This window comes from Camelus bactrianus, chromosome X (genome assembly GCF_048773025.1).
Source record: "Camelus bactrianus isolate YW-2024 breed Bactrian camel chromosome X, ASM4877302v1, whole genome shotgun sequence".
Classification (NCBI taxonomy): domain Eukaryota; kingdom Metazoa; phylum Chordata; class Mammalia; order Artiodactyla; family Camelidae; genus Camelus; species Camelus bactrianus.
In genome coordinates, this window is record NC_133575.1 from 47212447 (window position 1) to 47348463 (window position 136017).

The 136017-nt window shown below is 36.1% G+C and overlaps 1 long non-coding RNA gene, 1 other non-coding gene and 1 pseudogene across 2 annotated transcripts; 1 reads left to right on the plus strand and 2 right to left on the minus strand.

Moving 5' to 3' along the window:
• Positions 1 to 3404: 3404 nt before the first annotated feature.
• LOC105083740 (importin subunit alpha-1 pseudogene) lies at positions 3405 to 5119 on the plus strand (annotated as a pseudogene).
• An 8498-nt stretch (positions 5120 to 13617) lies between these two features.
• On the minus strand, positions 13618 to 107911 carry LOC141576303 (uncharacterized). The gene is made up of 3 exons (XR_012504643.1): positions 107442 to 107911; positions 66810 to 67010; positions 13618 to 16067 (listed from the first exon to the last, which is right to left on the minus strand). It is a non-coding gene; the product is annotated as an uncharacterized LOC141576303 (long non-coding RNA).
• On the minus strand, positions 66933 to 67058 carry LOC123613893 (small nucleolar RNA SNORD22). The gene has a single exon (XR_006721323.1). It is a non-coding gene; the product is annotated as a small nucleolar RNA SNORD22 (small nucleolar RNA).
• Positions 107912 to 136017: the final 28106 nt, after the last annotated feature.

Here is a 136017-nt window from a genome sequence, read left to right on the forward strand (position 1 = left end):
GATGGACATTTGGGCTGTTTCCATGTTTTGGCTATTGTAAATAATGCTGCTATGAACACTGGGGTGCAGGTGTCATCCTGAAGTAGTGTTCCTTCTAATAATTTCTATTTTTTTGCTGAGACTTTCTGTTTTCTTTTGTTTCAAGAGAATTGGTAATTGCTTGATGAGCATTTTCTGTGATGGCTGCTTTAAAACCTTTGTCAGATAGTTCCAACATCTGATTCATCTTAGTGTTGGTATCTATTATATCTATTGTCTTTTCTCATTCTATTTGGGGATTTACTGGTTCTTTGTATGATGAATGCTTTTTCATGGTATTCTGGATAATTTGGATATTATATTATGAGACTCCTCTAGATCCTATTTAATCTTTTCCTAAGCAAGCAGTCCCCCTGTTTGATGTGTAGTATGAGGGCTGGGTGGGTGTGTATGTTCAGCTTTCTGCTGGGTCCCACCAACACAACTCTAGCAAAAGCAGAATTTTGACTCCCACCGCCTTGTTTCAGACAGGTAAGGTGGAAGTTCAGCAATCTCCTTGGCCCTGTTGATCCATTCCTGACAAAAGTAAGGACACCCTCCTGACATGCACCACCTCATTGCCTCTGAGTGTGGATGTAAGTGGTAGAGGGTATTGAGAGTTATCAACACCACTTTGTTACAAGGTGAGATTGAAAACTCAGCTTCCTGCTGAACCCCATTGACACTATGGGAGGGGAGGTAAGTGTAATGCAAACTAGACTCACCTCCTGCCATGTCATTGCTCCTCAAGAATGCTGGGTAGAAGTAGAAGCTTAGATTCCTGTGGGTCCCACTGACACTAAGGGAAAGGAAAGTGGGGGGAAGCATAATATCAACTAGCCTAACTCAAATCACTTAATTCTGTCTTATTAATGCTCATGTAGGGGTAGAGGTTCAACACCTCACTGGGCCCCCTTGATAACATTTGTTGCTTTATAAAATTAAAGTCTTTTCTCTTAGTTTCAAAAACTATTCACCTGTTTTTTCTTCTAGATTGCTGTCATTTAATTTAATTTAATTTAATTTAATTTAATCTTAAATATTTAATGCCCTAATCCACCTAGTTTAAGAAGTGAGGATTTATCTTTTTCCCTCTAAACAACTGAATTAACACCATTTATTGAAAAATCCTTGCTTTTCTCCCAATGACTTGTGAAATATTTTCCAACAAATTTTTCACAAATTAAAGACATACATAATTATTTAAGTCATACAGTAAAATATATATATATATATAAAACATATCAAAGAAAAATGTCTTTTATGCATTGAATATATGCCACTAGATTGTAGGCTCCATGAGAGCAAGGTTCTCCTTTTGCTCACTGCTGTGTCTCTAGTGCCTTACATATTGGTTGTATGGTAAACAGTGAATAAATATTTGGTGAACTGATATACTACATTTTCTTTGTGAGCTAAATAACTATCCATTGATTGGCCTGTTAATTCTTATTCCAGCACTAAATTATTTTGAGTCACTTAGCTTTAAAATTCATTTTAATATCTGATAAGGGAAGCTCCCTTCAGTACTCTTCTTTTCTAAAATGTTCTTGGCTAATACTATTATTCTTCCAAATAGAATGTTAGTATAATTTTGTCAAGTTCCAAAATAATTTCAAATATGTCTTCCATTATAAATTGTTAAGATGTTTGAATAATTTCAAAACAGGTAAAAATAAAAATATAATATACACTGTACCTATTGGGAAGTCAGATTTCAGGTGACTGTAATCAACAGTAAAGAGAGAAAAGACTTCTAATAAGCCCCTGAGATGGTGGTCCTAACAACACAGCTTTGTAACAAAATCAGGTAGTATGGTACAACAGTGAAAGACTTGGATTTTTCATCATTAATTAATCAAAAACACTTGTGATTACTATGAGAAACTATAATCCATAACATATTTAAGGAACTCCTATAAACCAGTAAAAAAAGTAAGGAACTCTGATAGAATAACTGGCAAATATAAACAGGTATTTCATAAAAGAAAAACTCGCCAAGACTAAAATAATAAAGAAACTCAAGCTCACGAGCAATTTGGAAAATATACATCAAAGTAATGAGATACCATTTCATAGTAATCTGATTGGCGAAAATTATAAAGATAGTGACAAACATTAAGGGGGAGATAGCAGCCCTCATTCACTGTTGGTGAAGACCTCTTGGAGAGCAGTCTGGCACCACTAACTCAAATTAAATTAATATACTCTATGGACCCTGTGATCTCACTCTGTAGAGTACGGGTGTGTATGCACATGCGTGTGTGTGTGTGTGTGTGTGTGTGTGTATCAGAGAAATTTTCACAGTAAGGAGACGTGTATGAGGATGTTCACTACAAAAGTGTGATGTTGGGGTGTTAGAAGCAAACTAGGTGTCCATCACTGAAAGAGTGAATAAATAACATGTGATAAATGCAGAATATGGAATATTAGGCAGCAGGCAAAACAAAGGACTAGGTATACCCACAGAAACATGGGTAGATATTAAAAACAGTACTGCATAAGAAAAAAGAAGAAATAGAATGAAATATATATTTTCTTCTAGATTGCTATTTATTGTTATAATTTTGTTTTGCTCACTACTGTATCTCTAGTGCATTAGTTGTTGCATAGTAAGTGCTGAATAAATATGGTACAATACCATTTATACAAATTTTAAAATAAATGCACACACACAATTTACAAGAACACACACATTAAAAAGAATACATTGAACACATTAGAATGGTACCCTATGGGGGGTAGGAAAGAGACTGGAACATAGTATGTGCTCAATAAATAGCTACTATCATTACTATTAAGCCTGTCATTCAAGCCCATTAATTTTTATTAACACACTACTCTTAAAAATTGTAGTTATACCTTTTCCCGTTAAGAGCTAGATTAGATAAAACAAACTAGAAGTGGGTAGAAAATAATGACAAGTAACAGTTATGAAAGAAGAGAGAAACCAGAAAAGACAAATAACGCATGCTAATAATGATAATCCTGCTCAATCAGAAAAAGTCAAAATATATTTGGTATTTTTATTTAAAAATTTACATTTTATAACTAGCTCTCAAAAATTGTTAGAATAATTTTCCCCATGAAGTGGAAATCTTCAGTTCCTAAAATATATTTTTATTTTTCAATAAGCCTAGACAGATAATGGATTACTGTAGTTTTAAGGCTAGAAAGAGTAGTTGTGAATAAAAATTGTAAAATAGTAAGATTAAATTGCCTTTAAAAAGTAGATTTTGCACCTTCCCAAAAGCTTGCATATAGAGGCTGCAGACCAAATGGAGCAAGAAACAAGCAGCAGATAATACTTTGCTGACAGTTCCTCAAATTCAAATATAAGGACAATCCAGTGAAACACCACTAGTAAATAAAGAAAGGGAGGGGTTATTTCCAAAATATGGGGGGTAGCTAATTTTGCTAACATTGATTACCTATCCTCAATTTAGAAACTGAGCTCTTTTTATGACCAGGAAAACATCTCTCAGAGGTTTTTGGCTCCCATTTAGTAACTTAAATCTTAATTATATGTTGCCTACTCATTCTAAGTTTTACTTTGCCAGGGAAAACAACATCCATGGTTTGTTTGTATGAATTTGCAGTGTGTCTTTACTTGTATTTTAATGCTTAAGTTCTAGGAAAAATGGAACTGCAATTTTCTCTGTCAATAATAATGATTATAATAAATACTATGATTTTGAAAAAGGACAAGCATGGTAGAAGGACCAGGAAATAATGCACATAACTCTAGTTCAATCTAAAACTCCTCTCCTTGAACCTCTAATTTACCATTTAAAAACAAAATAATTCTATAATAATTCTATTATAGACTTGAATACACAATAGTGTCCAAATTCCTTTTGCCTCTCTTTGGCGGATATCATTCTCCCTTAAATGATCTCCTCTTTAACTAGAAATGTATGTGTTTTCCCACCATAAAGGGATAGAGTCTTTTATCAATTTTCCACACATCATTATAAAATCAAAAGGCAATCTCTGAAAACTTTATAGTTTAGAATCTAAAAATATAATTTTTCAGTCATTCAGTGAATGTTGACCTGAAGACTGTATACTCAGATGCTGCTACCCATAAAACCTGAGCCAGATCCACAACTATCTTCTAGCTTTCTCCCACTGTCTAATAACATGTCCACCAATAAGAATGTTAATTCACTAACTCCCCACCTTAATAGGTTGGAGAACAAAGGGAAAGACAGAACAGAAATGAGACAGTAATGTATAGAGGTTATTGTGAAACTGAGGAAAGCTAAGAAAAATGACCAGATGCTGAAAAGAAGAAATGTGAGTTATTTTCTTGATGCTGCTACTTCTCCACTAAAGGAAAATCATAGCAGCTAGGGCTTTGTAAGTTGTTCTGTTGATGACACTGTGAAAGACACAAACAGCAATCATTTGGAAAGCCAACTCCAACCTACTCAAGTTGCTAGAAAACTTCTTTGTATGGGAAAACAGTCTTCCACAGACACTATAATCCAAGGTACTTTGGTTCTAAAATGTGTGCCTTTCTCTGACTGAATTTTAACCTGCTTAGGTACACTTGCTAATATCAATTCTGGGGAATCATAATAGACTAATACTGTGGTAGATTGAGGTACTATATCAGCATTCGTTGCTCTCTTGTCATCTCCTCATTCACACATCAGTGAATGAGCCATAAGGGCTCTCAGGAACATTGCAGGTAATGGTTCACCTCCAATGATTTGCTTATCAAGAATGCTATAATAAACTGTTAATTCTACTCACAGTTACTGATTCATCACCCTTAGCATATGGTTATTTAAATAGTCTTACCTGGATACTTTCAAATCTTTATTGTAATATGAATCCTATTCCCTACATTAGATGCTATTAAGCAAATTCTTTCTGCTTTAGTTTATCTCCTGCATAATGACTGTCAAGAAGTACTTAGAGATATTTGCTGAGCTATGTCCTATCTTACTGACGGTCCAATGAAGTCATTCACATAGTTGTCAAAACAAGAGTTTTGCCACAGTTTGTAAAATTTCCAGGAGCTACTGAATAGCCAACTGTGACTCCAGCCTTAAGAGCCATAGGAAATACTGTTGCTGGGGCAGATGAATAAATTTAGGTTGTAGTAGATGTAGGAACACTTTCAGTTTTTCCTTTCTAACTGCTAACTTATCTATAAATATTCAACCATTCAACTCCAAATAAGTATGCATTTACTATTTGCTAAATAATGATTCAGGCACTGAGGATTCAACAGTGAACAATATAGATAAGCTCCTTATACATTCTACTGGGAGAAATGGATAATAAATATACCTGTAACTGTAAAGATATATCCATTTTTGTTTATCTTCATTTCCAAAGGAAAGGCTATATATCCTTTCATCAGTAAAGCTAACTTCTCCAAATGTGATCTTGATTCCACACCCATAAGACTGTTCTCTGTCAGTGATTTACTTCATCATGTATTCTTCATTTTTCTCTATCAACCAGCTCCTCTTCCTCAGCCTATAACATAGTCAAATCTTCCCCAGTCTAAAAGAAAATTTTCCCATTGATAATACCTCATCTGCATGCTATTGTTCCACCTCACTTCTATGATTCACCACAAACCTTGTTGAAATAGTGTTCTACATTCACTGTACTAATTTTTTCAATTATAATTTTGTCCCAAACCGCTCAATTTGTCATCCACTACCATTTTTCCTGTTTTAATCAAGAATGTCAATTACATTTTGTTGGGATACAAATAATAAATAAGACAAAATAGTAAATATACAGTATGTGAGATGACAAATATACGGGGATAGAGAGTGCTGAAGGGTAGGTTTGCAATTTAATTAAGCAAATAATTATAAAAATCCATGAACATTTCTATATTTGTGCCTATCCTTACTGTCGTCTTTCTTACATGGGAGAAAGAGATGTCCCCCCTATTGTATAAGGTCCAGGCTTCTACTTCTCAATATCATGTCTTCCAATATCCTTTAAGGACTTTGCTCTATCCCCTGTCTTTCCTTTTCCCCCTCATTTGTGCTTAACAATTACGAATATAGCTTAATGATTATAAGTATAGACTAAATAATCAGACAGCTCAGGTTCAAATCTAACTCTACTACTTACTAGTTGTGCAATCTCAGAAATGTCACTTTACCTTTGTCCCTCTCATAAGGTTGTTATAATGATTAAATTACATAATGTATGCCAGTACTTAGCAGAATTCCTGACACAGATCAACTATTTAATGATGTTAGCATTACTATTACTTTTATTATTGGATCCTTCCTCTCAGCATGTAAACATGACCAATTCTCACCCATCTGAAAACCAGGTGAGGTATGGGTGGGGTACTGGGGAAGAGAGAGAGAGAGAGGAGAGAGAGAGAGATTCTCTCCACCCCTGTATCTTACCTATATCTATTATTCCTCTCCATTCATAGCCATGTTTCTTCAAAGAATCTAATTTCATAGTCTCTACTTCCTCACCTCTCATTCATATTGCAGATGAATGCAAGGTGACTTTCCTTTCCACCATTCCACTAATAATGATCTAAAGTCATCAATGACTTCCTAATTTGCAAATCCAATAATTACTTTTCAGACTGTATCTTACTTACCTTTTCCATGGTAATACATACTGTAGTCCCCCCCTACTCCTTGAAACTATACCATTAACTATAGGACTAGCTCTTCTAGTTCTCATTTTACCTTAGCTAATTCCTTTTCGGTCTCCTTCATGGGGTCCTGCATCTTAAATGTTGGTAATTCATGGATTTCTGTTCTTAGTTTCCTTTTTGTCACACTCTAAAATCTCTTCAATAGGAGATCTAATCCACTTGTATAGCTTCCAATCCCACCTCTACTCTGCCAACTCTCAAGGATACTTCTCCTGTGTTACCTACTCCTCTGAATCCTAGATTCATACATTCAATTGTCCACTGGAACTCCACCCAAGCAATGATGAGTGAATCTAAGTTTTTAACATTCAAGCTCTCACAAATCTTACCTCTTATTGCCTTAATCAATTTGGGCTGCTATAACAAAATAACAGAGACTGGGTTGCTTATAAACAACAAGCATTTACTTCTCACAGTTCTGGAGGCTGAAAATCCAGGATTATGGTGCTGGCAGATTCAGTGTCTGGTGAGGGCCTTCTTCCTAGATGACCATATTTTCACTGTAACCCCACATGGCCAAAGAAGTGAGCTAGTTCTCCAGGGTTTCTTTTATAAGAACACTAATCCCAATCATGAGGGCTCTGCTATCATGACCTAATCACCTCCTAAAATCCCCACCTACTTATATGTTCATCTTGGGGATTAGGAGTGCAACAGAGGAATTTGGGAGGGAGGCACACAAACATTCAGATCATAGCACTTAGTAAACCTTTCTGTTTTCTCTAACAAACTATTTTATTCTTATCATTCTCAATATATTTTGCTTAGTCTCACCTCATGTCTTTGCTCGTGCTATTTCTTTTCAGATTACTCTCCTACTGCCTATCAAATCCATTAGATCAGTGCTTCTCAAACTTTAATGTGCATGTTAACCATCTAGGGATATTATTAAAATTCAGATGGAGGAAGTCTAGGGTTGGGGCTATGAATCTGCATTTCTAACAGGCTCCCAAGTGATGGTAATGCTGCTAGTCTGTAGATTTTGAGAAGCAAGGGTTATTCTATAAAAAGCTCTATGAAGGCAGGGAATTCTATCTGTTCTGCTCACTACTGTACTCCAGTGACTAGAACAGTGCCTGGCATATAGTAATTGCCAAAAAAAAATTTGTTGAGTGAATGAATAAAATAATAATCACGACTTCATCCAATACATGCTCCAAGGCTCACCTTCTCCCAAAATATTTTATACTCTGACCTGATCCTATAATAAGCAGTTTAGCTTTTACTCATTCATGCACTATTTCTATCTCTATTATTAGAGTACAACAATGGTTTTCAATTACATATTTATCATCACAAGTTTTGTTAACCTAACTATACTTAGAAAATGTATCAAGGAAATAAGAATGTGTGTTTCCAGCATGGTTTTTCTCACTGCCTCATTAATGACTACTCTAGTGGTGTTTTGGTTTTTGGTTTTCTGTAGCTCTTTGGTTCTGGAATAAATATGTTAAAAGTTATGTTATGGAAAAATAACATAGAAGAGGACATACAAATGACTAAAAACATCTGAAAACTATTCAGTCCTTAATAATTATATATAGTTTGTGGGATTGTAAATTCATACAATATTTTTGGAAAGAAATTCAGTGACAGATATCACAAATTTAAATCTACCTCTTGGAATATATGCTAAAGAAATATCCAAATGCAAAGGTTTGTGCCCCCAAAATGTTTAACACAGCTTTATTTATAATGGCAAAATAAAAAATGACTGAACTAAATGTCTAATAATAGTGAAGTGATTAAGTAAATCATAGTACGGCTATTACATTAGTTATTATGCAGCTATCAAGAATGTTTACAAACAATTTTAATAACATGGGAGAAATGTATAAGTAAGAAGAATGTTAATGCAAAATAGAGAATAAAGTTGTTTTTCAGTATGATCTCAATTAACGTTAGAGCAATATGAAGAGAAGGAAACACATTTACCAAAGTGATAACAATGGTTATCTTGAGCATTGGGGAGGATTTACTGATGATTTATTGATTTTTTCTTTATATTGTTGTCTTCTACAACAAATGTGTTATTTTTATAACCATAATAGAACTTTGCTTAAAGAACTTCTTTCCCTTTAATTAAGGTGTTGTTATGTTCTCTATTTTTTTCTTATACATTTTTCTCATCTCCATCCCCAACTAAATTATAAGCCTAATGGCAAATAGAACTGTTGGCCCTCCATATCTACAGGTTTTGCATCTGCAGATTCAACCAACCACTGATCAAGAATATTAGAAGGGAGTAGGGTATAACTCAAGTGGTAGAGTGCATGCTTAGCATACACAAGGTCCTGGGTTCAATCCCCAGTACCACCTCTAAAAGTAAATAAGTAAACCTAACTACCTCCCCCCTTAAAAATAATAATAAATAAATAAAGTTAAAAATTAAAAACAAATTATTTTTAAAAATTAGAAAAGAATTCTAGAGAGTTCCAAAAAGCAAAACTTGAATTTGCTGCATGCTGGCAACTATTTATGTAGCATTTATGTTATACTTACAACTACTTACATAACATTTATATTGTTTAGGTATTATAAGTTATCTAGAGGTGATTTAAAGTGTACGGAGGATGCATGTGGGCCATTTTATACAAGGGACTTGAGCATCTGTGGATTTTGGTATCTGCAGGCGGTCCTGGAACCAATCTCCCACAGATACCACAGATGCTGAGGTACAATTGTACATAATTGTTTTTGATATATCTGGCAAACTTTAGCATAGGACTCTTGCTCAGATTTTCCTAGAAAGCTTCCTAGTCCTGTGCTATTATGTTCCTTAAACATATGCAAGCACATAAATATTCATGTAGGGCTACTTTTGAGGGGAAAGATGCCAGTACCTCTTTCACAAAATCACATAAGCCAGACCAAAATCTGGAATCTCTTTATGATAGATGTTAATAGCTAAGTTTTTAACAAAGCAGGATAAATTCAGTATTCAATAGAGTAAAATATTGGCATGCATTTAAAATCTTCCTACATAAAAGGCACTTTATACATTCCACATGTTTTTCTTAAGCGTATTACTTTCCACTTCTAAATTTGATATAAGAAATATATTGCACAATCTATTTCAGTGGTGAAAAGCTGGGAAAGAAAAAGAAAAGGAAAAATGGGGGAGTTTAGAGATTTACTAGTTTGTGATACTTGCCTTTCCCCCTAAAGTCTACTAGGTCTAAGGAGGACTAGATGGGATGGTGGTAGGAGTTTAACATAAACTGTTCACTCTCCAATTATTCTTTTCTCTCAGTTTAGCTGGGGAGGTTGATAAGATAAATTTATCTGCATTTTTCTAAAAGTAAAGAAAAAATGGAATGAAAGCTACAATAATGGAAACACAAGCCATTGCATTTCTTGTAGGTAATAGTTTTATATGTGTATTTATGAGAAATATGGGTATCATGCTATAAAATTAAATACTTTAGATATTTTATATCCTTATGGATATATAGTAAAACATATTACTTATTAAAATATAATTAGTTGATTGGACTTTTAAAAATTAAATGTCAAACTTCCAGTAAATAAGATGTAAATAATAAAATTTAATATTAATGGGGAGGTACTACAGGGGAGATGCCATCTGGTAATTTTTTTTTTAAACAAAAAGAGCACTGGTTATAAAGCGATACAGTAATTTGTAGCTCAAACAAAACTAAAGCTGTTTTTCATATGGTGGTTATATAAACAATCGACTCTCCTTTCACATTCTGTCTTTAAAAATAGTTAATTTAATAGTTACTTTTTTTTTTAATATTAATTTTCTAGTTTGGGTGGAAGTCTTTAGAAACAGCTTCCCATGAATTTTTTCCACTTGTTGGGTTACTAGTATACATGTTAACTACCTGTAAAATATCGGAGGTAAAGGAAAATACTTTGTATTGACTTATACCATAAATTTCTTAGAAGCAAATATGCTAATTACATGAAACTTTATATGACCCACTTTAATAATAATAGCTTCAAACGTAGCATTTATAAGATGTAATATTTAAATTATAATAGTGAACTATGGAGTTTGTGTGGAAATAATCCTCAAAATGATAAAAGAAGTAAATCTGTAGTATAACCAGTCATAGTTTGTTTCTTTATTAAGTATTTTTGAATCTTCAGAAAATAACATAATATGAGGAAATATTAAGAAGGTAGCAATCATGGGCAGAGCAAAGGACTCAAGAGATGACATCAGCCCATCCAGAAGACCTTACAGTTGAGGAGAATACCCAATTGAGACAAAGATATTATTCTTTTAAATCTGCTCCACAGGTTCCCAAGTTGGGAAGCTTTGTGGAAAAAGGAGCCAGTGTGCTCTTGGCACTTAGAAAACTCTGAGGAAAGCTGAAGGGGAGATTTAATAAGCTCCACAGACAGAAATAAAAGTAGAAAGTAAAAATCTGGCTGAGCTTTTATCTACTATCTCGAAGTGAAGCAGGAACTGAAGAAGGACAGTAACTATTAGAATTTTACTAGATTCTATAATACTTATAACTCATCTATTATACTGTAATTTATTCAAGAGCTGTAAAATGTTCCCTGCCAGGTTGTGATATATTTAAGACCTTATCCATCTTTACATATCAAGAGCTAGCACAGTGTCTGATATATTATAAACATCCAACAAATGCTTGCAGAAATTAGCTGAATTGTTAATGTTTTTTCTTTCAATTATCTGTTCCCAAAAGTGATTAGAATAAAATTTCATAATAAAAATGGATTGTATACTTCTCTTTGGAAGTATATAGGAAAAGGATACAGGAAAGATGACTTGGCCACTTTTCAGCCATATTTATTAAGAACAGAACCCCAAAAGACAGAATGAGTAGTAACAGGTTTCAATAGAAGGGGAAAGCAAGCAGAGCCTCATCCTCAAGGAAGAAAAGGGAAACAAGGGAGGTGAGACAAGTGGCCTTGGATCTCCAAAACAGAAAGGCCTGTATGGTTTTATAGTTAACTAATCACATTTAAAAAAAAACTAAAATATTCAGTCTTTGTCTTGGCAAATGTGAAGGTCTAGAAAAAGTAGGTTTGTTTAAGTGCTGAAAAAAATTTGTTTATAGACCTAAATGAATAATGTCCACATTGCTTTATTATGAAATCTCCTTAAAGATTTCTATCATCTCAGTAGCCATAGTCCAGGACTAAATAATGAAGACCTATACAACAGTAGCAATGAGAATGGAAGGGGAAATGACACTTAAAGTGAAAAATTCAAAGGATTTCTAAATTACTTAAATTACATAGTGGGGAAAAAAAAGAAAAGAAAACCTGAAATTGGGGTTTCAAATAAAGAAAGCAAGCACTCATAGGTATTTAATCTTTTATATTAATGTTTTTTTATGAACTCAGTAGGTGCTTAAGGAATTCTATCAGTTCACTGGCTTTCTCCTTTACTTAGAAAATGTATGGTATATTTCTTAAGTGGTTTTATTCTTAAGAGCTGAAAGTTATTACAATAGCATTATAGAAGAGTAGTTGCTAGTGATGCTTATGTCATAATATCTTAATTTTTTAAGTGTTTTTATCCTGAATTAATGTTAAATAACTATCCACTATGTCATTTTATCTTATAACAACATCAAGAGCTAGACAAGTATTCTTCTTTTTCTTATTATTTTTACTGACAAAAAAAACCCTGGGACACAGAAAAGTATACATACAAGTTCACACACAGAGGCAGTAGGTCAGGCTTGGATGTACCCAGCTGCTGGTACTCAAGAGAGCAGTTGCTTTCTTAAATGATTGGAGGTCATGTGGACCTGGTGTAATCTATGCAAATATCACATAGGGAACACGTGGATGCATCATTCCTTCAAGGTTCAGACTCCTGAGACTTTGGAAACCTGGGGTCTCTGAGACAGGAATTGACAGTGGGAAACAGGAAAGTAATGGGGCTGGGTATTCCTTCCTCCATAAACCCTAACCAAATATAAACACTAACAACTAAAACTGTTGTTAACCAGTTAACATTTTGGCATGGATTAGTGGGAATAGGACAGAAGACCAAAAAATGAGAGAGGGAGACATCAAGAAGAAAAAGAGTACTCAACAGAGGATGCCAAAGACAAACTGCATTCAAAATTACTCCAGGTTTTTGGCCCACACAAGCTCCAAGTCAATTTGGCAGGAAACTAAATTATCTTTCACAATTTTTTTTCAGCATGTTTCATTGAGGTACAACATATCTCGCATTTCCCCAAGAAAATTATCTGAAGATTATCCAAAGTCTACCACAACCTATTTATAAAACTATTAAGCATGATGTGACTATGATAAATACTAATTTAAATAGAAACTATAAATCTTAATTTAATGTTCTTAAAGCTTCAGAACTTGAAAATATCTGTATACATGTTATCTTATTATTGAGGTATATGTGACATATAACATAATATTAGTTTCAGGTGTACTACATAATGATTCAATATTTGCACACACCACGAAATAATTACCACAATAAGTCTAGCTGCCATCCATCACCATAAAAAGTTAAAATTTTTTCTTCTAATGAGATTTTTTTAAGATTTGCTTTCTTAGCAAAGCTCAAATGTGCAAGAAAAATTATTGGCCATACTGACCATACTGTATATTATATCCCATGACTTATTAATTTTATAACTGTCAGTTTGTACCTCTTGACACCCTTCACCAATTCACCAATTCCCACACTTTCCTCCCCTCTGGCAACCACCGATCTGTTCTCTGTAACTATTAGTTTTCTTTGATTTGTTTTCTTAGGGCATTTGTTTTTTAGATTCTAAATATTAGTGAAATCATATAATATTTGTATTCCTCAGTGTGACGTATTTCACTTAGCATAATACACTTTAGGTCCATCCATGTTGTTGGAATGGCAAGACTTCTTTTTTATGGCTGAGTAATATTCCAGTGTGTGTGTGTGAGAGAGAGAGAGACAGAGAGGGAGAGTGTGCTATCACATCTTCTTTATTTATTTAGGTTGCTTCCCTATCTTGGCTACTGTAAATAATGCTGCAATGAAAACAAAAGTGCATATATCTTCTCAAATTAGTGTTTTCCTTTTCTTCAGGTAAATATGCAGGAGTGGAATTGCTGGGTCATAAGTTAGTTCTATTTTTAATTTCTTGAGAAACCTCTATACTGTTTTCCATACTGGCTGCACCCACTTACATTCCCACCAACAGTGCACGAGGGTCCCCTTTTCTTCACATCCTCACCAACACTTGTTATCTGTTGTCTTTTTTATAACAGCCATTCTGACAGGTGTGAGAAATCACATTGTGGTTTTGATTTGCATTTCCCTGATGATTAATGATGCTGAGCATCTTTTCATGTGTCTGTTGACCACCTGTATATCTTCTTTGGAAAATGTCTATTCAGGTTCTCTGCACAGTTTTTAATTGAGTTGTCTGTTTTTGATGTTGAGTTGTATGAGTTGTTTGTATATTTTGGATATTAACCCTTTATCAGATATCTTCTTCCATTCAGTAGGTGGCCTTTTCATTTCATTGAGAGTTTCCTTTGCTGTGCAAAAGACTTTTAGTTTAATGCAGTACCATTTGCTTATATGTATTTTTGTTTACATTGCCTGAGGAGACATACTCAAAAAAAAATGGCTAAGACTGATGTCAAAGAGCATTTGCCTATATTTTCCTCTAGAAATTTTATGGTTTTAGGCCCTACATTAAGGTTTTTAATACGCCCTCTAATGTATTTTTCAGTTCAGTTATTGTATACTTCAGCTCTGTGACTTCTTTTTGATACTTTCTTATATTTTCTAGCTCTTTGTTAAAGTTCTCACTGTTTTCATCCATTCGTCTCCCAAGTTTGGTGGGCATCTTCATGACCATTACTTTAAACTTTATCAGACAAGAATACTTATCTCTGGTTCATTAAGATTTTTGTCTGGAGTTTTACCTTGTTCTTTTATTTGAAACATATTCCTCTGTTTCCTCATTTTGCTTGACTATCCATGTTTGAGTCTGCATTTGGTGAAACAGCTACCTCTCCCAATCGTGAAGGAGTAGCCTCATGTAGATGATGAAACTTATCTTTCAACCTTGCCCTAGCTGTTGGTTGTCTCTAGAATCTTTGTGATTATCTAAGCAACCTAATTTATTCTTGACAGGTCATAGTTGTTGAGGTTGTGCCAAGACAGTTCAGTGTTCCAACGGGAAGGGTCTCAGTAAGCACCTAATTTCAGGCTGATTGGAAGCCAGACCCTCAGACAAGAGCTTTTAAAGTATGCAAATACGTACAGTCCTCTGGGACTGAAATCATAAACCCTACTGGCCTCTAGATCAGACCATCTAGATGTGTCCCCGTAGTGACAGTTGCAAAAATTGGGGCGAATGTTTAGGCTCCATTAAAGGAAGTACTGTTGAGCTGTAGTAAGACCAACAGAAAGCACAAAGATGGTGTCCACTGGTTTATGTTCTCTGATGGCAACTCTGAAGCCTCTAGATATGTGACAAACCTGAAGTCTGACCCTCAGGCTGAAGCTCCAGGAGAAGTAAATAGGCCTTTTTCACAGGTGGACTGGGGCTGTGTTTCAGTATGCTGCCTGTGCTCTGCAGGTGACAACCTGTCAAGAACTGTCTCTTTGTTTCAGTCTCATGGGGCCCAGAAATGCAAGGTCCCCTGGCCACCAGTGCCAGGCACTCAAGGAGCATCACCTGTGTGGATTGTATGCACTTACCAGCTTTAGTAGAGTTATGGGAGAACAAGGGTGCAGGATGTACCCACCAGCTTTAGTGGGGCTATGGAAAAACATAGGGGCAGGCCAAGCCTGCCAGCAGTAGCAAAGTAGAGGGAGAGAAAAAAAAAAAGGCATCCACCAGTGCCTCTATGTTTGGATAGAGTCCCAGTGAGCCTATGCCCCTTTGCTAGATGCTTTAAGGTTAGTAAATGAATCTCTTTCCCATATGGTCTAGGAGCTTTTCAAACTGTCTTTTTTGTGCTGGCTCTTGGAGTAAGTGTGTCTGCTTGTGAGCCCCTTTAAGAGAGGGATCTTAGTTCCCAACAACCCTTTGGATCTCCTGGACATAAGCTACATTGGTTTTCAAAGCCAGGCATTTTGAGGATTTGTCTTGGGACCTGGAGTGCCCAATGTGGGGAACAAACCCCTCACTCCACAGGGAGAAGTCACATATTTGTGAGTTTCCTCCAATTGTGGGTCATTGTGCCTGGGATGGGGTTTTTGGCAAGACCACATCTCTTCCTCTCCTACTCATCTCGATGTTGTCCTTTTATCCTTCGTTGTGGAGATGCTGTCCAGCTAGTGTTCAGAGGGAATTGTTCTTCATGTTGCTATAGATTTGGTGTTCATGGGAGGTGGTGAGTTCAGGATCTTCCTATACCACCATCTTGAATCCCAAGCCAAATGTTCTTAACTTAAAAAATCAACCTGCAAATAGTTAAATATGAGAATCTATTTTTAATTTTAAAATAAATATAACATCTAAAAATGACAAGATGATTCTAGTCCAAACAAATTATTACTTTTGGAAATAGAAAGATAATTAGGTCCCGACTCATTATTTTACAATTTTTCCTGATGGGACATAAAATTATTTGTTATTCAGAGTTGTATTACTGAGTTATTTACCTTGCATGAAATGTAGTGTTAGCATGTTTAACTATAGATGATTTGCTTCTCTATTCTATCTTTAAATAATAGAATTTCATAATGAAGAAATATTCAAACAATATCCAGGTCAGAAATAGCAAAGGTTAAGCATAAACAAATGTTTTCTCATATAATTGACACTGCAGTATTGTATATTCATAATGCTAACTCTTTTCCCATAAAGCCTAAAAACTTCTTTGATATAGAAATATATTTGCATCTCTTAATTTAAAATCTAAATAAATTATTTGTGTCTCTCTCAAACAGGTATACTAAGACTTTTCAATTTGAAAATATTTTAAAACCTATTTGGGGAGTAGAAGGACGCATAGCTCATCTCTCCCACGAATACACCAAAAATTACACCCACAGATGGAACAATTTGCACAGAATACCTACTGAACTTTGGCAGAATATCTCTTACTTTGGAAATATAAGAAGATTCCTCACAAAAGCTGGGAAGAGGAAAAACAAAAGAAAATGGAAATCAGTGCAGGACCTGTCCTGTGGGGAGGGAGTGTCAAAGGAGGAAAAGTGCCATCATGCTGGGATGCCCCCTATCCAGCAAGGAGGTCAGTGGGAACAGAAAGGGAGCTTCTCAGAAGAGAAAGCAGCAGCCACTAAGCAGAAAGAACTGAGAAAAACCAGCACAGGGGGTCCCTGTGACCACTACACAGAGATGCAAGCCAGCAGGGGCAGGCCAGTACTTGCTGCTGAGAATCAGGCTTCCTCGGATGAGTCTGAGAAGGGAATTGGGGCTGACTGTGCAGAGGCAGCCGGGGTAGGGGGGCTGGAGCATGGTGTGGGCTGTGGTTGTGACTGTGTGCAGAACACCCTGGGACCCACATAAAAATGTACCACTGCTAGTGCTCACGGTGAGGAGTGGTGCAATGCAGCCAGGCCATAGCCACCATCTCCACTAGCCCAGAGGTCATTGCTTGGCACCATTGTTGGAATGTGTTCTCATAAGAGAGGTGGGGTTCAGATGCAGCCATCTTCTTGGCTTGCTCTGGAGGGACATAATCCCTGGAACATGGCTTCCAGGTGGAGACAGGGCTGAAACCTCAATCCATAGCTAGGGGTCCCACAACTCCACCAGCGGGACTGAGATTTGACTCTAGCCCCAGGCAGTGGTGGCAGATTTGCTGGTGCCTTTGTGGACCCACCCTCTAAGACCTGCCTCTAAGCAATGAGCAGAGTTCTGGCAGGGACAGGTTTGGCATTAACAGCAGGACTGCATACCATACAAGGACATAGGGCTGGGGTCTGCACTGACCCCGTAGCACAATGCAGATCTAGGTGTGTGACTGAACACTTATGATGGCAGGTCCTAGTACCTGAAGTCAGTAGACCTGCACTGGTGGCTCTGAGGGCATAGAACCTGGGGGACACTAGAGTAGGTTGCCAACATTCCCATTGCTGAGATGGGAACAAGGACAGCGTCAGCAAAGAGTACTTTGTAAGACCACAAAACAAGTGACAGACAACACCACAGAGGGCACTTCCTGGTGGACATATCCTGTGGAGGTATATTCAGTGGCTTCTCTTCCAGTGGAAGCCCTCCAACCCCACTACCACACACCTCAGCTCAGAAACGGGTCTAGAAGCCTCTATTTCAACAACAGAGGAACAGACCTGATCCCTGTCAGGGCTGTGACGACCACAGAACAAAAAAGGAGGCCCTGTTCAACAACAACAGCCAGGGCAGGCTCTGATCACCAAAACACAAACCACACCCCCAATCAAAGGGATTAACAGCGAACAGATACAGAAGAAAAACGTGGCAACCATCCATACTAAGAACAGCCGTCATGACAAAACTATTCGATATGCACAGTCTACACAGGAATACTTTCACTTAAAAAAAAAAAAAAAGCCCTTCAAGACCATAGTAGATAAGTGATACTCCTAAATCCTTAGAGTCAGAGAAATTTAAGTAAAACCTACTTGGTTTGTTTACATTAATGAAGACTTCTAAATATACATTTAATACATACAAATAGGAACTATAACTAAATTAAACTGTTCTACATTTGGAACAATATTTAAATTGAAATAACCTAAACAGTAAATAATATAGCATTGTTTTGTTATATTGCCTTAAAAGGTTTTTTTTAAGTAGCACTTTTTTTTTCCTTAATGAATTGGTAAACTACCGATATCTAAGACTCTGAAAAGATGAAATTTAGATTTTGTAACCTCACAAAAAATTAGCAATAGAATGTATTTTTAAATCATGTGCTTTAGTTTTTGCTTCTGGGAAGATGGAGAAGACATGCTTTTTTCCCTCCTATTTCTCCTGCTTGCTACAACTAAAATCCCTGCATATTGTAGATAAAACAAACATAAGAAGAGAAGAAAGTAGAAAAACTAGAGACTTTGGAATATTAGGAACAACATGGCAGTGAGTGCCTTGTGTTTACATTTGCCTTATATATCCCAGTCTTAATTGGAATAAACCAGCATTCCAAAAATACAAATGGGCACAGACAATAAAATCCCCAACAAAAGTCTGCTCTCTGCAGCCAAAGGACAAGGAAAGGGTAACCTAGCAAGACAAAAATAAATAAATAATGGCTTTAGTCCAGTCAAAAACCACAGCCCATGCAAGCAAAGGCCAAGTGGGAAACCTAGCTTCCACTCTTGCAAATTTTGTATCAGAGAAGGCCAAGTAGAGAGCCAGGATTTTCATCCCCATCATCTAGTAACAAACCTCACTTCCCACCACAGTGTCAGTGGGGACCATGTAGGGAGCTGTAACTCCAACCCCTGCCCAGCAGTAGTAAAGAGCTCTCCCCATTTTGTGTCAACAGAAGCTGAGAGTGGAATGAGAACTTCTACCTCCACCTGGATATAATTAGATAGTTAGTTCCCCTTAGTTGCTGGAACACTGTCAGAGAAAATCAGCTGAAACAGAAGGTTTAAATAAGATTCAAAGTCTCAGAACATAATGAAAAAATGTCAAGGTTAAAACTGAAGATCACTCATCATACAAAGATCAGACATTTATCAACCAGAATGAAAAAAAGATAATCAGTACATGGCAATAGGAAGAAAACAGAGAAATTAGAATAATCTGACAAGTGTTTTAAAGCAGGTATGATAGAAATGCTTCAGTGAACTATGATGACACTTGAAAAAAATAGAAATAGCCTCAGTAAAGAAATAGAAAGTCTCAGGAAAGAAACAGAAACTATAAAGAAGAACCAAATGGAAATCTTAGAACTGAAAAGTAACTGAAATAAAGAGCTCACTGGATGGGCTCAACAGCAGAACAGAGAAGAGGAAAAAATTGGAAGATAGAACAATAGAAGTTATTAATTCTAAACAATGGAGAGAAAATCAAAAACAAAAAAGAATAGAGCCTCAGAGACATGTAGGACTGTAATAAAACATCCAACTAATATTTGTGTGATTAGAGTTCCTAAAGGAGAAAAAAAAAATTGGGGTTGAAAAGGTACTCAGACTATTGAGAAAGGATTTCAGTTTAAAATGGAACCAGAGAAATAGACAAATAGATCAATGGAACAAAACAGAAAGCCCCAAAATAAACACACACACTTTGGTCAATTAATCTACAACACAGGAGGCAAGACTATACAATGGAGAAAAGACAAGTCTCTTCAATACATGATGCTGGGAAAACAGGACAGTGGCATGTAAAAGAATGAAAGTAGAACGTTCTCTAACACCATATACAAATATAAACTCAAAATGAATTAAAAACCTAAATGTAAGACCAGATACTACAAACTTCCTAGAGGAAAATAAAAGCAGAAAAGTCTTTGAGATAAATCACAGCAATATTTTTTTGGATCCATCTCCTAGAGTAATAGAAATAAAACCAAAAATAAACAAAAGGGACTTAATCAAACTTAAAAGTTTTTTCACAGCAAAGGAAACCACAAACCAAATGAAAAGACAACCTACGAAATGAGAGAAAATATTTGCAAACAATGCTGCTGACAAGGGATTAATTTCCAAAATATACAAACAGCCCACACAGCTCAATATATAAAAAAGAAAGAAAAAGAAAAAATGAGCAAAGACCTAACTAGATGTTTCTCCAAAGAAGACATCCAGATGGCCAACAGGCACATGGAAAGATGCTCAATATCACTAACTATTAAAGAAATGCAAATCAAAACTACAGTGAGATGTCACCTCACACTGGTCAGAATGGCCATCATTAAAAAGTTAATAAATAATAATGCTGGAGAGGGTGTGAAGAAAAAGGAACCCCCTTACACAGTTATGAATGTAAATTAGTGCCACCACTATGGAGAACAGTATGGAAGTTCCTTAAAAAACTAAAAATAGTTACCATATGATCCAGCAATCTCTCTCCTAGGCATATACCCAGAAAAGTCAAAAACTCATTTGGAAAGATACATGCACTTCAATGTTCATAGCAGCACTATTCACATTAGCTAAGACATGGAAGCAAACTAAATGTCCACTGACAGATGAATGGATAAAGAAGATATAGTAAATATATGAAATGGAATACTACTCAGACATAAAAAGAATGAAATAATGCCATTTGCAACAACATGGGTGGACCTAGAGATTATCATACTAAGTGAAGTAAGTTAGACAGAAAAAGACGAATATCATGTTATCACTTGTATGTGGAATCTAAAAAAAAAAAAAACAAATGAACTTATTTACAAAGCAAAAATAGACTTACATACATAGAAAACAAACATATGGTTACCAAAATGGAAAGTGAGGGCAGGGGAATTAGGAGTTTGGGATTAACGTATACACACTACTGTATATAAAACAGATAAACAAGGACATGTATAGAATAGGGAACTATCTATATTCAATATCTTGTAATAACCCATAATGGAAAAGAGTCTGAAAAGGTATGGATGGAGATAGATACACATACATCTATATATAGAGATATATAGATGTAGTATATATCACTTTGCTGTGTACCTGAATCTAACACATTACGAATTAACTATACTTCAATAAAAATGTACATGAATTATACCTATACAGTTCAATGAATTATCACAGTGTTTTTGTTTTGTTAATGTAATTTGTGAATAACTGTAATTATTTTTCCCTTTTAGTCCTTATTATACCTCTGTAAATTGGTATCACTCTATATAAAATAGAATTTATTTTCTTAAACAATTTCAAAACAATGGAACCAGTGGATATGCAATGGAGACTCTCATACATGTATACTCAGAACAGAACTTAAGAACTGAAAAACTGAATGCCTAGTTTATAGAAGACTGTGACTTATTTCCTGAACAATGAACATCTGTCAAGAATCTCTCCACATCATCAAACCAATGAACTTACTGTTCGACTCTGGCTGGATTTCCCTCTTTTTACACTCCTTGCCCATTAACACAGCCCAACCCAAACCCTCAACAGACTTGTCTGTAGCTTGCTACAGCGTGCATTTCCCAAACTGCAATTCTTCTGTTATTTCTGAATAAACTCAATTTCTGATAATTCGAGTTTGCCTCAGTATACCTCTTTATTTAGGTTGACATTTCATGGCATCAGAAGTGGGATACAAAGGAGATGACCCCTAGAGGGATGGTGACCCGCAGAATTGAGTGAGGTAGCCCCTTGCACTCAATACTTCTGTGAGTCACTTTCTGTTTCTGGCTTGGTGACTTTCCTCTTGGATTTAGAACTCTCCCCTTTTGGTCGAGCTCTCCAATTTTACTTGGGATTTGGATAAGTACAGATTGCCCTTTTGGTGAGTACTCCTTTGGTTTCTGAATTAGAATGCCTGGATTTAAATTAAAACTTGTGGATTTTTCCTGAGAGAAAGAGTAAAATTAAATCGGTGGGCATGGATTGAGCACCTAAATGATGCCAGAGTGTTTGCCACCTTCATGAGAGACAACTGTCTCTGAAGCACAAGACTCCTGTGTAAGGATAAGGTGGCCAAGGATGAGGAAATTTCACAGTAGGCTTACACACCACTCACAAGAAAATTCTATGCAATGAAGGACACCTGGTTACAGGTTAGAAAAACAGGGCAAAGACTGTCTACCAGGAAAAAGAGGCATCTTGTAAAAAGCACACTGTCAAGTAAAATCCAAGTCCAAACCCTAAGCATACCCCTTAGGCTATCTATGATTTTTTTCTTTGCCCTCAAGAAAATTTCAAAAATGCGATCTCAGTCATCTAAATGTTGTAAGGGTAGTCTCCACTTTGGGAACCTGGCAAGTTTTAAGTTAAAAAAAAACTATGTTCTCTCCTCATATGCATGGACCAGTCTCACTAAAGACAACCTAGATTTACAATGGTCATTATTACAAATGTTCCAATAACACAAGATCATTCATTTAAGATGAGTACTTCAAAGCAAGGGTTCCCAAATCCAACAAACAAAATGGGAGATCTATTTTAATTTGCATTCAGAAGCCTCCAAAAATCCTCAAAATTCCAAAATAGCTTCACTGAAAGATTAATTGCAAAATGCTAACAAATTACTAAAGATACACTAGGTACCTAAAACAAATGACTATAAGACTGATGTAACTCCTACTGCTCCACTCTATCCTTTTTTGAGCACACATTCTACTAATCTTCTTTCTGTATTATCTTTACACTCTGAAGAGACCACACGATCGTAAGCAAAAGTATTCCAAGTTCACAGTCTTATAGACACCACCAAACTTACCTTTGAAGGAGGGCCCACCGTATGGGCCCCTCTCAGGTTGGATGGGACACCAACAGATTTTCCTGTAACTACTAACAGTTATTCCCTTAAATAGCCACAGGGAAATGAAAATTACAGTTAATAGAAAACATTGCCAAATTCTGGTAGATAACAGAGCTGCACTCTCTACTTTAAGCACCACTCACTACAGAGCCTGCAGATAAAATCCTGGTTGTAAACTGGCAGAAGCCAGCAAAGGGTGAGAATTCTTATGAGAATCAATTCTCCTGAGTATGTCTGTAGTTTGAACCAAATTTAAAACCATTGGTATTGATCCTTTCTCTCCCAGGGACAATTGCTGCCTTCTTGTTTGCCTTATTTTGTGTCCTAAGAACTTGGATTGGAAACCATCCCATTGGGGGACCCAAAATATAGCTGGACAGAAGTGTGAGTTGCATGCTATTTGTGGCTAGATATGGCTGGACAGAAATGTGGGTGAACTCCATTTGCAGCTAGGATCCTTTCAATTACTGCCAGCCCTCAGGAGAGTTGTCTGTCTTTATTTTGGTTGTCTTTGGTAGTGGCTTTGGATATTGGGAGGCTAATATCCATCGCACCCTCTCTGGAGATGCGTCCATGAGTCATTCAATACTGCCAGGAATATCTGCTGTTTGTCTGGGTTGTCTACAGTCAGAAGTTGGCCAAACTGGAAGCTAATATTCAGAGCTTGATAGGAAATTTTTTAAGGCTTTATCCCATAAACTAAAATGGAATTATATACCCAAAGGGAAAGAAAAACATTCTGAAGACTTTTATGGAAGGATTCATTAAAGCACTCCAAAGACAAAGCTCTAAATCTAGAACACAGAAATCTTGATTTTCATCTTGGTTGAAGATCTCCCTGATTTAAAGAAGTAAATTGAAGACAATGTGGTTAGATGGGTGGGTCAACATATGATGCCATTCAAGTTTCAACCCAATTCCTTGAAAAATTCAAAACAACTGTACTAGTCTTATAAATCTAGCCTTTTACAAGAACAGAAATACAGCTCTTGCAGCAATTCAAAGCCCATCTATCTTAAAAAAAAAAAAGTCCCAAAACCTCCCCTACTCATCTCAAAAGTCTTACAGATATTGTAAAAGATATGAATTTAGGAAACAAAAGACCTTCTGGGAGGAGCTTGTATTTTTTTTCCCTTGTCCCTTTGAGATGTAAATGTTCTACCTTGTTTTCTCCAGGACATCATGTATGCAAATTTCAGAGAGGTAATTCCTGTCAGAAGGGAAAAAACTATTTGGAACTTCGGTGAATGAAAAATCTTAAATGCCTTCTCCACAAATAATAAAAAGCTTTAGCCATCTGAGAAGGTAACTTTAATTTATTCCAACTTCCAGAAATGTGATTTGGATCCAACTGTTATTTTATTAACTGGTGAGTTTTGCATTATCATTTCTGTCTCATGGCTAAAATATTACAGCAAAAGCTATAAGATTTCTGTATCTGTCTGTTTGTGCTTATTGTAAATGTGTGATAATTTTCAACCTCTATATGGTATTGTCAAAATTAATTTGCAAAAAGGTTCTATTTAATTGGTTAAAAGAAAAATAAACATTTATCAAATTAAGTATTCTAGAACTCTCAAGAAATATAGAAGCTTAATGCAAATGGTCTTCAAGGTCATGTGATCTAGGATAAATTATTACTAAATAAAAGTTAGTTTAAGTTTGTTGGTTTAATTAAAATAGGTATGTCTTAAAAGTCATCAGCATTAAATATCATACAGACATACAACTTTTAATCTACTTGGGTTTACTAGTCAAATAAGTTCATGTTATTTCTGTTACAAAATTTGTAACCAATAACTTATTTGGTTAGCTGTTTACTGTCTTGAGAAATTAGGTGACTAATTAAACATTACTAATCAAAACATAATCGTTAAAACTAATTTAAACATAACTGTTGAGAACAAGTGAACAAATATGTATTGGTCATGGTTTGCATGCTTCTCACTAGGTAGAAGATTTTTCCTATGGACAAGCAACTGCCTTTTTTTTAACAAAGAAATTATTTAAAAACACCATCCTTACATGGGGCACCCCCACCATTTTTCACAGTGACCGCAGAACTCATTTTACTGACCAGATAATCCAGTAACTCTGCAGAGTATTTTCTGTGTTACAGAGGCTGCATTACCCATATCATCCTCAATCTTCAGGACTAGTAGGAACAACTAATGGCATCACTAAAACCCAACTGGGAAAATTTTGTGAGACTGAAGCTTCCCTGGACCAAAATGCTGTCACTGGTCCTTTTAAATCTAAGGTCCTTAGCTTTTGAAAAGCATAAGCTCACTCCCTATGAAATAATAACTGGAAGGCCCATGCATTTTCCTCATTTCCCATACCCTGATCCTCAAATTGCCCAGCAGGACCTATTAAAATATTGCCAGTCACCTATTCTCTATCCCCAGAAACATCTTTCACGAGTTAAAAATATACTGAGTAAGAATACAACCTAAAACCTGACTCCCCTCATAACCTACTTTATGGAGAATGTGTCTACTGGAAAAGACACCAACTAAAGGACTCCCTTTCCCCTCACTGGAAAGGAACTTTTCCAGTACTGCTCACCAATTCCTGTGTACTCAAACTTGAAAACATATACACATATGACCCCGGATTCATCTGTCACAACTTAAAAGAATCACAGGATCTGAATAGCCCAGTAAAGCCACTGCAGTCTCAAACTGAAGATCTCCCAGTGGCCAGAAGCAGGGACATCTGATGAAGACAGCTATCCCAAGACAACAGACCAGGCTTGTATACCTCCACTGTTTTCTTTTACTATGAAAAACTACTATGGTGGGGAAGTGGGGAATCAGACTCCTCTGTTTATGTTTTGTGCTCCCGTTTGCTCTTTTCTCTTGCTCCCTGACCTGAAGAGATAATGTCTTTATCCATGTCTTCCCAGGCAAATGCCAAGGGAGGTAAACTTTCAGACTGCTGGATCTGCCATCTAAAACTTCGACCTGTCCATGATGTTGGAGACTCCCTGGTCCTTCCTATAATGATTTTTTTTCTATCCCTGGTGCCACCATAAATGACACCCAAATTCCCTTCGATGTCAGCTACTGAGTTAAATTTTTGCAGCCAGGTTTCCCAGTGACTTGCTTCTCTCTTTCTCTGATTATGACTGTGCTTCCCCAATAAGACACAAATATCTATGCAAGCCAGATTACATTTGCACCCCCAGATTATTATGATTATCTAAATCAGATATGACCTTAATCACACACACACACAAATGTCAGCAGCAGCCATCTTTGCAAGAAATTTAGAAGAATTTTTATTTCAGGCTAAAGTATTTACTTACTAAATGTACTGAAAACCTAACTAACCCCAGGCTTAAATGAGCATATGTAACCATCCCTGTAAATGAATCCATTAACAATGCCACTTGAGCAGTAGTTTGTGCCCTGACAAGATTTATCTTTGTGGTGATGGTCACTCTCCTTGGGTCTATGAATGCCTAGATAGCTTACATATAACCAGGTAATCTTTCTTAGGTTACCTAATTGTACCGTCTAACTATCTACAATCAAACTGAGACATCATCGGTCAATTCCCCTGAATTTACATCATCAGATTAGAAAGGATTTATGAGAAAGCATTCAGGATTTAGGATTTGCTTCCTTTGGCAGATTCCCTACTTCCCTGGTTAGGAGCGAGTATGAATGAGGCTATAATCAGAAAACTCTTTTTAACCCTTGGAAACATCACCACCACCACCACCACTGCTAAGGCCATAGTTGCCCAACAAAATCCCTTAGACTAGCTAAATTGTCCTTGTCAATAGGGTAGTCTTTGACTATCTCTTAGCTGAACAAGGAAGTGTCTGTGCTATAGACAATACACTTATACTTGGATTAATACTTCTAGGGAAGTGGAGGTGTAATTATCTAAAATCTGGGAATAAATCCATTGGTTGCAAGTCCAATCTGACTCATCTTGGAACTGTTATTTACTCAGCTGGTTACCAACAGGACTGGGCTCATAGTCCACATCTAAACTACAATTTGGTCTTTCTATCTGTCATTTTGTGATATTTAAAGTACTCAGCTGTTGTCTAGCCAGCCTCTGTAAAAATAACAAAACTGATAAACTGTTGCTTAACCAGTGCTTCAAATTGACATCTACCATCTATAATCTTGACAAAGTCTCCCTGCCTTGACCCTCCACTTAGACCCAATATAAAGAAGTCATTCAAGTGTAGCCTTTTGAAATTATTACTAACCCTCAAAACTTCTCTCATCCTGAAGAAAGGTGTCCAATCATAGTATGGTGAAGAAAAATAAACAAAATGAATCATTAGTCAAAAAGTGAGGTCCATGCAGAAGAAACAGCTAGTGATATATTAGGTGATCAGCACCTTGCAATGGGGACTTGATAAAAAAGGGAAAATGTAGAACCAAACTAAACTGCAGTCACTTACGGCAGGGATGAAACGGAGATAGCAAACACAGACTCATAAAGGAAAATTAACCTGACCTTACAGGAATTTACAGCTTTCTCAGAAATCAGCAGAATACACTAGCTAATTTCCAAACGTCAAGTCTATTTATACTACCTTGTTCCCCTGAGTAAGCTACTCTGATCCAAATATGCAGAATTTGGTTTTTGACTTCCTGTTGTTCAAGTGAGGACAATGAAATTCACTTGTCATCCTCTCCTCCACGAGACAAGATGCCTGAGGATGGCCCTGCTCAGCTCCAAGGGATATGAACCCCATACAATGATTTGATCTAAAAAGGAGGAAAACAATGCCTGGAGACATGGTTGATCAGCAAAGCTGTCTGCGAAAGACTGTGATCAAGAGAGAGAAATATGAAAGGACTTCAATCTAAAATGTAACTGGAAGACGGATAATCTCACAAATGTGCCCTCAGAAGAACAGAACCTAAGGACTGATAAGCTGATTTCCATAAATGCCTAATTTACAGAAGTCCAAGACTTCTGTCCTGACCAATGAATATCTACCAAGTATTGCTGCCCATCCTCAAACCAGTGAACTTATTGCTTAGAGTTGGGCTGGACTTCTCCTTCTTTACACTCCTTCTGCATATATATAGCTCACCCCAAACACACTGGACTTACATGTAGTTTGTTATAGCATGTGTTTCCTGAATTGCAATTCCTCTGCTATTCCTGAATAAATTCAATTTTTGGTAATGTAAGCTTGCCTCAGTTTACTTCTTTATTTATGTTGACACTGTAAACATCATAAATTTGGCCAGAAATATAAAACTACAGATTCAAGAATCTGAAGGAGACCCAAATAAGATAAATCCAAATTATTCCATGACAGGACACATAATAATTAAACTTGTAAAAATTAAGACAAAAAATATCTTGAAAGTAAGCAATTAAAAAAGACACCTTACCAACAGGGGAAAACATTAAAATGACAGTGGAATTCTTTTCAAAAATGATGAAATCCAAAAGAAAGTGGAACAATATATTTCAAGTATTGAGTGAAAAAAAAAAAAGATTTTCAACAGAAATTCTATGATAGTGAAAATGTCCTTCCAAAATGAAAGGGAAATCAATATATTCTTAAATGATGGAAAATGAAGAGAATGAGTCATAGGCAGATTTATCCTAAAAGAATAAATAAAGGAAATTCTGTAAAAAGAAAGGAAAGAAGAGGAGGAAACCTAAAATTTCAGGAAGGAAGAAGACAGTAAGGAAAACTATCAGTAATAAAATAAGTTTCCCTTATCCCATTGATTTTTCTAAGTTATGTTTAATGTTACAAGCAAAGTCATAACACTGCTTAATGTTCTTCTAAATGTATGCAGAGGAAATATTCAGGAAACTATATATGTGAGAGAGTTAAGTAACATAAAAGTTGTTAGTGCCTACACATCAACAGAATTAGTAAAACAATGAACACAATAGACTACTGCACTATATAATATATATACATAGTAATACACAGTATAAAATGTTTTATGTAATATAATGGTAAGTATTATTCATTGTATATTGCTATTATATATACAATATACTATATATACACTGTATATACGTTATACAAATATATATATATGTGTGTGTGTATATATATTACATGATACTATATATACAAAACCCTAAAAGGTCCACACAGAAACTACCAGAGCCGATTGAAGAATTCAGCAAGGTAGCAGGTTACAAGATTAACGTTTAAAAATCAGTTGCACTTCTTTACACTAACAATGAATCAATAGGAAAAGAAAGTAAAGAAAAAAATCCCCTTTAAAATAGCACCTGAAGTAATACAATAACTAGGAATAAATCTAACCAAGGAGGTGAAAGAATTAAACACAGAAAACTATAAAACACTGATGAAGGAAATTAAAGAAGAATTTAAAAAATGGAAAGATATCCCATGCTCCTGAATTGGAAGAAACAACATTGTTAAAATGGTCACAATGCCCAAGGCAATCTGCAGATTTAACGCAATCCCTATCAAATTACCCAGGACATATTGCACAGAACTAGAACAAATCATAATGAAGTTTATATGGAACCACAAAACACCTAGAATTGCCAAAGCATTACTGAAAAGAAAGAAAGAGGCTGGAGGAATAACTCTCCCAGACTTCAGACAATACTATAGAGCTACAGTCATCAAGACAGCATGGATTGGTACAAAAACAGACATATAGACCAATGGAACAGAATAGAGAGCCCAGAAACGAACCCACAAATTTTGGTCAACTAATCTTTGACAAAGGAGGCAAGAATATACAATGGAATAACGACAGTCTCTTTAGCAAATGGTGTTGGGAAAACTGGACAGCAGCATGTAAAGCAATGAAGCTAGAACACTCCCTTACACCATACACAAAAATAAACTCAAAATGGATCAAAGACTTAAACTTAAAACAAGATACACATAAATCTCCTAGAAGAAAATAATAGGCAAAACATTATCTGACATACATCTCAAAAATGTTCTCCTAGAGAAGTCTACCCAAGCAATAGATATAAAAGCAAGAATAAACAAATGGGACCTAATGAAACTTACAAGCTTCTGCACAGCAAAGGAAACCATAAGTTAAACAAAACAACTTACAGAATGGGAGAAAATTTTTGCAAATGATGAAACTGACAAAGGATTGATCTCCAGAATATATAAGCAGCTCATACAACTTAATAATAATAAAAAAAAAGCCCAGTCCAAAAATGGGCAGAAGACCTAAACAAGCAATTCTCAATGGAAGACATACAAATGATCAATAGGCACATAAAAAAATGCTCCATATCACTAATTATCAGAGAAATGCAAATCAAAACTAAAATGATGTATCACCTCACACCAGTCAGAATGGCCATCATTCAAAAATCCACAAATGACAAATGATGGAGAGGCTGTGGAGAAAAGGGAACCCTCCTACACTGCTGGTGGGACTGCAGGTTGGTGCAGCCACTGTGGAAAACAGTATGGAGATTCCTCAAAAGACTAGGAATAGAATTACCATATGACCCAGGATACCTGCTCCTCGGCATACAGCCAGAAGGAACCCTACTTCAAAAAGACACCTGCACCCCAATGTTCAAAGCAGCAGTATTTACAATAGCCAAAACATGGAAACAGACTAAATGTCCATCAACAGATAACTGGATAAAGAGGAAGCAGTATAGTTATACAATGGAATACTATTCAGCCATAAAAATGACAACATAACACCATTTGCATCAACACTGGTGTCCCTGGAGAATGTCATTCTAATTTAAGTAAGCCAGAAAAAGAAAAATACCATATGAGATCGCTCATATGTGGAATCTAAAAAAAAAAAAAAAGATACAAAACGGAAAGAGACTCATAGACATAGAATACAAACTTGTGGTTGCTTTGGGTGCGGGGGGTGGGAAGGGACAGACTGGGATTTCAAAATGTAGAATAGATGAACAAGATTATACTGTCTAGCACAGGGAAATACATACAAGATCTTGTGGTAGCTCACAGCAAAAAAAAAATGTGACAATGAATATATGTATGTTCATGTATAACAGGAATGCTTATTTCTATTGGTATTTAGAAGTTTTTTAAAAAGAAAATAATAAAGTAATTTCCTTGCAGGAAACAAACAAATTAATTGAAATGATACTGGAATTTAAAAAACCCACTAGTGTTAATCCTGCCTCTCCCTTTATTCTTGCCTCATCTCCTCTTTTACCTGAAAAGCCTAACCCAGACACTTTTTTCTCTCTTCTGTTAGCTCTGCCTCCTGCTGCTTCCTTTCCTGCAATAAAGGAGGTACTTGCCTTCCTCTCCCTTTGCCTTTAAGACATAAATGTTCTACTTGATCTAAGGCATTTTGTTCTGTGATCTGAAATCTTGCTCTCTGCCATCCCGAAGGTACACATATGGTGTACATTTGGAAGCCAGTTAAATAGACTGAGAATATAAGCAGTCTTTTTGTCTGGCTGTGGCAACTCTTAGGGAAATTCATCATAAGGGGTCCCAGCCCATAAGGGGCCTTTGTCATCTCAACCTTTGCTGCATCACTTCCACAAGTCCTTTATTTTCTTAGACTATTTTGGTGAGTAAACATTCTTTACCTTGTGAAGCCTTGCACACTCTTGTGGGGATATCTCTTGCATCTTACTGGTTTGAGTTGCTATTAAGATACTATTCATCAATGGCCAGACAATGGACCCTTTAAATTGGAGGAACTTCTAAATTGGTACATTTTAAGAGTTATCATTATAAACAGCTGTTATATTAGTACAAATGAAAAGACTAAATTATAAAGTATATATAAAAATTATATTGGCTAACCTTAAGGACCTCCTTAATTTAAAACAAACAAACAACAATTTTAAAAAAGGGAAGCCTTATCTGTTGTGGTCTTGGCTTTTTACAAATGGGTCTTACAAATGCTAATAAAAAATTAGATTAATTAATGTTAATTAGGTTAACAGGAATTGAAGAAGATGAGGGAAAGTCAAGAGGCTTCTTCACAACGAGGTGGACATTATAAATGGACTTGTCCCAGTAGAATGGAAATCTCTAGATAGTTATTAAAAATGGGATAAATAAAATAGATGTTAGTGGGATTAAAACAAAGCTTTTAATACAACACTACCTAAGGTTGGATGGACCAAAGGAACTCCCTGTCAGTCTCCTCAACATTAAAGGGCCCTAAACAAGTCTGCTCTATTTACCCAAGTTCAAAAAATATATTTGAAAGCCCAGAAAAAATCACACTGAGATACCTGACCAGTAATTGCTTGAGGCAAAAGTTAGGTCAACTAATCAAATTAAAGACTGACAAAAGGGCCTCAGTCCCTTAGCTCGACCCCTTACTATAGTCATACAAAAATAGATAAAACGGCCCAGGGATAAAAGTACCTGGGATTCCTTGTAGGAGTAAGACTTGTTGATGGGGTTTTAATGGAAACAAAAATTAAAGGTATAAGAGTTGATAGAAGTGAATAACAGTTTATAAAATTGGTATATTTAAAATGGGCTTTATGTAAAATGGATACATGTGTTTTGCCTAATTATATTATAGTATGGACATTATGTCTCAATAGGCACTGCTTCTCCTGCCTGGTATTATATGACAGGGCATATAAATCTTTCTCTCAGATGATATTGATTAAACATATAAAAGGAAAACCAGTAGGGTTACCTGAGCCCACACAGTATGAAATAAAAACTGGGAGATAATATTCAGAGGCTACTAAAAGAAATAATGGAAGTATTTTTACCCCTAGGGTAAATTACTCTGAGTTTAACTTGTACACTCAGAAAGAGAGCCTTTGTTAAATGCCTGGTACAAATTTTTGAAGGCATGATAAAATAAACCTTAAACTTTTAAAACATAGAACTCTTGATTCCCAGTTTAGCTGGAAATCTCACTGATATTTAAAAAGGCAAATTAAAGAAAGTATAGTTGGGTAAATCAATCTTCAATATCATTTAGGGGCAGATCAGTTCTTTGGGGGAATTAAAAGCAAAGGTCTTTGTATTGTATATCTTTTACAAGTCAGAAATGTAAATATGGCCCACAATGACCTAAGACTAAGCCTAATTAGCTCAGTCAGGTAGAATCTGAAACCAAAAGTGGTAAAAAAGGAGGAAAAAGTGCTTTTTAAACTTAAAATGTTGGAAAGGATTCCTCACCCAAAATCTAATTCACAGCCTCCATAAGGATTTATCAAGGACAAATACAAATTTCAAAAGTCTTTTCCACAGATAGTAAAAAGCCTTAGTCACCTGAGCAATTCAATTTGACTTACTACAACTATTATTTATAAACTAGCAAGTTTATATTGCAATACGTGATTCATGATTAAGTTTTAAAATGAAGCTATGAAATCTCCTGTTATGCCTGTTTATATGTCTGTGTGTACGTTATACATATGCTATGTCTCTTCTTTCTGATAGTATTATGAAAATTAAATTTATAAAAGAGCTCTGTTTAATTGACTTAAAAGTAAGCACTTACATATTATTTTTAATGTAACAGAAACTAACCTAAATGAATTGCAAGTTCACATGATCTGGGAAAAATTCAATGTTAAATTAATATTTGGTATTAAAATTCAAGTTTTTTGGTTGAATTAATACAGCTATGTCTTACTTTTATTGAACTTAGGCTTACTAAAAGTCAAATAAGGTCATATTATCTCTGTTATAAAATTTATCAGGAAGAAAAAGAGCTTGGGATGGCTATTTTGGCTTACTTGGAATAATTATACTTTATGATATGCCTATTTAAAAATAGCTTCTTCAGATTTTTGGTAACTTGCAACTTTACAGTTGTGCAAAGTTAAATGATAAAAATTTATTAAATACCTACCTAGATCATTCCAAAATTAAATAAGATACTAAAACATTAATTACTGAACAAAGGCTTCCTTTTACAGAGAAAAAAAGATATTTAAAACTAAGAATAAAAATGTTTGGTATCACATTTTGTTTTTCATTGTGAGCTACCACAAGATCTTGTATATATTTCCCTGTGCTACACAGTATAATCTTGTTTATCTATTCTGCATATGCCTGTCAGTATCTACAAGTTTTGAAATCCCAGTCTGTCCCTTCCCACCCCCCACCCCATAAAAAAAAAAAAAAGTTTGGTATCACACTGAACATTTTTCTATAAAAAGCACTGTTTAGAAATTATAAGTAATATTTATAAGTTTGTCAATCTACAGAATGCTAAACTAAAAGTTCATAATGGCTTACTTCTCAGTTTTCACCAGAAATTAAGGTTTTTAAAGTTAAGAATTCTACTGATATATGTAACTAAACTACTAAAATTAATAAGGAAAACATATGTGTACAAAAGGAAAAGGATATAAGGAATGGAAGTGAATTTTGTTAAAAGAAAGTAATTTTGTCCTGGAAAGATAGAAAAAAGGAAAAAGCATAGGACAAACTCTGAAAGTAAAAGAAGTTATAGAAGGTTTGTGGAAAAGGAACCCTGAAAACAGAGTTTGTGCATGGTCATGATGGCTAAGATTAAAACAAAATTTAATTGAATAAACAAATATCAATAATATAAGTAAGCTGTTACAAAACTAGAATTTGTTTTTCTCTCTGTGTTAAGAGAACCAAGTTTTCTTGGAATACTGATCTGCTTTTGATAACAGATTGACAAGTTTTTGTACCTTTTAAATAATCTGTTGTAACTTTCTGTACTTTCCTTTAAAATATTTTATTGTCACTTTGGTTAAGTGAATAAGTATTTTTTACAGTGACCTATGATTCTATCTGAATAAGTGTTTTAAAATCTTTTAACATCTCGACAAAACTTCCCAAGTCTAATTCTAAATGAAGTTCTTTTAATCTCTAGATAATTCTGGGTTGCTTCGAAAGGCCCTGAAACATTCCAAAGTGTGCTATTAAATTAATTAGGTTTATTTGGTATGTTAAATTACATGGGAAATATTGAGAAGTAAGTGGTGAAAAGCCTTCTTAGGTTATATTGTATGGGTAAATGTCATTAATACAGATATTCTAAAAATTATGTGAAATTTATAAAAAAAAAAAACAATCCTAGTGTGCATTGCTATAATATGTCTTAATTCTATTATCTTAAAATGTTGTATGCCACAGAAACAACCAAGTTTCATTGTCAACTGCATTGTCATTATATCTTTAACCATAACATTTTTAAGTCCTTTGTAGTTTATAGGCATTGTTTTACTCTGATCCTTAAACAAATGAAGATCTTCATGAAGATCCATAAAAAGAACTTTCTCACAAATATGTTTCCAATGACTTTTAATAATACAACTGAACTAGGTAAAAGATTCCAAAACTCCAAAGGAAAACCTGAAAACCTGATCTGGCTTCATCCAGATCAACAGGAATTAATTACATGGGTCTGAAAAAACTGGTTAATACGATTTATAATTTTATGACTTTTTCTTTAAAGTATTACTGATTTTTAATCTTCATCTTCTGGAATATATTTCCTCTTATGCTAATTATGAATAACATGGAAAATCAGATTTCTGCCTTAAGTGAGGTCTCCTAGTCTTGGTGATCTTTTATGGAGCTGGATTGGTTCTGGAAACTCATGGCTTAAATCCCTACTGATGACTTTATTAATGTTAGTAGCTGTATTACTTATATCATGTCTATTATATAAGATTATTGTCTTTTGCATCCCCCAATGTGCAACCAAGTCTCCAACAAAATTGATGATGGCTAAATGTCTTGAGACAATTGATCACATATATACCTCTCTATAAAATTAACTGCAATAGTGCAACTCTAGATATGGGAAAAAATAAAAAGGGAAGAACATTTCTTGGACAATAGACTAGTAAAACAGATGACCTGGAGATTTTGGTTATTAACAGGGACTAATCCAGACATAAATGGCCTATCACTGAGATCTTGGTCTGATGCAGTAATGAGACCTCCTAGTGCTATGGGACAGATTGGTCATGAAATGGCTCCCAAACCTTGGATGGGAATTTATGACCAACAGGGGGCACTATAAACAAAGAATGCTGCCTGCCATTCCAGTAAACAAAGAATGTCATCTACCATTCCAATTCTACAAGGATCAAGCCATTAGCCAAGACAGTCTCTGATCAACTGTGCACCCTGAAGGGAATTCAGGATGGAGAAAACTAGGAAGCTTTCTGTGCTTTGGATACTGACCCTAGATAGTTAAGATGCATATCTAAGGAATCATTTCAATTAATCCAAGTCCTTGCATCTTCCCATACATAGAAAAGCACTAATATCATTAAATTGAGATGTCTCTTCTTTGTGATCAGCAATAATCTTCTGATGTTTGACTACATGATTTTTCCAGCAAAAAATTTAATATGTATCCTGGATCCTCCCTTACCTCTTCAGAGCAGTTCCTCAGAGCTATCTGAAAGTCAGTCTCCTAGGCTACAATCCTCAATAATATCCCTGGATAAAACATAACTTGCAACTTTTAAGTTGTACATTTTCTTTGGTTAACAAAAATAATAAAGATCATTGTGAAAGAAAATGAAATAGAGATTTAAAAGTCAATAGAAAAGATCGATAAAACTAAGGGCTGATTCTTTGAAAAGATAAATAAAATTGACAAGTCTTTTGATAGGTTCATTGAGAAAAAAAGAAGTCTGATAAATACAATCCAAAAAAAAAAAAAAAAGAGAGAGAGAGAAGAAGAAATAATGGATACCACAAAATAAAATAATTATAAGAGAATGTGATAAACAGCTATATGCCAACTAGTTAGACAACAAAGAAATGGACAAATTTTTGGAGTCATACATGCTTTAAATACTGAATCATGAAGAAACAGAAAATCTGAATATAACAATCATTAGCAAAGAGAATGAAATAGTAATGAACTCCCTACCCTTCAAAAAAGCCCAGGACCAGACACTTTCACAGGTGAATTCTAGCAAACATCCAAAGGAGATTTACTACCTACCTTCCTGAAACTTTTCCAAAAAAAACTGAAGAGGAGGAAACACTTCCTAACTCATTTTAAGAGGTCAACATAACATTGATATCAAAACCAAATACAACACAAAAATGGAAGTTACATGCCAATATCTCTGATTAACATAGATGCAATATTCATAAAAATATATTAACAAATCAAATACAACAATGTATTATAAGCATCATGCACCATGATTAAATTGGATTTATTCCAGGAATGCAAGGATGGTTAGAGGGAACAAATCAATGAACACAATACACCATTGGAGAAAAGGGAACCCTCCTACACTGTTGGTGGGAATGTATGTTAGTGCAGCCACTGAGGAAAACAGTATGGAGGTTCCTTAATAAACTAAAAATAGAGTTGACATATGATCCAGCAATCCCACTCTTCGGCATATATCCAGAAAAGATGAAAACTGTACTTCAAAAATATGCATGCACTCCAATGTTCATAGCAGCACTATTTACAAGAACCAAGACATGGAAGCAATCTAAATGCCCACTGACACATGAATGGACAAAGAAGATGTTGTGTGCGTGCGCACACACACACATACACACACACACACACACACACACACACACACACACACAGGACTATTACACAGCCATAAAAAAGAATGAAATTATGCCATTTGCAGCAACATGGATGGACCTAAAAATTATCATACTAAGCGATGTAAGTCAGACAGAAAAAGACAAATATCATATGATATCACTTATATGACCAATGTAAAAAGGTGATACAAATGAACTTAGTTATAAAACCAAAATAGACTCACAGATATATAAAACAAATTTATGGTTACAAAAGGGGGAAAGAGAGGAAGAAATTTAAAGTTTGGGATTAAGAGATACAAAAACAGATAAACCACAAGGTCCTACTGTACAGGACAGGGCACTATATTGAATATCTTGTAATAAACCTATAATGGAAAAGAATCTGAAAAAGAATATATATGTGTATATACATATATATATATATATATATGTACAACTGAATCACTTTGCTGTAATCTGAAACTAACATTGTAAATCAACAATTAAAAAATACATTACACCATTTTCAAAACATGAAGAATAAAAACCATTCAATCATCTCAACAGTGAAGATAAAGTATTTGATAAGATTAATACCCATTTATAATAAAAACTCTCAATAAAGTGGGTACAGAAGGACTGTACCTCAATTTAATGAAGACCATAAATGACAAACTCATAGCTAACATCATATGCAATGGTGAAAAAGTGAAAGCTATCACTCTAAGGTTAGGAACAAGGCAAAGAGGCCCACTCTCACCACTCTTAATCAGCATAGTATTGGAAGTCTTAGCCAGAGCAATTAGGCAAGTAAAATAAATAAATATAAAGCATCCAAATTGGAAAGGAAGAAGTAAAACTGTTCATTATTTACAGATAATACAATTTTATTTACAGAAAACTCTTAAGATTCCACTAAAAATCTATTAGAAATAATGAAAGAATACAGTGAAATTGCAGGGTATAAAACCAATATACAAATGTTTGCTGTCTTTCTATAAACTAATAATAAGCTAGTAGAAAGTGAAATAAACAATATCATTTACAAGTGTAACGAAAAGAATAAAATACTTAGGAATAAATTTAACCTCAGAGGTAAAGGACATACAACTCAAAATTATAAGGCACTGTTGAATGCAACTGAAGAAGGCACAACAAAATGGAAAGATAATCTATGCTCATGGATTGGAAGAATTAATATTGTTAAAATGTCCATATTATGTAATGCAATATACAGATCCAAGGAAATTTCTGTCAAATCCCAAGGACATTTTTCACAGAAAGAACTAAAAATTCTAAAATTTGTGTGGAAATCCAAAAGATCTCTAACAGCCAAAGCGATCTTGAGGGAAAAAAATAACTCATCTGGATTTGTCACCCTCCCTGATTTCAAACCATATTACAAAGCTCTACTAATCAAACCAGCAAAGTATTGGCAGAGAAACAGGAGCATAGATCAGTGGAATAGAACTGAGAGCCCAGAAATTAACCCACACATATATGGACAATTAATTTACTACAAAGGAGCAAAAGCATACACATTGGAAAAAGTACAGTCTCTTCAATAAATGGTGTTGGGAAAACTAGACAGTCACATGCAAAAAAAAAAAAAAAATGAAACTATACCACTATCTTACACCATACATAAAACTCAACTCATTAACTAAACTTAAAAGTAAGACCTGGAAACAAAATTCCTAAAAGAAAACAGGCTATATGATCTTTGATATAGAATTTAGCAAAATCTTTCTGATTAAGTCTCCTCAGGCAAGAGAAACAAAAGCACAAATAAATAAATGGGGCCACATCAAACTAAAAAGTTTTGCATAGTAAAGGTAAATTAACAAAACAAAAAGACTGCATACTGAATGGGAGAAGATATTTGCAAATGATATAACCAATATGGGGTTAATATCAAAAGCATACAAAGAATTCATACAACTTAACATCCAAAAAAAGACAACTCAATTAAAAAATGAGCAGAGAACTTGAATAGACATTTCTCCAAATAAGACATACAGATGGCTAACAGGCACATGAAAAGATGCTCAACATCACTAATCATCAGGGAAATGCAAATCAAAACCACAATGAGATATCACCTTAAACCTGTGAGAGTGACTATTATCCAAAAGGAAACAAATAATAAGTGTTGCCAAGGGTGTGGAAAAAGAAAATATCTGTGCTCTGTTTTTTGGGAATGCAAATTAATGCAACTATTATGGAAAATAGAATGGGGATTCCTTTAAAAATAAGAATATAAGTACCATATTATCCAGCTATCCCAGTTTTGCATTTTATCCAAGGAATATGAAAACACACTTTCAGAAAGATATATGCAATCCTATATTCACTGCAGCACTATTTATAATAGCCAAGATATGGAAACAGTCTAAGTGCCTATGAACTGATGAACGGATAAAGAAGATATGAGATACACGTACACAAACACACACAGACACACACAGTGGAATACTACTCAACCATAAAAAGATGAAATCTTGCCAACTGCAAGAACCTAGATGGACCTTCAGGGTATTATGCCAAGAGAAATAAGAATCACTCATATGGAAAAAGAAAAACACTATGATTTCACTCATATACTCATATATGGAATACAAAAAACCAATCAAAGAGCAAGATAAATGAAAAACAAAACAAAACAAAACAAAACAAAACAAAACAAAACAAAAGTACGTAAATACAGAATGGTTACCAATAGGGCAAGCTGTAGTACATACAGAAGAAGGAATGTAATGTTGTATACCTGAAACTCACATAATGTTATAAACTAACGTAATCTCAATAAAAATAAATAACTAAAAAATATGGCCCAAGTATCTGTAGTCTACAACGAAACCACTTCAAATATAGGCAAGTTGAAAGTAAAAGAATGGAAAAAGGTATAACATGGAAACATTACTGAAAGGAAAGCTGGAGTGCCTGTGTTTGATGTCAGATGAAGTAGATATCAGAGCAAATAAAACACCAGAGACAAAAAGGAAAATGATGTAGTTGTAACAAGGTCAATTCACCAATAAGACACAGCAACACTAAATATCAGTGCACAAAAAAACAGAGCTACAAAATATGGGAAAGAAATAAGAGATCTGAAATGAGAAATAGACAAAACCACAAGTATAACTGGAGAGTTCAATATATCTCTAACAAGTGAGATAGAATATAAGCAAGGATATAGAAGACTGCAAAAAATCTTATCAACCAACAAGAATTAGTTCATATGTATTTAGAACACTACACTCAAAAACAAGACTGCAAGTTCTTTTGAGGTGCCAATAAAACATTTATCATGGTATTCCATATCTTAGCCCATAAACAAACTTCAAATTATTTAAAACTGAAATAATAATAATAATAATTTCATTTAATAATTTAAATAATAGGTAAACTGTGTTTACCAATCACAATGAAACCAAACTAGAAATAACAGATAACAAGAAAATACATAAACAATTGAACATTAAATAATAAGCTGGTTCATAATTCATGAGCCAAAAAGAAATCTCAAGGGAAATGAAAACTACATTGAACTGAATGAAAATAAAAATATATTACTAAAATTGGTAACACACAACTAAATCAGGCCCAAGAGAGAAATTTACTGCATTGACTGTATCCTTTAGAAAAGTAGAAGAAACAAGCAGAACACTATGACATAAATTGCAGCAGTATTTTTTGAATGTTTCTGAAAACAATGGAAATAAAATAAAAAATAAACAAATGGGCCCTAATTAAACATAAAAGTGCATAGTAAAGTAAACCAATGACAAAACGAAAAGACAACCTACTGAATGAAAAAATAATTGCAAATCATGTGACTGATCAGGGCTAATATTCAAAATATATAAACAGCTCATATGACTCAACATCAAAAGAAAAATCAAATTGAAAAATGGGAGAACACCTGAATAGACATTTTTCTAATGAGGACATGCAGGTTGTCAACAGGTACATGAAAAGATGCTCAACAATGTTAATCATCAGAGAAATGCATATTAAAACCACAATCAGATAACACCTCACACCTGTCAGAATGACAATCATCTAAAAGAATACAAATAACAAATGTTGACAAGGCTGTGGAGAAAAAGGAACCCTCATACACTGTTGGTGGGAATGTAAATTGGTAGAGCCACTATGGAAAACAGCAGTTTGAAATGTTAATGAATAAACTTAACTAAGGAGGTGAAAGATTTCTATGCTGAAAATTACAAAACATTGATAAAAGAATTTAAATAAAACACAAACAAATGGGGTCACAGCCCATGTTCATGGGTGGGAAGACTAAATATTGTTAAAATGTCCATACTATACAAAATGTTCTTCACATTAAATGTAACCTCCATCAAGATTCCAAAGGTATTTCTTTATAGAAACAGAAAAAAATTCAAAATTTATATAGAATCATAGAAGACCAAAAATAGCTGTCAGTCTTGAGAAAGAACAAAGCTGCAGTCATCACACTTCCCAATTTCAAAATACATTATGAAAGTGACATCATCAAGATGGTGACAAAATCACTCCCTATTTCAGTCCCCCTCACAAGAGAACCAACTAGAAACTATCCATAGAAAAGACATCACTGTGAAAATCCCAGAATACAAAAATGAAGATGAGGTGCTACCCTCTACATCTCAGAGACTGAAAATGACCTCATTAGAAAGGTAAGAGAAATGGCTACATGCTGGCCACACTGCCTCTTCCCCAGTCAAAGGCCCCCACTGGGCCCACAATTATTCCAATTGGAACAACAGAACCCAAAGTAAACATCCAGCTCCAACAATATTACAGGATGTTTTCCAGCAGGCTCACTTGGGTCTCACCTCACAAGGATCACAAGAAGAGTCTGTGTGGCTTGACCAACACAGATCAAATTGGAACAAATAAAAGGTTTACAGAAACCAGAACTGGGATCTTGGCAGACAGTTCTTCCTCACAGCAGCACTCAAATAGAGATACTAACCATTGGTCTGCACAACTGCAGAATCAAGCTGGTGACCCCATCTGGCCAAGCTCAGTGCACATTTCTGCCTGATTTGAGTCCCCAGCCAATGAGCTGTACTGGCCATGTTGCATGTTATAGCCACACCTGGGCTGGGAAGGCAATGTGATGCACTGCCAATGACTGAATGTAGCTTCTAGCTCTGCCCAATCCAGAAGCCTAACCAGAGCACCTGGGAATTGACAAAGTCCATCCCAGAGTCCTGTTTACAACATCACAAGCAGTGAACCAAGCCACTGGCTTTGCCAATGAGCAAAACTGAACTGGTGACCCCATCTGTCCAAGGAGCTTGGAAACAGTTCTTCCTGACTTGGGCTACCAGTCATTGAACCATAATGGTAGTGGAATTTATTCTACAGCCCTTCCTGGGCAAGGAAATAAACATGCAGCCCTGCCCAACTGCTAAGTATAGCATCCATTCTCACTCAATTAGGAATCGTGATCAGAGAATCCAAGCAACTGTGGAGCTAATCCTTCAGCTATACTTAATCAAGGAACTAAGTAACAAATACATACAATGTTCTTAGCCAGCAGCAAGCTTCTTGACCTCAGAACAAGGCAGTGCTTTCACCAAAAAAGAGACCCTGACAACAAGTCCCACTTGTCCAAGGATGCAACAGTTAAGCATACAGAACCTCAAGCTGAGGTGGCTGGTGAATAATTATCTCTGATGAAGTGAAGCTATAAAGCTTAGAATAGGAGATTGCCTACTTAAATGCACAGATACTAACTCAAGGAATCAAGAATCATGAAGAATATGGTAAGAATGACACCACTACCAAAAGAAACAAATAAAACTCCAATAACTGACACTAAATAAATGGAGATCTTAAAGCTGTTTGACAAAAAATTTAGAATGATCTTCCTAAAGAAGTTTAGTGAAATACAAGAACAAACAACCAAACAAAATTATGGGAAATGTGCATAAACAAATTAGAAGTTCCACAAAGAAACAGAAACCATATAAAAACTAAAAAAAAATCCTAGAGCTGAAAAATACAATGACTGAAATAAAGAATTCAACAGAAAGCTTTAAAAAATGGCTTCAGCCAACCAGAAGAAGAAGTCAGTGAACTAGACAATTAACTATTTGAAATTATCTGGTCAGAGAAGACCAAAAAAAAAAAAAAAAAAGAAAAAGTGTGAATAAAGCCTATAACAATTATGGGACATCGTTAACAGAAACAAGATATGCATTATGAGAATGCCAGAAAGAAAAGAGAAAGGACAAAAAATATATTTAAAGAAATAATGCCTGACAATTTCACAAAGGTGGGAAGAAAAATGGACATCCTGATTCATGAGCACAAAATGCCCCTAAACACGATGAACCTCAAAAGGGCTACACTGAGACATATTATTATTAAGTGGTCAAAAGTCAAAAAGACAGTATTTTGATTTGAAAGCTAGACAAAAGCAACTCATCACATACAAGGGTACCCCAACACGACTATGGATAGATGTCTCAAAAGAAATTTTGTGGGGCAGGAGTGGAATGATAAATTCAAAATATTGAAAAACAAACCTGTCAACCAAGAATACTATACCCAGCGAAGCCGTCTTTATGAAATGGAAACATAAAGACATTCCCAAGCAATCAAAACAGGGAGTTCATCACCACTAGATCTGTCTTACAAGAAATGTTAAATGGCATTTTTCAATCAAAAATAAATTTATGATAATCAACATCATAGAATCATATAAACGCATGTAGAAAATTCACTGGTAATGTTAAACATATAGACAAAGGCATAATCTCCTATATTGGAATAGTGGTGCACAATTCACTTACAATTCTGGTTTAAAAGTTAAAAAAAGAAATGTATTCAAAACAACCATATCTATAATAATTTGTTATTAGACATACAACATATACATACATATATACATATATATAAATTATAACACTAATAACAAAATGTGAGGAAGAGGATAAAGTTTATTTATGATATTGAAGTTGTTATTAGCTTAAAATAGGCCATAAATAGAACAATCCTAAAACTTATTTGCAACCACAAAAGATTCTGAATAGCCAAAGAATTCCTGAGAAGGAAGAACAAAGCTGGAGGCATCACACTTCTTGATTTCAAACTATATTATAAATCTACAGTAATCAAAACAGTATAGTCCTAGCATAAAACAAACACATAAGCCAACAGAACAACACTGAGAGCTGATATTAACTTCATGCTTAAATAATCAAATATTTGACAAGTAGCTAAGAACACTCATTGGAGAAACTCTCTTCAATAAATAGTACTGGGCAAATTGCCAATAGGCACATGAAAAAACGTTCAATATTGCTAATTATCAGAAAAATTCAAATCAAAACAACCAATGAGGTATCACCTAACATATGTCAGAATGGCTATCAGTAAAAAGTCCACAAACAATAAATGCCAGGGAGGCTGTGGAGAAGAGGGAACCCTTCTACTCTATTGGTTCTAATGTAGTTTGGTGCAGCCATTATGGAAAACAGTATAGAGATTCCTTAAAAAAACTAAAAATAGATTGACCATATGATTCAGTGATCCCACTCCTGGGTATATATCCAGAGGTAACTCTAATTTGAAAAAATACATGCACCCCAATGTTCATACCAGCACTATTTACAATAGCAAAGACATGGAAACAACCTAAATGTCCATCAACAGATGACTGGAGAAAAAAAGATATGGTATATATATACAATGGAATACTACTCAGCCATAAAAATAATAAAATAATGCAATTTGCAACAACATGGATGGACCTGGAGATCATCATTCTAAGTGAAGTAAGCCAGAAAGAGACAGAAAAATACCATATGATATGACTTAGATGTAGATTTTTTTTAAAAGACACAAATGAACTCATTTAGAAAAGAGAAACAAAATAACAGATATAGAAAATAAATGTATGGTTACAAGGAGGGAAGGAGGTAGGAAGGGATAAAATTGGGGGTTCAAGATTTGCAGATACTAACTACTATACATAAAATAGATAAACAACAAGTTTCTACAGTATAGCACAGGGAACTAAATTCAGTACCTTGTAATAACCTATAATGAAAAGGAATATATAAATGTATATGTATGCCTGAAACATGTTGTAAAGAGACACTGACACAACACTGTAAACCGACTACACTTCAATCAAAAATGTTTAAAAATGGTACTGGGAAAATTAGATATGTACATGCAAAAGAAGTAAACTAGACCCCTATCTTATGCCACTCAAAAAATTAACTCCAAATGGATTAAAGACCTAAATTTAACACCAGAAACTATAAAATGCCTAAAAGAAAACATAGGAAAAAAGCTTCTTGACATCAGTTTGCTCAGTGATAATTTGAACATAATACCTAAAAGCAAAAGTAAGAAAATCAAAATCAAAAGTAAACAAGGGGCATATAACAAAGTAAAAATCTGCACAGCAAAAGTTACAATCAAAAACAAAAAGGCTGCCAATTGAGTAGGAGAAAGTATTTGCAAACCAAATGTATAAGTTGTTAATATTCAAAATATATATGAAATGCATGTAACTCAATAGCAGAAAATAATAATCTAATTAAAAATAGGCAAAGGAAGTGAATAAACATTTTTTAAAGAATATATTCAGATGGACAACATGAAATGTACATGAAAAGATGTTCACCATCACTAATAATAAGGGAAATGCAAATCATTATCAATGTGAGATATCATCTCAAACTGCTACAATGGCTACTATCAAAAAGAAAAGAGACAAGTGCTGGTGAGTATGTGGAGAAAAGGGAACACTAATACACCATTGGTAAGAATATACATTTTTACAGCCACTGAAAAACAGGACTGAGATACCTCAAAAAATTAAAAATAGAAATACCATATGATTCAGCATTTCCAATCCTGGGTGTATATTCAAACAAAACAAAAACACTAATTCAAACATATATACACACTCCAATGTTCCTAGCAGCATTATTTGCAGTAGTCAAGATATGGAGGTAACCTAAGTGTCCATCAACTGATGAATGGATAAAGCTGTGAGATATTTACATATACATATATATACATATGTATACATATATGCATATGTATAATATAGAATATATAGAATTATACATATATGGTGTGAGCTGGTCTTGAGGTGAGTTAAGGCCGTGGGACCCAAGGCCATGATCAGAGCATGTTTGTAGTATGCAGTAAATAACTGCTCCATGCATGTGTCAATTATATAAGATTTAGAACAAAGAAAATAGAAGTACACATGTGCTAGAGATATTCTGTAAGCCTAATGAACAAAGAAACTCAAATTGCACGTGTGTTGGCAGAAAACAGATAAAAGCAGGACAGGTGCATCATAGGCGAGCATCTCTCTGTGGCAACAAAGTGTTGTTAACCCCATGGTGTCTCCGGCTGAAGTCTGTCCAGCAGTATGGCAACTCCACGTGCATTTTTTCGTTTGGGCCACTCACATCCTAGAACCACATGTCAGCCTCCCTCAGCTGACATATGGAATATTGCTCATCCATAAAAAATGAAATTTTCCCATCTGTAACAACATGGATGGACCTGGAGGGTATTATGCTTAGTGAAGTAAATCAGATAGAGAAAAGCAAATATTATAAGCTTTCACTTACTGTTTGAATCTAAAAAAAAAAAGAAAAAAAAGAATGAATATAACAAAACAGAAACAGACTCAAATATAGAGAACAAACTAGCGGTTACTAGTGAAGAGAGGGACAGGGTGAGGAGCAAGATAGGAAAGCAGACTAAGAGGTACAAACTTCTAGGCATAAAATAAATAAGATACAAAGATGTAATGTACAGAAAAAGACATATAACTAATATTTTATAATAATTTTAATGGAGTATAACCTATAAAAATATTGAATTACTATATTGAAACTAATAAATCAGCTGTACTTCAATTTAAAAATAAATAAAATAAGGGACGAGGCCAAGATGCCAGAGTGGTAAGATGCTCATAGCTAACTCTATCCCACAGATACACCAAGACTCACATCCACAGACATACTCAGCCAACCAGAGCACCTGCAGGACTCTGACAGAACATGGTCCTCTTCAAAAGACAAACACACCAAAAATCTGGTAGGAGAAAGGAAAAAAAGAAAGATGAAAAGGCAAAACAGTGCGGGAGCAGTCCCGCGGGGATGGAGCAGCAAAGGAGGACTGGAGCCCGTTTGCTGAGCCTCCCCCTCTCCAATGGGGAGGCCAACAGGATGGAGGGGGAGCCTCCGAGGCTTGGATCTGTACGGAGCAGCCCTTTACTGACAAAACTAAGTAAAATGGGCACAGAGGGTCCCTGCGACACCCAGTCTGAGACCCGAGCTGGGAGCTGGGGGCCAGGACAGGCTGCCTGAGATGGGCAGAGGACGGGGACAGCTACACTGAGGCAGCCCTGGGGGACTGAAGGGTGCTGCACAACATGGATGAGAGGGTGCACAGGGCAGAACAACCTGGGCCCTCCATGAAGCAGAATGGCTGATGTGCTCTAGGGGTAAGGGTGCATACCCTCATCTCTGAAAACCCAAGTAAGGTTTTCGGCAAGGAGAGGCAGGGCTCAGGCGCGGCCGCCATATCCTCCAGCGCTTGGCACCCAGGTGAAGGCAGGGGAGAAACCCGAATCCGCGCCTAGAGGCTCAGCAGCCTCAAAGGCCAGTGACATGTTTGCAGCCCCAGTCAGATAGGATACTTCCGCCCTGGTGCCTCACAAAGTTCACGCCGCCAGAATAAACAAGGAGCTGAGTTTGGGCATGGAGCAGGGGCGGGACTGTTCTGCGGTCTTCCCGGGGCATGCCTGCAGAACACCGAACCGGGGTGGAGCACGTGGCAGCGAGCAGCTGCAGAGCTACCAGCACTGGGAGAGGGCGGGTGGCCCCCCGGCCCAAGGCAGAGCACGCAGCGGAACATACCCATGGAGCGACCTGTGAAGGAGAGGGCAGGTGGCTCCCTGCCTTTCTGGCAGGAACGCTGTGCTGGGAGGGGGCACGGTCTGCTTGCCAACAGGCACTGGGACCAGCACAGACAAGGGCGCCAACCAAGGGCCTCTGGAAAAAGCAAGCTGAGTTCGCAAAACAGGGTGAAGACAGAAAGACAACTCATTAAGAGCACATAGTCTCCAGGAGAACACCCACTCCCCCCCATTTTTTTCTTTAAATCTGTTTTTACCTGTTGTATTTTCTATTACCTTTTTAATTTTTACATTTTAAACAATTATATATCCTCACAGTTTTAATCCCTTTTAAACATTTTTTAAACAACATTATTATTCTAAAAAAATCTACATTATGTCATTTTTATCTCTCTTGGTTTTGATCTCCTGTTATTTCTTATACACAGGTTTCAAATTTTTTTCCTCTTTACTCATTTTATAAAGGTTTTTAAGAGACGTCTCAACCCGATTGCTATTCTGCTTGAACTTGCTCTTCAATTATTCATTATACACTGATCAAATATTTTTTCTCCACTTTTTCAAAATTCTCTCTTCATCATATCTTTCTTTATCTGTTCTATTTTTATTACCTTTTTAATTTCTACTTTCTAAACAATTGTATATATTTCTAGTTTAATTCCTTTTTAAATTTTCCTTTTAAAGTAGTTATATATATTTTTAAATCCACCTGATTTCATTTTAATTTCTTTTGGTTTTGATCTACAGTTATTGATTATGCATAGGTTTCAAATAACTTTTTTTTAATATATTTTCCTTTATTTTGAAGGGTTTTTAAAAAAAGACATCTCAACTTGAATGCTAGTCCGATTCAAATTGTGCTTCTATAATTGATTATACACTTTTCAAATCTTATTTTCTTCCTTCTTTTAAAATTCGCTTTCTCTCTTACTTCTTTTTTTTTAAGTTTGATTTCTACATAGGCATTCGATAGATAAATAAATAAACTCCATTAAGGACCACAATAGATAACTGATACTCTATAAGACACAATGCCAGAGAGGTATGAGCAAGATGAAGAAGCAGAGAAACCATTCCAAATTAAAAGAACAAGAGAAATCCCCTGAAAGAACGATCAATGAACAAGACATCGATACCCTACTACATCAAGATTTCAAACAAGGAGTGATTCAAGTACTGAAGGAAATAAAAGAGATAGCGTTTAGAGATATAAAATATATGAAAAATGAAACTGAAGCTATAAGGAAGAGCCAAGTACAATTGGTAAACTCATTGGCTGAGATGAGGAATGATATAAAGGCTGTGCAAAGAAGACTACATAATTCAGAGGAACGAATAAGTGACCTAGAAGACAGGAAAACAGAAAGCACCCAATCAGAACAAGTGCAAGATAAACAAATAAAAGCAAATGAAAGCAAGATAAGGGACCTATGGGATAATATAAAGCATGTCAATCTTCACATAATAGGGGTCCCAGAAGGGGAAGAAAGATCAAAGGGGATTGAAAGGTTTTTAAAGACATCATGACTGAAAACTTCCCAAACTTAAAGAAAGAATCAGATATCCAAGTACAGGAAGTTCAAAGGGTCCCAAACAGGAAGAACCCAAAAAGACTCACACCAAGACATAATATAATCAAGATGGCCAGAGGCAAGGATAAAGAAATGATCATAAAGGCAGCAAGAGAAAAGCAAAGAATGAGTTACACAAGAACCCACATAAGGCTCTCAGCTGATTTCTCTACACAAATACTACAGGCCAGAAGGGAGTGGCAAGATATATTCGAGGTCCTGAATGAAAAAAGGATGCAGCCTAGGATACTTTATCTAGCAAGGCTATCCTTTAGAATAGAAGGAGACATAAAGAATTTCACAGACAACAAAAAAATACAAGAGTTTGGCAACACTAAACCCATGATAAAAGAAATACTGAAAGGTCTACTCTAACTAGAAAAGCAGCAGGATGCTACAGAAATGAGAAACTCATAACTGGAAAGGTGATAACTCATGAAATACAAATAAAATAAACACGAAATTATAAAAGAAGACATCTAAATCATTAAGAGTGGGAGACGGAAGCAAGAAAAAATAAAGTATTTTCTTTTCTTTTTTCTTTTTTAATTTTTTTGTTTTCAGTAGCATGCGTTCAAGATATACTAATGGGCTAATAGACTTACAGAAAAGGGTAACCACAAGCCAAAAACTTACAAGGGAGTCACAAAAATTAAATACAATCCATGATAATACAAAGGAAAATTACCAAACCACAAAAGGAAGAAGAAAGGGCCAAAGAGGATATACCAATTCAACTGCAAAGATAAGTTCAAAATGGCAATAAACACACATCTATCATTAATTACTGTAAATGTTAATGGACTAAATGCTCCAGTCAAAAGACATAGAGTGGCAGACTGGATAATAAAGCAAGAACGTTCAATATGCTGCATACAAGAGACTGACTTTAGGCAGAAGGACACATGTAGATTGAGAGTGAAAGAATGGAAAAGGATATTCCATGCAAATGGAAAAGCCAAAAGAGCAAGTATTGCAGTACTGATTTCAGACAAAATAGACTTTAAAACAAAGGCCATAAAGAAAGATAAAGAAGGACATTTTATAATGATTAAAGGAGTGATACAAGATGAGGATATTACACTCGTTAATATATATGCACCCAATATAGGAGCACCTAAGTACATACAAGAATTACTAACAGAGATAAAGGGGGATATTGATGGGAATACAATCATAGTTGGAGATTTTAACACTGCATTAACATCACTAGACAGATCTTCCACACAGAAAATAAACAAGGCAACAGAGAAATTAAATACTACAATAGAAAAACTAGATTTGGTGGATATTCTCAGAGCATTACACCCCCCAAAAATAGGATATACATTCTTTTCAAGTGCACATGGAACATTTTCCAGGATCGATCATGTACTTGGGCACAAAAGAAACCTCCACAATTTTAAGAAGACAAAAATTATCTCATGCATCTTTACTGACCACAATGTCATGAAACTGGAAATCAACAACAGGAAAACAAAGGAGAAAAAAAAGGAAAGCATGGAGATTAAACAATATGTTATTGAAAAAACAATGGGTCAATGAGGAAATCACAGATGAAATTAAAAAATACCTTGAGACAAATGACAATGAAAGCACAACCACTCAAAATCTAAGGGACACAGCAAAGGCAGTGCTAAGAGGGAAGTTTGTAGTGATACAGGCCTTCCTCAAAAAAGAAGAACAATCTTAATTAAACAACTTAACCCACCACCTGAATGAATTAGAACAAGAAGAACAAAAATCCCCAAAAGGCAGCAGAAGGAAGGAAATTATAAAGATCAGCGAGGAAATGAATACAATAGAGACTAAAAAAAAATAGAAAAAAGCAATCAAACCAAAAGTTTTTTTTTTTAATTAGTAAATAAAATCAACAAACCTCTGGCCAAATGGACAAAGAAGAAAAAAGAGAGAGCACAAATTAGCAAAATAAGAAAGAAAATGGAAAAATTACAACAAATAAAATAGAAATACAGAATATCATATGACAACATTGTGGAAAAGTATATGGAACCAAACCAGATAACCTAGAGGAGATTTACAATTTTCTGGAAACATACAGTCCACCAAGACTGAATCAAGAAGAAACTGACCACTTGAACAAACCAATCACTAGAAATGAAATCGAAATAGCAATAACAAATCCTCCCTACAAATAGAAGTCCAGGACTGGATGGCTTGACCGGGGAATTCTACTAAACATACAAAGAAGAACTCATACCAGTCCTTCTCAAACTCTTCCAGAAGACTGAAAAGGAGGGAATACTCCCAAACTCATTCTATGAAGCGACCACCACTCTGATACCAAAACCAGGCAAAGACACTACCAGAAAAGAGAATTGTAGACCAATATCACTGATGAACATAGATGCCAAAATCCTCACCAAAATATTAGCAAATAGAATCCAACAACACATAAAAAAGATTATACATCATGAGCAAGTGGGGTTCCTCCCAGGAACACAAGCGAGATTCAACATATGCAAATCAATCAATGTAATAGATTACATCAACAAGAGAAAAGACAAAAACTACATGATCATCTCAACAGAGGCAGAAAAAGCATCTGATAAAATTCAACACCCATTTATGATAAAAACTCTCGCCAAAGTGGGTATAGTGGGAACATATCTCAACATCATAAAAGATATATATGACAAAACTACAGCCAGCATAGTTCTCAACAGTGAAAAACTCAAAAGCTTCCCACTAAAATCTGGGACAAGACAAGGATGTCCACTATCACCACTCCTATTCAACATAGTCTTGAAAGTACTAGCCACAGCAGTCAGGCAAGAGAGAGAAATAAAAGGGATCCAAATTGGAAAAGAAGAGGTGAAAGTGTCACTATATGCCAATGACAAGTTACTATATATAGAAAACCCTAAAAAGGTCCACACAGAAACTACTAGAGCTGATTGAAGAATTCAGCAAGGTAGCAGGTTACAAGATTAATGTTCAAAAATCAGTTGCATTTCTTTACAGTAATGATGAATCAACAGAATAAGAAAGTAAAGAAACAATCCCCTTTAAAAAAGCACCCAAAGTAATAAAATATCTGTGAATAAATCTAACCAAGGAGGTGAAAGAATTTACACGGAAAACTATAAACCATTGATGAAGGAAATTAAAGAAGACTTTAAAAAATGGAAAGATATCCCAAGCTCTCAGATTGGAAGAATCAGTATTGTTAAAATGGTCACACTGCCCAAGGCAGTCTACAGATTTAATGCAGGACATATTTCACAGAACTAGAACAAATCATAATACAATTTATATGGAACCATCAAAGACCTAGAATTGCCAAAGCATTACTGAAAAGAAAGAAAGAGGCTGGAGGAATAACTCTCCCAGACTTCAGACAATACTATAGAGCTACAGTCATCAAGACAGCATGGTAGTGGTACAAAAACAGACATATAGACCAATGGAACAGAATAGAGAGCCCAGAAATGAACCCACAAACTTTTGGTCAACTAATCGTCGACAAAGGAGATAAGAATATACAATGGAATAAAGACAGTCTCTTCAGCAAATGGTATTGGGAAAACTGGACAGCAGCATGTAAAGCAATGAAGCTAGAAAGCTCCCTTACACCACACAAAAATCAACTCAAGTTGGGTCAAAGACTTAAATATAAGACAAGATACAATAAATCTCCTAGAAGAAAATATAGGCAAAACATTATCTGACATACATCTCAAAAATGTTCTCCTAGAACAGTCTACTCAAGTGATAGAAATAAAAGCAAGAATAAACAAATGGGACTTAATGAAACTTACAAGCTTCTGCACAGCAAAGGAAACCATAAGTAAAACAAAAAGACAACCACGGAATGGGAAAAATTTTTTGCAAATGAAACCAACAGAGGCTTGATCTCCAGAATATAGAAGCAGCTCATATGACTCAATAAGAAAAAAATAAACAACCCAATCCAAAAATGGGCAGAAGACCTAAACAAGCAATTCTCCAAGGAAGAAATACAAATGATCAATAGGCACATGAAAAAATGCTCAGTATCACTAATTATCAGAGAAATGCAAATCAAAACTACAATGAGGTATCACCTCACACCAGTCAGAATGGCCATCATTCAAAAATCCACAAATGATAAATGCTGGAGAGGCTGTGGAGAAAGGGGAACCCTCCTACACTGCTGGTGAGAATGCAGTTTGGTGCAGACACTGTGGAAAACAGTATGGAGATTCCTCAAAAGACTCGGAATGGACTTACCATATGACACAGGAATCCCACTCCTGGGCATATATCCAGAAGGAAGCCTACTTCAAAATGACACCTGCACCCCAATGTTCATAGCAGCACTATTTACAATAGCCAAGACATGGAGACAGCCTAAATGTTCATCAATGGATGACTGGATGAAGAAGCTGTGGTATATTTATACAATGGAATACTACTCAGCCATAAAAACTGACAACATAACGCCATTTGCAGCAACATGGATGCTCCTGAAAAATGTCATTCTAAGTGAAGTAAGCTAGAAAGAGAACGAAAAATACCATATGAGATCGCTCATATGTGGAATGTAAACCAAATCAAACAAAACCAAACCAAACCAAACAAACAAAAAAACAACAAAGCATAGAAAGAAAAGAGAAACAGACTGATAGACATAGAATACAAACTTGTGATTGCCAACGGGGCGGAGGGTGGGGTTTCAAAATTGTAGAATAGATAAACAAGATTATACTCTAAAGCACAGGGAAATATATACAAGATCTTATGGTAGCTCACAGAATATAAAATGTGACAATGAATATATATATGTTCATGTATAACTAAAAAAGTGTGCTTTACACTGGTTTTGACACAACATTGTAAAATGATTATAAATCAATAAAAAATGTTAATCATAAAGAAATAAATAAAATAAAATATTAAAAAAAATAGTGTGGTGTAAATCGGATATCCACATGTAAAAGAATCCAACTGGATCCTTCTTTTACACCATATAAAAAATCAACTCAAAATGGATTAAAGACTGAAACATGAAACCAAAAATGTTAAAATTCCTAGAAGAAGACATAGGGGAAAAGCTTTATGGCATTGGTCTTGGCAATAACATTTTTGGATATCAGACAAAAATCACAGGCAACAACAACCAAAGACTACACAAGAGAGACTACATCAAGCTAAAAATCCTATGCATAGGAAAGTAAACACTTAATATATTAAAAAGGCAACCTTTGGAATGGGAGACTATATCTGCAAACCATATAATTGGTAAGGGATTAATCTCCAAAATATATAAGACTTTTCTACAACTCAATAACAAAATCACTAATGCCCCAGTTCAAAAAAAGGGCTAAGCACTTGAATAGACATTTCTGCAAGGAAGATATAAACATAGAGAACAGCTATATGAAAAAGGGTTCATTATCACTAATCATCAGGCAAATGCAAATCACAACCACAATGAGATATCACTTCACACCTATCAGGATGTTTATAATAAAAAAATCAAATTTTAGTGATGATATGGAGAAACTTGAACCTTTGAACACTGTTGGTGGGAATGTAAAATTTTGTAACAACTACGGAAAACTTTATGGAAGATCTTCAAAATTTTAAAATAGAATTGATCCTACAATCTCACTCCTTGTTATTTAATCCAGAAAACTGAAATCAGGATTTCAAAGAGAAATTAGTTCTTGCATGTTCACTGCTGCACTATTCAGAACAGGTAATGTGTGAAAATAACTGAAATGTCAAAAGACTGATGAATAAAGAAAATAATGTATATACATATAATGAATATAATTCAATCTTAAAGTAGATGTTAACTATGTAATATTCAACAATATGGGTGGACTTTGAGGACATTATGCTAAGTAAAATAAGCCAGACACAGATTGACAAATACTGCATGGCTCTGCTTATATGAGGTATCTAAGATTGCCAAATACATAAAATCTAAGACTGGAATGGTAGTTACCAGCGGCTGAATGTAGGGGGAAAGGGGAGTAATTATCCAACAGACATAAAGTTTCAGTTAAGATCTATAAGCTCTAGAGATATGCTATACAATATTATATCTATAGTCTGCAATAACATACCGTACACTTAAAATGTATCAGAATACATCTCATGCTAAACGTTATTGTCACAATAAATTTTTTACAATTTTAATAAACCTTAAACAAGGGTGATAAAGAAAAAACAAAAATTACCAACATCAGGAATGAAACAGTATATCACTACTGACCCTGTAAATATCAAAATAGTAAGGTATTATACATGATAAACTCTATATATGTAAATTACACAACTTAGTGGGGAGGGAAATAGCTCAATGGTAGAGCACAGGCATAGCATGCACGAGGTACTGGGTTCAATCCCCAGTGCCTCCATTAAAATAATAAAATAATAAAATTTAAAAAAATAAAACAACACTTTAAAAAATTCACAACGTAGACTAAATGAACCAACTAGTTAAAAAACTATCACAACACATCCAATATGTGATAGTTAGAATAGCACTATAACTATTAAGAAAATTGACATAATAATTTGAAAACTCCCCCAAAAGAATTCCAATCCAAGATGATTTCAGAGAATTATATACCAAATATTTTAAGAAGAATTAACAAGAATTCTTCACAATTTCTTCCAGAAAGTGAAAAAAACCCCAACACTTTCCAATTCATTTTATGAAGCTAGTATTACACTGACACCAAATCTAGACAAAGCCAATACAACAAGACAACTACAGAACAATATCCTTCATAAACTTAGACACAAGAATCTTTTACAAATTATTAGCAAATAGAATTCAGCAGTATATAAAAAAGAATTATATATCACAAACAAGTGGGGTTCATTCCAGACATACAAGTTTGGCTCACTATTAAAAAATAAATCAATGTTATTCACAATATTAACAGACAAAAAAGAAAAATTATATAATTATAGCCATCAATGCAGAAAAAGTATTTGCCACCATTTAATACACATTTATGAGAAGAAAAACTATCAGAAAACTAGGAATACAGGGGAACCTCCTCAAATTGATAAGGAACATATATAACACCCATATATACTTGTTGCTGAAAGATCAGCCCCTGTCCTTGATGAGCCAAATAACTCAGAGACAGCGTCTTAGAGTTTAGAAGAAAAGAAACCGCTTTATTGCTTTGCAGGGCAAAGGGGACTCACCTCCCACATTTAGTGGTGAAAGACTGAATGCTTTCTTCATACAATTGGGAACAAGGCAAGAATATCTGCTCTTACCACTCTTATTTAAACATACTGCTAGAATTTCCAGACAGTGCAATAAGGTAAGAAAAGGAATTATAGATTGGAAATGAATAAATAAAACTAACCCTATTATGAGATGACATGATTGCCTATGTAAAAAATCCCAAGGAATATACCAAAAAAAAAAAAAAAAACCAAAACAAAGACCTCACAGACATTAAAAGTGAATTCAGTGAAGTCCCAGAATACAAGATCAATATAAAATTAAATGCATTTCTATATACTAGCAATGAATATGTGAAAACCAAAATTTAAAATTTACAACTGGTCAAAGGAATGAAATACTTAGGTATAAATCTAATAAAATATATACAGCAGTTGTATGCTGAATATACAATGCTGATGAAAATATCAAAGATCTAAATAAATGGAGAGACGTAAATTCACAGATTGGAATATTTAAGAGTTCTCTCCAAATTGATATACACATTTAACAATTTCTATGAAAATCCTAGCAAGAGTTTTGGTAGATGTAGGCAAGATTATTCTAACATTTATATGGAAAGGCAAAGGAACTAAAATAGCTATAACAATTGTGAAAAGAATAAAGTGGAAAATTCACTCCACCCAATTTGAACATTTATTACCTAGCTACAGTAAACAAGATTATATGGAATTGGTGCTGAGATAGATAGGTCAATGGAACAGAAATAAAAACATAAATATGCCCAACTAATTTCTGACAGATGTGCAAAAGGAATGATGGTTTTCAACAAACATTCCTGAAGCAATTGGGCATATATACACAATAAAATGAATCCTGACCTACATTTCACACCTTATAGCAAAGTTACTCAAAATGAATAAGACTTAAATGTAAAACGCAAAACTATAAAACTTTTAGAAAAAAAAACAGAAGAAATTATTTAGGCTCTAATACTATGCAGTTCTTAGTCTTGACATCAAAATCACAATCTATAAAGGAAATATCATTAAATGGATTTCATCAAAGTATAAAACTTTTGCTCTGTCAAGTACTCTGTTAAGAGGATGGAAAAAAGCTACAGACTTAGAGAAAATACTTGAAAACTGCATATCCAATAAAGGACTAGTATCTAGATATAGAAAGTACTCTAAAATCTCAACAGCATATAAATTTAAAGTAACTATTATTGAAATGTTGCACAGAATATAGTCTAAGCAGTGTGAAGTGTAAAAATATGTTAAATTTATAAAAGGACATTTGAATACACAATAAAGAATCCTCATCTCTGTGCTTTTATTACTAAAAATGGGACTCCAGTTAGATGCTAGAAAATGCCCCACAAAATCTAAAATTAATAAGAATGACAAATTATAGACATTAAGATGTTTACAATTAAGAATTCCAAATTTTCTGACAAAGGCAGTGAAACAGAATATGGGATTACCACCATTAAACGTATACTAGACTGGAAAATAAAACAAAATTAATCAAAATTAGAACGTTTTACATTAAAATATTTGCAGGACAATTTTAGTGAAATTAAAAAAAATAAAACATTCCTTTTAATATACAAGAACTTCAAATTTTCTAAGAAAAATACACTAGAGAAATCTCTCATGCTCAATAGAAGAAATTGAAAACTATAATGAAATTATGAGATCCAAAGTTCAAACTACTTCCACTTCCTCATTCCTCTATCAGCACTCTGACGCATAAGAGATTTAGTAACCAGAAATAGTGAGTCAGTCCATTCTTATCAGAATGAATACTATCTTCTCTATTAGTTGCATACATTGAAATCCAAAAAGTGATAGAAATGTCTTTGACGATAAAGCTCTCAAAATTAAGATGAATAAAATTTGACATGTTAGATTTTAATAAAACACCTCGAAATTTAAAAAAATCCAAGTAGAACATGGGTGAAAAACATGGAGAGACATTTTAGTGAATAAGAAATACAGCTGGCAAATAAATACATGAAAAGTTGTTCAATATCAATAACCACTAGGGAAATGCAAATTAAAAGCACAATAAGATATCATGACACACCTATCAGAAGGACTTAAAAAAAAAAGAATAGTCCAATAAAAGCATGAAAAGATGCTCAGCATCATAAGTCATTAGAGAAATGTAAATCAAAACTGAGATACCACTTTACACTCAGTAGGGTGGCTATTAACAAAATGACAGCATATAGCAAGTATTGATGAGGATGTGTAAAAGGTGGAACCTTTATGTATTTCTAGAGGGAATGTAAAATAGTGTATCTGCTTTGGGAAACAGTCTGGAAGTTCCACAATGAGTTCAATATAGAGTTACCATGTGATCCAGCAATTCTCTTCTTAGGTATTTACTCATGTATGTTGACACAATAACTTTTTTTTTAATTGAAGTATAGTCAGTTTACAATATTGTGTCAATTTCTGGTGTAAGTATGATGCTTCAGTCATACATGAATATATATATATATATTCATTTTCATATTCTCTTTCACCAGAAGCTACACAAGATATCAAATATAGTTCCCTATGCTATACAGAATAAACTTGTTTATTTATTTTATATATGTACCAGTCAGTATCTGCAAATCTTGAACTCCCAGTTTATCCCTTTCTACTCTCTTCCCTTCTGGTAACCGTAAGTTTCTTTTCTATGTCTGTGATTCTGTTTCTGTTTTGTAAATAAGTTCATTTGTCTTTTTTTTTTTTTTAGATTCCCCATATAAGTGATATCATATGGTATTTTTCTTTCTCTTTCTGACGTACTTCACTTAGAAACATCCTCCAGGGCCATCCATGTTGGTGCATATGGCATTATTACATTATTTTTTATGGCTGAGAAGTACTCCATTGTATAAATATATCACAACTTTTTTATCCATTCATTGACACAATAACTTGTATGTGAATGTTCACAACAGGATAATTTATAATCACCAAAAGGCAGAAACAACTCAAATGTTCACCAACTAATGAATAGATAAACAAAATTTGGTATAGTCATACCATGGAATATTATTCATTCATAAAAAGAATGAAGTACTGATACATGCAACAAGATGGATGAACCTTGAAAACATCACACTAAGTGGAAGAATCCAAACACAAAGAGTCATAACATTTAAGATTCCATTTCAATGAAATGTCCAGAATAGGCAATTTTTTCAAGACAGGAAGCAGTTTAGTGGTTGCCTAAGGCTGTGGAAAATGGGGTAATTAGTGGATGAAGACAAACGAGTGTGCAATTTTTTTTGGAGGTAATAAAAGTGTTCTAAAATTGATTGTGGTGATGAAATCACTACTCTATACCAAGTCACTGAATTATACACTTTAAATGGGTGAATTGTATGATGTGTGAATTATAACTTAGTAAAGTTGTTTCAAAAATAAAATACTGTGGTGAAAACAACAATAATCTGGTGATATGTTTTAGTCAGTATGTTATCTATCAATGCATTGAAGGAGGTAGTTTAGTTTTAATTATACTAGCACTTTGATTAGCTAAAACTTCAGGGTCCTACAATGGCTTGATCTCCGAATATATAAGCAGCTCATACGACTTAAGAAGAAAAAAAAAAAACAATCCAAAAGTGGCAGAAGACCTAAACAAGCAATTCTCCAAGGAAGAAATACAAATGATCAATAGGCACATGAAAAAATGCTCAGTATCACTAATTATCAGAGCAAAGCAAATCAAAACTACAATGAGGTCTAATCTCACACCAGCCAGAATGGCCATCATTCAGAAGTCCACAAATGACAAATGCTGGAGAGGCTGTGGAGAAAAGGGAACCCTCCTACACTGCTGGTGAGAATGCAGTTTGGTGCAGACACTGTGGAAAACAGTATGGAGATTGCTCAAAAGGTTAGACCATATGACCCAGGAATCCCACTCCTGGGCTTGTATCCAGAGGGAACCCTACTTCAGGATGACACCTGCACCCCGATGTTCATAGCAGCACTATTCACAATAGCCAAGACATGGAAACAGTCTAAATGTCCCATCAACAGATGACTGGATGAAGAAGATGTGGTATATTTATACAACTGAATACTATTCAGCCATAAAAATGACAACATAACGCCATTTGCAACAACATGGATGCCCCTGGAGAATGTCATTCTAAGTGAAGTAAGCCAGAAAGAGAAAGAAAAATACCATATGAGATTCCTCATATGTGGAATCTTAGAAAAGAAAAAAAAGAAAAGAAAAGAAAAGAAAAGAAAGAAAAGAAAAGAAAAGAAAAGAAAAGAAAAGAAAAGAAAAGAAAAGAAAAGAAAAAAGACAAATGAACATAAATACAAAACAGAAACAGACTCATAGACATAGAATACAAACTTGTGGTTGCCGGGGGGAGGGGGGTGGGAAGGGACAGACTGGGAGTCCGAAATTTGTAGATAATAATAAGTATATATAGAATAGATAAACAAGATTATACCGCATAGCACAGGGAAATATATACAAGATCTTGTGGTAGCTCACGGTGAAAAAGAATGTGACAATAAATATATGTATGTTCACGTATAACTGAAAAATTGTGCTCTACACTGGAAATTGACACAACATTGTAAACTGACTATAACTCAATAAGATAAAATTAAAAAAAAATAACTTCAGGGTCCTAGTTAATCAAAGTGCTAGTATAATTACTGAAGTACTGGCACAGTGATGAAACTGGAAGCTTTAGGTAAAAACTGGGGATAACCCAGAAAACCTTGACATGTATATCCAAAAGCTACATATCTTATGCCTACAGACCCTCTCTTATCTGGCCTCTTTGCAACTGCCCACCTATATCCTTACCACCTCATAATGGACTACTAAGATTTCATAATTGGTCTTTTCCCTTTTTAATTTATCTCCCAATGTGATTCAAATCATATTTATAGCCATATTTGCACATTTCTACTTCACATCCTAATGTATTAAAAAGTTCCAATGGCACTCTACTCTTAACAGCTAAAGTCTACACATCCAAGCCTGGCATTTAAGGTCCTTCCTAATATGGCCACCACTTACCTTTCTGCATTTTCTTTATCTATGCCCTAGGTGAGATCACTGACTCTAATTGTTTTAACTACTACCTAAACAACTAATGGCATTCAAATCTAGTCTTAACCTTTATTCTGAGTACAAATATCCATGTTCATTTGAATGTCTCCCACAAGCACTTCATGGACTCTGGAATCAGACTGTGTTTGAATTTCACCTTCAGCCCTTGCAATTTGTGTGAACCTGGAAAAATTATGTAGTCTCATCTAAAATTGGGGATAATAATAATTGCACCTACCTCACTAGGTCGCTGTGAGGATTAAGTTAATTAATACATGGAAATTGCTTAGGATAGTGCCTGTTATATGGTAAGTGCTTGACAAATGTTATTGGCTAAAATTATCATTCACTAAGCTGAATATATCATCTTATCTTATTTGGTCCTTCTCCTATGTTCCTTGCCCATCATCCTGCTAGCTGCTGTAGCCAAACACTCAGGACTCCTAATTCCTCCTTCCTTTTCTAATACGTATTAAATCAAGAGCCAAGGTCTGATTATTTTACCCATGTATAATTTTTAGTTTCATTTTTCCCACTTTCCCTATTACCTATATACTATTTCAGGCCTTCTTCTAAAAACTGTAATAGTCTACTACACACTCCACTCTCCCTTCCTATGATCTTGTCTTATTTAAATTACCACTGAAGCAATATACATAAAAGGTAATTTAGAATAAACTAATAAATGAAATGCTAACTTAACCAAGTCATGCCCCTATTTATAACTCTGCAATGGCAATTCATTATCTATGTACCAAGCACCTCAGGTCCAAGCCCAATGCCCATAACATCTCTCTCTACTTATCTAATTCATTAATATCTACTAACTTATTTACTTCTTTAATTTCTAACTTTCAAAACTATTAATGATTAGCAAATACCTATAAGACTTTCTGTAACATTTATAGCCCTCGGTTTATATTACCTTGAAGTTCATTTCCTTATGGAAATACCCTATTACCCCAATTGGGTGTTATCCTCCTCAAAGTCAAGGACCTTGGCTTATATCTTTTTAGATCCTTTACCTCATTATTTTTTAGACAGCAGATCACAGCCAATAAAATCAATTCAGTGGGTTGCAAAAAAATGGAAAAAATAAAATAGAATAGGAAAATCAGAGAACATTGAACATAGTAAGGATAAAGTGCTTTCAATTCATTGCTTTCAGTTTCAATTGCTCTTCTCAGCTGGTGACAGAATATGTGGCCAGCAGCATGCAGCACCTCCTCATGATAAGCTTCCTCATGATACACCCTTAGGTGTGGAGTGCCATAGTGTGGCTCCTTCCAGTAAAAGGTTTCCCAAACACACCCAAGCAGTTTTCCAGCTAATGTTGCTGGTGTGGCACCTCCCTATGGATGGCTTTCTCTGTTATGTCCTCAGGCAGCTTTGCTATGAATTTCAAGGTACTACACCTCCTCATGGATGACTTCCCCTAGTATTCCAGAAAATAATTAACTCAGCTTCCCTGGGAATCACTCCAGTGTGGCACCTCAGCTAAATTCTACACAGTCCGGTGAGCCACAGCCATGCCTTTTCCAACAAGGTCTGGATTCTCTGTCAAGGGCAGAGGGAAGGAGGGTTTCCCAGATTTATTCCTTCCTTGGGTGCTCTATCTCATCCCTAAGAGTAGAAGCTGCACTTTGTATCTGCTATTCCTATATTCATAAGAGTTCTATTTATCCCTTACTGGCCAATCACCCACTACTACAATCCCTTGTTATAATTAAAAATTCTTTCTACTAACCTTCCTTGTTCTGGTTTCTGTCTCTTAATTGAGCCCTACCACGGGAAGTATTGTCTTTTGAAACTTTCATTTCAGTTGTGTGTGTGTACTAGGTCATAACTGTTGGGCCAAATGACGTCCTTCAAAGTCCAAGGACCCTCATTTCTGGGTTCTCAGTTGCCTGCCTGTGATCCTTCAACAGATAAAGTACATTCTTTACTGTGCATCCTTCCCCTAACAAACTAACAGCCCTAGGTAATGCCTAACCTCACAATAGCTCAGGCTGGCTTGTTTCAGCCCACCTTATCAGAGTCATAAACCCCACCGCCCTTCACAGACCCTAAACCTCTTACCTAACCTACAACCAATCAGAGCCTTATGTACAAACTGATCAGGCACCTTGTGACCCTACCTTATAAAACACCCCAACAACTGGCCCTGGGTGCTCACACAGGCACCTCTCGATTGTGTGTCCCACTGTTGTCTATGGCAGAGTACCCCTAATGAACTCTTTTTCTGTTTCCACACTCTATCTCTGGTAAATTCTTTTACCAACCCATGTTTCACTGGCTCACCGACTGGCTGCCACATTGTGGCCCACAACAATAATCATAAGATCCATTCTCAAAGATCTACCACATGGATAACGGGCATTCAATCAGTGAAGTGAAAACAGGCTCTAAAATTTGGTTAAAAAAGGAAGGGTATTTCTCAAAAGCAAAATTTTGAAAACGATCATTTAATAGGATCTCCATAAGAAAAGCATGCTTAAATAAGCCATTATGACTAAGCAAATAGTTCCTTCAATTCTTTAATGAAGTCAGACTTAAGAAAATGTATTAAGGATGGAAGAGGAGGCATTTGACAAAGGATGAGTATGTAAAACTGAAACCCAGCCCCGCTAAAACTTGAGTTCCTCTACCAAGTTTGATTAACCTCTCTATTCAAAATTTTATCCCTTTCTTGCCCAACATCTGTTCTCTTCAAGATTGAGGAATATCAAAGAAAGGGGGGGATTGAAAGGGAGCAGGACCCTGTGGGCCCTCCCTGATACAAATCCTTTCTGTCCCCCATTTGTCTTTTGTAGAAAATAAGCTTCATGCAGTCTCCTTGACCTTCCCTTAGTTCCAAAGAGTAGATTCAAAGAGTTGCTAATCAGGGAAGGGAGGAAATGCATAAACTAGGGAGGAGCAGTCAAGAAATAATAGTACAGCCCTGGAGCAGGGTCCTGGTTCCTCCTCAAGGAATATACATATCTTTAAGCTCTTCTACAAGAACTAAGGCTCCCCCTACCCCTGACTCTTGCTTATGGTTGAGCAGAAGTTTCAGAGACCATTGTTTGGGGGGAACACTAGGTCCACAAGATTGCTGGCATTCTGATTAAAAGCAACTGTCCTTTTTGTTACCAAGGCTGTTGCTCCGGGATCATACCCCTGGCCCCCCTTCAATTAGAAACCAATTACTCTTATCTAAGTCTCAGGAGGAAGCTGCAATGAGAAGAAACAAGAACCGGTTAGGACCAATGGAGCCCAAGATGATGGAGGATTTGACTTCCAGTGGACCTTGAGCCTCATATGTTCACTGTAATGTAGTAGCATGCTTAGTGACACACCCTGCTAGAGCCATGACAGTCAACAATTGCCATGACAACAACCAGAAAAGCCCATACAAGGACAGAAAAGCCCATACAAGGACTGATTGGCTCCATCACATGCAGGAGGACCTGATGGCAGAAACCTCTCATAAAAATCTGCATAGCCCCGACCCAGGCCAGAACTGTCTCTACTGGCCATCTTGGCTGATGGCTCCCTGCACAAGTGCTTCCTTCCTTCACTTGAGCACTTTTCTTTCCTTCTCACTGCTCAAGCACTTTCCTTCTATTTCCCCTTATGAGCAATAAAGCGGCTGTTCACTTAGTCCCTCTGCCTCTGATGTGCAAATTCTTTCACAGCCAGCAGCAAGGACCCACAGTTTGGTGGGCTTCCTAATTTAGGAGTCCTTCTATCCACTAACAAAACCAATAATCATAAGAATTGCCTTAGAAAGACTACAGCTCATAGAGAAATAAGGGATACAAAAATGTACAATACAAAATGGCTCATTAAAGGTAGGATCAGAACAACAACAAATCCCACATAATAGGTTCACTCTTTGGGAAATATCCTATCATAATCAGATAAGAAAGCAGAACTGCTTAATTTCTATTTTGTTCTATTTCCTCTTTAAAAAGAATGATTATCTAGCTAGATAGGGTAGACAAACATGGTTATGAGAGAAATGAAGTGCATTATAAGTAAGGAAAGACTAACAGAACAACTAGCTGTTCTAATGTTCTGAATGTGGATTTTATCAATATTAACTATATTAGGACTGAGAAAAAAATTAACTTCTAATATATTTAAAATAGCAATAATAAACCCATTATATGGTAATATAAATAATATAGTTTATAAAAAAATAACTACCTTTAAAAATAATTATATTTTACAAAACAAAAAATAATGGGAAAAGTAGCACTGTTTTACACTTCTGCAAATCTCTTAAAATATGGCTTAACAGAAAACAGCGAGATTCTAATATCTGCTTCTCCATTCAAATCTGCTGCAAAATGTTGTTCAGGTTGAAATTTATGAAGATAAGTCCAGATATATAACTGGAAAAAGGTGGAATATTTTAATATCCTTTTCAGATAGTTCTGGGTATTCTTTGATGCTATACCAAAATTTGACAAATGATAGTTTCCTAAAGGTTGGTCGCAATGAGGAACCTCAACTATACCAATTACTTTTTTTTTTGAAGGTTAAAAAATATTTTATTTAGAAAAATGTTGAAATGATTGTATGATAATTTGAACAGCTAGACGGTACAAACAATAAATAGAAAATTACCTTTTGATGTCTTCCAACAGTTGCATTATATGTGCCTTCTTTCTTCAGATGTGAAAAAAAGTATACAACTGATCTTTTAACAAGTGATTATTTCTCCTTTTTCCATATTTAGAAATCCTTATGATTCCTCAGACAGTTCCTTTTGTAATAAACTTTTCTTTTCTCCCTCAGCCAGCTCCAGTGGGTTCACCTTTATAGGACCTGAGATCAGGATAGAAGGGAAGTCATGTAAATGTTTCTTTACTGGGATAAATGACCTTTTATTGCTCTAACACATTAAAATTTGTTGATCTGTCTTACACTTTGTCTCATGTATTTTGAAGTTCTGATGTTAGGCACATACATAATAAGGACTGTTATGTTTTCTTAGAGAATTATGTAATGCTCCACTTTATCCCTAATAATTTTCCTTGCATTGAAGTCTGCTCTGTCTGAAATTAATACAGCTATTTCAGTTTTCCTTTGATTAGTGTTAGTCTGGTATATCTTTCTCCATTCCTTTACTTTTAATCTCTATGTGTCTTCATATGAGTCCATTTTCTCTCCTTTATTAGCCTATCAATTACACTTCACTCTTTTTAGTGGTTGCCCTAGAGTTTGCAATGTGCATTTATAACTAATTCAAGTCCACTTTTCAAACAACACTCTATGGCATCACAGGTAGTACAACCATCTATTTAGTAATTCACTCCAGAATTTTACTGGGATTTCATACTACTTTTACCATTTTAGGAAGTAGTAAGAAAATATTCCTAATTCATTCCCTTCATTCTTTGTATCATTGCTGTCATTCATTTGGCTTAAACAGAAGGTATAATCAAAATATATTCATTGATATTATTATTTTTGAACAAACTGTTATCTATTAGATCAATTAGTTGATCTAATTATTTTTCTTTATATAGATCTGAGTTTCAGACCTATACCATTTTCCTTCTTTCTGAAGAACTTCTTTTAGCATTTTTACCAGGCTGAGCTAATGACAACAAATTTCCTTAATTTTTGTTTATCTCAGAAAGTCTTTATTTTTAACTTTTGAAGGATAAGTTTGAAGGAAATAGAATTCTAGATCTGTGGTCTTCTATCAACACTTAAAGGATTTCAATCCTTTCTCTTCTTGGTTGCATGGCTCCTGACTACAACTCTTACCTTTGTTCCTGTATTGGTCAGGTGTTTTTCCCCTGGATTATTTTAGGATTTTTTTCCTTATCTTTGATTTTCTGCAATTTGAAATATGATATGCCTAGGTGTAGGGGCCTTGGGGGTTTTGATGTTGTTGTTGTTGTTGTTGTTTTTGTCTTTGTCTTGCATTAATCCTGTTTTGTCTTCTCTAAGCTTCCTGGATCTGTGATTTGTTGTCTGACATTAATTTGGAGAAAATCTCAGTCATTATTGCTTTAAATATTTCTTCTGTTCTTTCCTTTCTTCTCCTTCTAGTATTACCATTACAAATACGATACACCAGGGAGAGAGAAGCAAAATGGCAGAGTAGAAGGACGCTTGTAGCTCACCCTCTCCCACAAATACACCAAAACTCACATCTACGGACCTAGTTAGCCAACCAGAGCACCTGCCGAACTCTGACAAAACATCACCCTCTATGAAAGATAAAAACGCCAAAAATCCGGTAGGAGAAAAGGAAAAAAGAAAGAAGATAAAGCAAAACTGTGCGAAACCAATCCCATGGGGAGGAAGCTGCAAAGGAGGACTGGCGCTTGTTCACTGGGTCTCCCCTCTCCAACAGAGAAGCCATTGGGATGGAAGGGGAGACTCCAAGGCTCAGATTTGCCCCAAGCACACCTTAACCAACAGAACTGAGTTAAATGGGCACAAAGGGTCCCCACGACACCCAGCCTGAGATGTGAGCTGGCAGCTGCAGGCAGGGACAGGCTGCCTGAGCCAGGTGGAGTACTGGGGTGGCTACACTGAGGCAGCACCGGGGGACTGCAGGGTGCTGCACGCCATGGCTGGGAGGGGATACAGAGCAGAACCACCTCGGTCCCCCATAAATTGTAAAAATAAGCAAAGCAGCAGGGCTGGTGTGCCATAGCCTTTATCTCCTCAGACCTGCACCGCCATTACTGGCACTTCTCCTGAGAAGAGAGGCGGGGCTCAGCAACAGCCACCATCTCCTCCAGTGTGCAGCACCCGGGCGGGGGTGGGGCTGAGACCTGAATCCGCACCCTGGGGCTCCATAACCTCCTACACAGGACTGAGACTTGTTTACAGCCTGTGGCAGATAGGATCTTTCTGCCATGGCACCTCAGAAAACTCACACTGCCAAGACAAACAAGGAACTGAGTTTTGGAACAGAGCAGGGGTGGGGCTGTTCCACGGACTTCCCTGAGCCAGCCTTTGGAGTGCCGACCCGAGGTGGAGCAGACAGCTGCACAGAACAGCAGAGCAACCGGCACCAGGAAAGGGCAGGGAGCTACCCGCCTTCTTGGCAGGAACACAGCACCTGACCATGGTGCTGGGAAGGGGTGCAATCAGCCCATCTGCCTCCCCAAAGTGCAGCATCTGACTGCGGCATCAGGAAGGGGAGAAACCCGCCCGCCCACCGGGTAAGAGCTCAGCACCAGACCCAGTGTTGGGAAGGGGCGCGAACTGCTAGCCAATAGCCACTGGGAGCAGCACAGACAAGGGCGCCAACAGAGGGCCTCTGGAAAGAACAAGCTGAGTTTGCAAAACAGGGCAAAGACACAAAGACCTCTCGATAAAATCATTAAGAGCACACCATCTCCAGGAGAACTAGATAACTGATACTTCTTAAGCAACAGTGCCAGAGAGATATGAGCAATGTGAATAAGCAGAGGAACCACTCCCAATTAAAAGAGCAAGAGAAATCCCCTGAAAGCACAATAAAGGAAATAGACATTGATGGTCTATTAGATCAAGATTTCAAAAAAAGGCAGAAGAGAGAAGATGGCGGAGTAGAAGGATGCTCGCTCACCCTCTCCCACAAATGCACCAAGACTCACATACATAGACCCACTCAGCCAACCAGAGCACCTGCGGAACTCTGACAGAACATCGTCCTCTTCAAAAGACAGAGATGCCAAAAATCTGGTAGGAGAAAAGGAAAAAAGAAAGAATAAAATGCAAAGCAGAGCGGGATGGGTCCCACGGGGAGGGAGGAGCAAAGGAGGATTGGCGCTCATTCCCTGTATCTCCCGCCTCCAACTGAGAGGCCAGCAGGTCAGAGGGGGAACCTCCGAGGCTCGGATCTGTACAGAGCAGCCATTGACTGACAGAAATAAGTTTAACAGTTACAGAGGGTCCCAATGACACCCAGGCCGAGACATGGGCCAGCAGCTGGGGGCAGGGCCAGGCTGCCCAAGCCAGGCAGAGGATGGGGGCTGCTGCACTGAGGCAGCCCCGGGGGGATTGCAAGGGGCTGCACACCGTGGCTGTGGGTGCACAGGGCAGAAACTGGGCCCACCATAAAACAACACGGTTGATGTGCCCTGGGGGGAAGGGAGCATACCCCCATCTCTGAAAACCCGCAGAAAGTTTGTGGGGGAAGAGAGGCGGGGCTCAGGCACAGCCACCATATGCTCTGGCGTTGCTTAGCATCCAGGCGGGGGCGGGGGTGAAACCTGCATCTGCACCTAAGGGCTTAGCAGCCTCAAAGGACAGACGGAGACTTCTCTACACCCCGAGGCAGTTAGGATCCTTCCATCCTGGTCCCTCAGAGAACCTGCTCTGCCAAGACAAACAACGAGCTGGGTTTTGGCCTGGAGCAGGGACAAGGTTGTTCCTCGGTCTTCCCCGAGCCCACCTGTGGAGCGCCAACCCGAGGAGGAGTGCGCAGCTGCACAGAGCAGCAGAGCGACCGGCACCGGGAGAGGGAGGGCGGCCCCCCACCTTTTGGGCAGGAATGCAGACACTGCCCACGATGCTTGGAGGGGCTGGGACCCACCGTCCCACCTGGCCAGTCTGAAACATCTGAATGTGGCATCATGAGGGGCAGTGACACGCCCGCACACAGCAAAGGAGAGCTGCACCTGACCCAGTGTTGGGAGGAGGTGCGATCCGCTTGCCCACAGGTACTGGGCGCAGCACAGAAGAGGGCGCCAATGGAGGGCCTCTGGAAACAGCAAGCTGAGCTTCCAAAACAGGACGAAGACAGAAAGACTTCACGTTAAAAGCACACAGACTCTAGGAGAACACCAACACCACCCCTTTTTTTTTCCTTAAGTCTGCTGTTACTTGTTCTATTTTCTATTACCCTCTAAATTTTTACTTCTTAATTCATTTCTATTTCTCTTGGGTTTTGTTGTCCTGTTATTGATTACACACAGGTTTCAAATACATTTTTTCATCTTTTCCCCCTTTTTTAAAGGTTTTAAAAGGACGTCTCAACCCAATTGAAATTCTGCTTCAACTTGCTCTTCTATTACTCATTATACACAGTTTTCAAAACTTTTCTTCTCCCTTCTTTTAAAATTTTCTCCATTTTTTCTTTTTTTCCTAAGTATCATTCCTAGATAAGCATTAGACAGATAAACTCCTTAAGGACCACAATAGATAACTGATAGTCCATGAACCACAGTGCCAGAGAGGTATGAGCAAGATTAAGAAGCAGAGAAACAATTCCCAATTAAAAGAACAAGAGAAATTCTCTGAAGGAACGATCAGTGAAATAGCATCAATAGCCTACTAGATCAAGATTTCAAAAAAGGAGTGATCAAAGAGCTGAAGGAACTAAGAGAGATAGTGTTTAGAGATATAAAATATGTCAAAAATGAAATTGAAGCTATAAAGAAGAGTGAAGTAGAATGGGTAAGCTCATTGACTAAGATGAGGAATGATCTAAAAGCTGTGCAAAGCCGACTAGATAATGCAGAGGAACGAATTAGTGACCTAGAAGACAGGACAATAGAAAGCACCCAATCAGAAAAGCTATAAGAGAAACAAATAAAAAATAATTAAAATAGCATAAGGGACCTATGGGGTAATATAAAGTGTGCCAATCTTCACATAATAAGGATCCCAAAAGGGAAAGAAAGATCAAAGGGGATTGAAAAGGTTTTTGAAGAAATCATGACTGAAAACTTCCCAAACTTAAAGAAGGAATCAGATATCCAAGTACAGGAAGCTCAGAGGGTCCCAAACAGGAAGAACCCAAATAGACCCACACCAAGACATATCATAATTAAGATGGCCAGAGGCAAGGATAAAGAAATGATTCTAAAGGCAGCAAGAGAAAAGCAAAGACTGAGTTACAAGGGAACCCCCATAAGGCTCTCAGCTGATTTCTATACACAAATACTACAGGCCAGAACGGAGTGGCAAGATATATTCAAATTCCTGAATGAAAAAAAGATGCAGCCTAGGATACTTTATCCAGCAAGATTATCCTTTAGGATAGAAGGAAAAATAAAGAATTTCACAGACAACAAAAAAATACAAGAGTTTGGCAACACTAAACCCATGCTAAAAGAAATACTGAAAGCTCTATTCTAAATAGAAAAGCAGCAGGATGCTACAGAAATGAGAAACACACAACTGGAAAGGTGATAACTCATGAATTACAAATAAAATAAACATGAAATTATAAAAGAAGACATACAAATCATTGAGAGTGGGAGACGGAGGCAGGGAAATATAGAATATATTTTTTTCATTCTTCTATAATTTTTTTAATGGTAGGATGGGTTTGAGATCATGTTACTATCAGTTTAATAAAAACAGTTATAGTAATGGGCTAATAGATTTACGAAAAATGGTAACCACAAGACAAAAACTTACAAGGGAGTCACAACAACTGAATAAATTTCATGATACTACAAAGGAAAATTACCAAACCACAAAAGGAAGAAGAAAGGAACAAAGAGAAAATACCAAATGAACTGCAAAGAGAAGATCAAAAGGGCAATAAACACACATCTATCATTAATTACTGTAAATGTTAATGGACTAAATGCTCCAATTAAAAGACATAGAGTGGCAGAGTGGATAATAAAGCAAGAACCTTCAATATGCTGCATACAAGACACCCACTTTAGGGAGAAGGACACATACAGATTGAGAGTGAAAGGATGGAAAAGGATATTCCATGCAAATGGAAAAGCCAAAAGAGCAGGTGTTGCAGTACTGATTTCAGACAAAATAGACTTTAAAACAAAGGCCATAAAGAAAGGTAAAAAAGGACATTTTATAATGATTAAAAGAGTGGTACAAGATGAGGACATTACACTCGTTAATATACGTGCATCTAATATAGGAGCACCTAAGTACATAGAAAAATTGCTAACAGAGAAAAAGGGGGATATTGATGGGAATACAATCACAGTTGGAGATTTTAACACCACATTAACTTCACTAGGCAGATCTTCCAGGCAGAAAATAAATAAGGAAACAGAGAAATTAAATAATACAATAGAAAAATTAGATTTCGTGGATATTTTTAGAGCATTACACCCCCCAAAAATAGGATATACTTTATTTTCAAGTGCACATGGAACATTTTCCAGGATTGATCATGTACTTGGGCACAAAAGAAACCTCAATAATTTTAAGAAGATTGAAATTATTTCAAGCATCTTTACTGACCACAGTGCCATGAAACTGGAAATCAACAACAGAGAAACAAAACAGAAAAAAACAAAAGCATGTAGATTATATAACATGCTATTAAAAATACAAAGGCTCAATGAGGAAATGAAAGCTGAAATTAAAAAATACCTTGAGACAAATGACAATAAAGCACAACCACTCAAAATCTATGGGACACAGCAAAGGAAATGCTAACAGGGAAGTTTATAGCGATAAAGGCATTCCTCAAAAGGGAAGAACAATCTCAAATAAACAATTCAACCCACCAGCTGAACGAATTAGAAAAAGAAGAACAAACAGCCCGAAAAGGCAGAGAAGGAAGGAACTTATAAAGATTAGGGAGGAAAAACTACAATAGAGATTAACAAGACCATAGAAAAAATCAACGAAACCAAAAGCTGGTTTTTTGAAAAAGTAAATAAAATCGACAAACCTCTGGCCAAACTCACAAAGAAGAAAAAAGAGAGAGCACAAATGAGCAAAATAAGAAAGAAAAATGAAGAAATTACAACAAATAACATGGAAATACAGAATATCATACAACAATATTATGAAAAACTATATGGCACCAAACTGGATAACCTAGAGGAGATGAACAAGTCTCTGGAAACATACTGTCCACCAAGACTGAATCAAGAAGAAACTGACCACTTGAAAAATCCGATCACTAGAAATGAAATCAAATTAGTATTAAAAAAAAAAAAAAAAACTCCCTACAAATAAAAGTCCAGGACCGGACAGCTTCACCGGGGAATTCTACCAAACATACAAAGAAGAACACATACCAGTCCTCAAACTCTTCCAGATGATTGAAAAGGAGGAAATATTCCCAAACTCATTCGATGAAGCCACCATCACCCTGATACGAAAACCAGGCAAAGACACTACCAAAAAAGAGAATTATAGGCCAATATCACTGATGAACATAGATGCCAAAATCCTCACCAAAATATTAGCAAATAGAATCCAACAACACATAAAAAAGATTATACATCATGACCAAGTGGGTTTCACCCAAGGGACACAAGGGTGGTTCAACATACGCAAATCAATCAATGTAATACATCACATCAACAAGAGAAAGGACAAAAACCACATGATCATCTCAATAGAGGCAGAAAAAGCATTTGATAAAATTCAGCACCCATTTATGATAACAACTCTCACCAAAGTGGGTATAGAGGGAACGTATCTCAAAATAATAAAAGCTATATATGACAAGCCTACAGCCAGCATAGTACTGAGTGGTGAAAAACTCAAAAGCTTCCCACTAAACTCTGGGAGAAGACAAGGATGCCCACTATCACCACACCTATTCAACATAGTCCTGCAGTCCTAGCAACAGCAATCAGGCAAGAGAGAGAAATAAAAGGGATCCAAATAGGAAAAGAAGAGGTAAAAGTGTCACTATATGCCGACAACATGTTACTATATATAGAGAACCCTAATGGGTCCACACAAAAACTACCAGAGCTGATTGAAGAATTCAGCAAGTTAGCAGGTTACAATATTAACGTTCAAAAATCAGTTGCATTTCTCTATACTAACAAATAATCAACAGAAAATAAAGTAAAGAAATAATCCCCTTTAAAATAGCACCCAAGGTAATAAAATATCTGGGAATAAATCTAACCAAGGAGGTGAAAGAATTATACACAGAAAATTATAAACCATTGTTGAAAGAAATTAAAGAAGACATTAAAAATTTGAAAATTATCCCATGCTCTTGGATTGGAAGAATCAATATTGTTAAAATGGTCACACTGCCCAAGGCAATCTACAGGTTTAATGCAATCCCTATCAAATTACCCAGGACATATTTCACAGAACTAAAACAAACCATAATAAAATTTATATGAACCATCAAAGACCTAGAATTGCCAAAGCATTACTGGAGAGAAAGAAAGGGTCTGGAGGAATAACTCTCCCAGACTTCAGACAATACTATAGAGCTACAGATAGCAAGACAGCATTGTATTGGTACAAAAACAGACATATAGATCTATGGAACAGAACAGAGAGCCCAGAAATGAACCCACAAACGTTTGGTCAACTAATCTTCAACAAAGGAGGCAAGAATATACAATGGAATACAGACAGTCTCTTCAGCAAATGGTGTTGGGAAAACTGGACAGCAGCATGTAAAACAATGAAGCCAGAACACTCCCTTACACCATATACAAAAATCAACTCAAGATGCATCAAAGACTTAAACATAAGACAAGATACAATAAACCTCCTAGAGGAAAACATAGGCAAAACATTATCTGACATACATCTCAAAAATTTTCTCCTAGAAGAAATAAAAGCAAGAATAAACAATTGGGACCTAATGAAACTTACAAGATTCTGCACAGCAAAGGAAACCAGAAGTAAAACAAAAAACAACCTAAGGAATGGGAGAAAATTTTTGCAAATGAAACTGATAAAGGCTTGATCTCCAGAATATAAGCAGCTCATATGACTTAATAAGAAACAACCAAACAACCCAATCCAAAAATGGGCAGAAGACCTAAACAAGCAATTCTCCAAGGAAGACATACAAATGATCAATAAGCACATGAAAAAATGCTCAATATCACTAATCAGAGAAATGCAAATCAAAACTACAATGAGGTATCATCTCACGCCAGTCAGAATGACAATCATTGAAAAATCCACAAATGACAAATGCTGTAGAGGCTGTGGAGAAAAGGGAACCTTCCTACACTGCTGGTGGGAATGCAGTTTGTTGCAGCCACTATGGAAAACAGTGTAGGGATTCCTCAAAGGACGCGGAATAGACTTACCGTATGACACAGTAATCCCATTCCTGGGCTTGTATCCAGAAGGAACCCTACTTCAGAATGACACCTGTACCCCAATATTCATAGCAGCACTATTTATGATAGCCAAAACATGGAAACAGCCTAAATGTCCATCAACAGGTGACTGGATAAAGAAGAAGTGGTATATTTATACAATGGAATACTACTCAGCCATAAAAACCGACAACATAACGCCATTTGCAACAGGGATGCTCCTGGTTAATCTCATTCTTAGTGAAGTAAGCCAGAAAGAGAAAGAAAAATATCATATGAGATCACTCATATGTGGAATCTAAAAAACAAAAACAAAAACAAACAAACAAAAAAACAAAGCATAAATACAAAACAGAAGTAGACTCATAGACATAGAATACAAAGTTGTGGTTGCCAAGGGGGTGGAGGGTGGGAAGGTATGGACGGTATTTCAAAATTGTAGAACAGATAAACAAGATTATACTGTATAGCACAGGGAAATATACACAAAATCTTATGGTAGCTCACAGAGAAAAACATGTGACAATGAATATATATATGTTCATGTATAACTGAAAAATTGTGCTGAACACTGGAATTTGACACAACATTGTAAAGTGATTATAAATCAATAAAAATGTTTTAAAAAATTTCAGAAAAGGAGTGCTCAGAGTACTGAAAGAACTAAAAGAAATAATGTTTAGAGATATAAAATAGGTCAAAAATGAAATAGAAGCTACAAAGAAGAACTATGTAGAATTAGTAAACTCATTTGCTGAGAGGAGAGCTGACCTAAAGGCTGTACAAAGCAGGCTAGATAATGCAGAGGATCGAATAACTGACCTAGAAGACAGGACAACAGAAAGCACCCAATCAGAACAGCAGAGAGAAAAGCAGATAAAAAAACAATGAAAACAATATAAGGGACCTATTGGATAATATAAAGCATGTCAATCTATGCATAATAGAGGTTCCAGATGGGGAAGAAAGAACAAAGGGGATTGAAAAGGTTTTTGAAGAAATCATGACTGAAAACTTCCCAAACCTAAAGAAGGAATCAGATATCCAAGTACAGGAGGCTTAGAGGGTCCCAAACATGAAGAAACCAAATAGAACCACACCGAGACATATCATAATCAAGATGGCCAGTGTTAAGGATAAAGAAATGCTCCTAAAAGCAGCAAGAGAAAAACAAAGAGTGAGTTAAAAGGTAACCCCCATAAGGCTCGCAGCTGATTTCTCTACACAAAGACTACAGGCCAGAAGGGAGTGGCAAGATATATTCAAAGTCCTGAATTAAAAAAAGATGCAGTCTAGTATACTCTATCCAGCAAGGCTATCCTTTAGAACAGAAGGAGAGATAAAGAACTTCAGAGACAAGCAAGAACTAAGAGTTTAGCAACACTAAACCCATGCTAAAAGAAATATTGACGGTCTACTCTAAATAGAAAAGAAGCAGGATGCTACAAAAATGAGAAATTCATAACTGGAAAGGAGATAACTTCCATGAATTACAAAAAGAATAAACACAAAATTGTAAAAGAAGACATCTAAATCATTAAGAGTGGGAGAGGGAAGCAAGGAAAACAGTATGGAGATTCCTCAAAAGACTAAAAATAGCCTTACCATATGACCCAGGAATCTCGCTCCTGGGCTTATATCCAGAAGGAACCCTACTTCAAAATGACACCTGCACCCCAATGTTCATAGCATCACTATTTACAATAGCCAAGACATGGGAATAGCCTAAATGTCCATCAACAGATGACTGAATAAAGAAGGTGTGGTATATTTATACAATGGAATACTATTCAGCCACAAACACCGACAACATAACGCCATTTGCAGCAACATGGATGCTCCTGGAGAATGTCACTCTAAGTGAAGTAAGCCAGAAAGAGAAAGAAAAATACTGTATTAGATCGCTCATATTTGGAATTAAAAAAAATAAATACAAAACAGAAACAGACTCATAGACATAGAATACAAACTTGGGGTTGCCAAGGGGGCCGGTGGTGGGAAGGGACAGACTGGGATTTTAAAATGCAGAATAGATAAACAAGATTATACTGTATAGCACAGGGAAATATATACAAGATCTTGTGGTAGCTCATAGCAAAAAAAAAAAAAATGTGACAATAAATATATATATGTTCACGTATAACCAAAAAATTGTGCTCTACACTAGAATTTGACACACTGTAAAGTGACTATTACTCAATAAAAAAATGTAAAGAAAAAACCAAAGAAAAAAAAAACGAATATGATACACCTTTTGTACTTACCCCACAGTTCTTAGATATTCTGTTCTGGTTTGTTTGTTTGTTTGTTTGTTTGTTTGTTTTTCCTCTTTGCTTTTCAGTGTTGAAAGTTTCTGCTGACATATACTCAAGTTCAGAGATTATTTCCACAGTTGTGTCTAGTCTATTATAATAAGCCCATCAAAGGCATTCTTCATTTCTATTACAGTGCTTTTTATCTCTAGTATTTCTTGTTTATTTCTTTTTAGAATGTCCCTTTCTCTTCCTGTATCACTCATCTGTTTTTACACATTGTCTACTTTTTCCACTGGAGTCCTTAGCATAATTAATCATAATTACTTTAAATTGCTAGTGTAATAATTCCAGGATTCCTACCATATCTGACTCTGGTCCTGATGCTTGCTCTGTCACCCAAACTGTGTCTTTTGCCTTTTAGCATGTCTCATCATTTTTTGTTAAATGCTGGAAATGAAGTACTGGGTAAAAGGAACTGTGGTAAGTAAGGCCTTTAGTAATGTGGTGGAAATGGGGGAGGAGGGCACGTGTTCTATAGTCCTATGATTTGGTCTCAGTCTTTTATTGAGCCTTTGTTCCTGGACTATAAATTTCATAAATCCTTTTCATTTTTCTCCTCCACTTAGGTGGCACAGGATGGTGAGAGGGTATTTCTCTTCCCTTGTCAGGTATTTCTCGTCCCTTAAGTCAGTTAGGCTCTGAGAAAAACCAGATAGATTAGACTCTATAAAACAATTTCTCTTCAGAGCAGGCTAATAGCAAAAATGTTCTGGTGTATTTCAAAATGGCTATTTTTCCCCTCCCTACTGGCAACAGAAGATTTTTCTCCAATCTTCACTCTGAGAACCTGGTAGAGCTCCCGAAGGTGAAGCTCATAATAGTGTGAGTGTGCCCCCTTAAGACTGGATCCCCCTAGAGTTTTTAAGTCTTACACTTGTCCTCACTGAACCCCCAGCTATTTGTCAATTACAGTGCAGGTTTTCCTACCCTAGTACTGATTCTCACGGAGATTTCAGCTTGAGGGTCTTTGCTTTGGTGTGTTGTGGTATCTGTATCTGTGTCTCTCTCTCCAATTTGGGGAGGTAAAGTGTAGCAATTTTCCCTGTAACTTCAAGTCTCCGGTGGCTCTAAGAAAGTTTGTGATTTTTTTCAGTTTATTTAGCTTTTTTACTTGTTAGATGAAGTGATGACTTCCAAACCATTCACATGCCAGACCAGAAACCAGAAAGGCCTGTCTTGAACTTAGAATGCATCTTTTTTACCCATGCCTGATTTTCTAACATCAAGTTTTAGTCATTTGTAGTGACTCATTGAGTTATACAGATCTTCCAAATTTTGACCTATTTCATTATACAACATAAAAATCACTTCATTTAATATCCCCAATGATCTCATCAGAAAAGTCTTTAAGTCTGGAAAGCTATCAAGCTCATAGTAATGAACACAATTTTTCCAAAATTCTAATTTTCCCTTGAAAGCACAAATTTTATCATTTGTAACAATACTTTTAGTTATTTGTCTTGAAATGGCAGGCCCACTTCATCAATTTTTGAGAAAATATCTGTGAAATATCAAAGTCTGCTTAGCCATAGATTTTTTTTTTGATCTGTTGTTCCTTCAGGTAAAAATAGTATTCCATGAAAAAACTGCTAGTTTGACTCACAACTCAATCATACAAATGCTTTTCCTCAAAACAATCATAATACTTCTTTATGTAGCATAAGTGCTTTATATGTAATTTCTACTTTGTCACAAAATACTAAATGATATATTTAGGGTCAAGAATTAATAAAATTATTTTAAATTTTCTCATCAAGTTCCTTCTTAAGTGAAACTGATTTTTTTCTGTGTGGTGGTGAAGAATACAGTAACTACTGTACAGTTTGATACCACTTCCTTGATTTGTGCTAAAATGTAACTGCTTTTGTCCTATCAGTGGAAATATTAACACAGTAGAAAAAAGGCAAAATAACATCTTAGCATTATTTTGAAAATAGTCTGATGAAAGCTATTCTGACAGGTGTGAGGTGACACCTCATTGTGGTTTTGATTTGCATTTCCCTGATGACTAGCTAGGTTAAGCATCAATTCATATGCCTGTTGGTCATCTGTATGTCTTAGGGAAATATCTATTCAGGTCTTCTGCCCATTTTTTAATTAGGTTGTTTGATTATTTGCTATTGAGTAGTACGAAATGTTTATATATTTTGGAAGTTAACCCCTTATCAGACATATGATTTGCAAATATTTTCTTCCATTCAGTAGGTCATCTTTTAATTCTGTTGATGGTTTCCTTTGCCCTGGCTCTACTTTAAATTTTTAATTAATAAATTTTATTTTTAGAGGAATTTTAGGCTCAAAGCAAAGTACAGAGGGTTCCCACATAACCCCTATGCCCAAACACATACAACCTCCCCTACCCCAAACCTGTATTTAAAGACTAGATGCTAATTATATGATCTTGGACAAATGATTTTATCACTCTGAACCTCAGTTTTCTTATCTATATAATGGGGTTAATATGTATATAAAGTATTATCAAGAGAATTAGAGATATTATTACTAACATTATCTTGAATTACATCCATACATAGTTAGTACTCAACATCTAATAAAGCAAAAGTTCTATTTTAAAAAAATACAACAACAAAACTTGACAGGCCAGAATAATGGGCTCAAAATAACAAGATGAAACATAACAGGTATGTATTAGTGTCCTACGGCTGCTGAAATAAATTACCACAAACTTGGTGAGTTAAAACATACTTTTCCCTTACAGTTTTGTAGGTCAGAAATTCAAATTTAATTTCACTTGGCCAAAATCATGGTATCAGCAAGGCTATATTCCCTCCAGAGTCTACTGTCCTTTCTAGTTTCTAGAGCTATGTTCCTTTCATTCACTGGTTTGTGACCATTCTCTCCATCTTCAAAGCCAGTAGCGTAGCATCTTGTTTTACTTGTCACATTGCCACCTTCGTTGGTCACATCATATCTCCCCCTAATAAGGACACTTATGATGTCATTTAGGGTCTACCCAGATAATCCAGGATAATCTCCTCATCTCTAAATCCTTAATTTAATCACATCTGCAGAGCCCCTTTTACCATATAAGGCAACATTCATAGGTTCTAGAGATTGGGACTGGATATCTTTGGGAGCCATTATTCAGCTCACCACAGGTATGAATATAAAGGTAGCATCTAGGTTTAAAAAAAAAAAAACTATTTCAAGTTCAGGGTAGTTAAGAAACCTGGAGCAACAGAAGTCCATTTGAAAACAAGATTATTTGATACCATCAGTGTGATCATTGGTGTGTTTTGCTTACAACAACAACAGAAAAAATCCCTAACATATTTCAATTTTGCTCTGCATCAAAAGAAGTAGAGGGTTCAGAATAAGAACGACAACAGTCTTAGACTGCACTTGGATTACTATACTTTGTTATAAATTACATAGTTTAAGAAGAGACAATTAAAAAAACAATTAAAATTAAGAAGAGACAATTAAGAAGAGACATTCTATCCAGGAGGAAAATAACTAGTATGATGAAAGAACTAAGAAGTCTGTTCTATAATAAATAGCTAATTTCTTTTGTATGTACTATATGTCAGGCACTGTTCTAAATAAATTACTGGTCTCAACAACTCTATGAGGTAGATACTATCTGTTAATTGCCCCCATTTTCCAGGCATAATATGTAATTTTCTCCGAATCACATGTGCTAGTAAACTACTAGGCCAGATTCAAACCCAGGAAACCTGGCTCTGGAGCCCAAAATTTAGGCACCATGCTATATTGTCTTTCTAAGACATCAGAGAATGAAAGAAGTCATTTCAGGAGGTAAGAAAAAATGTTCTTAAGTTACTAAAAGATTATTAGGTAGAAGAATTAGACTTAGTCTACATCATTATAGAAGTCAAGACCAAGACTGAGGGCTAAAAGTTATACATTTGAAGAAGTTCAACAGATTCATTCTAAATCTGCTTTGTGAGATTGTGAGTCTTGGAATTGATTAAGCAGAAGTTAAACACCTGTTGAGGATATTCTAGAAACTGGATGGAGTGGTGAGGACTACAACTCCCTAAGGAAAGCTCACTAGTGCAGTCAAGGTGGAAAGGAGGCCTGTGTACTTTGCAAAAGCCCCCTAGGGGAAATCTTCCATCACCACACCAAAGGGCTTTCTTAGTACCTCCCTCTTGAGAATCACTATTACAGATGCTTTCTAAAGATAGTTTATAAGATTTAGCAGTAAACTGGACTACTTTATAAATGTTAATTTTATCCAGCAGCCCAAGAAACTTCCACAGCCTAATTCATGCCTTGCTGCCATTACTACTTTACAATATGCCTGTCATCTGGAGGCCACAGATTATATTAAGACAGTGGTCTCCAAACATTTTCAACCATGAGCCACAATAAGAAATACATTACTAATTGCAAAAGAGTTTCATAAATAACACTTACCTTTACACATATTCTAATTTTTTCTATTCTTGCCCATTTCATGTTTTTAAAAGTTACTGAGCATAACTCATGAAATTAATTTCATGATAGCACCAATGGTTTCTCACCCGACAGTATAGAAAATTTAAGCTAAGAATAGTATTTATTTGTTGTTTCCCTAGTACTCCTAAATTTTTCTAATGCTATACATTCACTGTTTGCATATAAACATTTTTCTGTATTCTCAGTTCCCTAATGGACTTCTTCACCTACAGTGATTTTTTTCCTCCACCTTACCTGAGCTACCATCTCCCATGGTCAGATCCTAGACCTTTATCTATGATACTACATCTAAAATCACATTTTCAAGCACACTACTCTCTGACCATCACCCATCTCTTTATTGAATCTCTAGAAAACCACTAGTCCTAAAATTATTTGTACATCCAATTTGTGCACTCCATCACCTCTGACTCTTATGTCTTTATGCAGCTTAGATCCCACAGTCTATCACCATACTCTTTCCTTGTATGTATCAGCTCAACTCCCCTGCCTCTCTCTCCCTTTGTCATACATTCAGCTCCCTCGTATCTGCGGGATTCACATCCACAGTTGGTTGAGACCACTGATGTGAAACCTGTGGACATGGAAGGCCAACTATATTTCTTATACTATGCCATTTTATATAAAGGACTTGAGCATCTGCAAATTTTGGTATCTGGTGGTGCTCCTCGAACCAATCCCCCCATGGATATCAAGGGACAACTGTATTTCCTTGTTAGAATACCAACCCTAGTTGAATTCAATTATCCCTTTCCTCTTCTCAAATAATTTAGTCCTAAAGCCAGTAAATGGGATAAAACAAGAAAAAGGAAGGTGTCCAAAGTGGAAAGGGTTATCTATGATTGATTGTCATGGGATGTCAAGGCCTTGACAGAGTGAGGAAGGCATCTAACCAGAGGAAATCCTGGTGTGTGAATGTCAGATCCCAAGGGGGTGAGTATAGGGATGGGTACCTGTTGTGGGGTATCAGAGCTCAAATGTAATAAGCATGGTATCCATTAGATTCAGAGAGGAGACTCAGAGCTGAAGTGTGTTGGGAAAATGAGTCCACATAGAGGGGGATGGCCAGGGCTTAGAACCAAAGCAGGATGAGGGAGGCGTACATGCCAAAGGGTAGTCTGACATAGGATATTAGAGCCCAAACATGGTGAGGTGGGCGTCCACGTGTGTTGTGGGGGGAGTGGTCTGGAATGAGAAGTCAAAGCCTGAGCAAAATTATACCATCCCCATTAGGAAGGGAATGATGGTGGAAATGGGAGATTGGTTACAAGGGGATTGCTTCATTAAAGATAATGGAAGCTTGGTTTCTTACTGTTACAAATAAAGGGAAAAATAGAATAAATCCTATGGTATTAGATTGGCTTTAGAATTCATGAGTTTTAATATTTATAGATATATAAATAAACATAGATGTAAATAACTATGTAATTTTCAAATGTGTCAAAGTCATACAAGTCAAGGAAAGAGTAGGGAACTATTCCAAGACTAAAGAAGACTAAAGATATATGACAGCTAAATGTAACACGAGATTCTAAATTATTTTTTTCCATAAAGATTATTGAGACAATTATTAGAACATGAATAAGCTCTAATGATGTGACTGTACTATAATATCATTGTGAATTTTTTATATTTTGCTGGTTGCTTTGTGGCTGTATAAAAGAATGCCTTTGTTTGTGGGAAACATACATGAAAGTATTCAGGAGTGATGTGGTATCTGGTCAGCAACTTATTCTCAAATGGTAGTTTTTAAAAGATCTTTGTACTATATATGTCCAATTTTTCTCTAAATCTGTGATTGTTTTCAAAATTTTAAGAATGAAAGTGAAACCCACAAAACCATGGTGATTTTGTTTCACTTTAAATTTATAACCACAAGCCTGAAGTGGGCAATCAGTGCTGTCCAACAGTCCTATTCTGTTTCCCTAGTTGGTTCACTCTCCCACTTGTTGAGATTGCTATTTCACATCTTATCTCTCCTCTCTCCTTCAACACTCCTCCCTTCTCATTCTAAGCTGATGACCTTTCTTTTAGTTTCAGGGGAAAAAAAAATCTATCAAAAGAGAACTTGCCTATCCTTTCACCACAAGTTCTTTATTCTACCTGCATTTGTACTGATATACTCTGCCCCCCTACCTGTTACTATGGATAAATTGTTCCTTCTACTAAGGCCAACTCTTCTCTTATACACTTGATGCAATTCTTCTTGCTCCTGTATCATCAAGTTTTCCTCTCTATTAAATAATTCCCACCAGCATACAAACATACTCTACTATCTCTCATTAAAAAGAAAAAGAAAACTACAGCTAATGTACATTTCTTTGCTCTCAATTTAGAAAATTCCTCCAAATAATTCTATTCTCCCTGACTCCATTTCCTTTCCTGACATCCTCTTAGAACCACTCCAATCAATCTTTTGAGCTCAGGGTTCCATTAAAATATCTCTCACTAAGATCACCAATAATCTTCATATTACCATCATATTACCAAATCCCCAGTCCTCATCTTGATCTCTCAGCAGAATTTGTTACAATCCATCACTGACTTTTTCTGAAAGCACTTGTTTCATTTGGCTTTCATGACAAGCTGTCTTTATTTTCCTCCTATCACATTGACTATTCCTTTTGTTTCCTTTACTAAATTCTCTACTTCCCTAACATTCAGCATTGGATTGTGCCAGGGTTGGTCCTTGGACTTCTCCTTTCTATCTACACTCATTCTGTAAGTGATTTTATTCACTTTTGTGGTTTTCAATATCACTTCTAATGTTATATCTCCATCTCTGAAATCCAAGTTTGCAAATCCACTGTGTACTAGACATCGTCACTTGAATATCTCAAATTTAACATATCTACAACAGAATCCTTAATTCTCAGTCCCAGCCTCACAAAATCTGGTCCTCCCTCAGTGTTTCCCTTCTTAGTATATGGTGTTACCATTCATTTTATTGCTTAGGCTAAAATCCTAGGGACCACCCTTGATTATTCTCTCACATGCCAAGCAAAACCCATCAGCAAACTTGTTAGTTTGGCCTTTAAAATATACCTCGAGTTGCTGGAACAAGACAGTGTAGACTCATTTTTACCCTGCTCCCTCACTCTAAATACAACTAAATACTCTGGAAATAATAAACAGACAAGAAAAAATGATTCCATAATATGGAAAGAAGGTAAACAGGATAGGGACCTCAAGCTTTGAAGAACAACAATGCTGTGAGTTCCCAGAGTTTTCATTTTACTTCCTAAATATCCCAGACTAGGCACCAGGAGGCCTGAAATCCACAGCTACCAATAGGCATATAAAAGAAAGTAAAGACAGCTTTCTTTGGCCAAGGTGCTGAGAAAGGGGAAGTCCAATAGAGACCTAGTTGGGAGCCCCAACCCTTGCTTCACAACTGGGCTACCAGAGGATGATCTGATCAGGACACAAAGGCAGCTGCAAAGCCCCTGCCAGACCCAACCACTACTCCACGACCAGGACATGAGCACGTGGGCTGATCTGCCCACAGTAGAAACTTTAAAACCCTAATGAGTCATCCTACCTTCTGCTTCACAAAAAACGATACTGGTGTCCCATGGTAGGATCATCAAAGCCCAAGCACAGCAACCCAACCCCAGCTCAATACTGATGGCAACTGCAAACTGGCCTGCCTGCAGTGGAAGCAGTAATCCACTAGGCCAAACCAATTCCTGTTCCACACCTGGGCACCACCATGTCCCAGTCCTCTATCCAGTGGCTGAAAAGATACAGTCACGGTGGCTTCTGCCTTAACTCCTGCAGAAGAAGGTGGCCCAGTGACACCAGGTAGCCTAAGAAAGTCTTATGCTCTGGCAGGTGGTACCAATGTGGAATGAACAGGAGCTGCAGCAGCATTAGAAAAACAAAGCAGATCAGAATAGCATTGAAATGACTGACAACTAAAATGTCATAGGACCTAAAGTCCACAAAAACAGGACCTAAACAGACCTAAACAGGATGACTGCTGCTAAAATAGAAGATTTAAATAGGATCAAAAAATTCCTAAAATAGTAACCAAAATGTCCAAGTGGCAATCAAAAATCACTCCTCATACCAAGAACCAGGAAAACCACAATTTCAATTAAAAAAGACAATTAACTGACACCGATACCAAGATTACTTAGTTGTTAAAGTTACCCAAAAACAATTTCAAAGTTGCTATCATAAAAATGCTTCAACAGACAATTAAAAATTATCTTGAAAAGATGAAAAAAATAAAAAAATCTCATTAGAGAAAAGGAGCTTATTTTTGAAAAGAGTCAAATGCAAATTACAGAACTGAAAAAAAGTTAAATGACCAAAAATTTTTTTTAATTGCTAGATGAATTCAATACTAGAGTACAGATGAGAGAGAATAGAATCAGTGAACTTGAGGACAGATCAGTACAACTGACCCAGTCTGAAAAGAGAGAGAAAATAGAATGGGAAAAAAGGGAAAAAAAGAGAGAGAGAGAGAGAGACTCAGGGGTCTGTGAAACAATAATAAAAGACCTAATACCTATGTCACTGGAGACCCAGAAGGAGATGAAAAAGAATGTGGAGGTGAAAAGATATTTGAAGAGCAAAGAAAAACAGGGAACAAACAGAAAACAAATAATAAAATGGAGACAAGTTATATCACCAAGATGGTGGAATAGGAAACCCCAGATCCTCCTTCCCAAACATAGATAAGCCATTTCAAAAATATACAGATAAATACACTTTGTGAGAAATCCAGAAATTAGTTAAAAGGCTCCTGCATTCTAGTTCAGTGTGAAATCATTTGCATCAAAGGCAGTAGGAAAATCTGTGTCACTCATTTACCATAGTCCCTCTCAACTGTCTCAGGGTAGTGCAAGTGAGAGAAAACTCCCAGCATTTGATTTCTTCCTGAGAGAAAGAAGGCAAAAACATATATCCAATGTTTAGAATTTTCAGGGAAATACCCAAGGTACAAGTTTCTGTATTGCATGCATTTGGGCACTGGTGAGAACAGGTATCAGGTTGGGGCCCACTGGGCTTCACCCCAGGGTGAAATCTGGACTAGCATGTGTTCACTCACTGTAGGTCCCTGCATTCAGCTCAAAACAGAGCAAGGGGGAGAAAATCCTGAGCTTCCAGCTTCTCTTTGAGGAAGAAAAGAATCGGAGCATGTGTCCAACATTCAGGCCTTTGGAGGGGCTGGTCGCTAGCTCACTTGTCCCAGAATGCTGACAGGACCTGGCATACACTAGATGCCTGAAGGTTGCTGAGAACAAAAGAGTGCTGCGTGGTTTGCTGCTGCTCTAGAGGCCCACTGTACAGCAGACAGATTGATACAGCTCAGAGGCCCTCCCTACCTCAGGGCAGGGGGAAAGAGAGAAGACTGGAGCACATACTATTCTAGCTTTTTGTTGGGGGGCTGCCCCAGGGACTGGTTTCTGTTTCACCAGACTCAGAACACTGATGGGACCTGGCATACTCTAGAAGACAGGGGACCACTAAGTACAAAAGAGAGCTGGACAGCTTACTGTATCTCTAGAAAACTTGCAGTACCACAGACAGACATTAGGAGTAAGAAATTATCTCCTGAAAAAAAGAGTCCAGCAAATCTCTCTAATAGGGAATTTACATGTGTAAGTCCAGAGAAAATATATCCACAGAAAATACTTGAGAGACTACCAGAATCTCTAGCTGGACTGATTGATAAAGGTCTTTCATTGTACAAAACCAATTGATAAAGACTCAGAGAGGCTGTTTTTTCAAACGTGCATTTTCCAACACAAAGTTACAAAGGTACACAAAGAAACAGGGAAACATGGCCCAATCAAATGAAAAAAAAGAAAAGAAATTGACCCTAAAGAAAGAGATTTATATGAATTAACTGACAAGGAATTCAAAATAACCATCATAAGAATATTCAACAAGCTAAGGAACCTATGCATAAATAAAATGAGAATATCAATAATGAGAAAATATAAAAATGAACTAAACAAATTTCAGAGCTAAAGAATATAATACCTGAACTGAAAAATTCACTAGAGGGGTTAAAATGCACACTTGATCAAATAGAAGAAAAAATCAGCAAATCAAAGAAAAGTCTCTTAAAATTATCCAGAGGATAATAAAAAAAAATGAGTGAAGAAAGCTTAAGGGACTTCTTACAACATCAAATGAACTCATATATTCATTATGGGAGTCCCAGAAGAAACAGGAAGAGAAAGGGGAAGAAAGCTTATTTGAATAAATAATGGCAAAATTTCTCAAATCTAAAGTGGGACATGGACATCTACATTCAGAAGCCCAGTGAATTCCAATTATGATGAACTCAAAGTAATCTACACTGAGACACATTATAATCAAATTGTCAAACATGAAAAAGACAAAGATTTTGAACCATCAAAAGAAAAGAGACTTGTCAGGTAAAGGGAGCCCTTGTAAGACTACTGGCATATGTTAGCAGAAACCTTGCTGGACAATAAAAGTGGGATGATGTATTCAAAGTGCTGAAAGGCAAAAACTGCCAATCAAGAATATTATTTCTGAATAAGGGAGATAAGTGCAAAATTGCTGTAATTATAGTCTCTAAACGTGTGTGGTTCCAGATACACTATATCATTATACAGGACATGCAAAGCCGAAATAAACACTGGGCTTTCTGAGCACAATGCCTACAAAACAACTAATTGCAATTTACCTTTGTTCTACTTGGGGGGGTTTGTCTTGGTATATGCCAACTGACTGCTTACACTGTATAAAGATCCTTTAAAAAAAAAAGATTTACTTGTGTCAAATCTGAAAAACTACAGTAGTCAAATAAAGGTATATTTCAGCTGACTGCATTTGCTTTAGTGAAAGCATGACATGAAAGTGGAGATTTAAATTAAAAAAAAAAAATCCACAGTCTGATGAACTGATCAGTACCAGAGATTTTAAAGTATTTTTTTAAAATTCTGTCCTTGGAACTTGTTATTCTTTGTGGATTTTAAGAAAAAAAAATCTGTTCTGGTTTGGACATTAAATCACTTGTGGGGAAAAGAAGCCATGGACTGCAAATTTCAAAAGTCTTTAGAAGGACAGAATAAGACAGTCAGGAAAACTGGCAGCAAAGTGGGAGCAGGATGGGCTACATGTGCGCACCAAGAAGCGGAGACTGGACATGACCACTTGCAAGATGGACACAAGAAGGGCTGTTCAGTGCAGACCTTCCCATATTTGAGTGGCAAGAAGCCCAGTTATTCCTCAACAGCTAGAGGTCCAGCTTGGGAATGAGAAGTTGTTCACCCTTGCTTTGCCACTCTTGTTAATGGTGGAAAGGGTTCAAGCAAGTGTCAGGGGTGTGTGTGTGTGTGTGTGTGTGTGTGTAGCCAGGGATGCTGTGGGGCAGGTAGTAGGAAGTGACTAAATTCAAAAGTTTGGGATATGTATCAGAAATAGTATATGAGAGGCAATAAGGCATCCTTTAGAATGTGACCAGTTGTACCCTAGCTGAACACCATGCAGAACAGAGTGATTAAGAACGGGGGTCTGTTCATAGATACTGCCAATGTTGGGGGGGGCAGTATAGTAATGGGGAAGAGGGAGGTACAAACTATTGGGGTTAAGATAGGCTATAAGGAGGTATTGTACAACACAGGGAATATCACCAATATTTTGTAATACCTGTAAATGGACAGTAACCTTTAAAAGTTGTATAAAAAATTGTGGTAGCTCACAGAGAAAAAAATGTGACAATGAATATATGTACATTCATGTATAACTGAAAAATTGTGTTCTAAACTGGAATTTGACACAACATTGTAAAATGACTATAACTCAATAAAAAAAAAGTAAAAAAAAATATTATTTCTGGCAAAACTATCCTTCAAAAAGGAAGGATAAAGACTTTCCTGGATAAACAAAGGCTGAGGAAGTTCATTACCACTAAACTTGCCTTAAAATAAATGCTAAAGTGAGTCCTTCAACATGAAAAATGAGTATGCTAAAAAGCAATATGAAGCATAAAGCTCACTGGCAAAGAGAAATATATAAACAAAACAGAATATTTTAATACTCTAATGGTGGTGTGTAAATCACTTAATTGTGGTATAGAAGTTAAAAGACCAAAGTATAAAAAGTATAACTATGAAAATGTGTTAATGGATACAGAATACAAATTACATAATTTGTGACATCAATAACAAAAAGTATGGGGGAGAACTGAAAGAATAGACTTTCTGTATGTAATTGAAATTAAGCTGTTATCAGCTTAAAATAGATTATTATAACTATAAGATGTTTTATATGATTCCCATGACAATCAAAAAAAAAAAACCTATAAAAATACACAAAAAATGAGAAAAGAATGAAAGCATGTCACCACAAAAACAATCAAGGAAACACAAAGGAAATTAGCAAGAGGAAAAGAGGGACAAAAGAGCTAAAAACTAGACAGAAAACAATTAGGAAAATGACAATTGTAAGCTCTCTATCAATAATTACTTTAAACGTATATGGATTTCACTCTCCAATCAAAATACGTAAGAGTGGCTGAATGCATTTTAAAACACAAAATCAAATATATACTGTCTACAAGACACTCATTTTATATTTAAGGCTACATATAGGCTGAAAGAGAAAAAAAGGAAAAATATATTCCATGGAAATGGTTAAAAGAGTAGAGATAGCCATATTTTTATCAAACAAAATACACTTTAAGTTAAAAACTGTCACAAGAGATAAAGAAGGGCATTTATAATGATAAAAAGGTCAATTCAGCAGAAGTATATAATAATTATAAATACATATGAATCCAACATCAGAGCACCCAAATATATTAAGCAACAATTGACAGAATTGAAAGGAGAAATAGACAGCAACACAGCAGCAGTAGGAGATTTCAATACAACAAGTTCAATAATGAATACAGAAGATCAATAAGGAAACAGAGAACTTGAACAACAGACCACTTTAGAACACTGTGGATCTGACAGACACATATACAACTCATAGGAACATTCTCAGGGTAAATCATATGTAAAGTGACAAACATTGTCTTAACAAGTTTAAGATTGAAAACATAACAAGTTATCTATTCTTACCACAATGGAATAAAACTAGAGATGAATAGTGCAAAGAAAATTGGAAAATTCACAAATATGTGGATATAAATAAGCACACTCTTAAACAACCAATGCATCAAAGAATAAATCAAAAGAGAAATTAGAGCATCATGTGGTGTAAGACATTCCTCCTTTTAAATCTCTCCCTTTTGACAATGGATTAGACACCTATCCATGAATAAAAGAATTGTTGTGGGATCTAGCACCATACACCAATGGACCCAGGAGGAGTCTCACCCACCTGTGCATCTAGTAAATAGGCAGAAACACCTCGGTACAGGCTTTGGAACCTACAGAGCCAGCAAACAACAAACCAGCCCAGATCCCTCTCACGATGCTCAGGAAAAAACATGGAGCGTGCTAACTTAGACAGCTTCCCACTCACAAGAGAGAATTTGCAGAAGTCCAAACTTCCTGAAAGGAGATTCCAGCATGGTATTGAAGAAAAAAAAAGTGTTCCCTCCACCAAGGATATGCTGCATGGGGCTTATTTATCTGGCTGCAGTGATTTCTCCCTCAGGGGAAAAGGAGAGCAGCAAGTGAGTGTGGCTCCCCCAGTTGTATGGGATGCAGCTGGTGAAACCTATTTTTCTCCAGGAGCATCCAAAGTACTGAGGTGAGACTTCCATGACTAGGAGGAAGGATATTGGGAAAGAGGCAGGTAAGAATTTCAGAGGGCATTAAGGGGATTGTGCTCAGCAGAAAGTCCCCATATGAGCCTTTGGGAGTACCACACCGAAGGATTTCCCTTCTGGATCCACAGGCACCCCAACATCCTGAGTGCTAAACCCACACCTCTTCCCACTCTGAGGCCAGTTCCTGTATGTGTGCCTGTGCAATGAATGATACAGAACTCCAGTAGACAAGGGAGTGCGCACAGAAAACAGGTCCCAGGGAAAGGGAGAAAACACAAACTTTAGCAATAGTTTCACTTTCTAGAAAATAAAACAGATGTTTCCAGTAGCCAGTCTGATGAGTTGTAAGAGCCAGAGAAGACAAAAAGCTTAAGAATTCTGCCATAAGAGAACAAGAAAAGTGGTGCAGGTATACTGATAGAAAAAACAGAAAAAAAAACAACCAGATAATAACACCACCATCAAACAGAATACCCCACCTGAAGGTAACTAGCAAAGATTTAAGGAGATATCTTCTACTTCAAATGCAAAGTCAACAATAAAAAACTACAAGGAATGTGAAAAATCAAGGACACATATCATCAAAAAAGAAAAAAAATATCTGCCAATAATAGAGCTCAAAGGCATGGAACTTTGTGGTCTAGCTGATAAAGAGGTCAAAAGTGCTTTTTTAAGGGAACTCAATTAGCTACAAGAAAACTAAGACAATTCAAAAAAAAATTAAAATGGCATTTTTTTTTTACCAGTGAGATAGGAATCATATAAAAGAACCAAAAGGAAATTCTAGAGCTGAAGAATATGATAAATGAAATGAAAAGTACAATAGAAAGCATATGAGTGGGGCAGAGTAAATGGAAGACTGAATAAGTGAGTTAGAGGATAGGTATTTTGAAATAACCCAGTTAGAGGTAGACAAACAGAAAAAGAATGAAAAAGAGCAACAACAACAAAAAAAGCCTACTTGATATATGGATTCCAATAAAAGAACAAATATTAGAAAAATCAAGAATCCTAAAAAGAGAGGAAGAAGGGAGCAGAAAATTTATTTAAAGAAATAGTAGCCAAGAGCTTCCAAACCTGGGGAGACAACAGGACATTCAAATACATGAAACTAATACAGGCATAATTTGTTTTATTGTGCTTCACTTTACTGTGCTTCACAGATCTTGTGTATTTTACAAATTGAAGGTTTGCAGCAACCTTGCATCAAGCAGGTCTGCTGGTGCTGATTCCCCAGCAGCAATTTGCTCACTTTGCTCACTTTATTTCTCTGTGCCACATTTTGTTAATTCTTACAATATTTCAACCTCTTTCATGATTATTGTATTTGTTATGGGGATCTGTGATTATAATTGTTTTGGGGCACCACAAACCACACCCATGTAAGATAGAGAACTTAACTGATAAATGTGTGTATTCTGACTGCTCTGCCATCCAGCAATTCCTGCATCTCTCTTCCTCTCCTCAGGTCTCCCTATTCCCTGAGACACATCAATATTTAAATTATATCAGTTAATAACTCTACAATGGCCTCTAAGTGTCCAAGTGAAAAGAAAAGACATATATCTCTCATTAAAAATCAAAAGCTAGAAATGAATAAGCTTAGTAAGGAAGCTTAGAGATAAGCCAAAGAAAGCTGAGATAAGCCAAAAGCTAATCCTTTTGTGCCAGTTAGCCAAGTTGTGAGTCCAAAGAAAATGTTCTTGAAGGAAATTAAAAGTACTACTCCAGTAAACATACAAATGATAAGAAAGTGAAACAGCATTATTGTTGATGTGAAAAAGTTTTAGTAGTCTGGAGAGAAGATCAAACCAGTCATAACATTTCCTTAAGCCAAAGCCTAATCCAGAGCAAGGCCCTAACTCTCCACAATTCTGTGAAGGCTGAGAGAGGTGAGGAGGCTGCAGAAGAAAAGTTTGAAGCTGGAAGAGATTGATTCATGAGGTTTAAGGAAAGAAGCTATCTCCACAACATTAAAATGCAAAATGAAGTAGCAAGCGCTGATGTAGAAGCTGTGGCAAGTTATACAGAAGATCTAGCTGAGACAGTTAATGAAGGCAGTTACCTAAGCAACAGATTTTCAATGTAAACAAAACAGTTCTACACTGGAAGATGTCTTTTAGGACTTTCATAGCTAGAAAGGAGAAGTCAATGCCTGGCTTCAAAGCTTCAAATAATAGGTTGACTATTGTTAGGAACTAATGCAGCTGGTGACTTTAAGTTGAGGCCGATTTTCATTTACCATTCCAAAAATCGTAAGGCTATAAGAATTATGCTAAATCTACTCTGCCTGTACTCTATAAATGGAACAACAAAGTCTGGATGACAGCATATCTGTTTACAACATGGTTTACTAAATATTTTAAGCCCAATGTTGAGACCTACTGCTCAGAAAAAAATATTCATTTCAAAATATTACTGTTCATTGACAGTGCACCTGGGCATCCAAGAGCTCTGATGGAAATGTACAATGAGATGAATACTGTTTCCATGTATGCTAATACAATATGTGTTCTGGATCCTATTGATTAAGGAGAAATTTCAACTTTCAAGTATTGTTATTTAATAAATACATTTCATAGGACTATAGCTGCCATAGATGGTGATTCCTTTGACAGAACTAAAAAAAGTCAATTGAAAGCCTTCCAGAAAGGATTCACCATTCTAGATGTCATTAAGAACATTCATGATTCATGGGAAAAGGTCAAAATATCAACATTAACAGGAGTTTGGAAGATATTGATTCCAACCCTCATGGATAACTTTGAGGGGTTCAAGATTCAGTGGATAAAAATAACTGCAAATGTGGTGGAAATAGCAGGAGAACTAGAATCAGAAGTGGATCTTGAAGATGTGACTGAATTGCTGCAATTTCATGAAACAACTTTAGCAGTTAAGAGTTCCTTCTCATGGATGGGCAAAGAAAGTGGTTTCTAGAGATGGAATCTAATCCTGGTGAGGATGCTATGAATACTGTGGAAATGACAAGAAAGGATTTAGAATATTACATAAACTTAGTTGATATAGCAGCAGCAAAGCTTGAGAGGACTGACTCCAATTTTGAAAGATGTTCTACTATGGGTAAAATGCTATCAAACAGCATTACTACAAAGAACTTGTTCACAAAAGAAAGAGTCAATTGATGTGGCAAACTTCACTGTTACTTTAAGAAACTGTCACAGCCACTCAATCCTTCAGAAACAATCACCCTGATCAGTCAGCAGTCATCACCAGACAAGACCCTCCACCAGTAAAAAGATTTACTTGCTGAAGGATCAGATAATGATAAGCATTTTTTAGCAATAAAATATTATTTAGTTAAGGTATATACATTTTTTAGACATAATGCTACTGCACATTTAATAGACCACAGTACAGTACAAACATAACTTTTACATGCACTGAGAAACCAAAAAATGTGTGTGACTTGCTTTATTGTGATACTAACTTTATTGTAGTGGTCTGGAACTGAACCTATAATATCTCTGAAGTATGTGTAGAGAACACTCTATTATCTTAATGAAAAAAGACCTTCTCCAAGACACATTACAATGAACTTGTCAAGAATAAAGAAAGCATTCTAAAAGCAGTTAGGAAAAATAATAACCTACAAAGTAGCCCCCATTAAGCTATCTGTAGATTTCGCAGTAGAAACCCTTCAGGCCAGAGGAGAGAGGAACGACATACTCGAAGTGTTGAAAGATGAAAAATGCCAGCCAATAATACTTCATCAGGCAAAGTTATCCTTCAAACATGAAGGAGAAATAAAGACTTTCATAGACAAACCAAAGCTGAGAGAGTTTATCACCACTAGACTTGCCTTGGAAGAAATGTTGAAAGGAATTTTTCAAACTGCAATGAAAAGACATTATTAGTAACATGAAAACATGTAAAAGTGTACAACACACCAGTAAAGGTAAATATACAGTCAGATCTAGAAAGTTCTAAATATGAAATAGGATGATGTGGTTTACCACTTAACTGTAGTATAAAGGTAAAAAGGAAAAAAAAATACTAAAATAATTATAGCCATTACAATCTATTAATGAATATACAATATAAAAGGAGGCAAATAAGGGCAGCAAAAATATTAAAAGTTGGGAATAAAATGGTGAAACTTTTGTACATGATCCAAGTTCAGTTGCTATCAGTTTAAAATGTACCGTTTTATCTATAAAACTTCTGTAAACCTCATGGTAACTACAAAGCAAAAACCTAGAGCAGATGCACTAAAGATAGACAGAGGGGAAACAAAGCATACTACCAGGGAAAATCACCAATTTATAAAGGTAGGAAGAAACACAGGGGGAAAAACAATGGAAATTAAAAAAAAAACTAAGAAAACAACTAATAATATAGAATTACTAAGTCTTTATGTATCACTAATAACTCTAAATGTAAATGAATTGAATTCATCAATCAAAAGGCACATAAGGCACAGAGCAGCTGGATGAATTTTTTTAAAAAGACCCAACTATATGCTGACTAGAAAAAACTCACTTCATTTCGGATACACATAGGCTCAAAGTGAAGGGATGGAAAAAGATATTACATGCAAGTCGAAACCAAACGAAAGTAGAAACAGCTATACTTAAATCAGACAAAATAGACTTTAAGCCAAAAACAGTAACAGGAGACAAAGGAGGTCATTATATAACAGTAAATGGGTCAATTCATCAATAGATATAATAATCACAAATATATACACATACAACACTGAAGCACCTAAATGTATTAAGCAAATACTAACAGATCTGAAGGGGAAGTAGAAAACAATACAAGAGTAGTAGGGGACTTCAATACTCCACTGTCAACAATGGATATAACATCAGACAGAAAATCAAGAAGAAAATGATGGAATTGAACTGTAACATTAGACCAAATGGATCTAATAGACATTTATAGACCATTCCATCCAACACAAGCAGAATACATGTTCTTCTCAACTGCACACAGAATTGTCTAGGATACTAGTATAACAGGACACAAAACAAGTCTCAGAAAATTTATGAATACTGAAATCATACCAAATATCTATTCTGACTGCATGGTATGGAAGTAGAAAACAACAAAAAGGAAGCTAGATCTACAAATATGTGAAAATTAAAAAAAAAAACCACTTCTAAACAACCAATAGGTCAAAGAAGAAATAAAAAGTTAAAACAAAAATATCTCAAAACAAATGAAAATAGAAATACAACATGCCAAACCTATGCGATACTGTAAAAGAAGTTTTGAGAGGTAAGTTTAGAGTAATAAATACCTACATTAAGAAAATAGAAGCATCCCAAATAAACAACTTAACTTTACACCTCAAGAAAGTATAAAAAGAGGAAAAAACTAAGCCCAAAGTTACCAAAGATCAGAGCAGATATAAATGAAACAGAACAGGAAAATAATAGAAAAGAAAAATCAATGAAACTAACAGCTGTTATTTTGAAAATAATTAATGAAATCGACAAACCTTTAGCTAAACTAAGAAAAAAAAGAAGATGCAAATAAAATCAGACATGAACGAGATATTATAACTGATATCACAGTAATACATATGATCATAAAAGACTATTACGAACAGTATATGCCAACAAATTGGATAACCTAGAAGAAATGGATAAATTCTCAAAAACATACAAGCAAACAAGATTGAATCAGGAAGAAATAGAAAATGTGAACAGATCAATAATGAATAATGAGATTGAATCAGCAATCAAAAATCTCCCAACAGAGAAAACCCCAGACCAGATGGCTTCACTGGTGAATTTTACTAAGCATCAAAAGAAGAGTTAATACCAATCATTCTCAGACTCTTTCAAAAAATTGAAGAGGACAGAACATTTCTAAATTCATCATACAAGGCCAGAGTCACCCTGATACCAAAGCCAGATTAGGACTCCACAAGAAAAGTAAACTATAGACCAATATTCCTGATGAATCTATACACAAAGCTTCTTCACAAAATATTAGAAAACTGATCTCGATAATACATTAAAAGGATTATACACCGTGACCAAGTGAGTTTTATTCCTAGGATGCAAGGATGGTTTAATTATGCAAATCAGTAGATGTGGCATACCATATTAACAGAAAAAAATAAAATTATATGATTATCTCAAAAGATGCAGAGAAAGCATTTGTCAAAATACAGCATCCTTTCATTTCATTTCATTTCATTTTGATACCATACTATAGCTATGCACCATAACACTAAGGGAGGCTGGGTGAAGGGTACACAAGATCTCCCTAGATATTTATTACAACTTCCTATGCATCTAAAATTGTTTCCAAAATTACACACACACACACGTAGTTACACTGGTCTCCTTGCTGTTCCTTGAACATGTCAAGCAAGCTCTCACATCAGAGTCTCTGCCTGAAATGTACATCCTCTTGATATTCACATGTCCTGAATCATTCAGGTCTCTGCTAGATGTCACCTCATCAGATGCAGCTCCCCTGACCAGTGTTATCTAAAACAATGCCATTTATTATTCTTTATCCCCTTATTTATCTTGGCTTATCAGCCTCACAGCCCTTATCACTCTGACATTATATATTATATATCATTTGTTTATTCACTGCCTGCATCATTCTCTACAATGCAAACTCCATGAGTGCAGGAACTTTGTTCTTTCCACCACTATATCCCCAGTGCCTAAAACAGGGCTAAGCATATAGCAGATACTCAATAAATAAATGTTAAATGAATGAATAGATCAAAAGGGGAAAACCAGATTTAGTTGATAATCTAGATTTCCCAGTAGCCAAAATATCATATTTATATGACTATTTCTTTAAGTCTAACAACATTAAGCCAGATAGTCCAGTTATTTGTCTGTTCTTCAAAATCACTGTTTTTATACTTATTTTAAAATGTTACTTTTGAAAACAAATGGATGCTATCCATGGACTTCTGATGCTTTCTGCTTCATTGTAATGACATTGGATAATTATTTTGCTTTTTCTCTGCATTCATTTTGATTAGACAAAAATATTAATCAAATATTACTTTATATTTTATGAGGTCTCTTTTAAAGTATATTAACATTTTATTATATACTCTGGTTACTTGGCTGGTAGTATTTCGGAAAAACTGGAAACCACAAACTTAGGATTCTAGTCATAGCTTCTCATGTGACCTTTAGTAATTTTTTAAAATCATCTCTGGGCCTCAAACTTATTCTCCTTAATATGAAGAGACTAGATAATATGATATCTAATGTTCCTTCTTATTCTATGAATGAAGATAAGCATATGGCTAATGTGCTCTATTTCTAATTACACTCCATGGTACATACCATTTGAGATTCTGTTCAGCCTACAGCCTCACTTTCTGTAAGAACTTTATGTCCATTCACTTAGAGTTGAGGTCTAATAGCCATACTTATACCACATGATCATGCCTCTCCAGCTGTAGATAATAAGATAACTGGGTTGACATCTGGTCCAAACTGGGTCAATCAGAACTGGAATTTAGAAATGCTAATGAGTCTCTGCTGAACACCTGAATTTAGAATACATAAATTTGGGAGTTCTAGGGTAAGCCCTGTTTGGCTAGGTGCTGAGTTAGTGAGAAAAATAAAGCAGAGAAGCTGAAAGAAACAGAAATAAACTGGAGACCCTATGGCTCCAGGAAGGGGAGGGAGGAGAGAAAGAGGGCAGAAAGCTCCCCTAGCCATTGACAGCTTTTCAGTCCTAGTTATTATACTCCCTCACATGCTTGGGCTATATTTTCTGCCCTTGGGTTCCATGAGAACCTCGTGTAACCTTAATATAAATTTATTTTTTGTTTCCATTTAGTTTGAGGTAGATCTTTGTTATTTGCAACCAAAAATCCTTAATCAACACAGACACAATTGGGTCAGCGGTCAACAATAAAAATTATGCACAACAAAGCTCTAGACACCTTATGCAAAGCATCCTTGCCCCAGTTCCATTACATACTTGAATTAATCCTTAGTTAATTAGAAAATTCATTAACCAAGATACTTTATTCAATAGCCTTTAGTTAACTGAAGTCGCTGGGACCACCCAGATTAGAAATGTTCATATTCAAATGGAAATACAATTACTTTCCAAAATCAAACAGTTTTAAATTTTTTCCTAAGCTTCTGCTAGCACAGGCTACTAATTAAATAGATTTTGCTAATTCTTATTCTGCATTGGATCCTTGGCTATGAGAAAAGTGTTACGTGAATACTTAGTCTTTCTTCCTCTCATCCATAATGGCAAAGTGGCATGAGAAAAATTCCAGAGAACTAATTTTTTTTATTCTACTTGATCCAATAGCCTCTGTGTTATTGCTTCCTTTGCTCTTACTCCTAAGATCTAAGACCTATAAATGAAGAGCAATGAGTTACACAATAGAGGTGAATTATCATTACTGTAAAAGGCTTTGAAGCAGAGAACTAGGTTTTTTTCTTCTTCCAAAAGAGAATCAATAGTAAATAACAAGCCTCTAGCAACTCTATTGTTAGATGTAGCTGTGTTGTCTCGGTTAACTTTGACATTCACTTCAGCTTCTTGTTAGAATTTCATTCCATAACACAAGAAATTCTGGGTTTTAGAATTTATTGCATCATAACATAAATAGAACAAATCTGCATCCATTTGCATGTATGTATTATATGAACCAGTGAAGGAGGACCTGAAGTTTTACTACTTTCAGAGCTTCTGCAACATCATTAACATATTAATACAACTCAGTCAACTTAACACTTTACTTTCTTACTCTGATGAATTAAAAATCTGTACCTGCAAGAATTTATATGCAAATAATACTGCTACTGCAGTTTTTAAAACACCTAAAAGCACTTCACCATAACTATTGCTCTAAATTTGTTTAAACTATTAACTGATATTCAAATCCCTTTTCTTGTGAACAAATGCTATTAATATCTTAACTCTCATACATTCAATAGAGCATTTAGAAGACTTCTTACATACATAAGGCCTAGATATTCCTACGTTCATTTTAGTACTTACTTTAATGAAATATCAGTACTTGGTAGCCAGTAAATAAGATCTGATATTTCCTAATCTCTGATAGGATTTTGATTGCTTCTCCTGTAGGGTGTAATCCATCACCAGCATGGGATAAGCACTCTAAAAAAGATATTTTAGCATGACTACTACATTCAGGCTATAACAAAATTTTGATTAGGGGGACCTGGATTAAGGAAATTTTGTTTCACTGTAATTTGGGCCCCAATGATTCAGAATTTGTGATAATTCAGACAGGGGCTGAGATTAAATCGACTTTAGTATTATTTATGAACAAAGAGTTTGCTAAGCAAACTAACAGTGTAAACAAGATAGTAGAGAAGATATTAAACTACTTAAAAGAAAAACTGCTTACACCTTTAAATACCTTAGAAATATCTCTTTACATATAATTCATTGATATACTAACTACAAATCATTCCCATCTATTTATTAAAGCAAGATATCTAACACTTTGTTAATCTAATTCTGGTTACTACATGCACAAGGAAGCCATAAAAACTGCAGCTCATAAAAAATATTCTAAACTTCAAAACTTCAACCATTTTAGACCTATTCTACCAAAGTTACTGCAAATTAAGAAAATTTTGAAACATATAAATACCCATTTTCTTATACACTTACTTTTTCCCTTCTATGGAATCACAGGTATCTATACAAAATCCATGATAATTAAATCTACTGATGATAAGCAAAAACAACCCAACCCAGTTAATAATGACAGCCTTGAAAGTACACAGGAAAAGAAACAATATAAGTCTGTGTGGGTATGAGAGGTTAAATGCAGCAAGAACAATTAAATGAATTAGTATACGATATATGCCCAGCCCTGTAAAGGGCAAAGAGCAACTAATAAGTAATGAAACTAATAAGACTGGCTTACATATGACCTGCGGAATCAAACTTATTACTTGTGTCACATCTGATATGTCAACTAGTTTTCAATTTGAAATAAAAAAAAAAAGAAAAGTAATTTCAGGTGGATGGTAAGAAATGTCACAGAATGTAAAAAGAATGCTTTGAATTCCTCAGTTGAAAGACACTGTATAAAGTCTAACAATAAGACAGAATGGAAAAATAGGGAAGATATTCCTTTTTATTCTATTTTTTTAAAAAATTAAGTATGTATGTGTATATATATACACACACAAACAGTTTAGATGATAAAAATGTAGTGAAGAACTCTGAATCAATCTGAATGAAATGATCCACACTTTTGTTCCAGAAGTAACTAACTTCTGACTTTTTCCTTCTTACAATAAAGAAAATTATTTTTGAAGTAAAAATCTAGTGATGCAAAAGTTGCCTGAGATAGATACAGTATTTTAAAATAACTTGGGCTACTCTTCTTGTTGCTACTTCCAGTCATATCAACTGGTTTCAAATACAGTTTATCTGATATGGATCCAGTTTTTGAGACTATGACAGAAAATCTTTCCTGGATAACTTTTTAAAAATATAAATGTATTTTATAAAACTCATTTTGGGGCCACAGAAGTAGCTCAGAACTGACAAAACAAACCAATATCCACAGTGGTTAGGAAAAGTGGAAATATGATATAGAAAGTGAACGTAATGAGGACCCATATAATTCAGGATTGTGAAAGGTTACAGAGATACTAATACTGTATAACAGTTTTAATGAAGATTGTTAGAAAATGTCCATTTTCCTCATTATTAATTATATCAAAATTCTATTTCAGGTTTTTCAGTTAATATTTATTGCATTTTCAAATTGCTACAAAAAAGCTTCTTTTTCAGTAACAGTCTCACCATCAAATCCCTGAGGTACATTTGTCATTAGGAAAATAGGAATGAATTAGACCACAGGGAAACTTTTGGGTGTCAATAATCCAAGGAGAGTTAACAATTCATAACATAAGATGGGATATTAAGAGAATGATAACTGTGTATGAGACAGTTCCTGTAAATATTAGTTTATATCTTATATATGAAGGTTTTGTTTTACTTTGTTTATAGGTACCATACTTTAAGAAGGAATTCTACTCTCCACTTTTCCTCCTACATTTTCCACTTAATTAAAAAGGTTATGCTCCAGAAAATATGCTCCAAAAATAGTTGTTGGGTAAAAGACATTTTCTTCCCATAAACTTCCACAATAAAATCTAGAGATGTACTCAGCTGGGAAATTTTTCAATCCATTGACATAATAAAGATCATACTTAAGACACATGGTAACACTTTTAAAAATACATATGTAAAGAAAATTATAACTTACAGATGTATCATTGATACTCAGTGTAATGCTGCTCTACCTTCAGACTCAGTAATACGGTGGTAAAAATATTGAGTTACCTATTATTTAGTAACAAAATGGACAATTCCTTACCCTATTTCATATGCTGCTACCAGTCAGATTTAACAATACACCTAAGATGTGTACCTGCCTTAAACCACCATAATACTTAGAACTTGACATACATAAGGTAATTTTAATTTTCTCAACAGCCTCCCCATCATTTGAATTCACCAGTTCTCTTACCAAATACCTTTCCTTTTGATATCACATAAGCAGCTAAGAACAGAAACGTGCAATAATGCTTAGCAAAGGAGACTAACCCCAATGTCTTCTGAAAATATTTTGTTATCTGTTAACTGGTTAATTTCCAACAGTGATCAGATATTCACTGACTGTGTCTGTGTGGATCATCCTGTTGTCTAATTAATAACTTATTTACTTAACTAACAGCTAATATCCTAAGCAGAGGATGCCCAAAACAATTATATTTGTTGAAACTATTAGCTACATTGAGTTAAAGTTGATTAGTAATAACTATAATCAGAGAATACTATTGCTGGCAGCAAAAGATACCAAATGAAAGATACAATATGGTCTATAGAAGCCTCAAAAAATTTCAAGCTTGGGTATTTTGTTCCTTAGAGTAAATTTGTGAATTACCTCAAGAATTCTTTGTGTTTAGAATTTTAATATGTGAATTCCTGTTGGGGAGAGGGGCATGCCTTTTTTTTTTATGTAACAATTGCAGTATATTTTCCCATTATTTTTTATATAAAACATCAACTTACAATGGTTGACAAAAATCCAGAAGACTCATCACATAACTAATTCTCAAAACTGCAGACAGTTGTTAGAAAAGAACTATAAGTTTTGCAGAGGTTTGTAATTGCAGTTTAAACACTGATGTTAGTTGCCAATTATTAACACATGTGCTATTAATAACATTATTTTAGAACTTAGACATCAATTTGCAGGACTGTAATACACCCTGCTTGGTTTTCAGAAAATCATAGAAATAGCAGTACAAATTAGCAGTACTAAAAACTAAGCTATCATATATTTTAATGGACCAAAATTCATGTTGTTTATAGAATTTCCTTAATTTACTTTATCAAGAAATAGTCTTTGGAGCATATTAATAATCTAAAGTTGTACTAATCAGAACAGTCTTGTACAAAACACAGATTTTAAACATCCTGAGAGACAGTGAAAATCTACAGGTTATAAAAATATGTGAACCTAATAATCTATCTATATCTGCTTAGAAAGCATTCTTACTTGCCCCAGATAATACTATGATTATTTTAAGTCTGATTTCTATAGTACATACATTTGAAAAATTATTTACATTTAATTTAATAATTTAGTATGTAATTTATTATTTAAAAAAACCCTATGCCCACTATAATGCAGTTAATTGCCACCAATAGTCCTCTCCTTTTTTAGGTTTATCCAGGAGAGTAATATTTACAATGATTAGAAAATCAGGTGCCTTAGGTCATGGTATGAACTCCTGCCCTTCCATTAAAGCCTACACTTCTATCAAATCAAGTCTGACTTTCTCTATAATGCCTTCTTAGATGAACACCAGCCTTCAAAGATCTCCTTCTACTCTTAATTCTTTTAGTTCTTATTCTGTACTATTCTATGTTCCAGTTGTTGATTGCAATATCTCATGTATCTATTTTCTTTCTCCAATGGGTAAGCAATTTAATTCCTGGAATCTGTTTCTGTTCTATTCTCCATAGCATCTAGTATAGTAATGAGTACTTTAATGAAGCTTGAAAGTAAAAGCTTGTTGAAAGTCAATTTTAAAAAACCTAACTCATTCCAGAGTTCACTGGTCAAGTGCCTTGCAAAATGAACTATTAATATTATCTTATAATATGGTTATGACAATCTGGATAAATGCTCTTGAGTATGTGGCACCTTCATAGCCATACTCATTACAACAGAATTTTAAGCTGGATCCAAATTACTGCCTGGTTCTAAAAGTATGTGAAAGTGAACAGCAAGCATCCACATGGTACATTATTATTTCAAATAATTCAGACTTGAATTCATCAAGAACTTTTCCAAAACAAAAACTTTGGAATCTAGCACCTAAAAGCCTGTCAGTTTGCCAATTCACAAAACAAACAATACTAATTGAGGTCCAAGATGATTTTGAAGTGATACCAGAATTATATTGTGTTTTAAACCATACCCAAGAGAATCTCAAACAATGCGAAAGCTTCTAAAGCAGAACATTTTACCCAAAACTATCACAGTTATCAGTCTTGACTGATTCATTAGATAAAGTTATCTAATCAAAATTGGCATCCCATATTCTTTTAAAAAATATTTAGCTTAAAAGCTTTTACCCAAAACTAAATTTAGCTTTTCCATTATTTCACTTCTTCTTCACTTCTTCTTTTTTGAATAAAAGAAACCTGAAATGGCTTAAAAACCAGCAGGGAGGGAAGGGAGCCAAATAAAAGAAGGAACCCATCTTTCATTGTCTGCACACAGAAGTACCTTACAATCAAAATTACTAGTTAATCTAAATTGTCTATTTTGAAAGGGATCAACTGTGAACTGCAACTTTTTTCAACCATTTTCTTTTACAGAAATTTCACTCCTTAAAGATAATATTGCTAATTTTCAAGAAGTACCTTATAACTTTATATCCTCATCGAATCACCCTGCCAGAAAAATCACTTCAGGTTCCTCATGTCAAATGCTTTTTGAAGCAACTATTCTCAACTACAGGCTACCCCTGGAAGAATAGATAGATCATAACACATCCTAGTTTTTATTAGGGACATTTCACGTTTCCTCATCATTATCTATTTTTAAAAAGGTATGTCATTCCGGATAAAGAGTAGTTAGTTTGTAAAACCTGTCTGGCCTGTTATCAATCAGCCACTCTTCCCCTACTACTCTTTAAGTTTGACTCCACTTTGGAAATCAAGTGGAGTTTGTGTTTGCTAGTTTGTTTTATTAGTATTATTTAATATAAGTACTGTCTTCCTAACTTTTACACATCAGGAGTCAGAAGCCAGGCACACAGCTTTTAAAAACTCTCAGCACACGAGTAGCAGAAAAACAAAAGTAAGAGGCCATGCTAGCTGCCTATCAAGCTTTAAGGCATGGAGCGACAGCAGCCTGAGAATCGGCTCTTGAGAAGCCTGCGGTTAGGCTGAGCCTCACGAGAGAAAGAGCGAGGGAAAAGGGACGAGCATGGCTCTGGGAACGTCTGTTTCCAAATCGGGGACTAGGCTGCATGATGGTACGTAGAATTATCAACATCTATGGCATCTAAGAAGCAAAGCCAGGCCTTAAGCACCGACCCCGCGTTCCTAGACGCCTGGGTTGAGACCAGAGAGTGATGCTTTTTAGATGGAAGACTACCTCGAAGGGAATGGGAAGCCGCAAGCAGATGTAGGAGAGGCATCAGAACCTTCTGCAGGAGAAAGCAACGGTTCAGGCGCCTCCCGGGGCCCCGGAGGCCAAAAAGGCGCCCCAGCACCGGGCGAGTGCGGGACCACTACTCACCCCTACTCTCCTACGGTCCCGTCGTTGCCCAGTTCGACACAGTCCCTGCAGGGGGAAGCCCCTCCCCCGCCCGCCGCCAGGGGTGGGCTCAGCGGGCTAGAGGAGGCAGCGGCGCAGGTGTCCGTGAGCCAGAACGAGAGACGCACCCCAGAAGGAGCTGGGTGCAACGGAGGCAGCCTGGTGCCTTGCACTCCCTGGCGCTGCCAACTTCACCACCATCGACGTGGAGGGGCGAGGGGAGGCAATGGGGGGGAGGCCCTCGCCCAAGGGCCCGGACCCACCCCGGGTACTAGGCCCGAGCTCGGGCGGGACCGCCGCCCCCGGTCCCCTCAGGGACGCGACCCCCGGGAGGCCTGATTCCCGTCCCTCAGCCCCCGCGGCCACAAAGCAGCAGCGGCTCCCTCTCGGGGCCGCGGTCGCAGCGACATCCTCGTGCTCCTCCTTCTCTGGAGCGGCTGCCTACACACACAGCCGCGGCGCCCCGACCGCCGTTGCTTAGCAACCGCGCGCATGCGCCCCACCCCCGCTGGCGAACACCGTCACCGCTGGCGCTGCTGTTGGTGCTCAGTCCGCGCGACCTAGAAAAGTGCGCAAAAGCCCGCTTCCTAGGGCCTGGAAGGGGCTACGTCAGGGTAGGGGTGAGGTGGGGAGAGGTTAGGATGCTGTGCAAATCGCAATAGGCCAAAGGATTTTGGTTATGACTGTCTCCCGGCCCCTCCACAAACACACTGATGGTTGAGAGTGACAGTCCCAACAATCTCCTAACTTATTGTCTCCCTTCCTTCAATCCATACTTCACAAGGGCTTCCAGAGCAATTTTCTAAATAACTTACCTGACCATGTCACTCGTTTGCATAACTCTGATTGTTAGGCTTAATAGGGCCTAACAGTTCTTGACTACTACTGTAACAGCATCCTCCCTGGTCTCCTTGCCTTTAGATTGTCTCCCTGCAATCTGTTCTCATATTTCTACCAGAGTGATTTTTGTAAAACATAGATCTATTCTCACTTCCCACTGGTTTAGAGAATGGGCTTTGGAGTTAGAGCCAATTTTTAATTTCTGCCCCACCACCGAGTAGCTATGTTTCCTTGAGCTAGGGTGCTTAACTTCTCTAAATCTGTTTCCTCATGGGGATAATTATAGTGCCTATAGACTAGTTATGAGGATTAAATGAGAGAGTACATGTAAAGCATTTAACATACATAGCTTACTCTGGCACAGAGTAAGCACTCAGTAAAAATTAGAGCTATTTTTCAGTAGATCTTGTTGCCTATAATAAAGTACAAACTCCCTAGCTTAGCATTCAAGGTCTTCTAAGATCTTTCCTGTATTGTCCTAGCCCTAGCTACTTTTCACTCTCCCTTGGTCACCCAGCAACAGACCATTCCCTGCAGTTTTTGAGACACATTTAGATCTAGAAAGTGCTTAGATATATTTCCCCAAGGTTCATTTGGGGAAGAATTCTACATAAACCCTCCAATTAGTGAACATGTATCCAGTGGTCCTTCCCAAATTACACATTAATTTTAAACTATTGACACTGAGAATTGACATGTAGGTAGTGACTGTCACAAAAATTGTGGGTTTCTGGGGGCTTATTTACTTGATCTTTTTGAAATTGGGCTTAGAGTTTCTGTAATGTGTAATGACTAAAAATGTCACCAATTTTGAACTTAATACAATGCATAAACATATTTACAAACATATTGTGCCCTTCTGGATTTTTATTTAATAAAAGTTTTAAACATTTTAGGAAGCATAAAAATAGCTGTACCATGTGTAAGAAGTTTGAGAGGCCCCAGAAGAATTGCTAATGAAACATTAGTGGAATCTCAAATGGAATATAAGACTAAATTGCAACTTTATGAGGACCAGACATCCAGAAAATATTGAAGAAAGAGAAAAACAATTGGAAAGGTGAAAAAGAGTGACTCCCTCCAAGACTAATTAAATGGAAGTACCAGATTGAAAAAAATCGATAAACTAATTACCAGGGAAGACTATAAGATAGGGAATATGTATTACAACTGTGAATATGGCAGTGAGCTTGGATAGAGTTCTCACAAAGATCATACCTTTCCTTTCATATGATATAGACATGCCTTTCAGGTTCAAAGGAAGATAATTCTTTAGTGTTTGTCCTTTTCCAAGAGCCATCAACAAATCACAGCAACAGACTTCTAACACAATTTGCTTAGGTCTTCTAAATCTTTATTAAGTCACATAAAATCTTTGTTCTCTGTTAACTTATTGAACTCATTACATTTTATAGCACACATTTATTATATTTACAGTGAAACAGAGAAATATTCACCTTTGATTCTTCCATTCTAGATACAGAACTGTGTCACTGCAGCACTTAAACTCTTTCAGCATTTTTCCTGAGGTTTTAATATAAAATCTGAGCTCCTTTTGTACACATCAATATATCTGTCTCAACAATGCTGGCAAAGAAAAAACTCCTATCAACAAAGAGACCTAGCCACATCAATACGGAAAGAAATAAAACATTCATTATTGAGTAAGCACAACATAGTACATACATATAGGTAGCCCTTAAGAGACTGCAAAGTCAGGATAAAGTTCCACACAACTTATACAGTAAAACAATACAAAATTTACTTGGGAATTGAGGTGGCTATTTGTCTAGTTAATTGAATTCCTCCAAAAAAGTAATAAAACTTCTATCTCCCCAAAATATACCTTGAATCTTCCTGGAAGACAGTTACACTTGGAGATGTGCTCCCATATTAATTCTGTCTTTACATTTCAAAGGGGAATATTTCTCATGACCTTAGGAACATGTCTACATAATAAAACAGGAGAGTGAGCTAGTCCCTGGAAAGATTTACCTACATTCCAAAAGTTAGAGAAAGGATTCATGTCCACTATATCCCCACAAAAGACACTCTAAGAAGTGAAGGGGAGGAAAACAGCCTTTTCCTCCTTTACTCACCTTTATTTTCCTTTACAGTTCAGTGAGTTCTTCAAAAACAACTCGGTGTTGACACAGTAGATGGTACCTAGCAGACCATGAGAAAGTCTTTCTTAAATAAATAAGAAAGTCACAGAAGAGGTGGCATTCATTGCTTTGGGTGTTGATGGATGAGTAGGAGTTTTCCAGAAGGGAATAAGTATAGTCTATGCAAAGGAAAAAGTATGTTCACAGGTCCAGAAAATGTGAAAGTACATGATATGTTTAGTGAAAGTAGAAAAGTTTGACTTAACAAATACTATATCTGTATTTAGGAGCTGAGCAGCATAAGCTGTAATGGAGTTGAGTATAGAGAAGTAGATTGGAGACAAATTGTGAAATGCCTTTAATGCCATGCCAGAAAGTCTGGAAAAGGTCTATATCTGATGGCTAAAATAGGGCAACGTACTAATACTGATTTGGGGATCTGGCACAAATATTAGACAGTGCTCCAACCCCAAAGATCTGGATGCAAGAAAGCAAGATAATAATTAACATAAATGAAATACTGTAAGTTGACAGACATATTTGAAGGGGAGGATATCGGATTGGGGATAGACTTTAGATAAAGTTTCTGAGAAAGCTCCTTGGAGATTCCATCTGGACCTATAACTTAAGGGGACTCCTTTATTGGAGTAGTTCCTGGAATTCCAGATACTTGAACCCTGTGTATTAATATGCTTTATCCCCTCTAGCCTCGTTCCCTGTTTCCATTCCAGCTTTTCTGAATAAAATCACTCTGACCTTTTAATGTAAATTGATGCCACCACAGATTTAGTTTCTCATCTCACTACTTGGCACAACTTGGAAATCCTTTCATTTTTTCTTGGTTAGTCCCTCTCTAATTCTCCTCAGCTGCCATTCCAAACCTTAAACATTCTCCACTATAACTGATGAATTCACTCACCCATCAAACCCCACCCAACTGACTACTTTATCACCTACCTTCCTTAAAAAATGGAAGCTATTAGGTGTTTTTCTCATCCACAATCTGCATCTGCTCCCATATTATACTTCAATCCCTGCAGCTTCACATAGACTGTGTAAAACTGTATCTTCATCTGAGCTCCCGATCTTTATCTCACCCATCTCCTCAGAGATCTTGCTCTATCACTTTTTCTTTCTGTCTTCAATACCTTAATCCTCTCCCTCTGTGACTCATTCCCCTCAGCTTGTAAGCATACTCAAACTCTTCCATCCTTAAAAGAAACACTTTTCTTTTATCCTGGAGTTTCCTCTAGTTTCCATGAAGTGTTCCTGTTATCCTATCACTTTTCCTTCTGACCTAGAGGTCTCAAAACTGGTTATCTACACTACTGCTTCTATTCCTTCACTTCCAATTCACCTCTAAACCATTGTAATAGGGATTTTACCTATACCTTCCAGCTGAAACCTCTGTTGTTAAGAACACCAATTACTGACAAATTTCTCTATGCAATGGGCACTTTCAAGCCCCTTTCTTTTGGACCTCACTGCCACATTGATAGTATTGATTCCTTCAGTTTGCTTGAAATTTTCTACTCACTTCACTTCCAAATACAAGTTCTCTTTGTTGTTTTCTTCCTCTTTGGCTTTTTCACTTATGTAACTTTCACAGATTCCTCTTTTTCTATCTACTTCTTAAATGTTTATGTTCTCCTACGGTTTTGTTCATGGCCTACTTATTTTGTTCTACTCTCCACAGTCTATTTTCTATACATAGATGACTTTCAAATCAATATTGTTAGTTTAGACCTCCCTCCTGAGCCACTTGTCTACTAGACATCTTCACCTGGATGATCCCGAAGCAATTCAAATTCATTTTGTCCATAACTGAATTCATCATCTTCCAATGTTAATATGTTCTTCTTTCTTGTTAAGGGAGATACCCAAAAACCTCATCAAAGGGAGACCCTGTTATTATAACACAATAATTTCACCTTCTTGGAGAAACAGATTAAATGGCTAGATTATGATCATTTTATGTGAGATACGTCAAGACTGCTGTACCTTTTCCTGAAAAATAAACTGCATATATGCACATAGTAGTAAGTTGTATCACTCAAAAGGAAGCTCCATGAGGACAGGGATTTTTGTCTGTTTTGTTCACTCTTCTATCTTCAGTGCTTAGAATAGTACCTGGGACATAGTAAGCCCTCAATAAATTTATGAATGTCCATATCCCCTGCTTAAAAGGCCTTCATTTAGGAATTCTGCTAGATTATAGAATAATATATATATTATGGAGGGAATGTATACATTTTGTATCTGAAATAAGGTGAAAGGAAATTACAGCTGCATTTCTGCCCAGGTGAAGTAAAGAAAAAGGATCATGGAGGATGAAAATACTTCATCTATCACTTGGAACAGTCAATTGACTGTTGGTTTTTTTCCAGGGGTCAGATGTGTGCTATAGGCAAAACTCCTCTGAGGTTTGCCTCCAGTCCCTGAGTGAACAATGCCAGCTCCACTCCAAGGAGAAGATTGGAAAGATTGTGGGCAATATCTGGATAACATTTGGCATTGTATACAATAGTGAATAAAGAGTATGCAAAACCCTTTGCCTTGTCTCCTGAGCCAGAAACTTGAAAGTAACCTTAGATTCTCTTCTACAACTCCTATTTCACCACATCTAATTAAGTTAATAAGCCCTGTTGATTCTATCTCCTAAATATTTCTCATATCCATCTTTCCTTTACACTTGCACTGCCACCAATTTTGCCTTAGTTTAGGCCCTTATCTTTTTTTAGAACTATTTTGACAACTTCCTAATTGGGCTCCTTGCCTTCACTATTAACTCTCCTCCAAACCATCTTCCACACTGCTTCTTAAATGAGTTATCTAAAATTCAAACCTTACTAAATTCCTCCTTGCTTAAAAACACTTCAAACCTACTTCCAGTGCCTACTGAATACACTTCAAGCTACATAATAGTCTTTATAACCTGTCTCTTCTCCAGCCTTATCTCCTTCTATTCTCTGAATCTCAATTAATGCTCAGCATTATACTCCTGCAATTCTCCTTCGATAAACATTTGTCTTCTGAGAAATTCTCTTCCCACCAATTCATCTCAATGTTACTAGAGTTATCAGGTTATGTGATTTTTTTGCCACAGTTGACCAATCTGGGTCTACCATAGTCCTTCCTCAGAAATTTGGAATCAAGGCTAAAATATTTCAGCCTACTCTGGCTGCTTTCTTATGCTGAGTAGTGTATACTTCAAAGCTGTTGGCAGCAGCCATTTTTATGCCATATGGTCCAGGAAAGAGAAAAAGCTTGTCTGCTATGAAAGATTAAGCACACACACACACACACACACACAAAGATGCAGAGATGAGAAAATGGAGACTCCAGATAGCAATTGAGTCCCTGGGCTCCAGTTTATTCCTTTAAGTCCGCCTGCCTTATTGTTCTTGGATTCCATAAGACACTCTATCTTCATGCTAAATTTTTTGTTGCTGTTGCCCAAGCTAGTTTGAATTGAACTTCTCTTCCTTGCAGAAAAAATACTGCTCTCCCACATCATGCTGTTTAACACTCCTGTGTCTTTGCTTATTCTTTTTCCCTTTAACTGGAAAGCTATTGCTCCTCCCATGACCATTTTACCTGAATAATTCCTATTTTAGTAGCAAAGGTAGCACTCAGGCCCTCTACTTATACGAGGAGGATATTTGCCTTTCTACCCTGCCCTTTCCTTGTTCCTTCCCAAGAAGTAATACTGATATTATAAGTCAGATGGTATGACCAATATTGGGTCAGATTTAATAATAGCAGGTGGGATCACTATCTGCAAATAAGTTCCATGGCTATGCATGGCCCTTCCTGTTCTATTCCTCTCTGTCTCTGTTGTGGATATTGTAAGAGGGTCAGAACCTACATTACAGAAGTAAATCGATCTCTCTCTCTCTCTCTCTCTCAAGAATGTTGGCATTAATTCAGATTCCTGTGCTCTGTGGCTATCCAGAGAACACTAATATTTGGATTTGAGATTGGGAACAGGAGTATCACTAGAGACCTCACTTAGGTTTTAAGTGAGCCACATTTCAATCACATTTTCCCATCACTTTACACCAGGGAATATTTTGTGCAGCCCCCTGTATTTAGTAATCACATTTGCAGCTGGTATTAGGAGAAAAAGAGGTTCTGTACTGAAGTTGGAGATCCTTTGTGGAATTTAGATGGAAAAGACAGCTGCACTTCTGTTGAAGCGAGATTGGAAGGCAGAGTTCCACATGGAGAAAGAGAAGTTCTCCTTATGACCAGTCAAGAAAGGACACTTGGATAGGAAGAATTTTGGTGCACATGCTTTTAGACATTGATTGTAGGGAAAGTATCTTGTTCTACCCACTCCCACCCCCTATCTCTCACTTGGAAATGAGTAATGGCATATTTCTCCAAGACAGGTTACATCCTACTGTGGCAGGAAAATTTAGATGGCAGAAGAAAATTTTTGTTGCTATTCAGGTAACCAAATCCTGGGGAATTCAAAAACTGAGGGAAAAACAATACTTTCATGAGTCTATGTTTGATAAGTGCCTGTAATAGCAGCACAGAGCCAGTAAATATTTGAGATTCCACAGGGCTTTTAGAAAATAAATATGGAAGCTCAGTTTATCGTTTTATACACAATTTCTGCCAGTTGAATTTTCTTTAATAGTTGATAGGTGTACAATTAGCACAGATTGACAGGCATACAGATGAAGTTAAGACCAAGATTTGGGGTTTTTATTCTGTTCACCGTTTATCCTTGTTCCACAGGCAATAGGGCTAGTGAAAGTAATATGTGGAACGTTATTTCTGTGGATTGTCCTAAGCACCTGGTCCTATGTTTTATGACTGTGGGACTGAAACTTGAGAAAAGTGAGACCCAAGGGAGATGAAGTTCTATGAGCGCAACTTCAGAAGTGTTAGAAGAGTTACAATCCCAGTGAAATGGAGCCAAGTCTGTAGCTGCTAAAGAAAACCAAACTCCACCCAGGCGACTGGGTGAGACCTCCTCTGGCTGAGATGAAGAAAAATAAGAAACTGGGGAGAAAATAAATTTTGGCTTTAATTTCTTTGGGAATTTAATTTCTACAAAAGAAGCAGGTTTCCATATAGGACTCTAACTTGTGGAAACAATCTTCAAAAGTGTGCAAATTGTTCAAATGTAGGATTTTATATTGCTGTGCTGGTGTTGCATTATCTGGACTATGCTACCATGTAGTACTACTCATTGAACTAGGTTGGACAATTGTAGATATGCATAATTTGAGATGGAAAATAAAATAGTAAAATAATGGGTAAATTTTTGGCTTCCTGTGCAGCTGTGGTAGTGGAAGGATAAGTAATAGATTGATGAATGCCATGGAGATTATATCACAAAAGGAAGAGCAGAACTTCCCTGATATTCCATGGGTCTTCTCCCACAAGGAGTGATTACTATCCTAGCTGACCATCATTTGGGCTATTAAGCCCAAAGGGTTACATAGTGAATAAAATGTAGAGGAGTATAAAGAGAGAGGAGCTCCCAGTCCCTCTCCTCACATCAGAAATCTCTCTAACAGATGGTTTCCATGTGTTTTCCTATTATTTATTCATTCTTCCTAAACACAAGAAAGTGCCAAACCAATAGATCAGATGTCAAAACACTGCCTGGGTCACATTTACTTGTGAACTGAGGAATGGGAGTCACTAGACTAAAGACCAGGCAGGTGGGCATGGCCTTGTTCTCAGTTGCTCCTTCTTCCATTCTACTGGGATCATCAAAGTTCTTTCTCTTCATCTAAGTTTCCTGTGCCCTACAGGTTATAAAATGGTGGTAATATTTTGTTTACACTGAATTGGGGAGGTAGCAGCCTCTCTTAGACCTCAAACCTGTGCTATCTATGCACTTCAAATCAGGTTTACCAGAAATCTGTATTTAGACATATAAGGCCCAGATCCAACTAATAATAACATGGTGCTCTGTTTACCATTTTGTATTGTCATGCTCTCAGGGAACAAATGAGGAGGAAAAGAAGGCAAAATATGGGCATTCTTGGGTATTCCAGCCAATATCAACAGAATCTCTTCATACCCCCAATACTATTCATCTTCTAACTTTGTTGTATCAGATACCTATGAGATTATTTACTCAGAAACTCTCTCTAGAAATTCTGGTCCTCTTATCTTGTTCCTCTACTGCACCATCTACATGATTGGAACAAAAGTTGCAATATTATTACATTATCATAACTCTTAACCACAGTTGATTGGACCAAAGGTGAGCACATTATTTCAGGTAGACCTTTTCCTTGGGTCTTTTCCCTTGGTAAGAAGACAGCACGAGTTGTATCTGTCCATTTTATGAGTAGAAAAACAGCCTTCCTGAGAGCCCTTCATCTGATCCCCCCCTTATGATCATTGGCCTAAACTGTGTGCATTGGCCACCCTGACTTTAAGGAAGCTGGAAAAATGAGTATCTTGCCTGGAGCTAGTCACATTGCATCCCAGAAAAAATTTTGGAGTCTGTTGGCAAGGAAAAACAGGAGGAATGAGTACTGGGAAAATAATTAACAAGGTCTGCCAAACTAATACATTTACTTATAGATATAATACAAAAACAAATTTGCTAAATATAAACCTAACTGCCTTGCAAAGAAAGTGATCCACTTAAAAAGAGGACTCTTTGTCTGTTTATCTTTTATGCATTGGGATAGGCAAGCCAGTAGGGAAAATCCAGGACAGAAGTGCTCTGCATAATGGAGGAGGAAGTGTTTGGAACTATGGGAGCAATCTGGGAGGGAGAGGGATAAGAGAAGATATGAGAGGAAGAAAGAGAAGACAGTGGGAAGCCACATGTTTTGTGTCCTGAACTTCCCCTTTTACCTCCAACTCTTTCATGAAGTCTAGAATTTATGAAAGGATTACTGTGGATAGATTTCTTGTGAAACCTAATGAAGGATAGAACTTTATGTGTAAATTGTATTGGAATAAAACACAGATAGCATGTGTAGACAAAGAAGACATAGGCAAAAGCATGAAGAAAGCAAGGGAAAGGTTCTAAGCCACACGGTGATCACAGAAACATTTTATTTTCTATTAACCCTTTGGGCTTAATAGACCAAATGATGGTCAGCTAGGGTAGTAATCACCCCTTGTGGGAGAAGACCCATGGGGAGAGTCAGGAATTCATATATCATGGAAAAATAGAGGCCAATACCAATTATTCCAAGATCTCTGAGAAGTAGCACAGGTCCAGCAAACATCTGTATTATACATGTATCTTGTCCCCACTAAATGGTGAGCTCCTTGAGGACTGGAATACCATCATACTCATCATCACATCCCAGCACTTACTTAGGTGCCTGGAATATAGTAAACAGTCTATAAATATTTCTTTATTTAAAAAATTATTTATTATTGTATTATTTAATTATCTTATTTTGGCAGGGGGGTGGTAATTAGGTTTCTTTATTTTTAGAGGAGATACTGGGGATTGAACACAGGACCTCATGCATGCTAAGCATGCACTCTACTACTTGAGCTATACCCTCCCCCCGAATATTTGTCGAATTAAATTGGAAATTGGCCTGTTCTATGTTGAAATTCTCAATATACCTATTTTAATTCCCTTAGTAAACTAGAATCTCTAAGAATTTGTCTCAAATAACAAACGTTGGCAAGGATGTGGAGGAAAGAGAACATTTGTACACTGTTGGTGGGAATGTAAATTGGTGCAGCCACTGTGGAAAAGAGTATGGAGGTTTCTCAAAAAGTGAAAAATAGGACTACCATATGACTCAGCAGTAATATCTGGAAAAACCAAAAACACTAATTCAAAAATGTGAAGTCTAAGAGCTGGAAACTATAAAGAATACCCAAGCAGAGTTGAAGAATAAAATTACAGAAATGAGTAACACTAGAAGGAACCAAAAATAGACTAAACAAAGCAGAAGAATGGATTAGTGAGCTAGAAGACAGATTAGTGGAAATCACTACTGCAGAACAGAAAAAATAAAAAAAAATAATTAAAAGAAATGAGGAAAATTTAAGAGAACTCTGGGACAACATGAACTACACTAATATTCAAATTATAGAGGTCCCAGAAAGAGAGAAAGGATCTGAGAAAATTTTTGAAGAGATACTAACCAAAAACTTCCCTAACTTTGGAAAGGAAATAGTCACCCAAGTCCAGAAAGCTTAGAGAGTCCCACATAGGATCAATGCAAAGAGGAATACACTAAGGCACACAGTAAGCAAATTCACAAAAATTAAAGATAAGGAGAGAATATTAAAATCAGCAAGACAAAAGCAACAAATAACATACAAGGGAACTCCCATAAGGTTATCAGCTGCTTTTTCAGCAGAAACGTTTCAGGCAGAAGGGAGTGGCATGATATATTTAAAGTGATGAAAGGGAAAACCATACAACCAAGAATACTCTATCCATCAAGGCTCTCATTCAGATTTGATGGAGAAATCAAAAGCTTCACAGATAAACAAAAGATAAAAGAATTCAGCACCTCCAAACCATCTTTACAACAAATGTTAAAGGAACTTTTCTAGTCATCAAAGCACAAGAAAAGAGAACAAAAAGAAGATGGGGGAGGGGGGAAGAACTACAAAAACAAACTCAAAACAATTAACAAAATGGTAGTAAGAACGCACCTATCAATAATTACCTTAGATATGAATGAATTACATGCTCCAACTAAAAGGCATAGACTGGCTGAATGGATGCAAAAACAAGACTCATGTATATGCTGTCTATGAGAGACCCACTTTAGAGCTAGAGACACATACAGGTTGAAAGTAAGGGGGTGGAAAAAGATAGTCTATGTGAATGGAAATGAAAAGAAAGCTGGAGTACCAATACTTATATCAGACAAAATAGATTTTAAAATAAAGACTGTTATAAGAGACAAAGTACACCACATATTGCTTAAGGGATCAATCTAAGAAGAGGATACAATAATTGTAAATACATATGCACCCAAAATAGGAGCACCTTAATATACAAGGCAATTGATAACAGACAAAAGGAGAAATCAACAATAACACAATAAAAGTAGGGGACCTTAACACCCACTTACATCAATGGACAGATCATCCAGACAGAAAATCTGTAAGGAAATACTGGCACTAAATAACACATTAGACCAGATGGCCCTAATTGATATCTATAGAGCATTCCATCTGAAAATAACAAAATACACATTCTTCTCAGGTGCACATGGAACATTCTCCAGAATCAACCACATGCTGGCCCACAAAGCTAGCCTCAGCAAATTTAAGAAAATTGAAATTGTACACAGGATTTTTTCCCACCACAATGCTACAAGGTTAGAGATCAACTACAAGAAAAAAATTGCAAAAGCTGCAAACATTGGAGGCTAAACAATATACTACTAAATAACCAATGGATCACGGAACAAATCAAAGAGGAAATCAAAAAATACTTTGAGACAAATGAAAATGAAAACACAATGATCCAAAACCGCTGGGATGCAACAAAGGCAGTTTTCATAGGGAAGTTTATAGCAATACAAGCCTACGTCAGGAAACACGAAAAAACTCAAGTAAACAACCTAACCTTACACCCAAAGCAGCTGGAGAAAGAAGAACAAACAAACCCCAAAGTTAATAGAAGAAAAGAAATCATGAAGATTAGAGAAAAAATAAATGAAATAGAGATGAAAAAACAATAGAAAAGATCAATGAAACTAAAACCTGTTTCTTTGAAAAGATAAAAAATAAAATTGATAAACCTTTAGTCAGACTTATCAAGAAAAAAAGGGAGAGGGCCCAAATTAATAAAACCAAGAATGAAGAAGATGTTACAACTGACACCACAGAAATACAAGGGATCATAAAAGGATATTACAAGCAACTATACAACAACAAAAATGACAATGCAGAAGAAATGGACAATTTCTTAGAAAGGTACAATTTGCCAAGATTAAACCAGGAAGAAATAGACAATATGGATAGACCAATTACTAGTATTAAAATTGAATCAGTAATTAAAACTCTCTCAACAAACAAAAGTCTAGGACCAGATGGCTTCACAGGTGAATTCTACCAAACATTTAGAGAACAGTAACACCTATCCCTCTGAAATTATTCCAAAAAATTGCAGAGAAAGGAACACTTCCAAACTAATTCCATTAGGCCATCATTACCCTGATACCAAAACCAGACAAGGATATCACAAAAAAAGAAAATTACAGGCCAATATCATTTATGAATATAGATGTAAAATCCTTCAACAAAATACTAGCAAATCGACCACAACAATGCGTTAAAAGGATTATACACCATGATCAAGTCAGATTTATCCCAGGGATGCAGGAATGTTTCAATATACACAAATCAGTCATTAATGAATTGAAGAGTAAAAACCATATGATACTTTCAATAGATCCAGAAAAAGCTTTTGATAAAATTCAACATCCCTTTATGATCAAAACTCTCCAGAAAGTGGGCATAGATGGAACATACTCAACATAATAAATGCCATATATGACAAACCTACAGCCAACATCATACTTAATTGGGAAAAGGTGAAAGCATTTCCTCTAAGATCAAGAACAAGAAAAGGATGCCCACTCTCACCACTTTTATCCAACATAATTTTGGAAGTCTTAGCCATAGTAATCTGAGAAGAAAAAATAAATAAATAAAAGGAATCCAAATTGGAAAAGAAGAAGTAAAACAGTCACTGCAGATGACAATACTATATATAGAAAACCCTATAGAAGTGACCAGAAAACTACTAGAACTCATCAATGAATTTGGTAAAGTTGCAGGATACAAAATTAATATACAGAAATCAGTTGCATTTCTATACACTAACAACAAAATAGCAGAAGGGGAAATCAAGGAAACGATACCATTTACCATCTCCCCAAAAAGAATAACATACCTAGGAATGAACCCACCCAAGGAGGCAAAAGACCTGTATACCAAAAACTATAAGACACTGATGAAGGAAATTGAAGATGACATAAACAAATGGAAAGATATACCATGTTCTTGGATTGGAAGAATCAATATTGTTAAAAAGACCATACTGCCCAAGGCAATTTACAGATTCACTGCAGTCCCTATCAAAGTAACAATGACATTCTTCACAGAGCTGGAACAAAAAATGTTAAAATTTGCATAGAAACACAAAAGACCTCGAATAGCCAAAACAATCTTGAAAAAGAGAATGGAGCTGAGGGAATCATGCTCCCTGACTTCAGAATATATTACAAAGCTTCAGTAATCAAATAGTATGGTACTGGCACAAAAACAGACACATAGACCAATGGAATGGTATAGAAAGTCTGGAAATAAACCCATGCACTTATGGTCAATTAATCTAAAACAAAGGAGGCAAAAATACACAATGGAGAAAAGACAGTCTCCTCAATAAGTGGAACTGGGAAAACTGGACAGCTGCAAAACTGAAATTAAAAAGTTCTCTAACACTATATACAAAAATAAACTCAAAATGGATTAAAGACCTAAATGTAAGACCAGATACTACAAAACTTCTAGAGGAAAACATAGGCAGAATACTCTCGGACATAAATCACATTAACATTTTTTATTGAGCTATAGTCATTTTACAATGTTATGTCAATTTCCAGTGTAGAGCACAATTTTTCAGTCATACATGAACATACATATATTCATTCTCACATTTGTTTCCACTGTGAGCTACCACAAGATCTTGTATATATTTCCCTGTGCTATACAGTATAATCTTGTTTATTCTACATATGCCTGTCAGTATCTACAAATTTTGAACTTCCAGTCTATCCCCTAGCAATATATTTTTTGAACCAGCTCTGGGAGTATTGGAAATAAAAGCCAAAATAAACAAATGGGATCCAATTAAACTTAAAAGATTTTGCACAGCTAAGGATGCCATTAATAAAATGGAAAGACAACCTACAGAATGGGAGAAAATACTTGCAAATGATGCAACTGACAAGGGACTAATTTCCAAAATATACAAATAGCTCATATACCTTAATATAAAAAACAAGCAGTCCAATCCAAAAATGGGCAGAAGACCTAAAAAACAATTCTCCAATGAAGACATACAAATGGCCAATAAGCACATAAAAAATGCTCAGCATCGCTAATTGTCAGAGAAATGGAGATCAAAACTACAATGAGATATCACCTCACAGCAGCCAGAATGGCCATCATTGAAAAGTCTACAAATGATACATGCTGGAGAGGGTGTGGAGAAAAGGGAATCCTCTCACACTGTTGGTGCAAGTGTAGATTGGTGCAGCCACTATGGAGAACAAGTGGAGATTCCTTAAAAAACTGAAAATAGACTTATCATGTAATCTAGCATTCCCATTCCTGGGCATATACCCAGAGAATAATAAAATTCAAGAAGACACATGTACTCCAATGCTCACAGCAGCACTATTTATAATAGCCAAGTCATGGAAATAATCTAAATGTCCATCAACAGATGACTGGATAAAGAAGATGTAGTTCATATATACAATGGAACACTACTCACCCATAAAAAAGAATAAAATAAAACCATTTGCAGCAACATCATGGACCTGAAGATTGTCATTCTAAGTGAAGTGGACCAGAAAGAGAAAGAAAAATGCTGTATGGTATCACTTATATGTGGAATCTAAAAGAAAATAAAATAAGAAAAATAAGGACATACAAAAAAGTAAATATTCTAAATATCATTCAAGTTAATAAACCAAGTCAAAAAATGGAAAGAAGACCTAAATAGATATTTTTCCAAAGAAGACATACAGATGGCCAACAAGCACATGAAAAGATGCTCAACATCACTAATTATTAGACAAATGCAAATCAAAATCACAATGATGTATCACCTCACACCAGTCAGAATGGCCATCATCTAAATAAAAGTCTGCAAATAATAAATTCTGGAGAGGGTGTGAAGAAAAGGGAACCTTCCTACACTGTTGGTGGGAATGTAAATTGGTGTAGTCACTATGAAGAACAATGTGAAGTTTCCTTAAGACTCTAAAGATAGAGTTTTCATATGATCCAACAATCCTACTCCTGAGCATATATCCAGAAAAGATTAAAACTGTAATTCAAAAAGATACATGCACCACAATGTTCATAGCAGCACTATTTGCAATAGTCAAGACATGGAAGCAACTTTGTCCATCAACCATGTTCATCAACAGATGAATGGATAAAGAAGATGTGGCATATGTATATAATAGAATACTATTTAGCCACAAAAAGAATGAAATTTTGCCACTTGCAGCAAAATGGATGGACTTGGAAGGCATTATGCTAATTGAAATAAGTCAGAGAAGAACAAATACCGTATAATTTCACTTATATGTGGAATCTTAAAAATACAACAAACTAGTGACTGTAACAAAAAAAGCAGACTCAAAGATATAGAGAACAAACTAGTGGTTACCAGTGGGAGGGGGGAGGATATTTGGGGTGAGAGTGGTGGGAGGTACAAACCTGAGTATAAGGTAGACTACAGGGATATATTGTACAACACAGAGAATATAGTCAATATTTTATGATAACTATAAATGGAGTGTAACCATTAGAAACTGTATAAAATTTAAAAATAAAAAAGAATATGTATCATTCATCTTTTTATTAAATAAAGTGCCCTGGACATAGTAGGTGCTTAAAGGGTCAATATTCAGAGCCCTGCCTTCATAGAAAGGGATAAAGTCTTACATAATATGAGTCTCATTTTGAGAGTTCTCTAGAATGCAGGCTCTGGTTTACTAGCAGCTTGTTTCTCTTAGACTAATATGAAAATTAATTTCAGGCAAATGTTAATTGATAGCAGGAGGAGGTAGCACAGACACATGCTATGTGGCAGAGGGAAACTAGCTTAAGATTTTAATTTGCCACCAATAATACACAAAGTAAATAGTCAAGCAGATAATCAAGAGGTGGCAGTATATAGCCATTACTCACAATTAGAAACTGTAGGTTTTATAAGTATAACTGGGTGTAGAAAAAACACTGGAATGATATGCACTATAATTTTGAGAGTGACCATCGCTATGAAGTGAAATTATGGGTAATTTTTTCTTATTTATCCCTTGATGCAATTTGTAAACTGCAGGATATGTTCATAAATGCACTTTAAAATAAACTCAGTTCACTTTTGTCAACAAGAATAGAATTAAGATTCACTGAATGCCTATTATGTGTCAAGCACTGCACCAGGCAATTTACAAATGTTATATCATTTAATCTTTGGTAATGCCTTATTCAGCCAATTATATGGATAATGTAACTGAGTTCCAGAGATGCAAAGTGATTTCCCCCAGATTAAGGTCAGAAAGTTCAAGTGTAAAAATTTAAACCCAGTTTTGTCTGTAGGGCTTGGTGAAACACAGATTACTGGGCCCCAAACCCACTGTTCCTCATCAAGTAGATTTAGGGTGAGACTGAGAGTATTCATTCTAACAAGTTATCAGGTTATGCTGACCCTACTGTTCTGAGGATCATACTGTGAAAACCATTGCTCTGGGGAATTCAAGTATTGTGAAAACCTTAAGTAACTTCTCTTGAGCTTCCAAGTCAGTGAATGAAGGCACAGAGCTGTGCCACAAATCAATAACAGAGAGGATTGGCCAAGATGGCAGAGGACAAGGACACTAGTAGCTTACACTTTCCCACAAATACACGAAAACTCACATCCACGGACCCACTCAGCCAACCAGAGCACCTCCTGAACTCTGACAGAACATCGCCCTCTTCAAAAGACAAAGACACCAAAAATCTGGTAGGAGAAAAGAAAAAAGGAAAGAAGAAAAGGCAAAAGAGTGCGGGACTGGTCCCACGGGGAGGGAGCAGCAAAGGAAGAATAGCGATTGTTCGCTGGGTCTCCCCTCACCAACGGAGAGGCCAGCGGGATGGAGGGGGAGCCGTTGAGGCTCGGATCTGTACGGAGTGCCCCTTGACTGAGAGAACTAAGTTAAATGGGCACAGAGGGTCCCTACAACACCCAGCCCGAGATGCAAGCTGGAAGCTGGTGGATGGGACAGGGCATGAGCTGGGAGGAGGACTGGGGCAGCTGCACTGAGGCAGTCCCAAGGGACTGCAGGGTGCTGTGCGCCATGAATGAGTGGGTACAATGGGCAAAACAACCTGGGCCCTCCATAAAACAACACAGCTGATGTGCCCTGGGGGAAGGGTGCCGTATTCTCATCTCTGAAAGCCCACAGAAGGTTTTCGGGCAAAGAGAGGTGGGGCTCAAGCACAGCTGCCATATCCTCTGGGGCTTAGCACCTAGGTGGGGGCGGGGTCCAAACCTGAATCTGTACCTAAGGGCTTAGCAGCCTCAAAGGCCAGACCGAGACTTGTTTACAGCCCAAGGCAGATAGGATCATTCTCCCCTGGTACCTCAGAGAACTCGGAACTGAGTTTTGGCATTGAGCAGGGGCAGGGCTGTTCTTTCGTCTTCCCTGAGGCCACCTATAAGCATGGACCCAAGGCAGTGCGGGCAGCTGCACAAAGCAGGGGAGCATTCCTGGCAAGAATGCTGCATCTGACCATGGTGTTGGGAGGGGGTGGGATCAGCCAGCCTACCTCACCCGAGTGCAGCATCTGACTGCAACATCTGGAGGGAGAGTGACCAGACAACCACCGTGAAGGAGAGCAGCACCTCACCACAGTGTTGGGAGGGGGTGCAATCTGCTTGCCGACAGGCAGTGGGAGCAGCACAAATAAGGGGTGCCAACGGAGGGCCTCTGGAAACAGCAAGCTGAATTCGCAAAACTGGGCAAAGACAGAAAGACTTCTTGATAAAATCATTAAGAGCACACAGTCCCCACAAAATCACCCCCACTTATTATTACCTTTTAATTCTTACTTTTTAAACAATTATATATGCTTCAAGTTTTAATCCCTTTTAAATTTTTCTTTTAAAATATTATTATTATTCTTAAAAATTCACTTCATTTCATTTTTATATCTCTTGGTTTTGATCTCCTGTTATTGAATATACACAGGTTTCAATTTTTTTTTGCTCTTATCTCCTTTTTTAAAGGTTTTTAAAAGACGTCTCAACCTGATTGCTAATCTGCTTCAACTTGCTCTTTTATTATTGATTATACACTGTTTTCAAATCTTATTTTCCTCTCTTCTTTTAAAATTCTCTTTTTAATGTTATCTTCTTTATCTCTTTTATTTTATATTACCTTTTTAATTTTTGCTTTTTACACTTCCAGTTTTAATCCCTTTTAAATTATTCTTTTAAAATATTTTTATTATTGTTATTTTTAAAAATCCATCTGATTTCATTTTCATTTCTTTTGGTTTTGATCTCCTGTTATTGATTAAACACAAATTTCAAATATTGTTTTCTTTTTTTTTCCTTTTTTAAAAGGTTTTTAAAAAGACGTCTTAACTCAATTGCTAGTCTGATTCAAATTGCTCTACTATTATTGATTATACACATTTTTCAAACAGTTTTTTTCTCCCTTCTTTTAAAATTATCTTTCTCTCCCTTTTTTAAAGTTTTACTCCTACATAGGCATTAGATAGATAAATAAAACAACTACTTAAGGACCACAATAGATAACTGATACTCCACAAGCCACAGTGCCAGAGAGATATGAGCAAGATGAAGAAGCAGAGGAACAATTCTCAATTAAAAGAGCAAGAGGTATCACCTGAAAGAATGATGAATGAAATAGACATTGACGACCTACTAGGTCAAGATTTCAAAAAAGAAGTGATCAAAGTACTGAAGGAACTAAAAGAGATAGTGTTTAGAGATATAAAATATGTCAAAAATGGAAAGAAACAAGTAGAACTGCTAAACTCATTTGCTGAGATGAGAACAGATCTAAAGGCTGTACAAAGCAGAATAGATAATGCAGAGGAAAAAATAAGTGACCTAGAAGACAGGACAATAGAAAGCACCCAATCAGAACAGCTGAGAGAAAAACAAATGAAAACTAATAAAAACAACATAAGGGACCTATGGGATAATATAAATCATGTCAATCTATGCATAATAGGGGTTCCAGAAGGGGATGAAAGATCAAAGGGGATTGAAAAAGTATTGGAAGAAATCATGACTGAAAACTTCCCAAACTTAAAGAAGCAGATATTCAGGTACAGGAAGCTCAGAGGGTCCCAAACAGGAAGAACCCAAACAGACTCACACCAAGATGTATCATAATCAAGATGGCCAGAGGCAAGGATAAAGAAATGATCCTAAAGGCAGCATGAGAAAAGCAAAGAGTGAGCTACAAGGGAACCCCCATAAGGCTCTCAGCTGATTTTTCTACACAAACACTACAGGCCAGAAGGGTGTGGCAAGATATATTCAAAGTCCTGAATGAAAAAAGATGCAGCCTAGGATACTCTATCCAGCAAGGCTATCCTTTAGGATAGAAGGAGAGATAAAGAATTTCACAGACAAGCAAAAACTAAAAGAGTTTAGCAACACAAAACCCATGCTAAAAGAAATACTGAAAGGTCTACTCTAAATAGAATAGCAGCAGGATGCTACAGAAATGAGAAACTCAAAACTGGAACAATGATAACAACCATGAATTACAAATAGAATAAATAGGAAATTGTAAAATGAGATATCTAAATCATTAAGAGAGGGAGAGAGAAGCAAGAAAATATAGAGTATTTTCGTTCTTTCTTTCTTTTTCAAATTTGATGTTCTCAGTAAAATGGGTTTGAGTTTAATTATTATCTGTTTAATAAAAACAGTTATAGTAATAGGCTAATAGACTTACAGAAAAGGGTAACCACAAGCCAAAAACTTACAAGTGAGTCACAAAAACTACATAAAATCTATGATAATACAAAGGAAAATTACCAAACCACAAAAGGAAGAAGAAAGGAACAAAAAGGAAATACCAAATCAACCACAAAGATAAGTTCAAAACAGCAATAAACACACATCTATCATTAATTAGTGTAAATGTTAAAGGACTAAATGCTCCACTCAAAAGTCATAGAGTGGCAGACCTGATAATAAAGCAAGAACCTTCAATATGCTGCATAGAAGAGACCCACTTTAGGAAGAAGGACACATATAGATTGAGAGTGAAAGGATAGAAAATGATATTCCATGAAAAAGGAAAAGCCGAAAAAGCAGGTGTAGCAGTACTGATTTCAGACAAAACAGAGTTTAAAACACAGGCCATAAAGAAAGATAAAGAAGGACATTTTATAATGACTAAAGGAGTAATACAAGATGAGGATATTACACTCGTTAATATATATGTACCCAATATAGGAGAACCTACGTACATAAAACAATTACTAACGAAGACAAAGAGGGATACTGATGGGAATACAATCATTGTCAGAGATTTTAACACCGAATTAACATCAATAAACACATCTTCCAGACAGAAAATAAATAAGGCAACAGAAAAATTAAATAATACAATAGAAAAATTAGACTTGGTGGATATTTTTAGAGCATTACACCCCTGAAAAATAGGGTATACATTCTTTTCAAGGCACATGTAAATTTTCTAGGATTGATTATATACTTGGGCACAAAAGAAGCCTCAACAATTTTAAGAAGATAGAACTTATCTCAAGTATCTTTACAGAACATGATGCCATGAAACTATAAATCAACTAGAGAAACAAAGGAGAAAAAAAGTAAAGCATGGAGATTAAACAACATACTATTAAGAAAAAAAAAAACAATGGGTCAATGATAAAATCAAAGTTGAAATTAAAAAATACCTTGAGCCAAATGAAAATGAAAATACAACCACACGAACTTTATGGGACACAGCAAAGGCAGTGCTAAGAGGGAATTTTGTAGCAATACAGGGCTTCCTGAAAAAAGAAGAACAATCTCAAATAAACAGTCAAACTCACTAGCTAAAAGAATTAGAAAAAGAAGAGCAAAAAAAAAAAAAAAAAAAAACCCAAAAGTCAGCAGAAGGAAGTAAATAATAAAGAACAGGGAAGAAATTAAAAAAACAGATATTTTTAAAAAATAGAAAAAATCAATCAAACCAAAAGCTGGTTTTTTGAAAAAGTAAATACAATCAACAAACCTCTGGCCAAACTCACAAAGAAGAAATAAGAGAGAGCACAAATCAGCAAAATAGGAAAGGGAAATGGAGAAATTACAATAAATAACATGGAAATACAGAATATCATACTTGAATATTATGAAAAACTATACGGAAGCAAAATGGATTAGCGGAGATGGACAAGTTTCTGGAAACATACAGTCCACCAAGACTGAACCAAAAAGAAACTGACCACTTGAACAAACTGATCACTAGAAATGAAATCGAAATAGCAATAAAAAACTTCCCTATAAATGAAAGTCCAGGACTGGACGGCTTCACTGGGGAATTCTACCAAACACACAAAGAAGAACTCATAACGGTCCTTCTCAAACTCTTCCAGAAGATTGAAAAGGAGGGAATACTCCCAAACTCATTCTATGAAGCCAACATCATCCTGATACCAAAACCAGGCAAAGATACTACAAAAAAAGAGAATTACAGACCAATATCACTGATGAACATAGTGCCAAAATTCTCATCAAAATATTAGCGAATAGTATCCAACAGTACATAAAAAATTATACATCATGATCAAGTGGGGTTCATCCCAGGGACACGAGGGTGGCTCAAAATATGGAAATCAATCATATAATACATCACATCAACATGAGAAAGGACAAAAACCCCATGATCATCTAAATAGATGCAGAAAAAGGATTTGATAAAGTTCAACACCCATTTATGATAAAAACTCTCAACAAAGTGGGTATAGAGGGAACGTATCTCAGCCTAATAAAAGCTGTATATGACAAACCTACAGCCAGCATAGTACTCAATGCTGAAAAACTCAAAAGCTTCCCACTAACATCTGGGACAAGACAAGGATGCCCACTATCACCACTCCTATTCAACATAGTCTTGGAAGTCCTAGCCACAGCAATCAGGCAAGAGACAGAAATAAAGGGGATTCAAATTGGAAAAGAATTGATAAAAGCATCATTATATGCTGATGCTATGTTACAATATATAGAAACCCTAAAAGGTCCACACAAAAATTACTAGAGCTGATTGAAGAATTCATCAAGGTAGCAGGTTACAAGATTAACGTTCAAAAACAATTTCATTTATTTACACCAATGATGAATCAACAGAAAAAGAAAGTAAAGAAACAATCTCCTTTAAAATAGTACCCAAAGTAATAAAATACCTAGGAATAAATCTAACCAAGGAGGTGAAAGAATTAAACACAGAAAACTATAAAGCATTGATGAAGGAAATTAAAAAATGGAAAGATATCCCATGCTCTTGGATTGGAAGAATCAATATTGTTAAAATGGTCACACTGCCCAAGGCAATCTACAGATTTAATGCAATCCCTATCAAAGTATCCAGGACATATTTCACAGCACTAGAACAAATCATAATAAAGTTTATATGGAACCATCAAAGACCTAGAATTGCCAAAGCATTACTGAAAAGAAAGAAAGAGGCTGGAGGAATAACTCTCCCAGACTTCAGACAATACTATAGAGCCACAGTCATCAAAACAGCATGGTATCAGTACAAAAACAGACATGTAGACCAATAGAACAGAATAGAGAGTCCAGAAATGAACCCACAAACTTTTGGTTAACTCATCTTCGACAAAGGAGGCAAGAATATACAATGGAATAAAGGCAGTCTCTTCTGCAAGTGGTGTTGGTGAAACTGGACAGCAGCATGTAAATCAATGAAGCTAGAACACTCTCTTACACCATACACAAAAATAAACTCAAAATGGATCAAAGACTTAGACATAAGACAAGATACAATAAATCTCCTAGAAGAAAATATAGGCAAAACATTATGTGACATACATCTCAAAAATGTTCTCCTAGAACAATCTACCCAAGCAATAGAAATAAAAGAAAGAATAAAGAAATGGGATCTAATGAAACTTACAAGCTTCTGCACAGCAAAGGAAACCATAAATAAAACAAAATGCCAGCCTTCGGAATTGGAGAAAATTTTTGCAAATGAAACCAACAAAGGCTTGATCTCCGGAATATATAAGCAGCTCATACAACTTAATAAGAAAAAAACAAACAATGCAATCCAAATATGGGCAGAAGACCTAAACAAGCAATTCCTGCTCTGGGCATATATCTAGAAGGTTCCCTACATCAAAAAGACATCTGCACTCCAATGTTCATAGCAGCACTATTTACAATGGCTGAGACATGGAAACAGCTTAAATGTCCATGAACAGATGATTGGATAAAGAAGAAGTGGTATATTTATACATGGAATACTATTCAGCCTTAAAAAACGACAACATAACACCACTTGCAGCAACATGTTTGTCCTTAGAGAATGTCATTCTAAGTGAAGTAAGCCAGAAAGAGAGAGAAAAATGCTGTATGAGATCGCTTATATGTGGAATCTAAGGAGGAAAAATGTGAATATAAATACAACACAGAAACAGACACTTAGATATAGAATATAAACTTGTGGTTGCCAAGGGTGAGTGGAGTTGGAAGGGACAGACTGGGAGTTCAAATTTTGTAGATACTGAGAGGCATGTGTGGAATAGATAAGCAAGATTATACTTTATAACACAGGGAAATATATCCAAGATCTTGTGGTAGCTCACAGTGAAAAAAGAATTGATAGTGAATACATGTATTTTCATGCATAACTGAAAAGTTGTGCCCTACACTGGAATTTGCCACAACATTATGAAATGAATATAATTCAATAAAAAAGTTTAAAAAATTATTTCCTTAGCACTGAATTCCAAAAATTTCTCTCCTATTTTTTCCTGAAATTGTCATATTTCTATGTTGTAATTTAAATCCATCATCAATTTTGAGTTAACTTTTGCATAAGATATGAAGTTTAGGTTAACATTTATTTGTTGCCAATGTATAACCACTTAACTCCAGCATCATTTATTGAATAGACATTCATTCATCCATTGAATTGCTTTTGCACCTTTGTCAAAAATCAGTTGGGCATATTTGTGTGGGTCTATTTCTGGGCTATTCTATTCTATTGATCTATGTTTCTGTCCCACCCACACCACACATTTCTGATTACTGTAGTTATCTAATAAGTGTTGAAACAGGTTATGGTGATTCTTTTCACTTTATTCTTCTTTCAAAATTGTTTTTAGTTATTCCAGTTCCTTTGCCTTTCCATAACAATTATAGAATTACCTTGTCTCTATCTACCAAAAATCTTTCTGGACTTTGATATCAATTACATAAAACCTATATATCAATTTGGCGAGAACTGACATTTTGTCCCAGCACTGATCATTAGGCTCTTGCCTTGATCCCTATGCCTTCATTTGATGTCCACGTTACCAAACCTTGTAAAACAGAGACCTGATTTTTCTCACTGGATAGTCCATCTACATTCTACCATCTCAGATATTAACTGAAGTCTGGTGGCTGAAGCCCTAGTCTATACAGACATACCATCTTGGAGCGCCTGTTGGGATCTTCCAAACACAGAGTTCCTTGGGATCCCCTTGCTCTGCACCTGCCATCTGTTGGGATACTCCTGTTTATTCATGCCACACTCCAACTAACTCTCTTGTCCTTGGCTTGTCAGTTAATGTACCTAGTGCAGCCTTTTTTCTACCTGGTGTCAGAGTCTTCCCCAAGCACTCACCTAACTCCAATGTGAATATGTGGGAAGGGAATAGAGGGAATTATTGGCCCTGAATTCTGACCCCCTCCAGGCTTACCTAGCTCTCCACTGCTAACAAGGCCATACCAGGACATGTCTCAAAATATGGCAGGCAGAGCTTCTAGCTCGGAACTGGATGAGTCACAGACTAAAAATACATTTTGTCAAAGCTGTCTTTGACAAGTAAAGGATAAGCATATTTGTCTTAATAGCACTTGTTTTCTTGTTGCATTTCTTTGGTCTTTGGCCAAGTCCTTCTTGCTCTGATCCTTAGTTTCTCTATCTTTAAAAAAAGGACAAGTGGGACTAAAGTACTGTTCTTCAAATATTTTAAAGCAATAGAGCACTATGTTGAAAAATCTCTTCCATGAAAGCTTCAAATATGATGATGATGAGAAAATGATGTCAGTTGAGCTAGTTGAAGGTGGAATAGGGGTGGGTCCCTTCATTCTGAAATTTTAGGGCTCTGTCAAACCCAGTTTGGAAACTATTGATCTATCTGACTTCTTAGAGGCATTTCCAGCACTGATATTCCAGTGAGGAAGAGTAGGAGATAAGAGGGAGGAAGAAAGAGGGAAGAAAGAGGGTCAAGAGGAGAAATGCTGGGTCAGTCTTTATTCAAGATGTGCTGGTTCAGAAGGGCATGGGCTATAGGAATCTGCATGCTTTTGCCTGTCACAGGAGAAAGATTCAAACTTTCCAATGGTAACTGCAACAGTCCCAACTCTGATAATATCTGTCTGGGAGACCCTTCCTGATTCTCACATGTGGAGTTCCTTAGTCCTTTCTATGTGATCCCAGAGCATGCTATTCACTTTTCAGTTATAACAGCTCACAATGTATTGCTATCATTTATTTACCAGTGCATCTCCAATTAGGCTATGAAATTCCTGAAAGAAGGAACTGTTATTATTTCTTTGGACCTCCAGCCCCTAGAATAGCACTCAAAATAGAGAGGCTATTCAATAAACATGTGTTAATGTGAAATAGTGTATAAAGAAGAAATCATTTAATGAATTCCTTTGTTCCTTGAATTCTTTTCTTTCCCCATGAAACCCAAATCACCCAAATCATCCCCCAATTTAAACATCTAAATTTTAAGAAGGCAAAATTATCTTAATTAAATGTTTAAATGGTGCTCAGTAGAGGTAGTATATTAATTTTTATCTGATTTATGATATAGTTGAGATGCATTTTATGTGCTAATATGCAATATGTAGGATTTATATGATATTATTTAATGAATATGAATAGTAGATCAAGTAATCAATGTATACAGAAAAATTACAGCCATTTTATAGGACTAGGAATATTATTTTCCTATTTTTAAATGATGCTAGAGGTTTAAATTTTTCTTATCCTCAATTTTATGACAGATTGGTGACTACATCAATGATGCACTTATTTGGTATTTTCATTCCTAAGTAGATGGGCACAATCCTTTCTTTTAATCCTTAATATTTGGAGGATAATGGAAACTTGCCTGGTGGGTTAGCTAGACTGCCAATGGTGGAAAACAAGAAGGTGACAAGAAACTTTATTGAAGCATATCCATCATAATAATAGTAAATATTTCTATAGTGCTTAGTATGCCCAGTAACTGGGAGTGGTTTTAAGCCAGTTCCAAACATTAAATCAATTTAATTCTCACTGTAACCCTAAGAGGTAGTTATAATTACTATCACCCTCATTTTCCAGATAAGAAGATTAAAATTCAGAGAAGGGAAATGATTTGTCCATCAGTCAAAGAGCTAAAAGAAAATCGGAGCCCAGACATGAACCCAGGCAGCCTGAATGTTGGGTCTAGTTTCCTCACTATTCTGCTTAATTAGAAAGAAAGGAGTTAGCCAAGCTAGGTGATTATATAGAGTCTATGATAGAGGATTTTGAAGGCTCAGGGAAGGGAAATTTGCCTTCCCACTCATCTCCCAATCCATTTACTTGCTGATGCCTGATGTTTCATTTATTGTGATTCATTTCTTTGACTTAAGATTTGGTCGACTGTTTATAATGCAATCAACCCTATGGGTGAGGTAACATTAAGGCTTCTATTTTCCCTGTTTTCATTCTTATTTTATGAGTGTCACTTTTCATTTTACAGTTTTCATCTTTATATAGTTGAATCTCTCCATATTTTCTGTATGTCACTGTGGCTTTACAACTTATCACCCCTCTAAGCCTCTATTATAATTAAAGCTGTTTTTGCTCTGGACTCAGGTGAGACAATGGCTCCAAACTTCACATCATATGCTGCCCTGTCCACTTTGAGATCTCTAAATAAAACATCTATCTTTGTCTTCTCAAGCATAAATCAAGACAACTTATTTATAATTTTTCATGTTCTGATCCTGTTTCTGTTCACTGAATTCTCTCCAAATTTGGGGGCACAAAATGACTCTGAGAATTAGGGAATGGGGTGAGGGGGGTGAAAAGTATTAACAGGTACTGAATGCATACTATATTTCAGTTATTGTGCTAGGTGCTTTTTCACATCTTATATCTTTTCATCTAATCCTTAAACATCTTTATGAGGGGGAAGAGGGACCTATAGGTGGTTCTAAAATGCTCCAGATTGGGACAGATGTGAAGGGATCCTGGCAAGATTCAGCCTTTCTAGAAGCCCAGCTCCATACCCAGTCTTGGTCATATAAAGAAGGCAGTTAACAATGAGGATCTGAAGGTTACTGAAAGCTAGACCTACAGTTCGGTCATCTTCAAAGAGATAAGAATTGGGAAAGATGGAGGTGGGGTACTGTGAGTTCTCTGAAGGAGAAAGCAGAAGAAAAAAAGAGATATGATGTCTGTACCTTGATGATTACTTCTATTTTGAAGTCAGGAGAAGGAAAAGGAACTAAAGAAGGAGAATACTCAGAGAAGAAGGCAGTAAGGGCAGTGTTGTGGCCTGAAAGCCAAGGAAAGAAATCCTATTTTAGTATGACGTCACTCTGGGGACAAGGTTGTGACCATCTCTATAGG